This window comes from Triturus cristatus, chromosome 9, assembly GCF_964204655.1.
Source record: "Triturus cristatus chromosome 9, aTriCri1.1, whole genome shotgun sequence".
NCBI lineage: Eukaryota > Metazoa > Chordata > Amphibia > Caudata > Salamandridae > Triturus > Triturus cristatus.
In genome coordinates, this window is record NC_140592.1 from 410,705,605 (window position 1) to 410,849,783 (window position 144,179).

At 45.7% G+C, this 144,179-nt stretch overlaps 1 protein-coding gene across 1 annotated transcript; it reads right to left on the bottom strand.

Moving 5' to 3' along the window:
• Positions 1-21,574: 21,574 nt before the first annotated feature.
• On the bottom strand, positions 21,575-99,896 carry CCDC97 (coiled-coil domain containing 97). The gene is made up of 5 exons (XM_085625281.1): positions 99,761-99,896; positions 80,829-81,530; positions 54,412-54,654; positions 53,774-53,903; positions 21,575-23,478 (listed from the first exon to the last, which is right to left on the bottom strand). Exons 1-5 carry the CDS (start codon positions 99,765-99,767, stop codon positions 23,355-23,357), a joined length of 1,206 nt encoding a protein of 401 aa, XP_085481407.1. The 5' UTR covers positions 99,768-99,896; the 3' UTR covers positions 21,575-23,354.
• Between the last annotated feature and the right edge of the window lie 44,283 nt (positions 99,897-144,179).

Sequence of the window (144,179 nt, forward strand, 5' to 3'; positions counted from 1 at the left end):
TTGTTACTTAGAGGAGTTAAGCAAAATGCTGCGCATGGGCGGCCTGCTGTGCCACATCTTTTCAATCTGATAGTCTTGGGCCAGCTCCTCAGGCGTCTCTCCCGGCCCCAGCTGCACGAAAAACCTCTTGTGTGCCTGCGCAAGTAGCCGCTCTTCCTCACACTTTTCAGGGTACTGCTGATGCACTTTGACTCCAGGGAGCACTTCAGCTGCATGCTGCAGATCCTCGCTGCCCCCCCTGCTGCCCCACTTCAGGGGTCTTTAATGGTGCACTCATGTGTCCCCGACCGCGGCTAACAGAGGGCACCTTGGCCCCAGCACTGCAGTGGTTCGTATTCTTCGAAAGCGTTTGCCTCGATGTTAACTGCAAACGTGAAGCACTCTTCAACATTTCACCAGGCAGCACGCTGTTTATTTGCAGTCTGCACCCATTATTGTGTGCCACTGTGCTTGTGCAAATTAACAAAGCAGTGCCTTCTTTTAGCTACATAAATAAAAACATTCTGATTGTGAAACGCAACGGTCACTTTATTTTCAGGCACCATTTACGGGTGCTTTTTGTTGTACATGTTTTGTGTTTAACGGACTATTCATTTATTTATAGCCTGTAAGATTTATTGCTCAATGTTTCTCATTTTTGTGCTGGAATGGGGGGAAAATGAGTTAATTGGCGTTAGTTGAACCCCGATGCGCAGTGGCAGGGCTGTTTCAGAGGTCTCCCTTCTGTTGCTCTTCCCCCCACATCTGTGCTTTTATGGCTCTCTCGCCAGTGTGCCTCTCTGCTCCGTGCACTTCCCCAACATGACGGACCTGGCATGCTGTCCTGCTCCTCTGTATTCTTTCTGCTCTGCCACACTTTTCACACACAACAGCTATTTATTTTCTCACTCGAGCGCCTGCTGAGCTGGGCCTCTTTGCTTCGCTAGGTGGCTCTTTTCCATAAATGAGCTCCCTGCCGAGATTTATGGCTGTGTCTGCTACTCCACCCTCCTACAGTGAGCCATTAGACTTCACATGTAATGTCATCAGGGCAGTGTCATAAACCCAGCACACTAGCAGATCAAGACTTTGTATTTAGATTACTGTGCACTTTATATGTCTGAGGTCTAATCCTATTTCAAGAAACATATTTAGAGTTTGCATTTTTAAACATTTGAAATGCTGCTGGAGCTTTATTCATTAAATCTGCATTCGCCACCTAAATTATGTTTAAAAAGTTATTTATTTTCCAAGTCACGGGCAAGGGATGGTTTAAAGTGCTGCATCCAAATTATAATATCACCTGAAACCCTTCATTAAAGTACTCTTTCTGGCAGCATCTCCAGGATCTGTGTTTATTTATTTTTTGGAAATGTTGTGGCGGTGTCTGTCTGGTAACTTTGCATCCAACAACTTACTATGGCTAAAACAGGCCCTGCAAACACATATCATTTTGACAGTCCTCTTGCAGCTGTTTTTACCATTATTCATAAAGGATAATAAAGTACATTCCATATAGCCTTTGCACATACGTGCACATTAATCATTGCCGCCTGATTACCAGATAAATACATCCCACATAACACCACTATGCCACATAGCAACCATCCATACAAATACACTCCACACCATGCCACATAATTCCCATCAGCATAATTTCACTCAAAATACCACACAGTTCTACGCCACGCAATTCAGCTCCACACATTTCCATTATGCACCACATAATTCAACAACAAACCACATAATTCAAATCAACACACTTACACAACAAATGCATCCAATCCACACCTCAAAATTCAACATCATGTCACACAATTCAACAGCTCACCACATAATTAAATTCCACTACATACCACGCCACAAGACAACATACCAATACACATATTTACACTCCATAACACTCAATCCCATTCTACATAATTCCAGGTAATTTAATACCACATAATTACTATCCACATAATTCCACTACACAAATACTCACGCCCACAATTCCACCCCACACTATCCCACAACTAAAAAGTTCAATCCAATCCATATAATTAAACTCCACACTACATACATCCACTCCATAAACAAAAGACATTGTCATTTACAACACCATTAACTCCAACTTTCACTAATGGGAGACCAATTGCATTGCAAGTGCTTGTGTTATTGTACTTTGTGGCAGATCTGCTCCACTGTATCTCTTGGGGCTCTAAAAACAAATTTGGTGATGAAGAGTAAATTGCATTTTTCTTAACAACTTTTTAATTAAAAAAGTTCTTCTCTTTAATTTCCTGTAATTCCCATAGTTGATAAAAAAAGCATTTGCAATGTAATAGGTCTCGCTTTTCGCGAATTTGAGCTATTGGCAAGTGGGCTGCTGGATGCTGTTGGCATAGGAGTGGTTGATCATAAGAACTTGCAGGAGACACATGTGAAGTCTCGTTCAACGTTGTGTGGTGCAGTGTGGCAGCAGTGCAGTGAGCGGCAGCCAGGCCTGAAAGCACAGAGGAGTGCAGCACGGTAGCGGGGCTTGCGACAGAACTAGGGTCCCTGGTGCTGGACACAGTGCAGGTGCAGATAGGCGCAGCTGTGCCTGCTGCACGCATCCTTTCATCATCCGTTTTGCAGCTGCCATTAAGTAGTTCGTGAGAAAGAGAAGGAGTGCAGGGTGCCGTGTGCGGTAAACAGAAACGAGTTATGTCACTTCCTGTACGATGGATGATCGGAAATCCAGTGACGTCCCTTTCTGTGCAGATGGTTGATAGAAAATTAAGTTCTCTTTGTAGGTTTCTTCTACTGCCTAGATATAAGCCCTCATTTATTCCCCATGTTTGCAGTGCAATACAGCAGATTAACATTCACACTACACATATAGCCAGCGCACCTTTGTGCATGACAGCGTTTACATGCATGAGCACGTTGAAGCTTGGTACAATCAGACTACAGCATTAGTTCTGTATTGAAGAGATAAAAGTTAGAGAGATTGCGGCTCTTCTCGAGAGTACATATGGAAAGATAAACTGTTTTCAAAGCCTGCGTTCTATATGTTTTATCTTGAGTAACACAGATGCAGGCCATGGAACTGCTAAGCTCGGCATTTCATTTTTGTGAAATATCCAAGATAAGGATTGACTGAAAACTGGTAAATATAAAACTTTGCATCACTTTGCAATTAACACGAAGGTGTGTTATTACCATGAGTGATTGGCGCTGTACCTGTGTGCGTTCCATCAGTGCTTGGCGCTGCACTGTAATTGCATTTTTGTAAAAAAAAAACATCTCTGGGGTAAAAATCTTTCACAACAGGGCACATAATTTTACAGATTATGTTCCCCTTCTTACTACCATACTCCCGTTGGTGCACTGTAGTCACCAGCAAGCCACTTACGTCCTCATGAGCAGTAATGACGGCAGCCGTTTCACCAACTTTCTGAGGAATACGGCTGGGTTTGGCAGGTACCATGCATGCAGTCGGAACAACTCACCAAAAAAAAAAAAGCATTACAAATGCAATAGGTCTCATTCTTCATTAAGTTAAAGCCATTTGCTTTGCTATACAATACCATTAGCAAAGCAAATGGTTTTAACTTAATCAAAAGCGAGACCTATTGCATTTTCAATGCTTGTTTTTGTTCGGCACGGGGAGATCAAGTGATTTGTGCAGAATCACAGGATGTTGCGCGCCCTTGCCGATACTCGAACCCGGTTTCCCAGCTTCGAGGTCGACAGCTCTAACTGTTAGGCCACATTCTCTCCCTTTTGTTTGCTGGGAAACACATATATGAGCCTGAAGAAATATGGTTTTGAACTTTATCGGGAGATCAATTTGTTTTAAGTAAAACAAGCATTTAATCTGTTTGAAATTATCAGTTTTATGGAATTTGACAAATTCATTGGACTCATATGAATATAAATGTGCTTGAAAATGTAAAACTGAAAACAACGATGGAATAAATGTTGTGAATCAAAAAGAAATAAGTGGCTACATGTTTTTATGTCAGTATATTGTTGTCGGAAATATTGTCTGACGTAAATATAATGTTTTAGATATCTTTAAAAAAAATAATGTTCCTCTGTAGATTTTCTGTTGTTACCTCCAATCAGGCGATATTTAGGAAACAGCATTCTGGGTCCATATGCTGCTATCAAAAGGATGCTTTCATTTCCTAGAGAGGAGAAAAAATTATCGAATTTGGTGCTTGGGACCACCTTGAGGTCTGTCTCTATGTCCCTGAAATACTCTCAAGAGTGTTTTTAAACACTGCAGCAGGAGCGAAGGGGCAGTGGGCTTGTTTAAAAAAGGCATTTTTGGCTGTAGAAAAACACTTATGGCTTAAAATGGCTTCATGAATTCGTGTCAGGAATTCATGGAAGGATTCCTTGCATACATAATTTTTTTTTTCTACTGTGCAATTCTCCACTATGACTGCGCAGAATTACACATGGAGCAAGTATGTTTTTGAAGCCCCACAAACTTGTGAGGTGATGCTATTTAGAAATTCCAATCTGACTCTTTTCCACCCTGGAAACGGTCAGAGTTTTACAACAAAGTGGCTGGTGTAACTCCTTGAAGGATTGGAAGAGAAAAGCTTCAACTCCCAAATATGAAGGGGAATTAGAGGAAGACGTTTTCTCCATAGGGATTATTTTTTTACTGAGGAAAAGAAAAAAAAATAAAGCAAAAGAAAAATATTAATTTGCATACTGGGTTGAATTTGACCAGTTTGTAATTGAACACTATATTAATTAAATTACAACAAATTAGCGAAGGGAGAGTCCAAGGAACACAATATTCATATTACCAGTAAGTAGTATGCCTCTAAAACCTGCACTTGGTGCAGCTTTCCAGGAGTCCTAGAAAAGTTTCTGAATTGCAGAAAAGCGTAAAAGTACCTTAAACCAGACGTTCTCTCTTCTAATTAGTTCCCGGCACGATTTTACACCACTAACAGTATCACTGTATGCTCGGATTAGGTTTTTTCAGATTAGTTTTTTTCTAATTCAAGCACTGATGATATAACGAGCAATGTGTAATAAACTAACGTGCCTTGAAACGTCTAAGCTCATAGTATGCCACAGTGTAAACTACTGCACATATTTAAATAGACAAATAATAAACTCGGCCTTTCTCTTGTTAAATCGAGCACAAAGCAGGGGTTTGACTGTCCCCTTCTTGTCCTGGTCATTCTAATTTCCTCAAATTCGCGCAGACAATTTAGGCCTTGGCGCGTGGAATGTCTTATCCGCCTCAGCAAAAGAATCGTGCTTCACAATCATCCAATATTTGGAGTTCTGCTGCCACCTACTGTTCAGAAGAAGAACAATGTATTTACAGATCGCGGAGGAATGGCTTGTTATGTCGCTAAGTGTTTCTCAATCTTTTGTGCTATTTGCCAGGGACGTAATTATCAGTGGCGGTGGTGGTGTAGTGGCAGGGTGGCACCGGGGTAATGAGTGTGATGTGGGCAATATATTTAATGGTATACTGGCTACGGTTCCTCCCTTTTATTACCCCAGGCTGAGACAGCTTCCCTGGTACACACACAGCCGCACCCGAGTACTTCACAGGTCTTTAAAAGACCATCTGCTTGTTAATGAGGCTTTGTTGTTTTTCACCCCTTCTTAGAGCCCCTGCATCTCCACTCTGCCTATGGCTGGAAGAATTAGCCCGCCCCTCCTGAATTTTTTTCTTAGCCTCAGCCCCACCCCCCCACCCCCCCGAAATTTGGCTCTAGCTGCACCACTGCCAAATAATGAGGGACTACACCAGCATCTGGTTATGTCACCGGACAACAGGACGGCTGACCTGTTACATCCCTTCCCAAGTTAGTCTTTGATCATAGTCTTAATCATTTAGCACACAAAGTCCTGAAGCCGTGAGCTTCGCTGAGGGTTTGACCTGAAACTGTAGCGATGCGGATGATTACGGATAAGTGGGTCACACCGTGAAGTCATGACCGGTGGTGGGTCTGATGATGGTTCTCCGGATTCCTCGAGACATGTGCCTTCCTCCTGTTCGCAGGCTGGATGGTAGTCAGAGTTCCGTGCCGACTCTGGAGGGGACTCCGAGACGGGTCCGGATGGGGTTAACGGAACTTCCTTGAAACAGGACATTTTACGGGAGACTTCTTCCGTCCCTCTTAGGGCCATTACCATGGTGCCGCTCTTGACCACTACTGTCCAGGTCCCTGGTTCATGGGTGGTTTTGAACTTGCCTCCTGGGAGTCGATTCCTGATGAGCACGTTGCACCAGGTTGGAGCGATTGTTGCACGGTCTGGCAACACCTGCTAGCTCGGTCATTCCTTCGCTTCCTCCTTTCTTGTGTACTTAGTGCATTATGAGGCGGAGGTTTCCAACCCGGACAGGCGGCCAGTAGGTCTCTCCGGGCTCCATTGAACATCATCACCCAGGGGGACTGTAACGTTGTGCAGTGGGAAGTGATCCTGTACTCATGGAGGGACAGGTTTAGGTGGTGTTCCAGATCGGCCTGTTCGACGAGGGCGATGCGCAGTGTTTTGTTCAGCGTGCGCATGAACCGTTCTACGTCGCCGTTCACCTGGGGCCATTGCGGGGTATTCCGGATTCCTCACTGAGTAAGAAACTCCACAAACTCCTCTCCATGAAATAGGAGCCCATTGTCACTCCTGATCTCAGCTGGGAGGCCGAATGTTGCTAATACTTTCTCCAGGATGGGCGGCACGTGTATAAACCCTGTAGACCGAATCACCTCCACAATCGGGTACTTGGAGTAGGCTTCTACCAGGACAAGTGTGGTTTTCCCCCAGGGAAACTTCCAAAGTCTATGCTCAGCTTTTCCACGGGTCAGTGCAGGGTTCTTCCATCAATACTGGAGCCGGGCGCTCCTGCAGGCTGATTAGCTGACAGGCCTGGCACTTGCGCACCAGCTCTTCTACCATTGCCTCCAGTTCCAGGAACCACACCTCCTTCCACATCTGGGATTTCATCTTGGTGGTGCCTTGATGTCCACCATGTGCGAGCTGGGTGGCCTGCTGCCTAAGTGTCTGGGGGATCACTAGGCAGGAACCCCGCAGGGGGATACCTCCTTCCATGGCACTGAGTTTGTTCCTTACTCTCCACATCTTGCTTAGTTCGTCCTTATTCTCCGAGGATTAGTCGTTTGACTGTCGGAGAAATTCTCTCCAGGACCCACTTTGTACAGCTTGGAGGGTCCTGGTATACACGGGGTCAAGCTCAGCCGCCTTCTGGATGTCATCTTAGGTCATAGCTTGAGGGCATGCTGCTCTTGAGATCATTCTGATGTAGTGCTCCGATTCGTCGGGATGTCTAGCTGCCTTCCCCTGTGTGGGGTGACGAGATAGAAAGTCTGCGGGGTTTTTAGCTCCTGAGCAGTACATCACTTCCATGTGGTAGTGTTGCAGCTGGACAGCCCACCACTCAATCCGTGGCGGTCGGTGCGAAACCAATCCTTTTAACAGCGGGGCCAGTGGCTGGAGGTCAGTCACCACTGTGAAGGGTTGGCCACTCAGACACAGGTGGAAATGATTGCACGGCCACTTAATGGCAAACGCTTCGCGCTCGATTTGTGCATATCTGGATTCGATTGGAGTTAATGACTTACTGGCGAACACTAGCATAACCCATTGTCCCGGCTCCTGTTCCTGGGTCAGCACCGCACCAAGGCCTACGGGACTTGCATCTACTAGCAGCTCTGTTCTCTGGGCTGGATTGAAGTATGCTAGGGTGGCCTCACTGAGGAGGGTGTCTTTAATGCTCAGGAATGCCTTGTCTTCCTGAGTACCACAGGTCCATTTGGCTTCTGTTTTAGTGAGGGCTCGCAGTGGTTCGGTCAGGGTAGCGAAGTCCAGCATGAACCGCCCATAGTAGGTGGCCATGCCGAGGAAGCTCCTCAATTCCGATGGGGTGCTGGGGGCCGGCGAATCCCGGATGGCTTGTGATTTGCGGGGGTGCACCTGAATCACCTCTTGGTTGAACACATTGCCGAAGAACTCCAGGGAGGGCTGGAAGAATGAACACTTTTCCTGGTGTAGTGTCACACCATGCTCGCTGAGGCGCCGTAGGGTGTCTTTCAGGTGTCTGTCGTGCTCTGCAGCTGTCGCTGCTGGTATGCTAAACATTGAGGAGCTGTCGCTGAGTGACATTTAGCACACCGGGTAGCCCTGACAGCATCTCTCGGATGGTGTTCTGAAAAACTTCGGCCGCTGATATTCCAAAGTTCAATCACTTGTAGCTCTGCAGCCCTAGGTGAGTGCTAAACATCGTTATATACCTGCTCTCTCCTGCCAAGGGTAATTGATGATACCCGCGATGAGTTCCAACTTGGAGAACCATCGGTATCCATAATTATATCATCCATCGTTGGGGTGATGTGTCATTCTCATTTGATTGCCCGATTGGGGAGTCTCATGTCGATACACAGTCGTATTGTGCCTGGCTGCTTGGGCTTTTCAGCGATTCCCATCGGTGACACCCACGGCGTTGGGCCGGACACTCTCTCTGGACACGCCCTTCCTATCGAGTTGCTCCAGCTCCTTCTCCATCAACGGACGTAGGTGGAAGGGGACCCGTCGATGTCTTAGTGCCACTGGGGTTAAGGTCTTGTCAATATGCAGCTTGATGGGCGGTCAGTTGAAACGACCTAGCCCTTGAAATAGTTCCGGGAACTGGATTAGGATAACTTCAACCTGGTGTGTTCGAACACTCCTCACGAAGGACACCAGCCCCAGATCCTCAGCTGTGTGGCTGCCAATCAGGGTGTCCGCCTTGCAGTCTATGATGTGGATCGTCGTCATTACCTCTTGGTCTTCCGCTGTGACTGGTATGGACATCTTCCCTCTTAGGGTCAATGGGACTTGGCTTCGTAGGCAAATATCCTAATTTTGGACGGTGCAAATAGTCTTGGGCCTTAGCTGGTGGTACTGTTGGATGCCCATGATGTTCACTGAGGCCCCAGTGTCGATGATTGCCTTGACTTCGGGGCCTGCAATCTTGACCACGGACATGGGTTGGGGACTCCAGCGGTGCTTGAGCTCTTGCGCAAATGATATGAGGTATGTTTCTACGTCATCCTTATCCGATGAGTCCTCTTGCCCTTGGCTTACCCAGTTGGCCCCTTTTAGCTCTTCACGTTGCAATATGTTCATGATTGACAACTGAGGTACCGCTCTGGATGGTGGCCTCTGCCCTCTGTTGTATCTTCCTCTGGCTTTCTTCCGGCAAACCACTGCAAAGTGGTTAGGGTTGCCACAGTTGGCGCAGGTCCTGCCTTGGGCAGGGCATTAACTCGCCAGGTGTTCTTCTCGCCCACAATAGCTGCACTTCCCTTTTGTTCCTGGTGGGTTTTGTTTCCGGTACGTGTTGTGTTTTGTCTTCACGCGGAGGTTGTCGATCCTGTCCGTCTTCATGGTCTTTTTTGGGCTCTCATGAGAGCTTGCTCCATCTCACTGGCCCTTGCTGCAGATAGGTCATGCGTCCTCGCTAGTATTAGTATGTTTTCCAGGCTTATTTCTGGTTGGCGCAGTATGAGTCCTCTGAGCACTTTGTCCCGACCCCCTTGGATGATCTGCACTCTGATCTCCTTCGGCTGATCGTCCGTCATGCAGGTGCTGGCCAGCTCCCACAGGTGGGCATAGAACGCGTCGATTGACTCACCCTTCCATTGGCGTGCTGGCACAGCTTAAACCTCTCAAAGTCTGGGTTGAGCAGTGGGTCAAAGGTGTGCATTCAATGCCCGAACAGCCGCGTCGTAGTCCGTAGCAATGCCGGAGTTCGGCAGATGCTTGAAGATCTCATCTCTGGCATAATGGAGTAGTAGTGACCTTTTAACCGCTCCATCCGCCTCCCTTGTCGCCACAAAGTAGTTGTTTAATCTCCCTATCTATCTATACCTTCCATCGCAGGGACGTGGTCGCTGGGTCTTCCAGCTCACTAAACGGTGGTAGTACCCCAGTGAGGGTGTGCTGTACGAGGGACCCTGGTTGAGGTGGTGCTGGAGCTTCATCCACCTTTTGGTATTGTGTTTGGCCACTTTCCCTTGCGCTGCTCGTGAGTGTTTTTCCTCTTTCCCCCTCTTGTGAATGCTTTTTTTTTTTTATTGTCCTTCACATGCCCTACTGATGTGGCTTTGCTCGATAATGATGGTGCTTCCTGTGGATGACTAGTTTTTCCTGTTGATAGTGGTGTCACTTAGCTTCCTCCCTGTGTGAACTGGTGTTCACTTGAATCTGCATTGTGCTTATAACCATAGCTGCTTGTACTAGCTGTTCATACCCCTCGCTGCTGACCCGGGGCTTTCTGGTGGTTGGCTCCGTCAGTGAAGACAGTGCTGCTGAGCGCTCCAGCACTCGAGATGCGTCATGCTCCTTTCACTCTTCCTTGCGGGCAGGGCTGACCTCGGAGCACATGAGACGCGTCCCGGCGGCTCGGCAGGCTCACGTAGCCTTTCCCTCACGGCGCAGCAGCCAATATTTACTGCGCTGCTGCTGCTGAGGCTGATTCCTCCTCCTCAGCACCGGGTGGACACTGGACGCCACCTTCTGCTGTGCCAGCGCTGTGGAAACCGCGTCTTCTCTGGAACGGTCACCACGCATGGGCACTGCAGGACGTTGTCAGGTAACAGTCGCCAGTGTGATGGGGCAATATATATGGTATACTGGCTATCGCGCTACACAGCGCGGGAACACAACACACCACACAATTAGTGATAGCTCGGTAGATGAACCATGTGCGGTTGCTCTCCTTTTATTGACCCATGTGAGCCACGCCTGTCCCACAGATGAGGTACTACATCATTATCTGGCTACGCCACCGGACAACAGGACAACTGACCTGTTATACTGAGGTGAGAGGGGCCCGCAGCGGTCATGGCACCAGCTGGTAAGTTTGTTTTTAACTGGCAACCTACATTCCTCAGATTTTAATTAATACCGCCTCTCAGGGGCCCAGTTATCTGTTGACACTTCATGGACAGCTTGGAAGACTGTCCCAAAACAGACAGGCCACAGGCAGGCTTTAGTAATCCTGAAAAAGGTGGCTACCGGGCAGCAGTGGCCAAGTATGTGGAGTCAGTACACAGGGCTCATTATGAGAAAGACGCTTGAGGAGAAAGAAAAGGAGGGGAATGAAAAGTGAAGCAGGAAAATGTGCAAAGGACTTAGATGAGGAAAAGGGAAAGAATTTGGAGGTCAGTGTTTTAAATGGAGAAAATAAGTGCAGGTACTCTCCCAATGGAGCCGTGGACTAGATGTGGCATTTGGGGATGGGGATAAGGTTGGGGCTAGGTTTTTAAACTTCAAGTTATGAATACAATAAATCTGCATGCTTTGAAATAATGTTAAATGAGATGTGGAAAAGAAAGAATCACCTTAGCAACTCTACCAGACAATAAATATGGGTGACTCCCAACATTCAGACACACACAAATATAATATCTGGACTTGGTGGGTATAGCAAAGTGATTTAAAGCATTCTGAAAGTGGTGGCTCCTCTGCTATGGTGGTAGAGCGTAGCACATCCCCTGCCAGCTTTGTACTTGAAAAAGAAAAGATGATAAAACAGGGTTATTATTGTTTTATTTTCAAGGTTCTAATGACTGGATGAGCCTTTGGGGTGGGGCCATCGCGAGGGCAGGGGCAGAGGGAGTGGTTGCACTGTTGTCAGTGCGCATGTCGGTTGGGCCGGCTGTCTCAGGCCGGCCAAATCGACATGCGCACTCAGCTGTCTCCAACCCAGCTGCGTTGCTGAGTTGGAGACAGCAAAGCACAGGCCCCCATTCTCCCTGGGAGCACAAATTCCCAGGGAACAGGCCAATAATGAAGATGCTTTCAAACATGAAAGCGGCATCAGGATTGGCCGCTGAAGAGCCTGGGAGCCTGTGCTGCAGCGAGGACACGGAAAAGAGCGTCGAGCGCAAGTTCTTTTATTTTTTTTATATTTATTTATTGTCCATTTCCCATCCCTCCCTCCACCTCCTCTTCAACTCTTTCCAACCCCCCCCCCACCCCACCACTCCACCCACACATCAGCCGCCACTGCCCAAAGTGAGGATGGAAGTTTAGAGTCACTAAATTCCTGAATTAAATGCCATCATCCTAATGAATACTTACTGTTAAATTTGCCATTTTTGACAATTTATTTGGGGCAGATTTAATTAATTTATAAGTTGACTGTCAGACTGTGCTCTTTGTGACTTAGTCCACTTTCTGCTACCAACTCTTAGGCTCAATTTATAGGGTTACAAAGTAATTTTCTTCCATTTCCAATACTCATTAATGACCTTTCCGTTTAATATAACTGGTGATGGCCTCAAAAGTGCCAGTTTTTAAAATACAATTCACTCCACTATGAAAAACCTGCTGCATCATTTGCTCACAAAGCTGACGATAGTTCGTTAATGAAATTCCCATAAAAAGTCAACAGTTCCCCAACAGTATATTCACTTTCCTCGGCCAAGAAAAGGGAAAAGCATTTTCTGCACCCAGGCTTTGAGGGGTCTGGAATCTGAAATGCTAATTCAAACACCTAATTTCTAATCTACACTGCTAAGGTTAATTACTTACGCCGAATACATAAAAATTGTAACTTGGTTGGTCTGGAAATGAAAGAGACAAACTGTTAAACACCTGGCTGAACCTAACCAGCCAATTGAAAACGCTTGGAACACGTGGGTTGGCAGGCACAATAAGAATTATGAAGCAGGCGCTGCACTACTCTCTGACTGGCTGAACACATGCTACAGTTAGTCACTCAGAAGATGCGTGGTTCAGTCTTGGGAGGTGTATAGTAAATGTTCATGATGGTGCAGACCGCAATGGTTTGAATACATGTTGTTTAGCAGAACAGCATCTGTGTTGATGCTGCAACCCATGAGTACCGGTACTCTCCTTGTCTGAGGAGAAATTCCAGTACTCCAAGATAAAAATTAAAAAGTCCAGGTACTTAGTACCGGTGAAAATCGGCCCATTTAAAGCACTGGTGAGGGTAAACTGAGGAGGACAACAGGATGGGGTAAAGGCAATACAGGTGAAAGAAAAGAGGTCATGAGGTAGTATAAAGAGGAAGGAAGCTCAGGAGTCGATGGAGACATAAAGGAGGGGTCTAAAGGAGGAGGGGCATAGTAACAGGAATATTAAGTCCCCCTGATAAATGAGAATTTACCAGGAATTACAAATTCAAGTCTTGCTTCCCAGTAGCTCATCAACGTCCCCTGGTATTTCACCGAGTGACTCCACTGCGAGACGTGTTAAGTCCTGCTCCAACCCCAGGGTTACTGATAACACAGACCACCCAAGTTTCCTAGCTCCCCATCCATTGCAGGTACTTTCTTTGAAAATTGGGAGTTGTAGTCTTGATTTTATATTGGGTTAAACATGGCTCCAAATCCCAGCATATAATAGAAAAACTTGGACTGGATAAGCTACTAACACAAGGAACTAGGAAACTTGTAAGCTCTGATACCTAGACCTAGAGTACCCCGCCCTGAGCCCTAAAAACAACCTGGACTCCCCCAGCCCTAAAAACGTCACCCCCTCCTGAGCCCTAAAAACAACCCCACCGCCCCCCAGCCCTAAAAACAACCCTGACCTGCCCCTAAGCCCTAAAACCCCTACCCCCCGAGCCCTAAATACAACCCTGACCTCTCCTGAGCCCTGAAAACACCTGAACCCTAATGACAACCCTCACCCCTCAAAACCAAAAGAAAAGCAATACTAGACCACATCCACGTATCCCAATCCTTCCTCTTCCTGTGTGCGTCCATCCACGCATCTAGACCACGCACTGCCTTAACCGCGCATATGCGTGGTTAAGGCACATGTGTGGTAAAAGCAAGCGTGGTTCCACTTGCCGGGAAAAGGCATGCGTGGCTCAGACCACGTTGTAAAGGCCTTTTTCCCATTTAGGATTGGTATATAATGCAATGAAACACAGTAACTAGTTATAAAGAATATGGGTGATATAGTTAGTCTGTTAAACTAGTGCATGACGTACAAATAAACTCATGCTTTTGGTATGTGATTTTTCATATTAGTTGGATGCGGTGTGGACACTAGAGACAAGGAGGCAAGCCCTGGATTGCACTATTGATGTACTAGATATCTTTAGTTGTGAGGTATTGATATTGTGGGGGTTCAATGGAATCAATGAAGGTTATAATCTTTATTTTGAGTGGTATTACCATACAGAGATATACAATATGAATTAGCCCAACTATTTATATAGAAGCAGAATGCTCTATGTTTAATTCAATTGGTCCACGTTTTATAAGTTAATTTGGTGTAACGCGATTAATCCTCAATTCCATTAGCAGTTAGATGGGATGTAAAGAATAGACAAGTCAATAAGGTGGGTGCCTTATATTTGCCATAATTAGGTGCTTAGTACTGCCACTGAGGGGGATTAATACAATGAACGGAATCTATCATTCCAATTTTGAATGGCATCATCATACTGTCTGTAATAAGAGGACACGAGAGATAACAGTAAAAAAGGCAACACGTGTTTCGTCGCATATATGGGTAGTCTACCCGCGACTTTTTCAAGGCTTTTTTTTCTTTAGTATAGCAATATAGTATGTGGTGATAATTCCATCCCACAATGGGTGTCTGTATTTAGCGGCGTCCTACTTAGGGTTTTCTGTGAACCCGGGGATCCTGATACATCCCGTAAAACTAATGTGGTATTAAGTAGTCCCTAGATGCCGCAACTCAAGTGAAGCCGAGTACGGAAACACTCGTGTTGGCTTTTTGTGCTTACGACCAGTCACATGAGTGACAGAATAAGAAGACTCTTCTACTGAATTAAAGACTTAAGACTTGTGACAACTTACTTGTGTTGTGGATATATACTGTTTGAAGAGTCAATGTGTTACTGCTGATAAACTCCGATTATAATAATCTACGTGTGCTAAGGAGTTGGTAAATCTTTCAGTCAGTGGTTGACACCTTTTCGTGCAATCCGGGATCACACTGGCTCCCTGATTTTCTCTCGAACTGCAAGCATTCAAGTTTTTATGTAAGCACTTAGAGTAGCAGTGGTGCAGGAATTTAGAAAATTTGTTTAAAAAGTTGTACAAGCAAAAACTGGGTTTGTATAAAAAGTAAATGTTCCTGGAGAGTAGCAAGTACTTTCAAAATGACGAATGTCTCTCAGCTAATACTACCAGAGATTTTTCAGTGTCTAAGAGAAATGGCTGAACCTCTGTGCTGCAAAACCCCAATGCTTCTTTAGCAAAATAATATCTTGATCTCTCCACTTTTTTACAGAATACAGACAGTTCGGGAATATCTTCTATCTACCTTCCTCCGGTGCATTTTCCTTGTTTGTCGCGTGACCTACCATTTATACTCCATGCATTCACACTGCTCTCTTTGGAATAGGTAGAGCAGGGAATAAATACTTGGCAACTTGTCCTCAATCCCAGCTGCAAAGGATCAATCCCATAGTGTCCCCTTTGATTCACCACAGTGAATGATTCTCTCATATCAGGTACAGGTCCACATAGGTTCAAACAAGCAATGTTCATCCCTCTTTTAAAGAAACCTTCTGTGGACTTGTGTCCTATCGAATTTTCATCCCATTTCAATGCAACGTTTACATCAAAAAATTATAGAGAAAGCAGTCAAACCACGGGTGACAAACGTTTTGGAAGTTAACAATATGTTAGATCCAACGCAGTCTTCCTTCCTGCCACAGCACAGCAGTCACAGTCCCATAGTCGCTATCGGTTATCTGTGAAACATTTTGTATCCAGGCGGCATGCCATCCATGATCCTGCTTGATTTCTCTATAATACTCAATGTGGTAGTTAAATGGGGTCTTACTAAAGAGGTGTATTTTGTTGTTTTTTTTTTTTTTGCATTACGATGTGTCCCTAGATTGGCTTACATTTTCTTGCCTGACTGACCTGCTTCATTCTAACCACACATTCAGCCTTCTTTCAGTCATCTAACTTGTAGTCCATCAGTACTATTTCCTCAGTTCTATTCTTTTTAATTTGTTAGTCCCCTATCAAATCCAATTAGCTTATTTATGTTTTCATTTTGTACTCACAGCTTTTGATAATTGAAGAGCCTGGCTCAATGTCTCCTCAGTCTTTCCACAAAGGTCTGTCAGCAATCTCATTATGGATGACACAATTTTATTAAAGATGAATTTACACAAACCATAGGTTCTTATCTTAGGTAAACGGCCTTCAACCTGGTCCTCCGTTTGGTGAATCGAGGTATTGGGAACAACATCAATTCCACATTCTTGGGATAATTATATATGAGGCTCTTTCATTCACTTCTTACAGCCAGTCTTCTACTAAATTTTACCTACCACCAGATAGCCATTAACTATTTGTTAGAACTTTACAGGCTTCCAGTCCAGAAGTGGACTACTTTTTAAATCACTGTGTACGAGTCCAGTACAGCCAATGCTGTGGCCTCTGCTGTGTTTACGATTTGTGTGCTCATTCTTCTTGCAAATATCAAAGATACAACACATGTTACTAAGGGGGGAAATAGGTTTCCTGCTTTGGGGCTACTGTCTGGTGCGAACAACCAATTTTGCGAATCATATTGCTTGAAGGAAAAAGAAGAAACCTTTTTAAGGTTTCCTTTAGTTAAAACAGTGTCCTGCAAATAAAGGTTGTGTCAATGTAGAAATGTCTTCAGGTAGCTGTGCTATTTACAACCGCTCTACTCATTCATTCTATCATTCTGGAACTCGATCTGAAGCAGATTACAGGTGGTCTTTCATATTTGATTGCCGAGGTATGTGGCTATAGTATTTCCTGTGTACGTAAAGTTGGGTCTGGTGCATGAGGTTGACACATGGTCGATCTTGTCCCAGTAACATCTCTGCTGGCATCCATGCCTGTTTACGGTACATATACAATTTTACAGAGCATACTTCATGCAGCTCTGTCCATACATACCTGATTTAGGAGTCATTGCATAGAGGATGGTTTATCTTGACTCCTTTCTCTGTTACTCGGTGGCTGATATGCAATTTCATACAGGTGGATCCAGAATTAATCATTTGAGGGTCTGAACCTTAGAGACATATTGATATGGCATTCCAGGATGGTTGGGTTGTGTTTTCATTATCACAGGTGTGGTGGAATTGATAATTGTTAGAATTGGCTAAGAAAGAACCTCAAAATTATGATTTGGTAAAGCATGGCACTTTAAGTTCTAGGAATGGGTTGGAAAGGAGGACACATCTAGGATGAAGAGACTTATAGTTTTGTTGGAGAAGTCCCAACCCTCTGCCTTGCAGTGTGCAGTAATATGCAAAGGCAAAATACTGGAGTCAGGGAAAAGTCACAAGGACTTGAGTTCTAAAATCCCGCAGTTTCCAGGTTTAAGAGTAGACTGGAGGATGAGCTTGCACATGTAATTTCTTTAAAGCAAATTTGGGCACACCTGGGTAAAGGCTGTGTAATCCCGGTGACATGGTGCTAGACAGGATATGGCTTAAACAATGTGGGCCAATTCTAGGTAGTTGAATAGCTTTCATTTAATTCTTCATATTCATCAGAATTTCAAAACAGCATGCATTTGGGGTTCCAGAATAACACCTGAATTTATGACAAGAACTAGGTTGTTTTTCTGTCCCTTGGGAGGGTGCCACCCTACATCTGTGGGCCTAACAGCGATCTCTCATATCGGTGTCTAGTTTCCACACGAGGGGATTTCAGTTTTGTCTAGGTTGAGATTTAGATGCTGATCAGCAATTATTTTTCACAGCAATATTTCAAGGTGCAAGCCTAGAGGTCAGGGTGTCATTCTGGTTCTGGACCGTGAAGATGATCTGTGTTATCACAACGGATAGTGCAAATAAGAGCAAATAAATCAATCCAAGGAGAGGGCAGAGTTAGATTTTGAAGAGAGTGAGATGGTTGAGCACAACATAACACCAGCATCCAGGTAGGAATGTGTGGAGGTGAATGGTGGTTGTTCAATAATGTGGTTAAGGTTTGACAGGAAAGGGGAAAATCAATCCAAGGTTAAACCATAAACACCCACATTGTGGAGTCTGGTTAGTAGTGTTGGGAGGAGAACAGCACTATATACAGTAGAAATGTCTATAAGGATCAGTGAGACTGCCTCATTTGAATCCACCTGTGTCCTGAGCCCATTTCCTGTAGGGAATAGGATTGATTTGATACTTTTCCAGGGGTATAAGCCGACCTGTGCAATTCAAAAGAATGTTGTTTTTTCTTAAATTTCAGCATCTAAGTGTAGGCAACCTCGGTTTTCTGTTGGACTGTAATTGGCAGGGTATTTTTGCATCCAGATGTGGTTTCTTTAGAAGACAATTAATCAACAAACGTTTTAGTTCATTTGGCATAGAAACAATAAAAAACGAGGCACTGCTTATCAGCTGAACAGTTTCCGCAATAAGTTTACTAGGAAGGATTTTCTTTAAAATTGCTGGGCAGAAGGCATGGGCTGTCCTGCCTAGATGGTTACTAAACTACATATCGTGGACATTTGGTGATGCCAAGAGCAGGAAGATTTATTCTTCTTTCAAGCCTTTGCCATTTAGCGTAGGTTCCTTATTTTACGTGTATATCTCCCTTCTCTTATTTCCTTGTGTATTTCTCGTTCTTGGGTATTCTGCTTTATTTTTTCCGCTTTACATGCTGCTCACCTTCCGAGGTGTGTTTTTCACGTGGTGGGGTATCAGTGTTGCTGAGGCATTCTGATTACTTGGCTACCTTTCTCTACACCTGTAAATAGCCTTATTTATTTATTTTTCAGTGTGGGTATTCACCTAGGATTATGTCAAGCTCTGCCTCGTTTTTCTAAATAGCCCAATAGTTTTTAATCCTTGCTTTGTTGTTCCCGCAGATTTAACTTGTGTTCTCTGTGACCCCCTATACCACATATCTGGTGGTCTCCTCACTGCATACAGATGGCCCTACAATACTGAAAGTATTACAAAGTTTAAGCCCTGAAGAAGGAACTATGTATGTGTCCTAGTGTTCCGAAACGCGCGTCGGCATTTTGTCTCCGTTTTGCTTTTTTTCATAATATTATTATTGTACTATTATATTGTTTATTGTTAATGTGTTTGATTTTTTCTTGTCTTGTGAAATTTGGTTGTCTGTATTGCTTATATTTGTTCCTTATCAAGTTTTGTATTATTCCCAATGGGCCTATGTTTGTTTATTGTATATTTGTATGAGTTGAATTGTTTAAAAATGCTTGTAAAAAGAAAATAATCAATTTTTAATATTACTGTTTTTCACTCCGCTATATTTTTGATAATAACATTTTAAAAAAATTAATTGGAAGCTTTGAATATGTGGTACAACTATATATGTATTTTGGATGAACCACCAATATTTTTATATCCCTAGGGGGAAGATTTTGCATTTTACCTGTGGTTATTTCCCTGCTCTCTTCCCCCCTATTGAGATTTCAGGGACCCTCTGTTGTTTACTTGCTGCCCTTAAGGTGACCACCTGTCCGCTACTTACACGGACCGTCCGTACATTCAACCCAATGTCCGTTGTTGATCTTTAAACGGAAGACATTCGCCTATAATTACAGTACTTCCGGGTCGTATGAAAGCGAATCCAACGGTTGTACATATTTAGGGAGTTGTATGTAAGCGGGAGGGACTCGTCCGGTGTAAGGTTACCTAGGATTGAAGCATAGGCTGCAACTCAACCAATCCTACAGCACTGTGTACTATTCCGAATGCTGATTGCCTGCGGACTCCGCACATGCCTGTGTGGTGTATAAACACTGTCCGAGCAGTCCTAAGGCTCAGCCTGTTAGTCGGGCAGTAGGTTGGAGGAGGGCGAGTTCAGCTTGCGAGTGACCTGTTACTAATCTGATAGGTCCGTGATATTCCGTTGGGGTCTTATTGCCATCCATGAATCTGGATGGGAGGGAGGTAAAGGCGCGGTTTCAGCAGTGGCAGTGAGCTTGTTAGTTGAGGTCAGGGCTGATCCAGGGTGGTGAGAACAAGGTATCTGGTTAGATCCGTGTCACGAGTAAAGGTGGACAAGCTAACAAATTAAAAGAGAGAGCCAGCCAAAGCAGAGCCTAACTTCGATCTTGGCTCTACTATGCCCGTGCATCAGCCAGGCCGTGAAAACATTTGACATGTTGATCGTGTAACAAGCATAATGTAAAAATATAACCTCGCTTCAAAATACAAACAAGAAAACCAAGTGCTTGCCATTCCCACTGTTTATTTTTGCATCGCACTTTCACTTTAAACATTTTTGGGATGGCCCATCCGGACTGGATCGCAGGGCTTGTATATATATAAGACGCCTCCTTGCGATAAGAAACTGCTTCACAACAGAAGGAAAGCAGGCGAGCCAGTCTGGGTGGGCCGGAACAAAAAGCCAAAGAGAGGGAACCCTGAAAACTCATTTCCAAAGGCAGGCCACCGTTTAGCATAAATGGTGACGCCAGCCAATGGAAATGAGGGGCGAGGCTTCAAGCCCTCTTCTGAAAGTCCTCATTAACAATAAATCTCACCGAGCGAGCAGCGCATGCACTGCAACGCTAGGCGAGACCTAAAATAGGAGTACAATTTAATAAACAAAAAGTCAGCAAAGGGTAATGGATGGCACAATAGGTGCTGCAATCCACTAATGGAATTTGATAACCCAGGCCCTGGGCACTAGGGACTTAAAGGCAAGTTAAATATGCCAATTGGGAATATGCCAATTCAACCATGTTTAAAGGGGGAGCACAGGCACTTTATTGCTGGTTAGCAGATGTAGAGTGCAGAGACTTCTAAAGAAAGCACAAATATAATGTCCAGCAAAAGGTTAAAAACCACGCAAAAAAGGCAGATTATCTACACTCATGACACTCTTAAGCATGATAACAACTACTACATGGGTGCAGACCTGAGGCTTGTTAATGTTAGAATGGATAGTCTGATGGAATTACAGGTGTGTTATAAAGACTTGTCTTTTCAAGCTAATACAAAATGTTAGCAGTCATGCTTGCATTGGGGGGGGGGGGTCAGACTATTGTATACAAAAATATCATCGGACATACACTTCTTATCCTAAATATCATTTACAGAAATACCCATCCATTAGGTGAGGATTTTCCATTTTTAACTCCAATGGAGAGGTACTTTTGTAGACGTTAATGTCAGACGATATGCTGATATTAAATTCTGGTACCACACTGACTAGCTTTCCAGGATGGCAGGGGTCTGCTGCTGGTCAATGCTGCCAAAAATGGTCAGATGGCATGATGGACTCATTTCAAAGATATCATGATGTTTCCCTGAGTCAGGACAGGATGTCAAATGACATGCTTATTTTGGCTGGCACTATTAATTCATTTAAAATTCTGCTCTTTCTCTAAGCCAGTATGGAATGTCAACTGGTGAGGCAGAAAACAATGTTCCTGATCTATTGAGCATGTGTGACAGAAAAGTTCAAACTGAATAAAAGAACAGGACCCTCTCTACTGTACTTGGGGACACCAAAGCAGGATACGCACACAAAAAATGATTAAGCATCACCTGTGAATCCACACAAAATCTGATCAAGTTCTGCTGAACATACCTGACAAAACGCTGAATATGCGCAGAAATCAGCCCCACAGACTCATAAGAACTCACAATAACCGTCAGAAAACAGAAACCATTTTGGTTAAATTGAAAACAATCAGTATAACAGTTATGACAGAATAGAATGAAAAACTGATGATGTGCAGTTATGACTGCCATGTACAAAAGGCATGGATATTTAACTCCACTTTACAGGCAAACTACAATACTCAAAGAAACACTAGTGCACATGGACAAATCTATAGGAAAAAAATTCAGCATATATGTTTTCTGACAAAATCAAAGTAAATGAAAGAACGGATGATGAAGAACCACTTTCATTAAACAACTTTACTTTCAAACAGCTCCCTGTAGTCTTCTTTGGATTCGCGTTTTTGACCCGGATTTCAGGGTTCTCATTGAACAGCCAACATAACAGACTAATAAGTTGGACGGGCAAATGTGTCAGTTTATAAATGCCAAAAGATAGTGTTCTGCATTCTAAAAACACTGCTGCCAATGGCAAGTGGGTTGTGAGGAATGTTAGACATGGACAGTTTCAAATAAAACAAATTTCTGCAGAGAAGATGAGCTAATCAGATTTGAATGTGATGTATGAAACACTTCTGTATTTGCAGGCCATGTGATTTACAAAACCACAGTGTTTTCCCCTGCAATCGTGTTTTGTTATGCAATAAACCCCTTTTGAGTGGAGTCGAAGAGTTTTTCTGACTCGCAAACAGGTTTCTGCAACCCATTCAGAATGTAAATTAGTAAGGGGGCAGATGCTAAGGTATGTATCAACAGAATATGGCCGCAAACCATTGTTCAGTTACCAAGCGTCATATTTGGCTGGTAACTATTTGCTTTCTGGTGGCCTCATGTGGAGCACAAATTGGTCCAGGGAAACGCTACATGTTTACCCTGATGTCTTCCCTGCATACTTATTGTTTTTGATGAAGCAGCACTTGTCTAGTTAAGGGGCACGAGCTGCTTAAAAAAAAATGCAGGGAATGCAAAGGAACGAAGTTCTGCTGTATCTTGCTAAATGTGTCTTTTCTAATTAATATTCATGGGGGAGAAGTTTTTGCAACCATTAAGAAATATGATTTTTGTTATGCAACCGATTAGTACATCAGAAGCATTGCAAAGTGAAGGGCAGCATGCTAACCAGTTGGTGTACATTTTGCACATCCTAGTTTGAGAACTTCCCACAGTATACTGGTAAGCATTTCTTTGCTTACATCGTTGGTGCACAAAGTCTTTGCTGAGGCTGAAATTTCCCACCAATTTTAGCTTTACCAATACCTAAAGGTTGTGTTCAACAACAAACAGAAACACATCGTGGAGCAGAAACAAGGCATAAAGTGTTTAAAGACCAAAAAACACAAATACATTGCTGACCTGGACTTATTCTGGGGACCAGGATCAGCAATTGGCTTAGCCAAGATATTTATTTTACAATCAGATGAGGGGGCGGGGGGACACTTATAAACAGTCACATATTCTTATGTTATAAAGATTTGTTGACCCATATTATTTAGGTATCCGCACCCATTGTTCTAGGTCTCCGAGAGTCCTGTTTTCATCTGCTTTGTCTTAATAAGAGGAAATGCATGCTCATGGAAGGAAGTACGCTGTGCATAGGGTTAAACATCAAACTGGGAATATCAAAATCTTTTCAAAATAATTCCGGTGATGGAAAGCAGCAACTCGACAGATGGAGCTGCTTATTTCCTTCTAGCTTCCTACTTCAGTCTTTAGCTCTTCTCTGGAATATTGGAAATTAACTCTGAGTGACACCAGCATCACTGCCATAGTGGCCGGGCGCTTGAAGCGAGGAGTATAAACCTCCTTTTCACTTCCCCTCGTCGGCTTCCATTTCCTCGATGTCCTCGGGCTCTTCCTCATCAAAGTAACGCTCTTCTTCATCACGGGTCACAATCTCAAGGTTGTCAAAGTCCGGGTTATCATCCACTTCACTGTGGAGATTAAAAAAAAAAAACACATCAAAGAAGTAATCCTTCGCTTGCTAAAAGAATTCTTCATTTAGCAGATAACACACCAAAAGAAGAGGGAAATTGATGTTGCACTCTTGCCTTTGAAAAAAGTAACAGTCTAAACATACGTTACAATTGATTAAAAAAAGCTTAATGGACGTCCAATGGTTGTACATTACTTGAATTTACATGTGTGTAAATTGTACATATAGAAATTTGGAACGTAAACTAGTGCTTACTCAGACGAATATCAATTTCGTGGAGAGGAAAATGCTATGAAAATATGGTTTTGAACGACAAATAATAAGCTTTGGGAATCAACCAAAAAGCTGAAAGGCTCTTTACCACGCTTGACTGTGCACCAGATTTATATCCAAATTCAAAAAGCGCAACAGGTGCATAAAACATCCAACATTTCACCAATGCAAGATATGGTAAAATATGTCAAATAAAATATTTACCAGCAATGAAATAAGGACCGTAAAAAGAATGACATTTACTTATTTTAACACTGTAACAAATGTGTTAAAAAAGCGTACTTGTAACATTAGGAAAATAGGAGCAAACTTCCAAAGTACTTTACTATAGCGAAACTGTAGAAAGCTACCCAAATATGGATCAAACATCACTAACTAAGAATTGTACTCAAGCTTCGAATCTTATCCTTTAGTCAGAGTTCCTCACTTCGCCCCTGCCTGACCTACTTTTACTATCTCACTGACATTGCCTGCATCTAGCTGCCTCTATACTAAAAGTGATCTTGACCTAGAGAGAGCAAAATCCATTATCTGTAAGGTGTCTAGCGCAAGATTCCAATTTTAATGTTTTTTATGCAATTAATTTATATTATCCATCAATACTATTTTCTACACAAGTCTCCATTTGGAAAACGACATTTATCACAGAATTTTCACAAAATGTACCAATTTCCCATGTGGCACATGCACGGCATGTCCTTTTAAAAAACACTAGAAGGAAATTGACATTGGCACTGGTCGTCCTTGGGTAATTAAACATCACAAAAATTGTAAACCAGAAAACATAGTCTATATTATCACATGACGCTGTCAAGAACGCTATGTGGGAATGACGACACGGAAGATTAGTGAACATCGGAGCATTATCCGATGTAAGAAGAGTGCCACCCGCATGAAAAAACACTATGTGGAGAAACAACATACAGACAAAGATATCACATGTGTAGTTCTGGAAATAGTCTTCCCACGTTCTATTTACCAATATAACTAAGGTACTCCTAGAAAGGGTTCCATCAACAAAAGAACCTGACCGTTGTACGACACAAACTTTAAGAGACCAAAGGGTATTCTTCTAGTATACTCCCCTAACCGCTGGTTTCAATCAATTACCAGTCATGTTCGGTCCAAAATGTCCCAAATAACAAAGAGTGTTATCTTTACCAAATGTAAAATTCAAAAGTTAAACCTGATTAGATCCATCCCCTATCCCTTAAACAGTGTCTCAGTGGAAGAGGAAAGAAAAAAGGTGTGAAAGAAAGGAAGTACCTCACGTAAGCAACACCTGGTGGAGCTGCTGGTTTGTACTCATCAGTATGCCCACGTTTCTCTTAAGAAAGTTTGTGTGTCCTACAACTGTCAGGTTCTTTTGTTGATGGAATCTTTGAGTGAATGAATGAATGAATTAATTAATTAATTAGCATTTCTAAAGCGCATGGTTACCAGAAGGCCTCCCAGCGCTAGAAGCAGAGTCATCACAGAACTACAGCTAGACATCAAGGAAACAAAGGTTTTAAGGAGTTTTCGAAAGGACAAGTAGTCATCCTCAAGGTGGATACAAGTAGGTAGCTCCTTCCAACGTTTTGCCGCGTTGTATGAGAACAGGCGACCACCGCTCCGAGATCTGTTTATCCTGGGAACCACTACTAACAGAAACTACCTGCCTATATATCAGAATTACAATATGCCCCAAAGAAAAGGGGTCACAATATTATGCAACAGCAGCTAAGGCTGACACACATATATTCAAGACCCCCACCATAGATGCCTTGCTGACCGCCGGAGGAATTAAGACACATAATGGAGCTCTAACTCTTAATGGATATACGATAACCCTCTGTGATAAACCTGTGCCCTTACCTCACTGAAAAAATCCAACGAAGGATATGCCTTTTTCGTAGTCGGAATATTTCCGGAACCAGCTGGATCTTTATTCCCATGTAGCGCTGCCGTTAACTGATATTGCCCCATTGAAACGCATGGCAATCGCTATGCCACTGTTATAAAGGATCTAAGTGAATACTATAAATCCCCAGGTTTTCCTGAGTGTCCCACACCGTTTATTTAGTTCCCCCTGATGAAGGTGTTGCCCTATCCTGGGCTGTACACCGAAACGCGCTTTGGCGTTTAATCTTTCTCGTGTTACTGGACTTTGCCTCCATTTATTACTGGGAGGACACACGAGAACTTTCCACTGTGACATCTTGTGGCTGTTTTACGACCGGGATTGAATTTTGATGTTCTAGGAATGTTACTGTTGAATGAATGTGTATGTCTCTATGAGCAAATATGAGTATGACTGTTGGTTATGAATGTTTTATGTGGGACCTGTATATATTTATTGATTATACTTTATGTATTTAATTATTTACTATGTGAAGTTTTGATAAAAATATCTGAAATAATGACAATAAAAGAAAAATAAATATGTCTACTTTTGAATTTCTTGAATATATGTGTTTGTCAGCCTTAGCTGCTGTTGCAAAATATTGTGACCCCTTTTCTTTGGGGCATATTGTAATTCTGATATATAGGCAGGTGGTTTATGTTAGTTACTGTTTCTGTAATTTTCCCCTGCTTCCCCTGCCTATTATTCGCTCTCTCTCAGGGACCCCCCTTTATATTGGTTATCCTGGGAACCGCTGCCAGATGTTTATTCCCAGAACGCAAGGACCTGTTGGGACAATAGGAAGAGATGATAGACCGGAGAATCAGTGGACCCCTGGAAGATAAAGTCTTATGGATGATACATAGAGCTTTAAACTGAACTCTTTCTGCAACCGGAAGCCAATGGAGGGAGGTGATTGACGGTCTTGCGCATTCCCTATTAAAGACCTGCATGAGGAGGAGTGCTGCACAGTTTTGTACAGACTGTAGTTTTTTAGTCGTTGAGCACGGAGATCCTAAATAAAGAGCGTTGGCGTAATCAAGTCGCAAAATAATCAATGCTTGAACCAACTATCTCCTAGCATTGGAAGGCAGCAGGGGGAGGATTTTCCTTCTCTTCAGGATCCCATAACAGGTACCTGCCACCTTCCGTGCTTGCTCCTAAAGTTTAGGTTATTGTCCAGCCAAACACCAAGGCTTTTGATCTGATCTTTGGGAGGAGGCATGACGCCCAAGCACCTAGGCCAGAGTGAGCTGGTGTTCAGGGGGGAGGCTTTACCCAAGAACATCAGCCCAGATTTAGCCCCATTAAGTTTTATATACGAGCCTTCCATCCATGCAAAAACCCTTTCCAGACAGCGGGCCAGACTGGTCTCCGCATTCTCAGATTGACTTAGGGAGACAATCAGCTGAGTGTCGTCAGCATAGGTAACAATTTGAATGCCAAAGGGCTTGACAACCTCAGCCAGGGGGCTCATATAAATATTAAAAAGCGTGGGGCTCAGGGAAGAACCCTGAGGAACCCCACATCTCAGAGGCATACATACTTTCATAGATAAAGTTATCCTCAAATACTTGAAATGATCTATCATCCAAAAAGGACTCTAGCCACTTAAGAGCCGTTCCAGTCACTCCTACCTCTCTGAGTCTCGAAATAAGTAGTTGATGATTAACCTTGTCGAAGGCCACGCTAAGGTCAAGGAGGACAATTGCAGAGGAGCCGCCGACATCTAGAATTTTTCTGGCTTCCTCAACTACTGGAGGGTGACCTGACCGGTTCATTCCCTCTGATGCTCCCTGTTGTGGACTCCTTGAAAGTGAACAAAGGTGGGTGTACCGTCTGAAGACCCACATACAAGGACTGAATGATGTGCCATTTTGTGTACTATAGAAAAGAAAAATATATTCTCTCCTGCTTTTTTATTTTTCAAAATACACATGGGACTACAGGTCTCAACTTGCTCTAAGATACGGCTGCGTCACATGCGATCACCCACATTGTCCTTGAAAGACAACACGAGGTAACATGGCTTTTAAACATTCAGGAGGGATTATTCGTCCCAGCATGCACACAAAAGTGGATGCATCTTTGCAAGCACGTCTGGTTTTAGACCCATTTACTAGTCTAACAAGCATTTGGAATGCAATAGGTCTCGCAATTGCGAGATTTTGTGCTATTGGCCTTGTAAATGACAATGCATTTTATTTATGTGTTAAAAAACTTGCAATAATAAAAGGCATTGTCATTTACAATACCAATAGGTCAACGTTTCTAAAATGCAAGTCCTTTTGCGTTGTAAATGCTTGTTGTTTACAAGCACCCCATGCTGCTCTTTCACATTAGTAGAGGCCACGCCCCTTCTTTAGACGACCCATGTCTAAAGAAAGGCCCACGGCAGGTCTTAAAGTGAAAGCGATGTATGGGGCGCTTTTACCAAAAAAAGCATTTGTTTGTCAAGTTGACAAACAAATGCTTTTTTCGGGGGCAAATCGCCCGTGAAAGTGCACATGGGGCGCTGAATGTTGAAGGAAAGCATGTAGTGCCTGCAGTAGGAAAAACGCATTAAAGAACATAGTGCTTACAGACTAAATAAGACGTACCGTGTACCAACCAAAGTAAAAGGGCCAGTCCTCATGGGAGGTTACAAATGAAGACAAGGCGGTACTAAGGAGGGAATAACAAGCCTATTAACGAGTCAGAAGCCGGCATTTATGAAGCACATTGACAAGCCAATGACGAATATATATGGAGAGTGGGCCGGGCTTCAAGTCCATAATCCAATACAGCATGCCTCACAGAGCAGCGCATGCGCTGCCCAGGCTAGACCTAAAAACAACATCTCCCAACATGCCTGTGGGATCAGCCGCATGTTTTCACATGCAACCATCATGATTTGCCCAATAGGATGCAGACTTTGGGGCACACACAGGACTACAATTCCCGGTGTGCTCATAGGAACGGCTGCATAATCACACACAAACTTAGGTCGGAGACTTTACGACCCACATCGTCGGTTTAAATTCCAACCGGCTGATTACGATATAGCCGGTCGGAAATGAACCATGCCGGTCATTCCAGCTGGCTTGTGATGGGCTCAAGGAGACCATCGACCAGTTGGAACCAACTCATAATCCATATGGACGGCAGTTTGTGCCGTCCAGATTACGGTGAACGGTTTCCGGCAAGGTTTCCATGCCGGGCTTTCCGACATGGAAACCCTGTCAGAAAGCGTGTTCGGTGGCCGCTAGAAGGGCCACTCATTCCATTGCGGCCTATGGTGCCCCCCTGTTAATCCCTGCACCTTGTGGCAGGCACCTTGGGGTGCCTGCCACGGTGTGCAGGGATTAACACAATCTTCCATTTCTCTATGGGAGCTTGTGTTACAGCCGATTTATGGTCCTAACACAAGCTCCCATAGAGAAATGGGAGAATGCGACCATACCATAATTAGGGGGACGGGACCGCCATCGTAATAGGTCCCAAAGTCTCTCTCTCAAAATGCGTGTGACTAAAAGGCTCCCCTCGTCCCAGTTTCCATGAAGTTTATACGTCCCTAAATAAGGGTGAGATTTAGAATGTGGGCGTGTGTGTGAATAAAAGCAGGTTTTCACATTGTGTTATGTACATGCTGTGTGAGTGAGACCAGACCATACACACAAAATTTCGAAAAGGCAGTTGTGATGCCCCACAATTGGCATGGCTGAATCCTGCCTGACCGGAAATCGCAGGCAGGTCTTGCCGTTTTCGAACACTATATGTCCCAATTTTATGGCATGACACGGAGGCCAATATTATGCAATCTCCTTTTATTGCCAGCTCACAGCAGCAACAATTAGTAAGAACTTACAACTTTCAAAACATTCGGAACATCTATATAGACTAGTAACAAGCAGTCATCTTCCTTCTTTTATTGCTGCTGCTCATAAGATAAGTAACCTTTCTTCTTCTCTTGTTAACCGAGACTTTAAAATTATCTATATTTCAATTATATTGTTGTATTATCTTTTGTTGTTTAACTCTCATGGCTCCCCAATGTAATTACAATTTTTTTCAGTATCACTGACTGCAATTTTAATGTTTGCCTTTACTTCTACTGGTTACTGTATTTCACAACTTCCCTCGCCTTACCACCTCGCGTTACCACCTAATACGTTTATTTAACCTCAAAAGCCCCCCACCTCTCTTCATTGAAAATACCGCCGATCACTACATTTAGTCCGGATGTAATATATATAATTAATACCGCCATTTTTAACCCTATGAGACCTCAATCTCATTAGCGCGATCCTTCGCGCTCTCTCCTTTACCATCGCGTTACCTTCCAACGCGTTTTTAATTTCCCCCTTGACGATTGTCCCCTAAATGAAAATATCACCGCACTCAGGCCCGGATTCAAATATCGCGCTGGAGCCTCGCTATCTCTAACGCGACCTCGCGCGCTCTCCCCAGCTCGAGCCTGAACTGTTTCTCGCTCGCGTATGCCTCCCATGCGTACGCGTTAATAGAAAAAGAAAATATTACATTTTAACTTACCTGAATGTCCAGCGCTTAAAGCGGGGGAACCCCCGGGGCAGAATACTCCTAATCTGTATCCCGTTGCGGCCGTAGCTCAAAATGCAACCGCACCGGGAGGAAGCTCACAAACAAAGAAGTCAAACCTCAGAAATGAGAGGAAAGGCCCTTCCAACACTATTAGCAACAGCTCTAACACATACCTAATCGACAGTTGAGAAGCCTTCTGAACACACGATCTCAAGACTACCCAGCAAAAGACTTAATTAATGCCACTGCCCCCCCCCCCCCCCTTCTGGCCTTTATTCTTTTAAAAATAACTTACTACAACTTTTATCAATCCTTTATTTAACATTTAATTTATAACAATATAAAACAAGCATTTACAATGCAATGGTCTCGGCATTGGTAAAGTTAGAGCTATTGGCATTGCTCATGACATTATTTTTGTTTTTGTTTTTAAAACATTTAAAGAAACGGCATTGTCATGAGCAATGCCAATAGCTCTAACTTTAACAATGCAGAGACCGTTGCATTGTAAATGCTTGTTTTTAGGGGGGAGGGACCCCCTCACTAGCCCAGCAGTGGTTTGATGCAAAACAATGGGGGCCCCCAGCTGGATGAGGTGGGGGTCCCGAGATTCCATAACCCACAGATATTCATAGTCTTGACTGCTGAGGGGCCCTGGTTTGTGCTATGCCCTGTACCCCAGAGAGGTGGGGGGAGGGAGACACAATGTCCCTTGAAGCAGCAGAAGATGGTCGATTATGTGGAAAATGCTGCAAATCTTCAATTATGCTGAAAAATCCTCAGTTGCAAAATTGCATCATTCCATGGGCCTGTAACTGCAAGAAGCGCGAGGTGAGAGGGAAAGATGCCTCTAATCGGAGACAAAGTCCACTCCATGAATATTTTGAAGAATTGGTAACTAATAGGCGAGACCTAAACACCTGGTCTTGATGAGATAAATACTCGTGGATGGAATAGGGAAGCCTGAAGGGTGTGTAGAACTGTTTTCAGTCATTCTACTGATGCCAGACCTCAAAATGTATTCTTAATTCTATCATGTATCATTCTCACTGGGCACTAGTTTAACTAAAAAAATGACTGCTCTATTGAAGTTAAATTCAGTGCTGATGAGAGATAATATAAATCTCCCATGTCAGCTGTGAGCACTTCATCTACTCTTTTTTTTTACTTTGCGTCTGGGAGTCTGCAGTTGTTCTTTCACCTGGGACTGCAAGTACCAAGATGCAAAGGGAACGCAGAACTGAATGACATGAATGACTCTCGCCTGGTTTGGAGCAGCCTTGGATACCTCACTCTTTCAGAACTGTCTCTGCTCTTGTGCTCATACATATTTGTTTGTTTTTAAACGGTTTCTGTGCTGCTTTATCTGTATCCTCTTTGCCATTTTCCAGGGCAGTTGCCTTAGCCCTCTTTTATTAGTTGGCATCATTGGACGGGCACTGTGCATTAATGGTTGGTTAGGCTGTGCGTGTCTCACCCTCTCGCTACAAAGGTGCTTCTTAGCATATGCAAATGCCGATGGCATTACTGTAATTACATAACGCTCAGAAAGTTTGCCTGACGGCTCTCCTTGTTGCCAGCTAGTGGATCTGGGGTTAGAGAGATGCAGCGGATGGCACCAGGTCGCACACTTAATCAGTTGGGGAAGCTGAGATTGAAACCCGGGTCTCCCTGGTTTCACAGCTGCAAAATAAGATCATATTCTCCAAGACATGTGCCCGCGTCCCCTGCAGCCTCCATCTCTCTCTCTCTGGGCAGTGCCATTCCCCGTGCAGTGCCCTGTCCGTGCCCCCCGCTCCATCCATGTGCCCCTCACGAGTGCGCGCCTCCTGAATCAGAGGAGGCAGCCCTCTGATTAAACGGTTGTCCTGGCAACCCAGAGAAGCATTGGACTTTCCTACAGGCTACTAGGTGGGAGGGGGCGTTGTGGGAAATACAAGGAGTGGGGGAGGGTTGGGACGGTGTGAGGTAGAAGAGAAGTTGGTGAGCTGCAGGGCTTTGGTTGGGGGTGTGAGGATATGCATATGTGTGAGCATAGGACTAGTACGTGTTGTTTTTCTAGCGGATACGTTAGCTGAGGTAATTTGCTCAGGATCAAACAGTTTGTTAAATGAGATTTCTGAATTCAGTTCATCTGAGGGCCCAGTTGGCAACATATACCATAGCCCACATCTCGCCCGAGCAGAAATATGAAGGCAGTGGGTTGGGGATGAGGGATGTGAGCGAGGAGCATTGCTTAGAGGAGTGAGATGTGCCTTTGGTGGGATGCGAGTGAGGACCATAGCTCATGAGGGTAAGGGAAGTGAGTGAGGGACAGGGCTCCTGGGGAGTGGGTGAAGAGCATAGCTTGAACTGGAGGGGTGAGAGTGTGGCTTGGGTGGGGTGTGAAGGAGGTGCAGGGCTTAAAGTGGGGTGAAAGTGATGACCGTAGCTCATGAGGGCGAGGGCTGGCGAGGAGAGATGCGAGGACCATTCCTCATGGGGGTAAGTGAGGCTGGCGAGGGGATAGCTCCTGGTGTAGTGGGGCTGCTGAGGAGAGATACGAGTGAGGACTGGGGGCCATAGATTAGAGGGGTGAGAGTGTGGCTTGGTGGGGTGTGAAGGAGGTGCACAACTCGGAGTGGTTTCCAAGGGGCTAAGGCGGGATGTGAGTTTGATGCACAGAGGGATGGACGGGTGAGGGAAGTGAGTGAGGGCATAGCACGGGGCGGTAGGGAGGGGGCTCAGGGTGGAAGTGAGTGAGAGCCCGGGCACAGCTCAGTGGGGCGAGAGGGGGCGAAGGGTCGAAGTGAGTGAGAGATCCCAGGGGCAGCTCGGAGTAGCGAGAGGGGGCTATGGGTGGAAGCGAGTGAGGGCACAGCTCGGCGGGGCAAGAGTGGACGAAGGGTAAAAATGAGTGTGATCCCAGGGGCAGCTCGGAGGAGCGGGAGGGGGCCAGAGTGGAAGTGAGTGAGAACCCGGGCACAGCTCGGCGGGGCGAGAGGGGGCTAAGGGTGGAAGCGAGTGAGGGCACAGCTCGGCGGGGCGAGAGCGGGGATGTGAGTGAAAAGAAGGCTTGGAGGGGTGAGAGTGGGCGAGGGGACGTGGCTTAGGAAGAACGTTTGACGGGGATGAGATCGCAAGGTTGGAGGGGAGGCAGGACTTGGATGGGATGAGTGGGGGGCTGCAGGGGGGAACGCCGAACCTGCCTCCGATGCTGTTTTTCTCCTTCAGCGCAATCAGTGCTGAGAGCTTGTGTCTCTCCTGTGCCTGGGAAAGTGGGTTAGCCTCGGAAGGAGCAGGCGTGCAGTGTGCGCACACATCCACACACACAGCCCCGGGAGCAGCAGCACTCCAGGAGAGAGGGGTCACCAGCGCAGGGTCACAGTCCACACTCACGACAGCCCATGGACCACAGGCCGCCTCAGGAGAGAAGGTCGCGGTTCAGTTCGAATTCCCTTCTCGCGCCCTTTGACTCGATCCATGCCTCCCAGGGGCAAACCGATGCCGCCACCATTAACATTCCGCCCCACCTCTAATCAACTGCAATGATTGCGCTGCAAAACATCCGAAGGTCCCGTACAACGGGATGAACCGGAAATGGCCTCATACCCAATCCAGTCTAAAAAGCCGCTGAGTCACAGAAAGTTAAAGAGCAAAAAAAAACGAGGGCACCGGAAGACACCACCGCCTTTCTCCGAGGCAGAGCAGAAATGCCTCGGAGAAAGGCAGCGTCTTTTTCGGATTCGGGGGCGTGTTTTGCGGTTTAATGAAATGGAACGCAAAAAACACGCCCCCGATCCGAAAAAGACGGGGCTTCAACGGAGTGACTGACCTGTTCTCCAGTGGCTGGCCAGCATTCAAGAGGCCAGCCAATGGAGAACAGGGGAGAAGAGGGGCAGGTGCAAGCCCCTCTTCTCCAAGACATTAAATCTCCGGACTTCCGGTCTGCCGACCGGATGGTCCCGAGACCTAAAAATAAAAAAGGAAGAGAAGGTCAGATCAGGAACTAGATTCATTAGTTCAGAATAGACTAGAAGATATTATAAATAGGGCTCTAGGTAGACTGATGGGGGTCGCTAGATGACACCATCAGTAAAAAAATACAAAGCCTCTCTAGTCAACATACTGACAATCCCGGTTGCTCTACTTGGCAAGAAAAATCTCAGAAAAAAAGACCATCGGGTGAGTACCCCCATAAGAAATCGAAGAAATCAAAAGGGACCACAGAGGGTGTACCGGATGACGCCGGTGATAGACTCAGTGTACTCAACACTGCGGATGGGCATGACGGCCCGGTTGTCCCTATAGATACTGACTCTGATAATGACGAAGATCAAAATTACGAGCCAGAACTTGATTTCTCTTGCTCTTCAGAGTTTAACTCTGATTATGATGATACACCCACTTCAAAAAAAGGGAAATGTGATGAGGCATCTTCGGCCTCTGGGTCTAAGATTCTTGACCCGTTTGGGGATAATATGTTTGACCCATTAATGATAAGACATCCCCTCTAACCGAATGGACACCCTCACAACATGTGGCCAAGTATATCACCTTCTGGCTAAGAAGGGCAATACCTAAAGAGGTTAGATCGCATTTACGATCAGAGTGCCCTCGCCCATCCCTACCAGAAATGATAGCTAAGGCTCACGAACTCGACCACAAAGTGGTCTCTTTCATTAACAAGGGCGGAAAAGACCCTAGAAGAGGCTTAGACAGAGGGCTAAAGTCATGTCAAGACAAACTCCTCGACATATTCGGCCCACTCACTAAGATCTTCGAGATGGCTGAATCTGCCTACCTAAGCGACACCAAAGTTGACCCCAAGGAATTACGGGAACGGACACAGAGAGCTATCTGCCTCCTTGGGAATGCCAATACGGCTATATCAAACGAAAGGAGAAAAAGCATCCTTTTAAAACTGGACCCCAAGCTCATAGAGCTCGCAAATTAAGAAGGAGGAGCCTCCTCTCAAGGCCAACTTTTCGGGGATGATTTCATCAGAGAAATGGCCAAATATGTGGGAATATTTAGCTCAATGCAGAAGTCGCAAAAAGAAATAAGACAAGTCTTCAATGATAGGATTTTTGGAAGGGCCGGGCGAACAAGGGGTCGGTTCCCCGGCCGCGGATCAACTTCCTACAGACCCTACATGGCACAAGGCAATCGGTCCTTCCAAACCTATAATCATTCCAACTTTTATCCACAAAGACAGAGAGGAGGTCGCTTCAGAAATAACAGAGGTGATAGAAGACAAAGAGGATTCTCTTCAGGTAGGTCACTCCAAAGACCCTTTACCTTCCCCTATAAAGGTGGGAGGGAGATTAGCCCAGTTCTCTGGAAACTGGAATTTAGTGACACAAGACCCTTGGGTACTACAAACGGTCAAGGGATACCGAATAGAGTTCACACATACTCCCTGCCAGATCAAAATCCCAAGAGAAATCGTGTTCTCTCAAGAACATTCGAAACTGGTAACAAAGGAGGTTCAAGACATTCTGACCAAGGGTGCCATCAGGGAGACAACTCATCCAAAATCTGGCTTCATCAGCAACATATTTTTGGTAGAGAAAAAGAACAAAGAGATAAGGCCTGTAATAAACCTAAAGGAGTTAAACGGATGGGTGGTTTATCGCCACTTGAAAATGGAGGGCATATACCTCCTAAGGGACATACTAAGAAAAGGGGATTGGCTAACAAGACTAGATCTCAAGGACGCCTACCTTACTATCCCCATCTGGCCCCCGCATCAAAAATACCTTCGCTTTACATGGCAAAACAAAATGTGGGAATTCTCCAGTCTCCCTTTCGGTCTATCTTCAGCACCATGGTGCTTCACAAAGGTACTCAGACCAGTAGTAGCATGGCTCAGGGCAAAGGTTGTAAGGTTAATTATATACCTAGACGACGTCCTAATTATGGGTCAATCCAAAGACATTGTATCCCTGCATACTCAGTGGGCGATAGAAATATTAGTAAACTTAGGATTTGTCATAAACATTAAAAAATCCTCACTAACTCCAACACCAGACACACAATTCCTGGGATTTGTCGTAGACACCCTGCGCACAGAGATTCGCCTACCCAGAGACAAACTAAAAAACTACGAAAGGAAATAAAGAAAGTATTATTAGCAAAGTCTCTTACTCTGAAAGACTTAGCGAAGATCCTGGGTCTCCTATCTTCCACCATCCAAGCCATATTCCCCGGACCTCTCTATTATCGAGCCCTTCGAAGGCTAAAAAAGAGATGCCTTCGAAAAGATCAATCATACTCTCAAACCTTGTCCTTAGATCAGGACTCGAGGGAAGAATTGGAATGGTGGCTCAAGAACGCACAAGCTTGGAACGGAAGAGCAATCTTCGGGGAGGAACCCGAATTAGTGATAGACTCAGATGCAAGCCTAGAGGGTTGGGGAGCGAGATGCGGAAAATCTTCAACAGGGGGTCGTTGGTCGGAGCAAGAGAGGAACATGCACATCAACTGCTTGGAACTCCTAGCGGGCTCCTTTGCAGTCCGGAGCTTCACTCAAGAAAATATGAAATGTTGTGTAATGCTTCACATGGACAACATTTCCGCAGTCCACTATGTGAGCAAGATGGGAGGTCCACACTCCAAAGACTTAGCGGAACTAGCGAAGGACTTTGGGGGTTACTGTTTAAGCAAAGGAATCTCAGTTGTAGCACAACACATTCCTGGACTGAGCAATGGAGTAGCTGACTGGTTCTCCAGAAATTTCAAGGACTCCAGCAATTGGAGACTGAACAGAGAGATATTCCTACACATACATCACATATGGGGCCCTTTCGACATGGATCTCTTTGCAGACAGGCTCAATACTCATTGACACAGTTTTTCAGCTGGAAACCAGACCCTCAAGCAGCTGGGGTAGACGCTTTTCTACAGGACTGGAGAGGTCTAAGACCATATGCCTTCCCTCCATTTGTCATGCTTCCCAGGTTCCTCTTACATACACGCAGACTAAGGGAAACAGTAGTAGTGGTAACCCCCCTTTAGATATCTCAGGCATGGTTCCCCGTTATCCTAGAAATGTTAATAGACTTTCCTTTACTAATTCCCCACTTCAAAACCCTACTCCTGGGACCTAGATGGGGAAATACATCCTCTAATAGAAGAAGGCTCCCTCACTCTGATGGCATGGAAAATTTCTGGAGACAGTGGGAAATCCCTGGCCTTTTGCCAGATGGTTTCAGGCCCATATCTGAGTCTTGGGCTTCTGGAACAAGAAAGGCATATAGACTGGCATGGAACAAATGGATTTGCTGGTGTATTCAACGGGATATCAATCCCATTTCAACTGATGTAGTCTACGTAATAAATTACCTAACAGAATTATTCGAATCTGGTTTATCCTTTAGGACAGTAAATATCTACAGATCAGCCATCTCTGCTGGTCATTCCCTGATAGACGGACTCCCTGTTGGCCAGAATACCTTGACATGGCGGATTATGAGAGGCATTAGGGTCCTTAAACCTCCAATACCTAAGTACACTTCTCTTTGGGATGTTAAACTGATCCTTCAAGTTTTAGACAAATGGGGTGATAATCACCTTTTGTCACTTAAAAAACTCTTATAAACTCACAACCCTCCTTTGTCTCGTTTCATTTAGACGTACATCCGATGTAAGAGCTTTAGATGTCACCAGTAAAGCTCATCAACCTGAAGGAGTTTGCTTCTATATTAAAAGAAGAACTAAAACACTTTCCTCAACCATTTTCTACCCTTACTTCTCTGCTAATCCTAGACTGAGTGTGGTGGAATGTTTGAAAGAATATGAAAAGAGAACCCTTAACTTGAGGAACGATGTCACACAACTTCTTATATCTCACAAAAGACCTCACAAAGCTGTCTCGCCCGCTAACTTAGCTAGATGGGTGAAATATGTCATGTCTGAAGGGGGTGTAGACATATCTGTTTTGGGAGCTCATTAACTTAGAGGTGCCTCAGCCTCAAAAGCTTTGACCTTAGGAGGAAGTTTACAATATATTTTAAGACCAGCCGATTGGTCTATCGAAAACATGTTTAAAAGCTGCTACTTTAAACCATTGTCTCATGTAATTGATAATGTACTGAATGCACTTTGAACTTGCATAATATTGTCCTCCGTGTCATGCCATAAAATGTAGATTTTCCACAGCCTGCTGAAAAGAAAATCTGGATTTTATTAAAGACACGAAGGCTAAGATTATCCCACCACTAATACCCGCCCGGGTAGATTAACGTTTTATTTACTTTCTTTCAGAGTGACGAGCCTTGGTCATGGAACCCTTTCTCTCCTACACTTATTCATGAGGAAATTGTCTGGATTAAAGTTACACAATTCGCAACGCAGAATAAAAGAAGGAAGATGGCTGCTTGTTACTAGTCTATATAGATGTTCAGAATGTTTTGAAAGTTCTAAGTTCTCACTAATTGCTGCTGTGAGCTGGCAATAAAAGGAGATTGCATAATCTTAGCCTCCGTGTCTTTAATAAAATCCAGATTTTCTTTTCAGCAGGCTGTGGAAACTCTGCATTGTTGGGGTCTGCAAAATGTACAGCAAATGTGCATACATGTCTTATGTCCTTTTAGGAACTCATCATTGACCTCCAGCCATTAGGAATTAAAAAGTGACATACAGAATCCTAGTCCTGAAGAAAGCCCCGGAACCATCTGCCGGCCCTTGTTGGGCGGAAACATGTCGACCAAGAGAGTCACACGTTGCATAATGGTGTCTCAGGTGTCCAATTGTGGTATGACATTATATTGCATTCTGTTGTAATGCATGCCTTCATCACGCATGCGAGTTACAACGCGAATGCCATTACAACGCAAAACTTTACTACGCATATTTTTTCAACGAATATTCCTTTACCAAGTATGCCTTTACAGAGAAATTAATTGTAAAAACAGGTTTGATAAAAACATATGCGTGGTAAGTGTTTCTCTGAACTTTCCCTTAAACCCTAATCCCGGTCCCTGGTGCACCATTTCCCTTTTCCCTGCCGTAAACGCTAAAACCCTACCCCAACGCAACTCCCCCTGGCCCCAGCCTTTCCCTTCCCTAAACCCGTATGTGACACCCCCGCCCTTAGCCTTTTCCCTATTTTAAACCCTAAAACACTACTCCTATGCAACCCAGCCCCTGGCCCCCAGCCCTTCCCCTGCACGATCTCCCTTGCCTGCCCTCAGCCCCTAAAATAGTAGTCCTCCTGCCCCAAGCCCAATACCCTTGCCTCTCTCCTCATGGTTCGTGCGGTGCAAGTAGCTCCTCTGGGGGGGGGGCATGTCGTTCTGAGCTAGTGGAAGAGTCTGTTTCCTTGAACGATGCGGATCACCTAGCAAAACAGCGGTTTCCACAATTATGCCTCGATTTGTTTTACTATGCATATGCTTTTACCACACATACCTTTACAGCGAAATTCGTTGTAAAGGCATGTGTGGTAAAAGCATATATGTAGTAAAAAAAATGTATAGCAAAGACTACGCGTTGTAATGCTTGTACTGTAATGGTATGCGTGGAAATAGCTGCGTTGTAATGGCTGTTTCCCGTGTCCAATACTTATTTTAACCCCCTCTACAGCACCCATTAAAAAATGACGGAATTTAAAACACAGGTAGGAGTATGGGGTTTTTAGCTATTAGGACCTGCCACCCCTTACGAACATCCCTAACAGTCCCTCTAAATACAACGAGGGCTGCCCGCCACTTGAGCATTCTCAGTCGAGGGCGGGATGGCTAATGATGATGCATGACACCCAAAGGGAGTGTGAGGGCATCTTGTTCTTTTTTGGACATCCCCCGGGGTCCTCACTCCGGTCATTGGGGCACGAAAAGTCCTAACATGAGTAAAAAGGCTCATTAATGTGGATGTTCGGTTCCCATATTTTGATGGCCTGTCCTGAGTATGTTTGCTTTATTCTAGTTATGTTCTTATAAGGGAGAGTGCAAATGGTTACCCATACAATTTTTCTCTCTCATTCTCCCAGCCTTCCAAATAAGAAGTTTTTTGTGTACGTTGTTATATTAAACTTTCCACAATTCAAAATATTTTCACTTTGATAAACTCCCTGGCACCAGAAGTTAAATTGCTAGGTTGCGGTTAGTTGCCTCACCATGTCATCTCACATTGTACGCACTACTAAATCTTCCAGAATGGATATAGATTAGCAAAAAGAACTAAACCTTCTTCTTCAACCTTCAAACTTCCATCCTGTTCTTCATACACTGGTCAACTCTGGCATCGACGGAAGCAACACAACCCTTGTGGGAGGAATTAAAGCCAACTTAAAACTACTCAAACAGATTTTGCATTCTGTATTTAGACTGGTCTTGGGCACAAAAAAAACTGACCACATTTTTCCCATTCTGACAGTATTGCATAGTTCCCACTTCAGGCGAGAATGAAATTCAAACTAGCATGCATTATTTTCAAAATACTGAGCCTCGAAAAACATGGACACATCAGCATCTCCCAGAAAATATTCGACAGCAAAGAAATCCCTCAGAAGCAAAAACACCTTTTCAACTCGAGAGGAAAAATATAAGCACCCATTTGCAACAGTTCAGTTATTCTCAGGAGTGGCGTCCAGGGTATGACATTCTTTGGAGAAGAGCAGATGCATCAAGAACGTGTCTCTGAAAAATCAATTTTAAATAACATATTTGTACTATTATTCAACTAGTATTGCTAATCTTTCTTTATTCACTGTACTTCTTTCACTTCCCCTTCCACCTGCCTGCAATTCTTTTCAATTATACCCTTTCCCCTAGCCTCTCCTATCCTTCCCCCATATGATTTTTGTTAGACGGACCGGGAGGGTCGGCCGAGGACAAGGGGAGAGGTCTCCGGGGAGAGCCGTCTCCAGCGGTCGTACAGATAAATAACTTCCCCCCCACAGACAGACACCACACAAGGAGAAGATTTAGCGTTCTTTTATAGGCAATTTCTTAAGGTACGATGAAATGGTACAAGGAGGTCTGGACGCAGGGGTCCCCTCGATTCGAGTCTCTCAGGTTGGGGAAAGGGGGTAGCGGGACAGTCTGGTTACCAGTCTGGTAGCTGAGATGGAATGGTGGATAGCTCACAATCCTCGAGCTCGGTGTTCTAGCTTGGACGGGCCGCGGCAGCGCCAGCAGGTCCCGGTGAAGATGGTCGATACACGGTCCGCGGCAGCGCCAGCAGGTCCCGGTGAAGATGGTCGTTACACGGTTCGCGGCAGCGCCAGCAGGTCCCGATGAAGGTGGTCGTTACAACGGTCCGCGGCAGCGCCAGCAGGTCCCGACGAGGTTGGATGTTGCAGAAGGCCGCGGCAGCGCCAGCAGGCAGGACGATAGTTCACAAGGCAGGGCTACGGCAGCGCCAGTAGTCCGTCAAGGCTGAGTTCTCTCGGTGTCTCTCGACTCCAGGATACAACTGCCTTCCTGCTCTGGAGCTGCCCTAGTTATAGGTCTGGCGCCCTTTGATGTCCGGACCCTCGCACTTGGAGGTTGGGGGGTCCGGGATGAGGGTGTCCAGACACCCAGCAGGGGGTGGAGCCAGCGCCTAGGGGAGCTGGAGGGCGATCGGCACCTGGCGGGGGAGAGCCCTTGATGCTTCTTTCTCCCATTGACCTGCCAAGTGGTCCGTTCACCTCCTGGGTGGATGGTGGTGCCGGGATGTCGGGGCCGGCCAGGCCCAGGGTTAGGGTCGGGTGGAGGCCACGCGGCCTCGTGGCGCAGGGCCCAAGATGGCGGCTGATCCGGCCGGGGGAGCCGGTGGTGGTTCGGTCCCGTGATACATGGAGGTCCGGGGGCAGGAGTTCCGTTGGGAGACGGGGTGCGGGTGATTCTTGTGGATAACACCTGGCGGGCCGGGGCTTGGGCCCTGTCATGCGGGGAGGGAGCAAGCCCTTCGTGTGGCCGGTCCAACATGCGTCCCCCCCAGCTGAAGGCGGGGAGAGTCACCCATCCTCTTGGGGACTCTCCTCGTCGAGGCGGAAAAAGCGTGACAGGCCATCTGCGTTGGCGTGGTCTTGGCCCGGTCGATGTTCCACGGTGAAGTCCATTCCCTGCAGGGAGATGGACCAGCGCAATAGTTTTGGGTTCTCCCCCCGCATCTGCATCAGCCACTGCAGGGGTCGATGGTCGGTTTGCACCCGGAAGTGGGTACCGAAGAGATAGGGCCGGAGCTTTTTGAGGGCCCACACTACTGCGAAGGCCTCCCTCTCGATTGTGCTCCAGCGCTGTTCTCGGGCCAGGAGGCGTCTGCTGATGAAGGCCACCGGCTGGTCACGACCCTCGGGGTTCAGCTGGGAAAGAACCGCCCGATGCCGTGGTCGGAGGCGTCTGTCTGTACAATGAATTCCCGACTGTAATCGGGGGCCTGGAGCACAGGGGCGGTGCACAGGGCGGCCTTCAGCTTCTCGAAGGCCGCTTGACAGTCGGGGGTCCAGTTAATCCGCTTCGGGTGGTTTTTGGACGTGAGACCCGTGAGGGGCCCCACAATGCTGCCGTAGTACCTCACGAACCGCCGGTAGTAGCCGGTGAGCCCCAAGAAGGCTCGGACCTCGGTCTGGGTGACGGGGGGCTGCCAGGACTGGATGGCAGCAATTTTAAGTTGCAGCGGGGCCACCAGACCGCTTCCCACCTGGTGTCCGAGGTAGGTCACGGACCCTTGACCAATTTGGCACTTGCCGGCCTTAATCGTGAGTCCGGCCCGCTGGAGGGCCTGCAGGACCTCTTGGAGGTGGTGGAGGTGGTCGGACCAGTGGCGGCTGTACACAGCGATATCGTCCAGGTAGGCGGCGCTGAATTCTTCGAGCCCCGCCAAGACCTGGTTCACTAGACGTTGAAAAGTAGCGGGGGCATTCTTCATGCCGAAGGGCATGACCTTGAAGTGGTAGTGGCCATCGGGGGTAGAGAAGGCGGACCGTTCCTGGGCCTGGGGTGTGAGACCGATCTGCCAGTAGCCCGCTGTTAGGTCGAAGATGCTGAGGTAGCGAGCGGCCCCCAGGCGGTCGATCAATTCATCCGCTCGGGGGATAGGATGAGCGTCGGTCCGGGTGACAGCGTTCAAGCCCCGATAGTCGACGCAGAATCGCAGTTCAGGAGTGGTGCCGGGGGCAGCGGCTTTGGGGACCAGTACGACCGGGCTGGCCCAGGGGCTGTCCGAGGGCTCGATGACCCCGAGCGTGAGCATCTTGGACACTTCCTCTTGGATGCAGGCCCGTACCCGATCTGGCACGCGGTAGGCCCGGTGTCGGATAGGGGGACTGTCCCCGGTGTCCACGTCGTGCAAGCACCAAGGGGTGATCCCTGGGGTGAGGGAGAACAGTGTAGCGAACCGCAGCAGGAGGTCCCGGCAGCCCTGGCGTTGCTCTGGGGTGAGGGCACCGGAGAGCCGGACCCCGTCCACGGAACCGTCGTTCTCCTGGGTCTTCAGGAGATCAGGGAGGGGCTCGGAGTCTTCCTCTGCCCCACTGTCTGTAGCCATCAGGAGGCTGAGTTCCGAGCGCACAAAGTGTGGTTTGAGTCTGTTGGTGTGGAGGACTCCATGTCAATGAGGTAAGTGACGGGGCTCTTGCATTCGACCACTTTGAAGGGCCCCGTCCACTTATCTTGCAAGGCACATGGTTCGGTGGGGGACATCACCCACACTTGTTGACCAGGTTCGAATTCGACGGAGGAGGCATTCTGATCGTACCATTTTTTCATGTCCTCCTGACTGGCCTCGAGGTTCGCTTTTGCCATCTCCCTGAAGCGCCGGGTCTGATTGCGTAGTGCCAGGAGGTACTTGAAGACGTCTGGAGGGGTCTTTAGGGGGGCCATCTCCCAACCTTCCTTGACTAGGCTGAGGGGCCCTCGCACAGGGTGCCCGTACAGGAGTTCGAAAGGGCTAAAGCCAAGGGACTTCTGGGGAACTTCTCGATAGACGAAGAGGAGGCACGGGAGTAGTACATCCCACTGGCGACGGAGGGGCTCTTCCAATCCCCCAATCATCCCCTTGAGTGTGCGGTTGAATCGCTCCACTAGTCCGTTCCCTTGAGGGTGATAGGGGGTCGTGAATCGGTAGGTGACCCCGCACTGTTGCCAGAGGGACTTCATATATTTCGAGATAAAGTTTGTGCCTCGGTCGCTGACGACTTCTCGGGGGAAGCCCACCCGGGAGAAGATCCCCATTAGGGCCCGGCCGACCACCGGAGCTGTTACAGTTCGCAGGGGCACAGCCTCGGGGTAGCGGGTGGCGTGGTCCACCAGTACCAGGATGAACCGATGTCCTTGTGCCGTGCGGGGGTCCAGGGGCCCCACAATGTCTATTCCTACCCTCTCGAACGGGGTGGTGACCACTGGGAAGGGTTGCAGAGGGGCTTTGAGCTTACGGCCGCTCTTCCCACTGGCCTGGCACGTGGGGCAGGACCGGCAGTGGTTAAGGACGTCGTTCCGCATCTTCGGCCAGAAAAAGTGGGTCACTAGGCGACTGTAGGTTTTGTCCTGGCCCAGGTGTCCAGCCAGGGGAACATCGTGGGCCAAAGTTAGTAGGAAGTCTCTGAAACGGAGGGGTACCACCAGCACTCGACTGGCCCCTAACTCCGCGATTCTTTGTTCACTGTATAGCAGGTCGTTATCCCAATAGACCCAATGAGTTCCGGTGGAGTCCCCTGCGCTCTGGGCGCTGGCTTGCTGGCGGAGTCCCTCGAGGGAGGGGCAGGTCTTTTGCTCCTGACGGAACTGTTCCTGGGTGGGCACCCCTTCTTGACGCCACTGAGCCAGGCCGGGAAGGTCCTGGGGTTGAGCGACCCCTTCGGGCGTTGGCTCTGGGGGGTCGGCATCGTCGTTGTCCTCTACTGGGGCGACCGGGGGAGGAGGTGCTGGCCATTCTGGTTCTTCTGGTCGGGGGACGGCACAGGCGGCCATGGACCGGGTGGTTACGCAGGCCCAGTCCGGGAGGCCCAGCATCCCCAGGTGCTCTCTTCTTTCGACGGCGGCCCACGGGGAACTCTCAAGGTCATTCCCCAGGAGGCAGTCCACGGGGGCATGATCCGGCCGGGGGAGCCGGTGGTGGTTCGGTCCCGTGATACATGGAGGTCCGGGGGCAGGAGTTCCGTTGGGAGACGGGGTGCGGGTGATTCTTGTGGATAACACCTGGCGGGCCGGGGCTTGGGCCCTGTCATGCGGGGAGGGAGCAAGCCCTTCGTGTGGCCTGTCCAACAATTTTGGTCCTTCTTTTTCAACCCACTCTCATTCCTCTACACACTTTACCTCATCTTTTCTTATTCTATCTTCTTGTCTATGCCAAGCTGGAGATGTCCACTGGCTGACTTATTTAGACCTGTATCTCTTTTAAAAGGTGCACAGCCAACATCCTTCTTATTTTTGCTCAGTTCTCGGAGTGCTTTATGTATTCTTAGTAAAGAGATCTACCATTTCTATGTGCAGCTATTTATACTTAATCAAAATGTAAAATAAATAAACGTTTAGGAGGTCTGACAGACGGTTCGGGTGCTTAGGTGGCTCTGTCACATCTCCCTGGAAACTAGCTGCGGTTGCTGTAAATGTCTGATCAGCCACACCTCAAATACAAATCTTGAAGTCACCTTTGCTCTGTGTGTGCCCGTCACTGTGCTGCAATACTGTGATGAGTGGTGAGCCTACACACACCTCTTAAAAGTTGATAGAAAGCAGACCACCGGTTTGTAGCTCTAGGGAGACACAAAGTTTTCCCCCTTTTACACTAGGTCTTAAGGTAATGTTCAGTTGTAGAGGATGCTCAACCTGATTCCAAAGTTTTTTGAACCACCATCCCTCCATGCACGATGGTTCTGGAGATTATATGTTTAAAAATGCTGTAGGACTTGGATCTTTAAATCCCAGTTCCCCAGCAAGTAGATAGAATCAGCGCAATCTGTGGGTGGCGCAAATCATGTGGCTGAACCAACCACCTCAACATACTTAGTGCAACAGGTCCTTTAGAAGAGAACGGCTTTATGAGAGATGCATTGCATACTATATATGTTCACCATCAGGGAACATAAAGAATGCTAAAATACATACAAGTGTTGATGGAACCTGGGTGCCTGTTTGTGTACTGCATAGGGAAATTGTGTTCTAAATTTGCTGAAGCACTTTGTATATGCTCTGAGCTAATAATCAAAGGGGAATGAATCACTAGTGGTGAAGAACCAGAGTCTCACATGTGTTGTAATGGAGACCCTCAACCACACTAACACAGTGTGTGGTATGTGTTTTCTCCGCTCGTGTGGTCAGGTGGATAGTGACATCATCGGGTCATAATCACTTGAGTGTTCGGTTCTTCAAGTGATTCACCAACCTGCACTAGGAGGGACACTGTCTGTGTAGTTCACAGTCGTGAAGCGTGACTAGAGATTTAGAATGTCTCCTGTCCTGTATAAAGAGACTTGATTAGGTCAGGACAGGCACATGATTAAAAGAAAAAGTGGTGCGTAAGTGGATTGATAATTGGTCCACTGCTCCTAGTGAGCGGTCGACATGTTTCGGTCTAAAGATTGCTCTTACGAGTCAGGTGGCCTTCCTCAGGACCGTAGAGTGTTAGATGGTCTTAACGTTTTGAAACACCTTTGTTACAGAGGGAGTGAGAACATTCACTTACCCTTCTTCGTAAGTGAGCTCAATGGCTCACGGTTTATGTTGTCATAGGTGCAGTCTTTACATATGACTTGACTAGAAAAAGGAAGAAAATTCAAATGGGGTACATAACATGGTGATTGGTACAGTGTATTATACAGTGTTAGAGTTACTGCCAAAATGATCCCAGGTGGCGGCACACTATTGCATACTCTATAGGTACTTACAGGTGTGTTCCAAATTATCAAAAATAGGGGGGGTGGGTTAAGGCACGAGCAGATAGGTCGGGGGATATTATATAAATGTGTGTGCACCACATCTCGAACGTAAGGTTCCTGTTCTGGTTGTGAAAGAAGATACCTACTACATGGATAGTTGGAAGAAGTAGATTGTTCTTCACTAGTTTGTAATGTCACGGGTGAAATATATAATGGTAATTATTGCAATTTCCATGATGCTGTGTCGTTAACAAAATGCGGACAGTTTAGACATCGTGGTATTGCATTTATGCCTTGGTGTCTGTTATTTTTAGTAAAAGGGTGCCCTCCTGTGGTGGAAAGGAGGATATATATTAATCAGTGTTAATATTAAGTTATGACAATCGTTTTTTTTAGGTCTCGCCTGGCTATCGCGTAAGCGATTGCTCAGCGAGAATTAAGTAGGGGCTTCCGAAAATGCTCCCAAAGGCTTCCCAGGCGGATCGGGTGGCGGTTACGCGCACAACCACGCACATTCCATTTGCCACCAGCTACTTCCTTTCTCGTGCGCCGCCTCACGCATTCAGAGAGATTTAGTAAGGGGCACAAGACCTTAGGAATGCGGTTTATGGCCAGTGCATGTGAGGCATTCAAGCGCGAAGCTGGCATCTGGCATCGGACTTGAAAGCAGCAGACTGCTTTCGCCAGAACTTTCGTTATAACTCACACCCCATATGCTCGTTCCCTCCCACCCTTCCTTTGATGTCCGCTTTTCTTGTTGTTTACAAACCACACCACACACTGCTGCACGCCGCACACTGCTGCATGCCGCACACTGCCGCACGCCACACACTGCCGCACGCCACACACTGCTGCACGCCACACACTGCTGCACGCCACACACTGCTGCACGCCACACACTGCTGCACACTGCTACACACTGCTGCACACTGCTACACACTGCTGCACACTGCTACACACTGCTGCACGCCACACACTGCTACACAAAACACTGCTGCACGGCACACACTGCTGCACGCCGCACACTGCTGCATGCCGCACACTGCACACTGCTGCATGCCGCACACTGCTGCATGCCGCACACTGCTGCACGCCGCACACTGCTGCATTACTCACGGCTGCATGCTGCACGACACTGCTGCACGCCGCACTTCTGTACGCCACAGTGCTGCATGCCTCACACTGCTGCACGCCACACTGCTGCACGCCACACACTGCTGCACGCCGCACACTGCCGCACGCCGCACACTGCCGCACGCCGCACACTGCCGCACGCCTCACACTGCCGCACGCCTCACACTGCCACACACTACCGCACGGCACGCACTGCTGCGCACACTGCTGCATTACACACTGCTGCATTACACACTGCTGCACGCCGCACACTGCTACACGAAACACTGCTGCACACCACACACTGCTGCACGCCACACACTGCTGCACGCCGCACACTGCTGCACGCCGCACACTGCTGCACGCCGCACACTGCTGCACGCCGCACACTGCTGCACGCCTCACAATGCCGCACGCCACACACTACCGCACGCCACGCACTGCTGCGCACACTGCTGCATTACACACTGCTGCATTACACACTGCTACACGCCACACACTGCTACACGCCACACACTGCTGCACGCCACACACTGCTGCACGCCACACACTGCTGCACGCCACACACTGCTGCACGCCACACACTGCTGCACGCCACACACTGCTGCACGCCACACACTGCTGCACGCCACACACTGCTGCACGCCACACACTGCTACACGCCACACACTGCTGCACGAAACACACTGCTGCACGCCACACACTGCTGCACGCCACACACTGCTGCACGCCACACTGCTGCACGCCACACTGCTGCACGCCACACACTGCTGCACGCCACACACTGCTGCATGCCACACACTGCTGCATGCCACACACTGCTGCACGCCACACACTGCTGCATGCCGCTGCACGCCGCACACTGCTGCACGCCGCACACTGCTGCACGCCGCACACTGCTATACGAAACACACTGCTATACGAAACACTGCTGCACGGCACACACTGCTGCATGCCACACACTGCTGCACGCCACACACTGCTGCACACTGCTGCATTACTCACTGCTGCATGCTGCATGACACTGCTGCACGCCGCACACTGCTGTACGCCGCACACTGCTGCACGCCGCACACTGCTGCACGCCGCTGCACGCCACACAGTGATGCATGCCTCACACTGCTACACGAAACACTGCTGCACGCCACACTGCCGCACACTGCTGCACGCCTCACACTGCTGCACGCCTCACACTGCCGCACGCCGCACACTGCCGCACGCCGCACACTGCCGCACACTACCGCACGCCGCACACTACCGCACGACACACACTGCTGCATTACACACTGCTGCATTACACTGCTGCACGCCGCACACTGCTGCACGCCGCACACTGCTGCACGCCGCACACTGCTGCACGCCGCACACTGCTGCACGTCGCACACTGCTGCACGCCGCACACTGCTTTTATGCGAGTTTATGCTACTGACATTGTAAATGACAATGCCTTTTATGTGTTTTAAAACCAAAACATAAATAAAAGGCATTGTAATTTTACAATGCCAATAGCTCAAACTCTTATAAATGCGAGACCTATTGCATTGCAAATGCTTGTTGGTAAATGCTGCGTGTGTTTCCTGACAAATTCTGAAAACCATATTCTAGCCCGACAAGGGCTTTAAGTGGAGCAGGTCTCACCGGGTCTGAGCACCAGCAGTTTTTTAAAGGGGGCCACGAAACTGGTCCCTATCGGGCTCTGTTTTGTGCCCTGGCACAGTGGGTCCGTTTTTTTCCAGACTGCTGTGACAGCAGGCACATCGATGTGCGTGTGCTTACAATGCTCACCTCTCACTAGTGGAGAAGTTACGACAGGACAGGAAAGGGTTGAAGGAGAGGGAAATCCTTTAAAGAGAGTCATTTTCTCTATGGATTTCCCTTCTCTTTTTGAAAATTAGGAGCAGCAACATTGTCGTAGAGTCACCAGGGCATTAAGTGGGAGCTTTTTCAATATTATATACAAGCCTTAGTTGCTGCTTATTTATCTTATGAATCTAACAAGCATTGACAAAGCCAATAGTCCTGGTTTGTTGTAAGTATGGCGTTACTTGTATCATATACCTGAATTCAATGACAAACCGCAAAATGCAAGTCGGGCAGCATACTATGCTAAGCACAGATTTTTAGTTTACGTGTTAAGCCACGCCCTTAATTACACTGGCCACGCCACTTTGAGACACCCTCCAGTTTTTTCATCCCACTTAAAGCCCCGAGCACGACTATATAAACTGACTTATATTACTTAATACATGAGTGTTCCGCTACCTAGCATTAAATGTTCATTCCCTGCGGATTTATTTCTTTTATGTATAAGAGTTTATATTTTAATAGTAAAAGTTTCTGACTCCAGGAGCCATTTTGAGCAGGGTAAATATAAAATTAAAGAAAAGAAGCAACTTGATCAAAACATTTACAAGAAAATAAAATAATTAAACAACTCCTTAGAAGGGGTGAGAAGTAAGAGTAATGATTTCCATACAAAATAGGAAAAAAACAGAGGTTGTGCGGGTGAAGGGTTATATGAAGGTAAAACAAAGTCAGATTGCAGAGCTGTAAATGAGAACCCACAACTTAAGGCTGGTTACTCGGAGGCCTTTTTTTAATTAATTTTTTTCTACTGGTGTCCAAGGCCACTGACTCTGTTGCTCTCCAGTTACATAACCAAGTTACTGTATTTGGACATTTAATTCCTCTCTGGATAGTGATGCAATCAGTTATGGCTTACTCTAGACAGTGGCAGGGCAAAAGACTCAAATACATTACGGCACAGTAAGTAACAGCCAACAAATTGTGTTTACATGTAGGTATAAGGAGATGTTATTATGAATAGAAAACCAGAACTTTTGCACAAGAATTTCTATAACATATAATATGGGGCTAAGCGTTAGCTAAAGCTACAAATTTAAGAAAGTTTTGGGTCTCTGGCTGTCAGAAAGTGTTTTCTCATAACAGATTCAAGTTTGTGTGAATACCACATCTCCACCCATTTTGTGTATATACTTATACTCATCTCTCTTTTCTTAAACTTCCTCTATACTCTCTTCTGCCCTTCTAATTAAGTTTCAAATGTTTTATCTAGGTTTAGTTGACCTACCCATGACAAATGTTATCACCCAATCAAACTTCCGCAATACTCTATTTGAACTTTCAAATTAGGTTTCAAATCTTTTAATCTAGCTTTGATCAAGCTACCCTCGATAAATCTGATCAACCATTCATTAGCTTCTCTCTGCTGGCTTCCCTTTCCTCTCTGTGGTCTCCTTTATTTCTATGTATAGTTTTTAGGTTTCGCCTGCATGTCGCTTGCGCTATGCTTGAGAAATCTATTGTTTTTAATATAAACTTAAAAGGGCTTCTCACTGGTTCCTGTGCGTGCCACTAACCTTTCCTTCATTTCTATTGGCTGTAGCATATTTTCCTGCATTTACCAATGCTTGTACCTTACCGGCTTCTCTTATCAGTTTCCCGCCACCGAAATACTATCAACATCCACTTTGGTGGAACTATATTTTCATAAATTGCTTTTACTCTTGCCGCATATTTATATAACAATTTATCACCCAGGGAGATTACGTGATTTGCATAGAATCACAGGATGCTGCGCGGCACAGCCGAGACTCGAACCGGGATTCTCAGCTCTCGAGTCAGCAGCTCTGGCTGCTGCCCCACATCCTCTCCACACTCGTGTTGAATGCCAGGGAGCGCTTTCCTTCTCCCAGATGATGATTCATGAAAACAGCTCTTTATTCACTAAATAGGTGATACTGATGCAGTACCAATGTTTGCCTAATATGCCCATAGTTATAGCCACTACCGCCTCAATCTAGAAAATGCGTTTTTAAGATTAATTCTTGGCCGTAAGCTTCAATCAACTTCCTGTTGCAATTTATGTTTTTGCATAGTTTTCATGCCGCATCTTGTGTGCTGTCGTCAGGGGACACATGGAATGCACACCGTGGCATTCGATGCAAGCTCATGACGACCGTGCCGGGATGTATTACGGATGGAGTAGGAGGGGACTGTGATGGGCAAATAAACAACCGCTACTATTAATATTGGGGTGCATGCATTTTATCTACCACACTTCCCTAATTCTTGCTGCACGCTCTCTGTGCCCTCTATGTTTTTACTCTTCTGCACAACTTGCTCCCAAATATTCTAGTGTTTTACTATATGCCCCTCTTTATCTGCCAATCACATACTTGCATCTCCTGCCTGGAACATCACTTCAGAGAGTGCATCACTTGTCCTAACAAAATAACAGACTGACATTCCAACATAGTGAAGCTTCATTTAAAGAAAGGAGATTAAGGCACCTCCTTGCATGCTTGACAGTCCAGGAATTGCAATGGAGCCTTTTCTGTAATATTGATATAACAGATCCTGCAGCTGTTTTCCACGGAGGAGTACTCGGGTAAAACAACACACTGAAATAGTTTCAGCTTGTGGCATGAGCCATCATGCGAAAATGTAAAGTATGAGGTTTAAGGGGCAAAGCCTAATTCAGAAATTCAATGTCCTGTTAAACAGGGCTAGTAGTGGACTGGTATTTTTTGCCAAGTAATGTCACTCTTCACAGAGGGACTTAATAGGGGCCTAACTGGCATCACACTCTTTGCCATTTAAATGGGAGACAAAAGCTGAAATGTGTCTTCATCCCATAGGCATCCTTCAGGAGGTACCACACTCCAGAAGCCCTTATCTTAAAATGAATCGAGCAAGTGTTTTCCCACTGATACAGGGTCAATTAAGGAACTGTGGAGACTGTTCTTTCAGTGAGTACCAACTGTGATTTAGGAATGGGGTTTGCCCGCAATGTCAAAAGAGAATACCTCCAGAACAGTAGAGCTGCAGATAGGCCTGATTGTTTCAGAATCTGAGTGAAGGGGACACAACCCAATGGCAGATGTGGAGAGAAAAAATGGCTGAGTGCTCCTGGAGCTAGACAGGGCAGATACAGACTCTGGAGTTAACCAGCAGGCTAGAAGAATGCTGTCTAGCCACAGATGTTTGCAGGAAAGGGTACACAGCTCCACAACCCAAGTAGAGGATGATAATGATTCAACGCCTAGACGCCCTTGGGCATTCGAGCGCTATATAAATTTCAAAATCAAAATCAGTGGCTCTCGCCAGCTGGATTGCAAGGGCTCATGGCTAAAGGTAGCCCAGTCCGTTTAAACGAACTTCAAGCAGACCTTCAGTCACCTGGTCCTTGTGGAGTTCCTTTTAGCAGTCAACGAGTTGGCTTCTTTTCCGGTCAATCATAAAAGCAAGCATTCTTTTAAACTTCAGGGCACACCCACCGCAATTGAGGGGAGCCATAAGTGCTCTGCCCCAGGCAAACGTCTTTCTCAACACTGGTGTGCAGAATCTCCTCAAAGCCCAAATGAATTACTTGCTCAAGGGGGCTGTACTTATTTCACTTTGAGGCACAGCTGTCGGGAGCCTGGGCTAAAGTTTAGCTTACATCAAGGTTTGAAAACCTCATACAGTTCCAGGAGGATAGTCCTAGGTCCGACGAGTCAGAAGTGGTCAAGGGCACTTTGATGCTTTGAACCAGTGTGGTGGTGTCACAGAGATCAGGTTTCCAGGCTGTCAAGTAGAGGCATACTGCAACATGCATACATTCACAGGTCTTCCTTTTAAGATTCACTACAGATGTATCTACATTGTGGAGACAGGAAAGCAATAACTCACCTGTAATCAAAATCCCTGTCTTTTCCATCCAAGAAACACTGATGCATTCGGCTCACAAACTCTTCTCTCATCATAGCCTTCTCATCCCCATCTGGGACCCAATCTTCGTCTTCTGGGTGTGTCGACTCTTCTGAAAGAAATACACACAGCCCATACCAGTGTTACATATTGTCACCAAAATCAATACCGCCAATTCAACACAATTTGGGAGCCATGATGATGTGGAAGGTCACCAGTGCATTTAGTAAAAGTTTAGGAACAGAACGAGAGCATGATTGAAGGCTACACAGAAATGTTACTTAATTCAGTTGATAGTGTTGAGTATGCCTCACTATACTAGCACAATATTGAGCCCCACTACTGTTAATGTGGGCAGAGATGACAGGTTTTGTGAGAGGAGTCTGAATTTCTCAAGCCTAGAAGGGAGGTCCTAATAGAGCTGGAGTTCTTGACATTATCTGGTTTACCCAAATGTTTCTCACGTCTCATGATCATGGGAGTCTTTATCAACATGTTTACCCAACATATCAGACCTAAAAAGGCTAAAGAACACTTAAAATGGCAGTGAAGTCCCCTTTTAATTATTATCTCACTGAAACAATAATATAGGGCATTAAGTCTCTTGAGTGGCCTTCTACCTTCAGAGTCTTCCTCCTCCTCTTCCATACATGCATCCTCTTGCTCCTGCTGCCTGTGCAGTCTGCGTTGAAGAATCTGCTCATCGAAAGAGCTCATCATGACTTTGGAGAGACAATTGGCCTCGGCCATCTCTTTGCTGTTGAGGAACATGATCTCCTCCTCAGTCAGGTACTGCCCAACATAGTGTTCATACATGAGGGGGTCCCGTAGTCGCATCTGCTCATCACTGAAGTAGTCTCCGCCTAAAATGGAAAGAAAGAAAATGTCTGCACTACTGTATGCTAAACAAGCAGTCATAAAGAAGGAACAAGCGGCACTGGGCCACAAATTATATAATTTACAAAGGCAATAACCTAATAAAGAGAATGTTGGTGCTGGGTTAAGTAAGTAGTCTTTCATCTATATATAACACTTTGTAATGCATGATTCTGCCTTTGCTATAGCTATGGCTTTTTGACACGGCAGGGTTTCTGCAGTGTTCTTAGGATCGTAGTCAGTTTGATGGATGCTCATGCCTTTTTGTAACCCCCTGGTCTACAATCTATATCCCACAACAGTGCAAGTCTCTGATGCCTGTGTCCCCCAATGAGGACTCCCCATGCCTTACTATGCATATTTTCTTGCTTGTCTGAAACCCAGTGAGATACGTCATATTGTGTTCCTAGCATCATTCTGTACCTTTTTTGTATTCCCAAGTTTCCATGTGACTGTCTTTCTCCCCATGTTTCGCAATACCAGTCTCCTCATGTAGGAAGCTGGCTCTGTATATGGTATTTCCCCTAGGTGGTTATACTATGCAACGAATCCAGGGGTTCCCTAAAAGTGTATAGGGCTCAATGTATAAACCAAAGTTCTCCGTTAGGGGTAGTGTGGGTGAGCAGCCTTAGGTGTAACAGAGTATTGCACAACAGTAATAAATAATGGGCACACGACTCAAGAAGGAGATCCCGATCGATTTTAGAAAATGATACTTTGTTTACATTTTATTTAAAGACCAAGATCTTTGCAATAAGGTAAATACGTTTTCAAATAAAGATTTTCACTTTGAAACTTTTCAGAACAGCTCAATGTAAACTTTTCAAAACAGTTCAATGTTATCCTATGGGGAAACAATACAGCGGTTAAACAGGTAAGTAATGCACTTACAATTCCAGTGTTTGGGTTCAAAAGTCAGCAAGGGGCAGCTGAGTACCAAAACTGCACCAGCAGCAGCACAGGGGCAGTTGAGATCAAAATTGGAGTTCGGCCCAATGCTTTCCAATGGAGACTGGAAGTGCCTGGAACTGCATTGCTTGCAGGTGCAGGTAGGTAGATCAGTTGCAGGGGCCAAGCTTTGGGGGTTAGGTTAAGCAGGTGGGGGGCACACATAGCAGCACCTAACATATACCACCAGCAGCACAGGGGTGGCCGGATGCAGGGCGAAATTTCGACATTGGGCAGAAAATGCTTTTCAAAGGGGATTCTTCTTTTGGCAAACAGGCTGCAGGTGTGGCACCGAAGGTTGCAGGCGGTAGACCAACGACAGCAGATGTAGGTAGAGATGTGGGCAGTTAAAGGGGCACAGTCGGTTCAGCTCACCAAGGCCCTGGAGACTCGGACCGTGGGCGTCAGGTGCAGAGAGGGCAGAGAGCATGGGTCCAGCTGGATCCGGAGCAGTTGAAGTCTGTTTCTTCTGGAGAGGTCTGCTGCCCACAGGAGACTGTAGTCTTTTTCGAAGGCAGCAGTCCTCCCAGGGTTTTCAGAGGTCGCTGGCTGCAAGACCGGTCGCAAGTTCGCAGAAGCTGGAGACAAGCCAGTAGGGCTGGGGCAAGGGCAGTTGTCGTCTTCAGTCTTCTGTGCAGGGTCATTTTCTTGCTTCTTAGGTCATCGCAGATCTAGTTGCTAGGTCTGGGGGAGCCACCTAAATACTAGATACTAGAGGCGTTTTAGGGGAGTAGCAGGTAGGGTCAATGGGCTCCTTACCCGTGGTGACTACACCCTCTATTATGCCACCCTCTTGTGGGAAGGGGCATAGACCTAGCCCTCATTGGAGGGGGTCTCTATATCTTCAAGATGCCAGGGACTAAAAGATGTGCTTCACCTTACCTCCCCATCTCAGGGGTGGAGTTGGCAGAGGTGAGCACACCTCCTATTCTCCTGAGTTTTACCACCTGTTTTTTCACTCAAAGTGGGGTTGTAAACCAGGGGCTGACATCTGCTTCTAGCAGCAGAGGCTGGGGTCACATTACAAAGTTGGCAGGCCTTTGAAACTTCCCCCTTCGAGCACTGGCCCATCCTGGGGGAGGAGGTGTGACACCTCTGCCCAGGATGTGAATTGTTTCTGGTCTCAGTGAGCAGGGGCTGTCTACCCAGGGGTCCAGAAACATGACTGGTGGGGGCTGTCTGCCTACAGCCAGTCAGCGACCACACCAGGGTTAGTAGACTTTCAAGGGGCACCTCTGATGTGCCCTCTGGGTATATGGTAGAATACGTCACACACTGGCATCAGTGTGAATTTATTGAGAGGAGTAGTTTGGTACAAAACACTCCTGTGTTCAGTGAAGCCACTTTTATGCTGTGGAACTCGAGTTGTTGAGTTTCCAGCCCATGTACTCTCTATGGCTTCAATGGCACTTACAATATTAAGGAATGGACCCCAATATTGTAGGGGCAAATCTGCTCCGGCAGATATGCCCTCACCTGTAGTACAGTGCACCCTGCCTTAGGGCTGTGAGACCTGCTAGAGGGGGTGACTTACCAATACCTTCAGGCAGTGCTGGCTGTCATGGCACCCAGGCAGGATGCCATGTCAACATTGTCGTTTTCTCCCTCACAGGGGCATCCAAGCTGCAAGGGCAGTGGCATGGTCCCATTGAGGGGAGTCCCAGGGGACCCTTTTCAGCTCCCAAGCACTAAGTCCCGAAGGTTCCACTTACTATGGACTTACAGGGGGTAGAAATACCAATTGGTAATATGTTTTAGGGAACAAGCACTGGCTCAGGGGCCTGGATGGCAGAGACCCTGTGTACTACAATTGAAACCACATCAAAACCAGGCAAAAAGTGGGGGCTAACCAAGCAACAAGTGGCACTTTCCCCCCACCTCAATAGCCATGTCTCCTCAGTGTCTACCATGTGTTTTTACATATCTGTATCTCAAAGTGTCAGTTTCTTCCTATGTTTGTGCCACTCACGTATCACCCAAAATCTGCCACTTATACAGCCTATGTACACATCTCTCTAGTTCAGTCTCTCTGTCCCATCTGTGCCCCAATCTGCCAGAGGCTGCGAGGTAAGATCAGTTAAAAGCTCTCTTTTGTAGACTTTTTTGGGGGGAAATATCAAGGGATGCATCTGCTCCCTCCATGGATCCATGTTAGGAGGCAGAAGGGTTAGAATGACCAATCTAGAGGAAAGGGTTTGGTTCTGGTGAGAAGACATACGTTTGTAACGCCAAGCAATAATAAGAGTTTTTCATTCAACATGAAAGCACTCTTTCACATATTGAAACATCACAAACAATATCTGGGGGAAAAGAACAGACTTTATCTTTTCATGGTTAAACTATATGCAGACAAGTATTTTCCTCCCACTGTGGCTGTCTAAGTAAAATCTAGAAACCCAAAGGCATCCCATGACCTTTTGGAATAAGGACCTGTCATTATACAACCTCTCGAATACAAAGAGATGGCAGACAGGGAAAACACATTACACAAACGTGACACCAATCTACTTTGGTAGGAACGCTGAAAACAATTAAGTTGGTATTGGATGTAGCCTTGCGGCTAGAGCAGTCGACATCGAAGCTGGGGAACCGGGTTCGAGTCTCGGCTACGACGCTCAACACCCTGTGATTCTGGGCAAATCACTTAATCTCCCCGTGCCTAAGAATAAATGAATGTCTCCTTGTGTAACGAAACTGGGGCTATGTAAAGTGCTCTGATACCAGATTTATCGGGTCTAGTTCGCGCTATATAAAACTTCCCCCCAAAAAATAAAATAGAAGTCTCCATTCCCGTCATCAAGACTAACTTTCCCTATTTGAGAATCAAAGTAGCACCCACGTCAATCTCAAAGTTTTTCTTTAAACTGCAGTCCCAGGAAACCCTCTGTTGTCTAGCCAAGTGAGTCTGTGAACTGATCAATTTAGCTCTAATATAATACATAAACAATCTTTAGCAGTAAGAACATACAGTACTTGGTGGGAAACACCCGTCTCAAGATTCCCATACGTACCAACAACATGGGATTAAGACCAGTCACCCTTATAATAGCATGCAACTTGTACAGCACGGGACTTCAAGAGGGCTCTATGCACCAGTGTTCAGAAGACACATCCTGATCGGACCCTAAGCCTAAACTCCTGCTATAAGTTGGAACTTGTCAAGCCTCTGGGTTCAATGGACCTCAAAAGTCCCTAGGATGTACATGTATGTATTGCAGCACTTTTGATCAAAGGGCAGCACATAAAAAATGATAGGTATAAGGGAAGCATGCAAAGACTGAACTGAACTGCTTTCAAATATCAAACTTAAGGTTGGTTGGCTAGGTCACGGAGATAGTCTTTCAGCAAATTTCAAAATCGACCATGTCCCAATGTGCTCCTGACATGGACAGTTTACTTCACACTTTAGGTGCAAAAAGGAAAAATGTGTGAAAGCGGGACAAAGAACGCAACAGTTTTAGCATGATAAGAAAAACAAGGAGACAAAGTGAAGTGTTCAAGTAGGAGTGTATAGTGAACTCAATGAGCACATAAATGTTGGAGTAAACACATATAACCCCTCAGCTGATGAGGCTTTTCCACCCCCCGTGTTGACCCCTTTTTGATGCTCGGACACTTCGAGCTTAGGCCTTCATAAAAAAAAACTGCAGAAGTAACCAAGCCAAATTTGCGTCTTTTTTCTCCCCACATCTTGGGAATTCTAAGGTACCTAGGGTTTGTGGGTTCCCATGGATGGAACCAAGAAAATAACCAATATATCCCAATTAAAACAAGCATTGGCAAAGCCAATAGGTTTCGCCTTTCAAATGCTTTACCTAACCTTTTGTCTTTGCCAGTGTTTTTTGCCGATCCTCTTCCACAGCAACAAAAAATAAAAAATATTTTAGCCAATATGGAACAGTCTCAGCAAAAACAAAACACATGGCCACTGCAAGTGTTTGCAAAGCGCCTCTGAAGCAACTGTGTTCCATGATTACGTATCGGTGATAGTGACTATTTGAATAGTATACACGAAAAACTGATTCACTTGTAGAGATATACAGTGGATTTGCACACGATTTCACTCGTACAATAATTTTGGAATATTATAGCTATTTGGTTGAGCTTCCCAGTCTCTCTGTGACAGTAAAAGAAACAGGAGAAACAAGTTGCAGAGCTTTTTGTCAGGGTGTCAAAGCGAAGTCTTCTGCGACAGAGCTCTAAAGTTCATGCAATGTAAGGCTTAGTGCTTGCTACCTCTGGAAGAAACATTTAACTCCAGCTACTTCTCATCTTTTAACAAGGAAATGGGCTAAATACTACACGCTTTGTAGTAAGAAGAAAATATTTGATGAAGCCTATAGATATGGCCTCGGCAAGTTGGTTCAGTGGGTATGTATTTTTTTGCAAGTATATGAGGAAAAAGTCAGTCAAAGTCAGTCAGTCAAAATACACTTTATTCGATTTGTTAAAATCATAAAAGACATAGAAATTACATACATACAACATGAAAGCACCCAATTATATGTCTAAAAATCAGTACAATAAAAAACATTATCAATTAGTGCAAGACAATTAATTATGTTAAAATCCACATAAAAACATAATTGATTAAAATAATACATTGGGAGGGGCTTTAATTTTCTTGATCCTAATTGCCGCCACTAAAAAACTGGCCACACAAAAGATGATACGGGTGAAGCCCAAGAGCTGGAGATAGGTTAATGCAGGCCTAACCTGAATAAAGCCAGCCTCTTTCAGAATTGGTAACAGATATCTTTGCCTTATGTCCCTATATGTCTCGCAAAACATGATAAAATGCATAGTATCTTGCTGCGAAAATGTATCACAGTTACAGGGAGGGCCCAATTCTGGTTTATGAGGAAAAAATAAAACATACTACTACCTAAACATGGTGATAATATGCTTCCAAAAAAAATGTGAAACTAAAAAAAAATAATCACTTATAATTTTAATAGAGGAGAATGGGTACTGGAAGAGATTTAGAAACCTTTTAAAGTTCACAGAAAAATATGATTCTTATTGGTGCAAAAAAAGCATACTATTTGCTTTGAATTATTGTAATCTGAAAAAATAGCATAAACACACAATGATTACCAAAAAATGTAATATTGATGAAAAATGGAAAGAAGAACCATTGACAAAATAAAGTATTCACTCACCAGACCTGCCACTAAAGCGTACTTCTTTTTAGGTAGATGTGCACGCGATGAGGCAAAATTCCTACACTCATAGGGCATGAGAACCAATGACTGAAGTTGACAGACACATTTGCAGTTGTTGTTGGCAGCAAGGACCCAGTGCCCGCCATGCACCCAGGGTCTCTCTACGCTGCAGCCACAGACCCAAGGGAAGCCAGTCCTCAGATGCAGAGCCCAGCCAATGACTTTACCACCCACTTGTTGTCCCTATAAGTATCCCGAGGTGGAAAAGAGAAATCCGGCCCCAACAATTCTACAGGAGATGGAGCAGCTGTGTTCAGGCCCTGCAACTTCATCCAAACTGACATATGGAGGTGGCAGGAATCCAGGGGCACTGGTGGCTGAAAAAATGCCAAGAACGTGGTAAGAAGTAATGGAGCTGCTTGCCGTTTTTAAGAGTTCTAGACAACAGGAGTTACTATTACTTTATATTTACATCGGAAGGATGAACGGCCCAGCTGACATTACTTGAATTCAGAATTGTAACTGTAGACCACATGTAGGCCAGTAGCAGCGTTTAGCTCGTTGACCAATCTTGGTATTAAAATGAGCAACAAATTGTCAGCTTGTTGCAGTTTTGGCAATTCCACCATGCCTTCCTTATAAGCCACCCCCGTACTATTTACATTTATTAATGTTTTAATTGTGTGCATTTTTCTTTTCTTCATAGCAGCTCGGGTTGGAAATGTTTAGAAACGGGATAAATAACACAAAGCGCTACAAACTGCGGCCCCTTGAGGTACAGTAGAAGCTGGAAGGAGTGGCGCTGGTGACTTGATTCTCTCCTTGCATGTATTGTTTCTTTTTTGAGCCCTCATAAAAACTAATTAGTTCAATTGATTTTGAAGACCCACCCGTCTTTAGCTTATAGTGTACCGAGGTTTTTACATTCTGGGGCATATGTTTAATTGAATGATTTGTGCTCTCCACGTCATATCAAAGCACATGATGCGCAGACCTCTTTCTGTTGTATATATATGAATTACATTGTAGTGTAGCGTGACCTTCACGAGCGGTTCTTTCACGCTCGTGGAGATCACGCGGTCTGTGTTGTTTCAAGTATGAGGGTTGGGAGTGTGAACGTTAGAATCGTTGGGGGATCATTATGTTATGAGCTTGGAGAGTGATGACTTCGAATAAACCTCACTCCTTCTACAATCAAGTTGTCTTGTCTTACTTATGCATTTAAGTGGATAACAGGATACTTCTCTAAACTGGCGACGAGCGGATCACAGAGTTGGTCAGATCCTAAGAGAGTAATAGAAGTGTTTAACAGTGCTGTACGTATAGAGGGAGGAAGTGTCTGGAATTTGAATAGGATTTCGTTGTTTAAGGGTGTTTCTCATTCAGCTAAAAGTGTTGGGATGAGCCGACATGTAAGTGAAGATCACAATGAACAACAACCTCATTGTTCAAATTGGGGTGGTGAATCGAGGGGAAAACGTGAACATCGTTACCCAGGAAGATTCAAGGATTATGCCATGTGTTAGTTAGAAAAGAAAAAGAAAAGGGGGGAGATGTGTTGTATATATATGAATTACATTGTAGTGTAGCGTGACCTTCACAAGCGGTTCTTTCACGCTCGTGGAGATCACGCGGTCTGTGTTGTTTCAAGTATGAGGGTTGGTAGTGTGAACGTTGGAATCGTTGGGGGATCATTATGTTATGAGCTTGGAGAGTGATGACTTCGAATAAACCTCACTCCTTCTACAATCAAGTTGTCTTGTCTTACTTATGCATTTAAGTGGATAACAGGATACTTCTCTACACTTTCTGTAGACCCAAAGAGGCACACTACCCACAATATTATTCCATAGCCCCATCAGGGCACCATAGCGCCGGGGCCGGGATTGGTAAATGTGCTCTGCGGTGGTAACTAGCTCTGAAGTTTTATTGTGATTTACTAAGCTAAGAGCCCGATGCCGAGATTTGTCACTTGTAGGTCACGGGTTCGGTTCTGCAGACGAAAAAATGACGCACTTCTAAGTGGCACTACGAACGACAAAAATGTTATACCAAAAGAAAAAAAATATCATTTATTTTAACTGAAGATTGAGAAAAAGATGAACGATGGACATTTTTATTTTAAACAAAGACGGCAGAAACCCCTGCATTTTAAATCCACGTTAAAGTCCAAGTCTGCCAGGCAGCGACATAAGCAGAATCCTGTGAAGGGAACACTTGTGATATCACTGGCCCTCCAATGTGATGTCACGAGGTCCAGGCTACCTGTAGAGGAGAGTCCTACGCAGCAGCAGAGATAAAAGGAGAGATCACTGCTGGGGATAAATGTCGGGCAGGATAGGCTCTTCTTTCAGGTTCATTTCAGGATCATTTTTGAGACCAAATAGTTGGATTCCCTCACGAAATTAAATTTACGCCGCCCATGCCCACCCTCCCCTTTAAACCGAAACACATGGCACCACCCACAAAGGGGTGATGTATGCTGACACGTTGACAAGTCTCCATTGTGACGCGTCCTTGGTATAAAAGGCTGGTAAACAGGCAGCTGCAGCATTGCAATGAATTCAAGCAAGCCTGGCTGAAGACGGCTGAAATGCCAGAAACCGGTCCTAGGAAGATTGTTTCCGGTCCAGGGAAGACATGGTTTGGCAGTTCGGGCTGGACTGCTCCTATGAGGCACAGGGTCAGACTGTTGCATATGGCCATGTCTGAACTGGGGTGGCAGAGTGGGCTAAAGAATGGTGATGGATCAAACCCAGATCTGTTGACTGGGTGTGAGTGTTTGATTGGTTCTGATGCTCCGTCCATCACCACCCCCTTTTGTACCGCATTGCAATGAAGGACACCGGACGGAGAGGACCTCTACTGGCGGCTGCAGATGGTGACAGTGAGATGAGAAGCTGTAGGAGCTTAGCAGGCTCCAAACGAGAAGGGGGCAGGGGTGGGAATAAGGTAAGTAAACGACCCAAACTAAAAGTGAACTGAAAACTGAACTTGAACCCAAACTGAAAACTAACTTGAAACTAACTTGAAATTCCAACTCCCTTAACGTGGTGTACGAGGACCTACTGGGGTTTCGGCTCAGCCGGGATCCGGTTGCTTTGCTTTGCAGACAACAGGAATAAAGCGATAGGGAGGGTGGCACAGACGGGCGCAGAACAGGCACGGACTAAAGAATAGTCATGACAATGGATTTAAATACTCTTTTTTAAACTCAAAAAGTCTGTGCTTTCGATTCTGTGACTGTCTGCAAACCCAAAACAAGCATTGGCATAGCCAACAGGTCTCGCCTTTGGGACCTTACAAGTGGACTACTGTTAACAACATTTGCAAAAAAAGACACTAAAGCAGAAGAGACCTACCTTTCTGGGCAAAGAAAAGACAATCCAAGCATACGTAATACAGACTGAAATGACACGACCTAATCCCTGACAGAAGCGTAGTCCCTGTGGGGCAGTCCATCGCCAGGCTGCCAACAAGGACCTGCTGGAAATGGAGACCGCTGCACTATGCAACTCCTCTGTAAAATAACATGAAATATAAAGTTATCCCGATGAGATGAGGATCAGTGGAATTTGGCAATGTTCCTGATAGTCATACAGATAGTCAGATAAGCCTGCTCGTACATAATAACCTGGCAAGGCTAATCCCACATCAGCCAGGGTGGCTTCTTTTTAAGAAAGAGGCAACGCTGATACTTACATGTAATAACAGCAAATTATGCTCCTATCACACTTTTCATTAAACACAACCTTTGGAGTAAATTGCACTCGGCCACTGTTAACACTTTGAAAAGATAATATCTAAAATTAAGATGTTGCAACAAGAAGGCTGTAATGATAATGTATGTTCAGGCTGGCCCCCTCCTTCTACCGTACATGTCGTTATCTCTCAAGATCTCATTAGCTTATACAGCACAATAGCAGACAGGAGAGGTGAAATCGTCACCTACTAAATTCCGATGACACAGTCAGCTCAGCACTGATTGATTTTTCCTCGGGCGATGTTGGGGTTCACTAGCTCCCATCCTGGACTAGAGCAGGAAGGTCACTTAGTTTTAGAATCGGTGTATCCTCCTCTTCTGTGTAAAATGCATTACTTTATGGCCCGGTAAACCTAAAGTTATGACGTAGTAGGGCAAACGCTTGTCTTAGCTCAGTAGGTAATGCGCCTGCAGTGCACGATGTGTAAGGCGCTTTTTCACACGCAGAAAGCTGTGGGTTAAACCGGCTGTTGAGACCCGCCCTCAAAGCTTCTTTTCATCCTTTCGAGGATAGGGAGTTGAAACCACTGAGTTGGCCAAAGACTTTTCACTTAAAGCGCCTCACTTTTCAAACCCTAACTTGCCCAAATCCAGTAAACTAGCACACCCCCATCTCTGTGCTGTTTAGTTTTTATCTTGAGCTTCTGTACGAGCTAGGGTGTTAGCAGGGCTTTAACTCGGGCGAAAAAAAAAAATCTGCCAAATAAAAAACACGTGCAGCCGCCGACAGCGCGCGTTTTTCTCCACGTCTGATTCCCCATTTGTATGATTGATCCTCTGCAGCTTGCACCCCGCAAGTGCTTCTTGTATCCGCTGTAAGCACTACATTTTCTTCTACTTTCACCCTGTCCATATTCAAACAGCTCGCACCTCCTTCACATTCTAGCCCATACACATAATTACGAGGCACATGAGTGCATCCCTATGCTCACGCAGCATAGAGGCCAAGGATCGGTTGCATAGGTAGGCTTTATGATGCGCTGAACCTCGCACCGCCCTAGCCTTAATTGTAGGTCACTTTTCACGACCTCTTCTAAACACTCATTGGCAGCTGAGCTCGCAAAGAGGACCCGGTTCAGTCAGAACATTACCAGACAAGCTGCGTTAAAGTGACAAACGCAACTTCACACTGTGCACATGTTACAGGCGCTGTCTCTGAAGGATCTTTATTGAGAAAGGCTTGAGACGGAAACATGAAGCACGGCATTTTTACAGCTTGTCTAAACAAGATCGGTGCTGAAAAGGCAATATGCAAATAACAAAAGCAACAACAAAGCCATTCAAGAGAATTCATTTCAGGAAAGGGTCATCTGCTAGCCCGTGAGTGGTGCACACGCTGTAAGGAATGTGAGTATTGAAGCTGCCACCCTGGCGCCCCTGCTCGCTCCTGCAAGCAAAAGGCTGTTGGAGTGAACCTTTGCTAAAGAGATGGGACATGCAGCCGCCTTTAGCCATTTGCAGGCTAGGAAAACTAAATGACAAAGGCGACAACCAACCTCATGCGTGGGGGGAGTCAGACCCACACAGAGAAGTTTAAAGAAGTTTAAAGTGCTTACAAGAAGCCTCGCAGAGCTGTGCATGTGCACTGGCTCAGGCTCGACCTAATGATCATGCACCCAGAGAAGGGAGAGGAGGAGGGACGAGAGGGGTAGTGAAAAAGGACAACAGGAGGGGACGGGAATAAAGGCGCACGGACAACGGGTAGGGGTCAAAGATAGCAGCAGATTCTAGATATCCATAGAGGGAAGGAAAGGGCCGAGGGAAGCGAGAAGCAGGGCAGGACCATTCAATGCCAAAAACAAAGAGTGCGCCTAACAAAGGATAAATAAACCTGACAGTTAGGGCACATGTAACAGGGGCAGTCACCAGGAAAGTGAATGCACACCCAAAGGCAGGGCAAAGCACCACGTTATACCAATCAAAAGAAAGCAATTTTGAAAGGCACGGAAGGTGGTGAGTATGGCCTTAGCCCAAAGAGGGATTACAGCATGCTTTGCAGAGCAGCGTATGCGAGCTGCCTCTAGGACTCGACCTAAAAAAATGGGAACTCCTTGGGGCATGACCTCATCTAGCACTTACAGAGTATACTATGGGACCATCCAAAGCAAAGGGCGGGATGGATACAGATGTATGATGAAGCCAGTCTATGTTATTAGGGTGATATATGCAATGTACTGCTCTGTCAATCGCTGACAAGTTTTTAACAGTAGTTTCTATTTGATTTTCTTCATCATTGTTTCTTGTTTCACCTACTGGGGATATGCAGCGCCCTTAGAATCTTCAGTTGCATTCTATGTCAAGGTGGGTGTTTACCCCACAAACGGCAACTCAATATGTCATACACTATGCACAATGTATTTTTTTTTTGCATGTGTTAGGACTATGTATTGCTGCTACATATATCCCGAAATAAAAACAAGTTAAAAAAAATAGGAACTGCTGTAGAAGTCCAACTAAAAATTGCATTGATGAAAGGTTTGCCGTGCACCCTTCCCAGCTTTCAAAAACAAGAGTTGTAAAAGAAAACCCATTGTTTACCACAGTTTCTCAATTTTTCTAACAGGTAGTCCATTTTTAGGTCTCGCCTGAGCCAGCGCATCCGCTGCGCGCTCTGGCGAGACATTTAGTGAGTGGGCTTTAAAAAGCCCGACCACAGCTTTTTGGCTGGCATAGAGCGTGCGGTTACGCGCACAATGATGAGCGGAGGCGCCATCCGGCTTTCCTCTCTCGTCATGGTGCGTGCACACCACTCGCCAGACGTGCCTCCTTTTTTAAACTTGCAGCGCGAGCACGCATTTGTTACACATGGTACCAGGAGGAAGTATACATTGTGTTTTCAAATACAGGCCAGGCAGACAGACCAAGCTGGTGCGACAAAGGTGCGTTACATACAGGCCTAGGTGTTACAGATTGCGTGGGAGACCCGGGAACAGTTAATGAGAATCCCCCGGTAATGTCTTTAAAATATATGGCTCCTTAAATAAAATTTTCGAAAAATAATGCTGTGAAATCCACCGTGTTGTTCCTTTTTCCATACATTTTCTGTTGTCCACATCTAAATCCACCTACACAGGCTTATGAGAAAGGACTGAGTGGGCAGGGGGTCTTCCTTCCCCAGGTCCTGCTTGTTCGGAGGCACTCTGCACACCGGCTGTAACATTTACTTATAGATTTTAAGCACAAAGCGGACATTTTATTAAAGACGAAGGGACTAACACGGCTAATTCCACTAGATGGCGCCCTAGGCTGGCCTGCCGGTTTCCTATTTTCTCTCTCTGCGCATTTCTTAACTTTAAAACAGGTTTTCTACCTATGAAGAGTTCTGTTTCTAAATTATGGCAGGGGGCGCGCGAGGACTTCTGTGATGGCTGTTTCTTATGCAGGTAAGGGCATGCTCGCTACCCTCACCTGCTGTGTGCAGTTTGTGGCTCTTATGCTGTTACTTGGGGGACCGTTTTTGGTACCCAGCGGCTGGACTGGATAACCATCTGTATGTTGTTGATTGCTTCACTGTTGCTTGTCTTATCAGTTGGTGACGTTGGTACTTTCAGTCCTGAGTGGTGGTCATGATTCTCCTCCTCTTTTCTACGTTTGTGTGTTCCACGTGTTTTTTTAATTGATGTTATATCATACGATTTTACTCATGCTATTATATGATGCCCACTTCCTCACATGCACTTGCGGCATGTGACGTGCTGTAGACACACAACGACATGCATTACACCTGTGCTCATCTGTGGTGGTGTGCAGAAGTGACGTACTGCACCTGGTGAATCTGTGGCACTTTTTTTAAATGATCATTTTGCTTGGAAACGGCTGTGGGCGGACGCAGTGGGGCTGTGTGCATTTTATTTTGATTTCTACTGCACTCACAAGTTGCTTTTTTGCACACAGGCACGATACATGTATCGTTGTCCACCGCACTTTACCCCTCTTCAAATTCTCTGTGAGGTAGAATGTGAGCTCTTATTCTGTTGTGCTGTAAAGTTTAATTGTCTCATTACCATTAATCCGGAACAAAGTTTAAACAAGCGCTGTTTACAGAAAACAGTGACCGGCCATGCGGCTGCGGCCACAAAGTGAACGCAACGCGAAGCCTTTGAAATCCGAGCGCGCACCTGCTCGTAACCGCAAGCCGTAGGACAAAGGACAGATCTCAAACTATCTTGATTGTCTTGCAAAGAAGTAGCACTTTTACACATGTTGGTGTGAATGCACATTTTGCTTTAGCCTTCTTCGAATACCTCAGATGCAAAATATGCAGACTAGGCAGTTCCCGGTGCAGATATCTCTGCCTCATTCTCTCATGGAAGGAGGTGATGAAGTCCAAGCATGGCACACACACACCAGTTCAACTAAAGCAGCCCTGCGAGGCATAGGGCAGTTGAAGAATGCCTCCTGCTAGAATTGCAATTCTGACATCTTAATCCGCTTCTGTAAATCCTCAGCAGCGGTGAATACAATTACAATTCTAGCCCTAATTTGTGGGTAGAAATTCTCGTTTGGTTACTACTGCCCACTGCCCCCCTTATTGTTCTAATTGTTGCTTTTCTCCTTGTTTGATTTGTCTTCCATTTTAGCACTAAAATGTTCTTTGGGTTTCGTTGCTCTTTAAAAACAAGCATTGGCATAGCCAATAGGTCTCGGCTTTGGGACCTTATAAGTATTTAGATATGCAGCACAATATCCTTACCGCAACAACATTAACTGTTGCATGGCTAAACACTTACACGGTCCCAAAGGCGAGACCTATTGGCTATGCCAATGCTTGTTCTATTTCTTTCCTGTTTCAATCTACTTGCAGGTTCAGTGGAAACAGGTGTGAAACCTGGACAGCTATACATTTCTGACAACTACACAAAATTCAGAATTTAGCAATTGTACTCTGTAATTTCTGTTGATTACTCATTACGCAAGGTTTTCTAAAATAAACTAATCATTGAAATAAAAAAAATAGCAGTTAGAGCCAAAGTTTTCATCTGTAATTTATCTGCCCCAATGGCAGATATACAAAAGCGGTATAAGAACTCTTGATTTACAGTGAAGTGCGACTTGGAGCAGGCAAGTGGTATTCCACTATCAGCACGTTGTTTTTAATACTTTGGAGGTGAAGGACAAGACATTGTACACACCCAGTCAGCACAGTGGGACTAAGCACAAGTTCAATTAGTCAAATACGTACATAAAATTGGAGCAGAAAATTGGAACATTGTTCAGCTATACAAAAGTAACATACCATGTCTGCCAGACCCTTGAGGTCCTAAGAATATATAGTGGGGGTTCAAAAACACAAGATACTCACAGCTACCAATAAGATGCAGGTTGTAAAGATTTTTTATTGTGTACTGACTATGCAGTAATTCATGTGGTACAATCTGATGAATTAAACGGCGAATGAAGGAAGCTATGTATTTTTTAAATGTGCACAAGTTACTTAGGGTTTGATTCATAAAAGGTAACTTACATTTTTGAGCATGTTTATTACTTTTTAGAAAAAAATCTGAGTGTAAGTTACTAGAAAAAAAAACATACAAAAAAAAAATGTGTTAAATCCAGCACTACACATGGTCAACCACTGGTACTACAACATCATTCCATGAAAATAATGGAGGTAGGGACTTGAAATACAACCACAAATGAAATAATGTTAAATTAGATTCTATTTAAAATAGTTAAAAATATAAGCAGTTCTAAATTAATGTTAAAAAAAATATTAAAATGACGTATCTATTATTTACTTATAAAAAAAATGTATAACCTATTTTGTACATAAAAATATTGTAACAAATTTCATGAAAAAATAATTACAGAAAATGAATTCTATATATCACATTTTTATTAACTACTAATGTACATAAAAAACATATTTTTCAAGAATTTTTTTAAATGTAAACTTCAGACCTATATTTCATTTAATTGAAGGTTGCTGGAGAATTTGTTGACCTACATTTTAGGTAAATATATAAAATGAATATACGCTTCACAATACTTAACAAAAATACTTTTAATATTAATGTTCAAGCTAAATACACTTTTTATTTTTTCCTACGCTTTACCATGTGGAAATCCGACCCCAACAGCGGAGTCTCCCTACTGTAAATTATAGGGAAAATTAAAAATATGTATAAAACTCTAAAAAAAATATAAAAATATTTAATGATCTATTGGCCCGAATTAGGGAAAAAATGGATGAGTACCAAAAATACGCTAGAGACGAGATACAATACAAATCACAGCGATATACAGCGCGAAGCTATGGGGAGGGCGGTAGAACGGGAAGAGCATTATCGAGTAAGATACGACCCTCATACACAACACAGATTAGGGATGATGCAGACCAAATGCTGTATGACACTACGTCCATATCAAACTGTTTCAGAAATTTCTATTCAGAGCTTTATAAGCAACAGACAAGCACTACAGTAGACTAAATCAATCACTATCTTCAGGACGTAGCTTTGGTGTGGCTTTCTGATGCACACCGCAAGTTTCTCAGCCATCACATTACAAAAGATGAATTCGCGGATGCAATAAACTCATTACCGAATGGTAAGGCTCCCGGCCTAGACGGTCTCCCTGCGGAGTTTTATAAAGCGTACAAAGATATATTAATACCACATTTAGCAAAAATGTACGAGGAAGCATATGAAGAAGGTACGCTCCCAATATCATTGAAGGAAGCACTCTTAGTGACTATCCCAAAACCAGATAAAGATGGGACGCGATGCGAATCCTATCGTCCCTTGTCACTGATAAATATAGATGCAAAGATTTTGGCCAAAGTTATAGCGACTCGAATACGGCTCCTACAGGAGATGCTGGTACTGCCTGATCAATCGGGATTTGTACCCACTAGGTCCACAACTCAAAATATACGCACTATCTTTGCTTTATACCATCACTTAGACCCAGAATTGCCGGCAGCGGCGGCACTGTTAGACGCTGCAAAGGCTTTCGATTCGGTGGAATGGCCATTCATGTTTACAGTATTACGTAGAATGGGGTTCCCGGAACGGTTTATCAGATGGATAGGGATTTTATACCACGCCCCCACAGCGAGACTAAGGATGAATGGACAGGTCTCTGACCCTTTCGAGGTGAACAGAGGGACGAGACAGGGCTGCCCGCTGTCGCCGATCTTGTTTACTTTGATCCTTGAACCTCTCGCCTGCAGGATACGTCAGTGTCATAGGGAAGCTGCTCTGCAGTTTCGCCTGCGCCCTCTTAATATATCCTTATATGCGGACGACATGGTGTTGTTTACGCGTCATCATAGTATACATTTAAACACTCTCATTAGAGAATATATTCGAGTTGAGCACTACGCTGGGTTGAAAATTAATTGGGACAAATCAGTGGTTATACCACTGACGCCAGTCACGACACGGCTGGAACTAGATTACCCCTTGAAGTGGCAAACTGACCCGGTGAAGTATTTAGGAGTTTGGATACATAGAGACCCCGACCTGGTCATTAGGGAAAACTATGGTAGGGCAATGACTAGGCTTGAAGACCAAATAGCTAAATGGATAAAGATGCCCTTGACGCTGGCAGATAGAATTGCGCTGCAAAAGATGATTGTATTGCCCCGCTTTTTATATTTATTTAATAATATTCCAATCTGGTTGACGCAGGCTTATTTCGCGGAGTTGCGATCTCTGATGCAGAGGCAGACATGGGCTGGAAAACAGGCTAGGATTAGCTGGTCCATACTGACGAAACCGTATCATTTGGGGGGTTTTGGTGCACCAGACCTACAGCTATACTTTTACTGTGCGCAGGCGCAACATGCACACTATTGGACCAAATCACATGCATACGTTTCGCATGTTGCAGTGGAGACAGATAGTGTAAACCCTGCTTCACTGATGATGTTTGTATAAAACCCGAGGACATATACACAGAAAGACATAATACAACCTGTACACTGCACCTCGCGTGCATGGCATGCATTGGCACAACGTGCCAACAAGCTGCCTATATATGCACCGGCGCTCCCAATTGCTAATCATCCGAAGCTTTCAGTGACCCAGGAGCGGGGGATGATGACACTACTGGAAGATATGAAACTATCCACCATGAAGGACGTTTTCCCAAATGGCAAATTCATTCAGAGACAGGACCCGGTTTTGACCATACACAATACGACAATGAAAACATTTGCTTACCTACGACTGCAGGCAGCGATCAGGGAATTATATAACACCTACCCGGAAGAACCACCGGCATTGCAAGCCCTACAGGCCCTACTCGTAGCGCCATCGAGACGGAAATGAGTTACTTGCTTATACAAGAAAGCGCAATTAGAACAAAGGGAGGTGGAAAATAGATCACTAGCCAGATGGGAATCATTGCTAGGTGACAAAATAGAGGAGCGGGATTGGGAATATAGCTGCACACAATTACAATTATTGACATCCAACTGTAATCTACGGATAATACATTTTAAATTTCTCCACCAATTTTATTACACCCCAACCCAACTCCATAAATATGGCCTCAGAGCGCATGACCGGTGTCAGAGATGTAACGCCCTAAGTGCAGACTTTCTGCATTTGGCATGGGCATGTCCACAGGTAAACAAATATTGGCATGAAATTATAGGGGCAATAAACAAAATGCTGGTGGACCACGTGCCCAACATGCCTCTGGTATGTTTACTGGGGATATACCGATTGACTCTGACGAAAAGAAGGAAGTTCCTGGCTGTAGCACTGCTGCTGGCGAAGCGGCGTGTAGCTCTCAGATGGGGAAGTAAACGCCCACCTAGACTGAAAGATTGGCTAACAGACATGTCATACTGTAGAGAAACTATGGACAGGTATGCGAAAGAACTGCCGCTTACCTCCAGACCCCGTGATTTTTGGGAGCCGCTAAAACAATACTTACAGACAATACAGACAGATGGGTAGTGTTTGGCTGCAGGGTCGGGAAGCACACATAGAGGATGCCTGACAGGGAGAGGAGGCTCTGTTCTATGGGTTGTAGGCCACGGTAAATAGTATATGCTGTTGTCTACGGAGATGTATCCTTTAGACACTAAAGTTTGATCTGTGGCGGGATGAGGTGGATAGCCGTTTTCATGTCAGATATGCCCATTTTGTGTGATAAGAAGTACCTCTGGTAAATCCAGAGATTACTGATGTTATGTGTTGCGTCATTGTAAATGAAGATGCCTTTGGTTGGTGTATATTATAATGCTGATCAGACGCAATAAATAAAATATAAAAAAATATATATATATTTTATGATAAATAACAATTTTACATATTTACTTCAAATGTAAAACATAATAAAAAATGCTACAGCACTATTATATAATTTCGAATTAAATCTTACATTAATAGAAATGTTACATTAAAATGTTTCTGAAGGTTAAATGGAAAAGCAAATTTACACCTAAAAAAATGTTTTAATGCGATTATTATTAAAAGTGATGTGCAGAATTCATTTATTTATATTTTTACTATTTTAAATTATGTAATTTAATTCAACATTGTTTCTTATTGGTTTTTAATTTGAAGTACCTATTTCCATTATTTTCAGTGAGAGGGTGTTGCAATACCAGTAGTTGGCATGTATAGTGCTGAACCTATTTCTGTTTTTATGGTGTGGCTTGACAGCGCAGCTGTCACCTGCCAATTATGTGAGTATTACCAGAAGCTTTGGTGAGTACTTTAAAAATTATATTTGGAGGACAGCACTAGGACATGTATCACTGAATGTTTTTTCTACTGTTACTTTTAAGACCTAAAAAGCTCTTAAAACCGAATATTCAATGCTGACGGTATTCAAAGTTCACCATTAAATATTTTAACATGTAACATTAATAGTGGGGTTGTGCAAACGCCAGAGACAAACAAATGTGCCCACTACCAATATTGTCCAATAACCACTGGCTGCTTACAGACCCACAAGAATAAAGTTACGGGGCAATCAAAGGCTTTTTACCACTAGATTCCAGGGACTTTAACTTACTACTGGAGCCAAAGCTGATCACAAAGTAAACCCCTTTAACACTGGACTCTCAGGAGAGAGAAGCTGAGCAGTTCTCAAGAAGTGGAGTAGAGACTCAAAGCTTTTCACACAACAGACAGCAATCAGTAATCCACTGCCCAGTCAGTACTTCAATACGTAACAGAAAAATACTTAATTCTAACATAGTTACCATACATAATAAACAGAAGACATTTCTCAGAGGCACTAATGGGACCAGTATAGATGGTAACCTCAGGGACAGTCCATAATGGTAGATTACATGTGTCTATGGGTTTGCAGGGGGAATCTGAGTGGGTTTATAGTTGCAGCTTTTGCAATCTGGCTCTCTCGAAGTGCAGCTTGAAATTAGGTGTCGACTTGTCCCACCCTTCCGGAGCTGTATTGTCTCTGTACCGTTCTGTCCTTGGTGGAGCAGTTTAAATCCAGTCCAAGGAGCAGAGTGATGTCAGTTCTGATCTGTTGGCACTGCAGGACCAATTTGTTTGCATGACAAGTGCTGGTGTGTGCAAAACATAAGCAGTGGCTGCACCAGCACTAGTCAGGAGGAGGCTGAGTTGGGATTGCTGTGCTTGTGGTCTCAGTATAACTGCAGCTGGAATTGTTCCCCAATTACAAAACCAGCCACCCAAACAAGTTCAAGGTCCACCTCAGGTAGTAGCTGTGAATACCTTGGTTTGGCTGGTACTATCTTCTGCGCTCATGCTGATCTCTCCTTGGTCTGGTATTTCTTTTTAGTTTCGACGCTCTCTGTAACTCTGATGCTTTCTGGAGGTAGACGCTTGTAGAGAACTCACAAGCATATGAGTTCAACAGCATCTGGCTCCTTCAAGCATCCAGTTGCCCATCATATGTGAACATGCCTTAGACTTTCAGACATCCCTTCAGGGACTGTGATGCAGGTTTCTGCTGGTGTAGCAGCACAACGGCTGCTTTTGTTGTATAACCTGAGCAGCTTCGCAGCCTCCTCTACTTCGCAGTAGCTTTTTCGTGCAAGGGAATATTCAGGTCCCTCCTGAGCAATAAATAGTAAGCTGTCTCCACTGAGGCAGGGAAGACTTGTGGAGTTTTCCCCACATTACTGGTCTCGAGCCAGGCAGGGGAAGACGGCAATGGATACCCTAACTATGGTGTTGTACCTGATCTCCCAGTCACCACTGTTGGGGGGCAGTAGGCTTTTGGCTACGACAATTTGACACTCCTACCAGAAGCTGCTGTCTAATTTTATAGACAAATTTCAGAAAGTCCGTGTGCATTCCAGCAGTTCAGTTCCGTGAACGATTAGGAGCAACTCTGCACTTTTGCTATTTCCACGGAGACTGATCGAGCCATGGTTTTAGTTACAAGTGTTAGCAGGTAGGCACGGGGGAGCTGAAAGTCTCCTTTTAGGAGCAATCCAAAGCAAAAACATGAAGGTAAATGAGGCTGCTCTACTTATATACCAATTAGCCTGGGTGGGTAGTAGCCTCTCACATAGAATAATCAGACTGTAAGGGGCAGAGAGAAACCCCCTAGCTTCAAGGGGAGCTCTAAACCATTAACACTGCTCAGTCTGAATGTTTTAAAAGTCCTCCAATCAACATATATTGGACTTGCCTAAGCCGATTTGGGAAAAAGGGGGTGGTGATGGACAGAGTTTCTGAATGATGCAGAATACTCTTACCAAGTCAAGAGATCATGGTTTTAATCCATCACCGTTTTTTAGCTCACTGCACCATCCCAGCTCAGAACCTGGCTACATGCAAATTAGTCTGTACCTGTCCCAGTGCATGATGGGAACAGGGCAAACCAAACTACCAAGCCAATTCTTATACTGGGAAGGAAACAAGCTTCCGGGGACCGGTTTCTGGCATCACAGCCTTCGTCGGCCCGGCTTGCCTGAATCCTGATGGTGCAATGAGCAAGGGACTCACGTCTGAGCATACCCTCCCACACTGAGTGTGGATAAAATCGATTTGGGAAAAAGGGGGTGGTGATGGACAGAGTTTCTGAATGATGCAGAATACTCTTACCAAGTCAAGAGATCATGGTTTTAATCCATCACCGTTTTTTAGCTCACTGCACCATCCCAGCTCAGAACCTGGCTACATGCAAATTAGTCTGTACCTGTCCCAGTGCATGATGGGAACAGGGCAAACCAAACTACCAAGCCAATTCTTATACTGGGAAGGAAACAAGCTTCCGGGGACCGGTTTCTGGCATCACAGCCTTCGTCGGCCCGGCTTGCCTGAATCCTGATGGTGCAATGAGCAAGGGACTCACGTCTGAGCATACCCTCCCACACTGAGTGTGGATAAAATCGATTTGGGAAAAAGGGGGTGGTGATGGACAGAGTTTCTGAATGATGCAGAATACTCTTACCAAGTCAAGAGATCATGGTTTTAATCCATCACCGTTTTTTAGCTCACTGCACCATCCCAGCTCAGAACCTGGCTACATGCAAATTAGTCTGTACCTGTCCCAGTGCATGATGGGAACAGGGCAAACCAAACTACCAAGCCAATTCTTATACTGGGAAGGAAACAAGCTTCCGGGGACCGGTTTCTGGCACCACCCCCTTTTTCCCAAATCGTTTTTAACCACACTCAGTGTGGGAGGGCATGCTCAGACGTGAGTCCCTTGCTCATTGCACCATCAGGATTCAGGCAAGCCGGGCCGACGAAGGCTGAGATGCCAGAAACCGGTCCCCGGAAGCTTGTTTCCTTCCCAGTATAAGAATTGGCTTGGTAGTTTGGTTTGCCCTGTTCCCATCATGCACTGGGACAGGTACAGACTAATTTGCATGTAGCCAGGTTCTGAGCTGGGATGGTGCAGTGAGCTAAAAAACGGTGATGGATTAAAACCATGATCTCTTGACTTGGTAAGAGTGTTCTGCATCATTCAGAAACTCTGTCCATCACCACCCCCTTTTTCCCAAATCGTTTTTAACCACACTCAGTGTGGGAGGGCATGCTCAGACGTGAGTCCCTTGCTCATTGCACCATCAGGATTCAGGCAAGCCGGGCCGACGAAGGCTGAGATGCCAGAAACCGGTCCCCGGAAGCTTGTTTCCTTCCCAGTATAAGAATTGGCTTGGTAGTTTGGTTTGCCCTGTTCCCATCATGCACTGGGACAGGTACAGACTAATTTGCATGTAGCCAGGTTCTGAGCTGGGATGGTGCAGTGAGCTAAAAAACGGTGATGGATTAAAACCATGATCTCTTGACTTGGTAAGAGTATTCTGCATCATTCAGAAACTCTGTCCATCACCACCCCCTTTTTCCCAAATCGTTTTTAACCACACTCAGTGTGGGAGGGCATGCTCAGACGTGAGTCCCTTGCTCATTGCACCATCAGGATTCAGGCAAGCCGGGCCGACGAAGGCTGAGATGCCAGAAACCGGTCCCCGGAAGCTTGTTTCCTTCCCAGTATAAGAATTGGCTTGGTAGTTTGGTTTGCCCTGTTCCCATCATGCACTGGGACAGGTACAGACTAATTTGCATGTAGCCAGGTTCTGAGCTGGGATGGTGCAGTGAGCTAAAAAACGGTGATGGATTAAAACCATGATCTCTTGACTTGGTAAGAGTATTCTGCATCATTCAGAAACTCTGTCCATCACCACCCCCTTTTTCCCAAATCGTTTTTAACCACACTCAGTGTGGGAGGGCATGCTCAGACGTGAGTCCCTTGCTCATTGCACCATCAGGATTCAGGCAAGCCGGGCCGACGAAGGCTGAGATGCCAGAAACCGGTCCCCGGAAGCTTGTTTCCTTCCCAGTATAAGAATTGGCTTGGTAGTTTGGTTTGCCCTGTTCCCATCATGCACTGGGACAGGTACAGACTAATTTGCATGTAGCCAGGTTCTGAGCTGGGATGGTGCAGTGAGCTAAAAAACGGTGATGGATTAAAACCATGATCTCTTGACTTGGTAAGAGTATTCTGCATCATTCAGAAACTCTGTCCATCACCACCCCCTTTTTCCCAAATCGTTTTTAACCACACTCAGTGTGGGAGGGCATGCTCAGACGTGAGTCCCTTGCTCATTGCACCATCAGGATTCAGGCAAGCCGGGCCGACGAAGGCTGAGATGCCAGAAACCGGTCCCCGGAAGCTTGTTTCCTTCCCAGTATAAGAATTGGCTTGGTAGTTTGGTTTGCCCTGTTCCCATCATGCACTGGGACAGGTACAGACTAATTTGCATGTAGCCAGGTTCTGAGCTGGGATGGTGCAGTGAGCTAAAAAACGGTGATGGATTAAAACCATGATCTCTTGACTTGGTAAGAGTATTCTGCATCATTCAGAAACTCTGTCCATCACCACCCCCTTTTTCCCAAATCGTTTTTAACCACACTCAGTGTGGGAGGGCATGCTCAGACGTGAGTCCCTTGCTCATTGCACCATCAGGATTCAGGCAAGCCGGGCCGACGAAGGCTGAGATGCCAGAAACCGGTCCCCGGAAGCTTGTTTCCTTCCCAGTATAAGAATTGGCTTGGTAGTTTGGTTTGCCCTGTTCCCATCATGCACTGGGACAGGTACAGACTAATTTGCATGTAGCCAGGTTCTGAGCTGGGATGGTGCAGTGAGCTAAAAAACGGTGATGGATTAAAACCATGATCTCTTGACTTGGTAAGAGTATTCTGCATCATTCAGAAACTCTGTCCATCACCACCCCCTTTTTCCCAAATCGTTTTTAACCACACTCAGTGTGGGAGGGCATGCTCAGACGTGAGTCCCTTGCTCATTGCACCATCAGGATTCAGGCAAGCCGGGCCGACGAAGGCTGAGATGCCAGAAACCGGTCCCCGGAAGCTTGTTTCCTTCCCAGTATAAGAATTGGCTTGGTAGTTTGGTTTGCCCTGTTCCCATCATGCACTGGGACAGGTACAGACTAATTTGCATGTAGCCAGGTTCTGAGCTGGGATGGTGCAGTGAGCTAAAAAACGGTGATGGATTAAAACCATGATCTCTTGACTTGGTAAGAGTATTCTGCATCATTCAGAAACTCTGTCCAGCACCACCCCCTTTTTCCCAAATCGTTTTTAACCACACTCAGTGTGGGAGGGCATGCTCAGACGTGAGTCCCTTGCTCATTGCACCATCAGGATTCAGGCAAGCCGGGCCGACGAAGGCTGAGATGCCAGAAACCGGTCCCCGGAAGCTTGTTTCCTTCCCAGTATAAGAATTGGCTTGGTAGTTTGGTTTGCCCTGTTCCCATCATGCACTGGGACAGGTACAGACTAATTTGCATGTAGCCAGGTTCTGAGCTGGGATGGTGCAGTGAGCTAAAAAACGGTGATGGATTAAAACCATGATCTCTTGACTTGGTAAGAGTATTCTGCATCATTCAGAAACTCTGTCCATCACCACCCCCTTTTTCCCAAAAGGACTTGCCTAAGCCGTCCATCCGATTTTCCAACAGGACGGTGCTGGCTAATACAAAATGGAACCCAGTGAGGGTAGGGCTACAAGTATTATAGGCTCCACGCACACTTACTTTGTACACTCAAGTAATGCCGATATACACAAAATCTAAATCCTACATAGATGGGTGAAAAATGTTAATAACACCAGAGAGGCGGGTAGACGTTCTCCCTAGCAGGAGACAGGTAAAAAGGCCTGGCCTGCCATTGAGGCATGCTACTACAATGGTTTTACTGCAATGACTGTCAGTCATCTACAGGTTGGTGAGGTGACAGGAGTTACTGTATTTAAATGGAAGGCACACAGTGTGCCATTCCTATCACACAGTCCAAACTCTAGGTCAGACTTCATATTAAGGAAAGGTCTCTGAGCTCACACATTATTCCTGTGTTTGATGAGCTGGGGTTCAAAAACACAATTATTTCCTACGGTGAATTTGACGTAGGGTGCACCCTAACCAGAACAATGCATTGGCCCTTTCCCTGTGCCTACAAATTCACTCACGCACGTGTCAACTACAAAGCATAAGCACTTGGTCAGCACAGATGGAACAATCTTACAGTGTAGCCAGCATTTGCTTTTTCCTATCTATACATTATGAAACAAAGACTGTGGGCTCACTGTATACATTCATACATGAAAGCTGGACTAATTATTAGCACTACTATTTGTTTTAAAATGGGTGCCATGAACATAAAAACACAAAAAAAAACAGACATCTGAACTATTCTTTCTCTATTTTTATGAAATTAATACAGCTTACTAACTCGCCCTTGCACCAACACTCTGGGTAACAAGCGTCTGTCAGTGTACACTGGTAAGAGGGCTAACAATTAAATATAGCCTCAACAAGAAAAAAGAAACAAATGATCCAAAAATGTTAACATACCTTTGATCAGCTCTTGCAGAGCAGCATACCTCTTGTTACGGACCCGCGTTCGGTGCACCTTCTTTAACGAGGACTTCCTGATCTCTTGACAATAAAAGTCCACCTCATAGTTACCTGCCAGATGGTTGAAACATTCAAGGTGCTCCTCCTTGAGAGCCTTCCGGAAGCGTTCCAGGAACACCACCGGTTTGGACTTGTACATTTCCAGGAGAATCCCCAGTTTCTGCTCTCGGGTAAAGTCTGGCTCGTCCTTCTGCTGACTGCGAATCTGTAATTTGCTGCTAGCAATCACATCCAACATGTTCATCAGGAGGCGATCTTCTGCCAGCTCTGCACCATCAGCATCATTAGGGCTCTCAGGAGATACACTCTTAGCAACCATGTCTGTTAAGAAGCCAATTTCACCAGAATCTGTATTACTCAGATTCTCAGGACCCTCATGGTCAGCAGTATCAATTAGTCTGGTGTCCTTTAATGCCTGCTCAACAGCCTCTATGCGTTCTCGGTCTCCATTTTCACTTTGCAAGTCTACTCCTCCTGCAGATGCAGAGACATGGGGTTGCAAAATTACATCATCTGGAAGATCGTCCTTTTCAGCCTGTGGAATCTCCACAGGATCAGGTGGAGGCGGTGAAGGCAAATCAGCGTCTATGCTGGTCAACTCAGCCCGGATCTCGAGAATCTCATCATCTAGAATGTGATCTGGTGAGAAGAGAGGTCACAGTGGATTAAAGTTACAGAGAAAAACAGAACCTCAACATATTTTGCAGAGTTCCACAACTTTTCATGTCAAAGAAAGAAACAAAAACCTGTGAATTTTAATACTACTGGGTAATTTTGATGGTGAAAGAGCTTTCTTCCAGCTAAAGCAAGTTTCTAGAATTAAGAGACAGCCATGTTGGAAGATCATTAACTTAAGCTTTTTGCTGCTGTGAAAGTTCCCCATTATCTTAAATATTTCCTCTAAAGCTTGAACTATACCCCTCCTGAACCCCAGGTGCCATTGAAATACAAAATGAGTCTTTTGGCAAATTAAAACTCCATCGCTCACTAGCCGAGTGGTGGCCCTCTGCATTTGCTTAAGGGATGATCAGGCAAAGGGGATTTAAATCATCATTTTTAAACTGACACGGAGGTTCAGCTGTCCTGCAGTAAACCTATAGCCAGAGACTACTAAAGCAGAGATCTAAACATTTGGCAAGGCTGCTATACTGTGACAATTGTGTATGACACCTTGGCCTTACACCCAAAAAAATTGGGTTGCATCTTCCCCCAACATATCTTAGCAGCGTCTAGTTTTCTTGCTGCATCACAGTTTTCACTGCCCAATAACATACCTGTAAATACAAATCCTATTTTTCTTTAAAGATGTAGCACTGGATAGATATGGAATTTATTGAGTGGTACCTTCTGTATCGTGTTGTATCAGTGTTTCTAACCATGCCACCTCTGAAAGCAAGTTTTAACTGCCATACTCCACTACTCGACAGTCAATTGCTCAAAATGAGCAACTGGGTACCCAAATTGGGTACAGTGCTATAGGTGACTTGTGAGATCAATAGTGTAGCAAATATGTATTTTCAGCATAGTCAGTCCAGATGCTACATCTTTTTCTAGATCCTATCTTTGCTGGCTTAGAACTCCGTTCACGTTACCACTGCTATACATTAAAGTGTGAGGGATTCCCTGCTAAAACATGTTCTGTATATTGGAACTCCGTAGTTAGCCAATTAACATCCATATAGGACCATTGTAAATAGTTCCCTACATACATCTATGAAATTGATAGTTATATGTCATATGTGGGATGCAGTGCGTATTTACACCACCTATAAATATGTGACAAAATCTATGTCAATCACGAGCACCACTGTGATCTGGGTGGCTGGGCTGCAGGCTTAAAAGCACTGGAAGGAAAATGCATTTGTTACAGTGGAAAAAGTCTATTTTTATATAGACATAAATCACCCCTAAATGTGTGCCTTTTAAGCCCAGAGAGCATGGTGTTAATTTATAAAAACAGACACACAATATATTGGGTTTAGAGTGCCCGAATAGTGAAATAAGACCCAAAAGGTATTTCACTTTGTAAACCAGGACTGACCTTTGACTATTAGGCCTAAGTGGGATTAAAATCTTTATTTTCCACCTCCACTTAGGAAAGGATTAAAACAAATGCTTCAAATTATATCCTGCTTAGTTTTTAAAATCTGACTTAGGGGAGGGGAGCCCGTTTTTAGGTCGAGGGACCATCCGGTCTGCCGAAGGCAGAACCGGAAGTCCGGAGATTTCATGTTTTGGAGAAGAGGGGCTTGAACCCGCCCCTCTTCTCCCCTCTTCTCCATTGGCTGGCCTCTTGAATGCTGGCCAGCCATTGGAGAAGAGGTTTGTCTCTCCGAACAGGCCCCGTCCTTTTCGGATTCGGGGGGGGTGTTTTTTTGCTACTTTTCTGATTATCTCCTCCAGCCAATGGCAAGAGGAGAGAAAAAGAAAAACACGCCCCCGAAAACGAAACCGCCGCTGCCTTTCTCCGAGGCATTTCTGCTTCGCCTCGGAGAAAGGCAGTGGTGTCTGCGCAGAGCGGGTGCTAGTCAGAAGCTTCTGCCATGTACAGCTGCGAGCGTGTGGGGGGTGTCCCAGGATTCTGAATAAAGCGCGAGCCCAAGAGGAGAAAGAAGGGTCCTGGGTGGGTGGCAGCGAGGGTGAGCCTTCCCGCCTTGTAATAATCAGTGGTCGTCTCCTCCTCGGGGGACAAAGAAGACAAACCGCCCCACCCGTCAAGAATGGGAGTTGGGGGTGTCTGTGACGATCTGCTCCGGAGTACCAAAAGACAAAGACCCCCCTGTCACACTGGGGCAGTCGGTGGGGAGGTCAGCGGCCGGCTTCGCTTTTCAGCGACTGGGCATGGCTTTGTGCGTTGTCTCTATAGTGCAGGGACAATGGGCTGTCAGTGCCCTGTGCAGAACAAGAGGCAGCGCTGTGAGGCCCCGTCGCCGCACAGCCCTCTTGAGGGGGGGGGGGGGGGGGGGTAGAAGACCCATGTAGTTTGTTGTTTTGGGCTTGGGTTGGCGCAAAAAGTCTCTCTGAGTGTCAAGTCTGAACACGGCAAGGACTAGGCCTCGGGCTCGGATGAGAGCTGGCACTGTGGACACATTGAACCGCTTTTAGCGTTTAGCACGCGTCCAACTCAGCGCCATCAATGACCATGAATCAAAAGCCCTGAAAAGGCCAGACCCAAAAATGAAGCTAGTGGGTCACACAAGACGCTGTTGCCAAAGATGACGTCACCGGCGCTGCGGAGGCAACAAAAACACACCAGTAACTATCAAGGGCAGATCACAGGCGCTGGGAGTGGCAGGTTGTGAAACGCGCGCGCGCCCACTTCTCGGCGAAATGGAGTGATACTGAAGCACCCGAGGGGACAGGCAGCGAACCCTTCAATCGAGCCCTTGCGCGAGGCAGAGACGGAAATATCAGTGTCGATCAGCTATCCAACCCAAAATGGATCTGGCGCCAAAGATTTGATTGATGTAAGCACAGCCCCAGAAGCTCAGTGACACAAAGAATTGTAATAGAGAGGGCGCCACACAAACATCCCTAAAATTACACTGAAATCTAATTTAATGAAGCAGTACAGCATGGCTTTGAGTGAAATCCCAGAACCAAATGAAACCAGATGCAAACAATGGGCAAGCCCTACACTGAATGACATTCCCATGCGCAAGATGTCTAATTTGCACATTTTACGAGGCTTACCCTTGGGCAGTTGCCAAAAAAGTTGAAATTGCTGGAGGCTGTAACTAGAAGACACATATCACACAAGCCGTCTCACTTTTCCGCCTGTCTTGACCATCGCGCTAAAAAGGCATTTTTGCACAAGCATGGCTGACGACATCATCGGCGACCAACTGTTTTGCAAGTTGGAGGTGGGTCGTTTTAACTCTTAAGGTAATACAGTGCTGCAGATGTTCACACAGCTCGAATGTTAGTAAATGTGGACCACAGCTTTACAAGAGGGTGGGGAGAGCAGGTGACCTCATGTCTTCTTTATATGGAAAATCATGTGATTACATTTTCCTTCTCATAATTGTGCCTACATTTTTGCCTGGTAATGAGGGGATTTGAGGGTCTGCCCGGCAGTCTCTATGGGACCTCGGTGTCCAAGGAGACGGCCTCGTGCACCCAAGTGGCGGCACTGCGCTTGATTCAATGTGACTGCAAAATAACCAAACCCACCACCCCTGTGATGCGGCGCGTGGCTCCATCAACTTTTCCCTGAAGGGGTTCCATCAATGGGACTGAATAGGCAGGGCTTTAGTGGGCGGCTAATATTTGTTTGGGCTGTGTTTCCATGGCAACCAGTGCACTTTCTATTAATTAGACAGTTTATTTCCGGCATATTTATGATACCTTCTTTTCTTTTTTTAATCACCGGTAATTTCAGGTTGTCAAGAAGAAACTTGCAGAGACCTGGAATGAAGACATGTGATGTCTTTTGAAAATACACTACAGTACAATGCACACTTCTTGTGCTGGACTTACAGCTAGAGTCTGTCATTAATAATAATGCACTCTTAATTTCCTCATGCTTTTCGGCATAGCGGTGGTATTCAGTTTTCATAAAAGCAGGAGGCATGCACATGTACAGGGGTCTTTCAGAGAGGCGTGGTCGATTTAATTAAGGGCGTGGCTTAAAACATTTAAGTGAAAAAAATCTGTGCTTAGCATAGTGTGCTTCCCGACTAGTATTTTGTCTCTTTTTTAATTGTATCTAGATATATAATACAACATGTAACTTACACCTACAACAAGCCATGACAATTGGCTTTGTCAATGGTTGTTAGTTGCATAAGATAAATAAGGAACAACTATGGCTTCGTTGCATATAATGTTGAAAATGCTTCAGTTCTGAAAGGATGAGGCTGTGGAAGAACTATAACAAGTCTCTTTGATGTTACATCACAGACAGTGAAGGATGTTCCTGCTGCAGAGTTATGATTTTGTTTCACCCTGATGGCGAGGGCAAACATGGAGAGCCCGATAGCCTCGCCTCAGCATCTACTTTTTAAAACTACTGGTGCTGACCACCGGCAGGACCTGGCCCACTTAAAGCCCTGCGCTTAGTACAGTTATTGGCAGCGGAACACATAGGCCAATCTGTATTCTTAAAGCAGAAGAGGTGACCTGCTCAGGGTGTGATCTTTGCGGTGCAGGCTCAATGTAATTGTTGAAAGAGTGTAGCAGGCTGCATTTACTGATACGCATCATTTGAGAGAGATTAAGCTATTGACATTGTAAATAACAATGCGGTTGCTTTAACCCGTTCCCCGCTCATGACGGAACAACTCCGTCATGAGCATAGGGCGCCGTGTGCTCATGACGGAGTGGTTCCGTCATGCTGCGGCCATTGGCGTCCGCTCCTCCCACGCGGCGCCAATTCCCCGCCTGTGCGGACGATTAGCGCAGTGGGTGGAGTCATGACGGAACCACGCCGTCATGAGCACAGCTCACTGACGGCGTGGTTCCGTCATGAGCACAGCGGCGCCGTCAAGCCCCCAAACCCCCCCCAGCGCTGCGGCGGAATTCGCGCCGCAGCGAAGGGGTTAAATGTTTTAAAAACAAAAACATAAACAACAAGCATTTGCAATGCAATAGGTCTCGCATTTATAGGAGTTTGAGCTATTGGCATTGTAAATGACAATGCTTTTTATTTAAGTTTGGTTTTTTAAAACATAAATAAAAGGCACTGTCATTTATAATGCCAATAGCTCAAACTCGTATAACTGCTGCGATATTTAAATGATAGAGCGCTACATACCCCCGAATAGCGGCGAGAAGCGTGTGTTTTTGACTCCCTCTGGGGGGGGCTAAGAAAACATTTCAGGGGGGGGGGGCTGAAACTTTAAGCAAATCGGTAGAGTGGAGCTGCAGGTGCTCTTAGAAGGGGTGAAACAACAGCGAGGCCTCATTAACATGCAAATGGTCTTTTAAAGACCTGTGAAGTGCTCGGGTGCGGCTGTGTGTGTGCCCGGAAGCTGTCTCAGCCCGGGCTGCCACACACGATGGGGGGGCTAAAGCCCTGTGAGTCCAATGGGTGTTGCGCGCCTGAGTCGCCACTTCGCACATCCTGAAGGAAGCCCCCAGCGACAGCCCGTCCGAGGTTGTCTCCCAGCCGTCTCATTTATGCGGAAGCGTGGTCTCGCGGTCGTGGGGCGCTGGAGTCGTTCAGCAGCACACCCTTCATTTGTGCAAGAGCGGGGAGTTAGACTGGGGTAACTTGCAGCAGTCTGGACGCGTCCTGCCTGCCCCTGCCTGCGCGCTGGGCTTCCAGGCAGGCCTCCGGGTTGCTATGGTGCTGCATACAATGCCATGAGAGAGCAGTGTTTCCCTCTCCCTGCACTAAGCAAACACGGCTACTCCTCCAGTCTGCCCGTGGCCCGCTCGTGTGATAAGCAGAGGCTCCTCGCGCATTGTGAATCATGTTCAGCCGCCAGGGTTGTGTCGTGATGCGTGTACGCATGCACACCTGACGTTCACACCGTGTCCCTCCTAGCGGCCGAGGGAATTGTATACAGGAAACTGTAACGCAGTCTCTAGAGAGCCTGGAAATCACAGGCCCTCAATCATTTAAGACCTCTTCTGTCGCAAAGGGAAACATGATATTTTCAGCGTTGGTTCTCGATCTGCACACTACTCAAATCAACGTTCACCGCTGAAAAAACGGGAACAGGGCAAATAGCGTGTACACGCATGTTACATTGAAGCTGCCGTTCATTGGGATGAGGCGAGTTTAAATTAAATTTTTAATAAAAAGTTTGAATCGCTTAAACGCAATTTCTCATTCCACGTCCCATCTGTTTGTGCCTCTCTGCGGTGTGACAGGGTCGCAGGTCTGTGCAGCGCCGTGGCTTCACGCCTTCTCATCTTTTGTGATGTCATGCGTCATAAAACCATTCAGAGCTTCTGGACCGTAGCTCTAACAACAGCTCTTTCAGACCACCCTGCAGCCATCTGAGGGTGTCAAAGGAACATCTTTAGCGTAACAGTGCCACCCCAGAGGTTCACCCAAGCTGTGAATAAATTGTGGGCATGTATTTGTAGGGGGTCTGGTAACGGCCGCTTTGATGTCCTCAGTGGCCGCGCGGCTCACTGAGGACATCAAAGCGGCCGTGAAAGTGATCAGGCAGTGCTTTTCAGGCTGCCAAATGGTGCGCGCGCCCGGCGCACATGCACTGTATTTGGAGGCCTGAAAAGCACTCGTTTGCACTTCCAGATCCCCCTTTAACAAAAGCTCTCGCGAGAGCAGCGCTAAAGCGCTGTCTCAGGCGAGACCTAAAAATAATGTCATGAGCAATGTCAATAGCTCTAACTTTAACAATGCCCGAGACCATTGCATTGTAAATGCTTGTTTAGGTCGAACCTAGAGCAGCGCATGAGCTGCTTGCTTGACTTTTAGTAAAAGGGTAAAAAAAAAAGTGCTACCAGATGCTGCCATTAACGGCCTAGAGCTTGAGTGCATGTGCGCGCGCTTTGGGTGCCTCTCTCCGCGCTTTAATTCCCTCCCCCACCACAGATCTCGTCACTCTGCTGGCCTCATTAAGTGCATCGCGATCGCAATCACTTTCACTTTCGCACACAACTCCCGGGCTTCTCTTGCGTTTCTTCCCCCACTGTTCTTACTTTAATTCCTGCTTCAGCGTCAGCTCTTGTTTAGAATGTACTGTAACCTTTTGCCGAAACAAACGCGCCAACACACAGCTCCTAGAGGCCCCCGGCAGTTATGACACGGATTCTTATTGCGCAGAAGGCGGACGTTTTACATGAAATTCTACTCGCTGTTTCTAATGCCTTTGTGCTAATGCAGCATGTTCCATTCAAAGATCTGAATAACATTACCAGTTACATTTGTGAAATCGTTTTATTATTACAACTGTTTTTCATTCTTTCTTTTCTCCTGCGTAGATCAGAGCCAGGTGTAGGTGTTTGGGCTAGGCAGGGGGTTGCCTCCCCTGAACAGTACTTTGTAATTAGCAACCTGTTTTTCCCTTTTTCCTCTTAAGGGTCATCTGGCAGTACACGGCTCCCACAAGCCGCCCCCACTTTACAGTACACCGCTCTCACCCGCCGCCCCCACCTTACAGGTGTCTGATAACTCATTCAGGCTTTTTAATTCCGATTGAAAAACTCGCGGTCGCCTGCTAGTTCTCAGCAGCACAAGAGCCCCACGGCAGTCTCATAGCGGCAGCCAAGAATTGTAACCAACTGACACATTCGCATTTCGAGACGTTAGAATTGAGGTCCGCGAATCATAACATCATTATGCAATTAGATTGCAAAAGACTTTCAGTGACGCCATAGATTCAGTGGTGTTGGGGCAGTTTGAATGTAATCAGCATTCTGAGAGCACCTTATATGATTAGTATGGCACACTAGTGCTTTCTTCATGTGGTTTCCTAGTTCCTATGGTTCTGGGCTTTCCATTATGTTTTGCTTATGGCTGTTTGGTTGTCTTTCGTTGAGTACTGGTGTTAAAGGATTGTTTAATGCCTGGTTTAGTAATGGCTCATGTAGGTTAATGTGAGAGCAAAATTAGTTTGATCATGGCACAGATCTCTGTAGTGTGTTGTCAGGGCACAAGTTCCAAAAACAAATAGTGAGGGGGTGGCTCTACACAACACAGGTCCAGAATTTCGGAGACATATTTTCCTGTGGTATCAGTGGCGGCTGGTGACATTTGAAAGTAGGGTGGCGTAAAAGTTGGGTATAAGTGTTATGTTGCAAGCATAACCATGTCACCATGACACACTACTAAACTATTCCTTGGGAAACTATTAACTAATTGCATGATACTTTAACCACCAGTTCTGCAGGACATGTTTTGCATATTCCGTGAGACACTATTAGCAAGTTTTCTCAGACACTATCACCCAGTTTCTTGAGATACTTTTAACCAGATTGATTAGCATCTATTAACCAGCTCCTTGAGGCCCTATTAACCAATTTCTTGAGGCACTATTTACCAACTACATGGAGCACTATTAGCTAGTTCCCTAGGACACTATTAAACAGTTCCTTCAGAATCACTATTAAGTAGCAGTTTCTTTTAACCATTTCCCTGAGACACTATTAACCTGTGTCCAGAGATCCTATTAATCAAATATGCAACACACAATTAGCCAGTTCTTTTTTAGACTATTTTTATCTAGTTCTATCATACATACTCCACCAGCCTCTGTGAGTTGCTTGGCCGTTACTTTTCCAGACTCCACAGCTACCACGGTGAGCAGTAAACTAGCCCCTTGGGACAGCCTCCCACAGGGTCAACGATTGTCAGAGGTTGGCTTGTTTAGGGGCGGTTTCGAGGGGAGGTCTGTGGCTCTGGCCTGTGTGCGCCCCCAGTGGCCATTTGTGATATTTCGCTTCAAATGAGCCGAGTTGCTTAATTTGTAATAATACAGGTGACCCAGCAGTAATTAATAATCCTGGTCCAAATGGTATGGTGTAGAAAGAAAGCAAGTAGAAATTTAGGAACCTGGTACGTTAAGTGTTTGTTTATTCGCTTGGCTCTATTTTGGCTTTGATGTTCAGCTCTTAAGCTCCCCCACCCCGCTATCAGTTGTAAAAACACAGAAAACATCTGAGGGTTATTTCTCTAATCTGTGCTTATTTATGGATTGGAAAAAGGTAGATGTAAACTGTGATGTATCACCTAAACCAACAGGAAACTAATCTCTTTAGGCTTTATAAAGGTCCCTTTAGTTTCCATGTGCAGCTTGTAATAAAGCATGACACGTACAAAAGTACATCATTAAGAAGTGAAAGCACAAGAAGTTAGGGTGAAGGGGGCCTCTGTCCTGTGCCCTTTACTTCTCTGAGTGCCCTCTGACCTCAGACTGTCTGTATTGCAGGACACTTCACTTAAAGCTGACCTGATCACTCTCGCCTATGAAACTGTACTCTTAAAGCAATAACATTCTACATGGGAGTTCTCAACAAAATAATTGTTGCTACTCATTTCTCAAACATGGATAACAAACTGGCAAACCCAATAGTCCTGGTACGTCTTTGTGCAGGAACAAAAAACAAAACAGAACCACCAAAACACTTTCAGAGGTGGATAAATGGGGTATCATTATACTTGGCAATAAAGGCCTTATGCACATCAGTTTTTAGAAAGTTTTATTAAATGACAGTACAACATACAAACACCTGTCAAGCACTAGAAAAGCCGGCGGACAGATGGAGCCTCTTCAGACCATGGCCTTATAGACCCGTACACTAACCTGTTCTGTCTACCGAACATAACCAGTATGTTTTTCACGTGCCCCCTTCCCTGAATCACCAATAAGTCTGGGTGTAGAGGCAGCCGATGGTCCCCTGTTTGGGCTCTGTTACTCCCCAGAAGCACATGCGGGCACCAATGGAAGGCGAAGTCCTCCAGCTCTGCCAGCAGCTTCTCCTCGCAACTAGCGCTTACAATCTACTTCAGGCGGAATTGCACCTACGCAAAGTGCAATGTGTGTGCCAGCAGAGAAGAATTAAGCTGTTCCTGCTCGTCTTCTGGCTGCCGCAGCTTGGCCGCCATTTCTACGGACGCAACCAGAGAACCTGCCTGTGTGCGTTTCATCACCATGTCATCTTTTTGCTCCAGTGTGGGGCAGGCCAGGGCTTTAAGTGGGGTGAAACACTTAAGCTAAAAATCTGTACTTAGCATTGTGTCCCACCTGTCTGGTATTTTGCTGTTTCCCGCCATTTATACAGCTATTTAATACAACAAGTAACATAACACCTACAACAAGCCAGGACTATTGGCTTTGTCAATGGTTGTAAATTGCATAAGATAAATAAGCAACAGCTATTACTTCATTGTATATAATATTGAAAAGCCTTCTGTTCTTGTGGGCGAGGTTGTGGCGTAAAGCTAGAGCTGCTGACTTTCGAGCTTAGAAAGCAGGTTCGAGCCCGACTCCTGCGATTCAAAACATGAATATGTCCTTGTGTAATTTAACTGGTGCTCATGTTTGCTCCAAGTTTGCGCTATATAAAACTGAAAAGCGAGTCTCTTTGAAGCTACATCAAAAGCAGTGAAGGATGATATTATCACAGAGTCAAGCTTTTTTCCACCGGCAGGACCCAGCCAACTTAAAGTCCTGGGGCTGGCCACTGCCCCCACAGGTGCCCAACGCTCCAAAGCTAGGCCCTCGCCTTCGCACGCCGACTGCTCATCGGTGGACATGATGTCCCTGCTGCTACCCGCAGGGAGGCAGGCAGGCACTGTATGCTGTCATCTGCCATCTTGGAGGGTGGGAGTCCAATTCAGCCCCCCTCAAGATGGAAGTCTGCGGGGGTAAGGCGGAAGGTACAAGGTGGACCCGAATTGGCTGCCATGTGTTGCGACACGGACTATATGTAACAGTTGTGATTTGGCCATTGAAGTTAATTGTACAGTTTGCTTTCTGTGCCGTTTTGTTTTCAGTTCTCGCCATTTTAGTTGTGGCACACGTGGGATATTGGATTAGTCAGTGCTCTGACGTCAATTCGTTCTATCCAATAGCGAAGTATATAGCTCAATTAAGTGAATGTTGTGTCACTAATTTATTGAAGTGCCATGGAGACCTTACACATCAGGCTTCCAATTACAGCACCGAATGATATTTAAAGTGCCAGATTAAACCCTGTGGAGGCCTTTAGGCAGTAGAAATTTCGTGCCCCTCTCGCAAATTATCTCCTAATACCCAATGCACCGGATTTTTTTACAAACTGACAGCGGCCAGAAGATGAGCTTTTAAAAGATAAACTGTTATGTGAATCTGATGTTCCTGGTTTATGTACTTTAAGTTGTTAATGGGTACATTACATTGATACAGTATTTTTTCTATAGAGTATTTCATGTAAAGTTTTTGTTTTTTTGAGTTGATTCATTTTTAGGTCCAGCCTAGAGGCAGCACGCATGCCCTGCTCTGCGAAGCATATATCCTGATTGCTCTAAATAATAACTTGTGGGAAGGGCCCATAAGAAAATATTTAAAATAGTGGGACTGAATATGCATGCTCCAGACCCTTCAGTCACATCAAAAAGTAATTTCTGAAGTTTTAATATGCACTTCAGTACAGAGGTGCTCCGTGAGAGCTTAGTCACGTATCAGTTTGGGGCTAACAGTGCGTTGCAGGGATTCCACAGCCCTCACAGCACACATGACGTCTGCCAGCCTATGGCAATCTGCTCTCAGCTCCACCAACCCACCAGCCTCCCCCCACATGCCTGTGTTCACTCTTCGGTGAATGCACAAGCATTGTGCTTTTTATCCTGCCACTTGGCGGCAAAATTATACAGTTTAGTAGCACTATTAATGTACCCTCTGCACAGCAAGACCTGTACACAGCCGGTCACAGGTTCAGGTCTTGAGCTTACAGCTCAGGGGGTACACGCACCTACTGTAGAGATCTTTGTGTAACCTGCATGTCACAAGTTAAGATCATGTCAGACAGCACAGTAGGTTGTGTGTCTGCTGCAAACATGAGATCATTAAGTGGCAACTCTTCTGTTTATGTGGTGTGCTAAATAACAACCAACTAATAGCAACCTCACGCATAGATGTATGACACAAAGCATATATTTGAGTGAAAGATTCATCATGCAACAAATTTCCCTCTGTTTCACACGGAGCCACCGGCCTTAGGAGGTGCACGTGGTCGGGTTTGTTGACATCTTTTACACTGACAGAAAGGACTGAACTGACTGAACTAATTCCCAATGGGAGTGAAAGCAACCCATATAACAAACAAGCATTTACAATGCAATGGTCTCGGCATTGGTAAAGTTAGAGCTATTGGCATTGCTCATGACATTATTAATGTTTATGTTTTTGTTTTTAAAACATGTAAAGAAACGGCATTGTCATGAGCAATGCCAATAGCTCTAACTTTACCAATGCCGAGACCATTGCATTGTAAATGCTTGTTATGTCTCGCGAGCGAGAGGCGGTGACGGAGAGCTCCTCATTGGGAGCAGAGCATGGGCCCCCCTCCATGTACTTCGCTTGGGGCCCCCTCACGGTTCGTGACTCCACAGACTGCGCGGGGCCTCCTTGTGCCTGGCTCAGAGATGCGCTGGACGGCGCAGACGAGGCCTGGCCCCTCGCCTTCGTGGCACGCTTCTGTACCTCCTCGGTGCACGCAACACTCGTATGTAATATTTCGCAGGTGCAGCAGCGAGGCCCAATGTTTGCCCATAGGATTGTTTAATGTCATGGCGCGCAGCTGGCGCGCCGTGCGCTCTGCGCATCCCCCAGGAATACCTGTGGTCTTTAATTAAGCGCAGTCCCGGGGGCCGAGAGATCTTTCCGCTACCTGGGGCCAGTATCCGGCCGACGTTATTGCATCGGGGTCCGGTGGGAGCGATGCAGCGGCCGGAAGCCCCCGGCAAGACGCTAGTTGTCTTTAAGATGTGTGTAAAAACCGCGGTCTATTGTCCTCTGGCTGTAAAATAAACCCTGAGAGCAGGTGCGCCCGTGGCCACCCCGGGGACAGAGCAGATACCTTACCCAAGTCACCCAAAGGCCAGCTCGGCGCTGAGAGCATAGCGCCGCAGAGTAAGGTGGGCATAGCGCCGAAGCCCCCGACCGTGCAAGGGATTCCAGAGCTGCAGACAAAGATTGGATTCATGGGTGTTTGTGGAGGAGGGGGATGGGCTCTGAGGGCACCGTCCGGAGAAGGCCCTGGCATCCAGGCCCCAGGAAATGAACTCAATAAAACACGTGCGTTCTTTAGTGGAGAGAAATAAAATTCACATGAGACACAGCGAGGTAAATGAGATGTTACATATATGTTTAAAATATTAGTTTTAAACGAGCGCAACTTTTTAAAATAAAAGACATGCATATTTACAAATCTTACTGTGCACTATTGTTAAAGAAGGGCTGGTGAATACAAGAGCTGTGGGATTTCAATAAGAACAAGGAGATCAGGTGAGGGAGCAACGCCGGGACACCACCGCCTTTCTCCGAGGCAGCGAAAAACTGCCTCGGAGAAACGCAGCCTCCTTTTCGGATTGGGGGGCGTGTTTTGCTGTTGTCTCCTCCCTGAGACTTCTCGCAAAAAACACGCCCCCCGATCCGAAAAGGACGGGGCAGGATTAGAGTGACGGGACCTCTTCTCCAATGGCTGGCCAGCATTTACTAGGCCAGCCAATGGAGAACAGGGAAGAAGAGGGGCGGGTTCAAGCCCCTCTTCACCCAAGTCATTATGTCTCGCGAGCGAGACTGCGCAAGCGCAGCCATCGCTAGCCGAGACATAAAAATGAACATGTTGCATGGCAAAATGCTTATAAGGTCACAAAGGCGAGACCTATTGGCTATGCCAATGCTTGTTATACCTTGAAAGAAAAGGTTGGTCATAGAAATGCATGCTTATGTATCAGTAGCATAATTACATAATAGGTGGATATATTATATGGCCCAGTAGAAACTGCAGTATCAGCTGAACAGCAGTAAGAATGTTGGGCTTGTAGTCCCAAATGCATTAGAAATCTAATTTACCCTTTAGTAAGTGACAATAATCAAATGAACATGCAGCATATCGAGGCAGATGATGGGTTGATATTTCTCTGTATTAAATATCTTTGGAAAATAAGACCACCCTGGGATATGATTGAAGAAGGAGTGTTACCGATCTGCTTGATGAAAGGAGGTCACCTGCAGCAGGATTGCACGTGGTGAGCTAGGTGGCATTGACCTGGAGAGTGGCAGTCAAGACAGTACTGCTACAGCCCCCATTCAGCAGATTGCTGCCGATCTGGTGGCTGCAAACTTTTAGACAAAATAAGTCAACCAGAGAGAGGGTTAAAAGCAGATAGGAAACCTTTCCCCCAGACAGTGGAACAGTTATGGGACAAGATAGGACAGTGACTTACTAGATCAGTTGACCGAAAAGGAATGGGAGAAAACATGCACATTTGTAAAATACATTGCGAGCCACACTAGGTTTAAACTGACAATCTTTCACTACCTTCGTCCCACTTACACCACTCCCTCCAAATTGCATAAGATATAAGAAGACAGAGCGTCGACTTGTCCTGGGTGTCGAGATTGGGGGGGGGCACGTTCTCACCCAGAGGCATGGATATCTGTAGAGTGGTGGTGACATCACTGTGGCAGATCACCGGGGTACACACCGAGGCAACAATGGGACATTGCTTACTGGCACTTTTCCCTAGGCCTAAACATGCAAGATGCAGTGTAGGTTTGAGACACTGAGATTTCTACTTGCAAAATGCAGCATAGCTAGCAGATGGATATCTCCTATATGTCCCCCAAAAACAGATGGGAAAAAGAGTGCTGAGGAGACACGAATAAGAAAGGTCTCTAGGGATTAGAAAGTGGGAGAGGACCTAGAGAGTAGGGCAGTAGTGTAAATTGAATAAGAGAAATACCAGAGGAAGACAGTCAGTGAGGGAACCAAAGAGGTCAACTGTGAGGGGAAGAGCAGAATGGGGTCAGGATTAATAGCATAATAGCATAATCCGAGGGGTCTGCTGTGACCTAGCACAGTGACCTAGCACAGTATAACTACCTGTATCATATAGATTGTGGGTAGGAAAAGGGAAAAGAGGCAAGCAAGAGCCGAAAGTATGTTTACAGAATATTACCTGTAAACTATGCACAGGTGTAAAAATAATATCCTGAAGGAAAAGAAATGTACCATATACTAAAAAAGATGAAAATCTATAAAGCAGTCTCTTATGCTGTAAGATGAATTGATGTATGTTTGTTATGGAAAAAAAAATTAAGTTTAAAAGAAAAATCAATGAAAAATATTGGACCTATTATCTAGACACCAACACATATATCTTTAGTTACATTTTTTTATTTTTGCATAGTTTTATATAGCGCGAACTTGACCCGAATCGGGTATCAGAGCGCTTTACATAGCACCAGTTGCATTACATGAGGACACGCATTCATTTTTTTTAGGCACGGGGAGATTAAGTGATTTGCCCAGAATCACAGGATTTCAGCATCATTGCCGAGACTCGAACCTGGTTCCCCAGATTCGAGGTCGACAGCCCTAGCCGTTAGGCCAACTCCTCTCAATGTAAACAAGCACTGGCATAGCCAATAGGTCTCGCCTTTGGGTCCTTATGAGTGTTTAACCATACAATAGTTGATGTTGTTGCACCAAGGATATTGTGCTGTATATCTAAACACTTATAAGGTCTCAAAGGCAAGACCTATTGGCTATGCCAATGCTTGTTTTTTATAACTTAAGCCAACAAGTAATTTTGTAGAAATGTACTTTAGGCTGCCTGAGCCAGAACTTACAACCAGCTGTGCCAATCGTCACACCTCCAGCGATGGGATACACGTCATTCACTGGGAGATTTATCTAACCTGGCTCAGAGGAAAATATATTGCATCTGGCCCAGGAAATTCCAATGGGTGTTAACTGCTTAGCACTTAGCAGGGATAAACTATCCGGTAGTAGACAGGAACAGTTGACAGAACAAGGGGCAGCTTTAACTCTGTTTTGACTTGGAGTTGCAAATGAGGTTTTTTTCTATTTATTCCCAGCACCCTTCTAGACAGCCAGTCAGTGTAGGAGGAAAAAAACTGTTCTGTCACATGTTACACTTCAAGAGCAGAAATATACATCTTTGGCTGGGAGACTTAACCCTGGCACAGAGGACACTGGCTTGCCTTTGGCCCAGGAAAGACAAATGGGTGTTAACTGCTGACCACTTACCGGGAGGGATTAGCTACCTGGGAGTTGGCAGAATAAAGGGCAGCTTTTGCAAAACATCTTTTGATTTGAGGATGCAAAGGAGGGCCTTGTTTTTCAGAGCACACCTAGACAGTCAAGCTCCAGCCCCAGCAGGAGGTAAAATAGTTTTGACCCGGTCATGTAGAGACCGGACAAGAAGCTGAAGTTAGGCCTATCTGGTGGCAGCTGGGTCCCACCATATTGAAACAGGAGCACCTAGGTATTTTTCCAATAACGCAAAGATGAAGTGCTGCAAAAAGAGGTGGTGGCACTGTGAGAAAATTGTTAGGATTAGGCAGTAGAATTCCTCCAGTTACAGGCTAGTGTACAGGATAAATCTGGCACCTCCACCACAACCTCCTTAGAACATTTATGTACCTAGGAAGAAAACATCTAAAGAATAAGGTTCTGCGGGAAGAGGAATCATGCTTTCTGGCTCTTGACGGAGGAAGGACTCGCACAAGGATCCCTGAATCCAGCTATGACTCAGAAACTGGAACTGCTCCCAAAGGGCCAAGTGGTTTACCTCCTGACTTCAAGAGGGCCCATTTGTCTAAAGAGGATTAGACCCAGCAGGAAACTTGGCAGGAGAGAGACTTGGCGCCCAGAAGCATGCCCTGAGGAGCTAAGGGCAGCAAGTCTGACCAGAATAAGGTTTACCAGCAGTTGGAGACTAAAACTTAAGTAAAACCTTTGACCAGGACCACCCGTTTGATGTATACGACCTCCGCTCCATTGTGGCCGGCATGAAATTGTACCTAGGTCCCAATCCACCACGGGCTGTTGTTTTTCCAGAGGGCTTGGCGTTTTTTAAGTGCTTTTAACTTAAATATTTAAAAATACATACCTCTGGTTCCCCTTAACCTATTTGGATGATTTTGGTGTATTTTTGATAAAGTTTTCTCTATTTTTCTAAATTGGTTTGAGAATTTTTTGGGTTGTTTTCTGTACTTTGAAACTGTTGGTACTGCTTGAACTTGGCACACACTTTTCTGGAGATGGCTTGCTGTTTGTGCCAGGGCTACCTGGGGGTTGTGCAGAGATTCTCTCATAACTTAGTTCTGACCTAACCAGATCTTATTTTCCAAGTTACCAATCCCATTTCTGACACACAATAAATGACAGTACCATAAAATTATTCTACCCAATTCCTGACTGATCCAGTACCCAAAGAAAATACGAGTGATGATTCACAAATAATTTTATTTTTTACCAACACCCTAGTAATCAAGTGAGCACTGTCTGGTTAGGTAGAGCTATTTTTTTAAGGGTAACTTTTTTCCACTTAGCATTTGATTTTCAGTATATTAGGCTGCAAGTACAGCAATCCACTGTTTGTTCAGTACCATCAGAACTTGTGGTTCACATTTTAATTTAAAAGTACCACCTCTTCAAGGGCTCCGTCTTCTCATTCAAACCCTCGAAATATGCTTGTCTCGTACCCTCATAAGTTACAAAGCAGCAGCTTCTTTACAATTTAGTGACCTCTTACGGCAAGGTATATTAGGTTGCTTTGTATGCTATACCACTTATATCTGAAAGGAGGAACTCAGAGTGGTCTAGTGTGGTAAACTCAAATGATGGCAGATCACATGCAACCGAACCCATAAGAAAAGCAAATCAAACATCGATTTGGCCCAAAGCCTGGATAAAAAGTAGTATCTGAAGCATTTTTAAATGTAGAGGCTATCGGCATTCCTCTGGAAATGCGTATCCCTCATCGGTCACCACTGCTTTAGCTACATTTTTATCTGCCGATTCTCCCATCCTTGCCTGGCATCTCCCTCTGATGTCACTCGTTAAGTCGTACCCTCCCCTTATTTAGACCCAGGCCACTTTGGCTCTGATGACAGCTGGCGTGTATTACTGGTCAGTTTAAAGATTCGGGTATCGCCTATAATGCAGCACACCACTTAGTTAACGAGTGTTACTCTAAGCCTGCTTACGACCTATGCCTTTATTGCCCTGTTGCTGTGCCCGGCGTGCACCCCACCCGTGTCCCCTTGGTTTAAATGTCCATGTGTTTTAGATACCCTGTATCGTTAGATCTCCGAAACCAACTACCTCTACTCGAATAATATGATCGGTGTCTTTACATAAATTTCTCCACACCCAAATCCTCCACCTTCGGGTCCCTTCTATCACACAGTTCCTCGTACTCATCCCTTCCTTACCTTCCATTATCCGCCAAGGGCCACAAGGCTAACACATTCCTCACATCAAAAATTGTCTGCTTGACACAGGACTTCCGGAATTGATAGAGCATGTACGCGATGTTTTGGTTCCCCGGTCGGCAGCCAGCAAGAGCACGAAGGTTCCGGTGTAAAAACAGAAAAAATACTATCAGTGCTGAAAATGTCGGCCATGCTGGAAGGATGTGGAATATTGTCGTGGGGGGAATATTGGCGTTTTCTTCAACAATGCATTCCTTGCAGTGCCAGAGAGGGCTGTGCTTGCAAACAAAAGGAACCATCTTGGAGTGATAACGTGTCCCGTTTGGTGCAGTACCAGTTGCAGCTACAAATTAAGGAATATGGTGACGCCTTCAAATAAGGTGGCGTCTATTTCTGGACAGCAATTGCAGCTTGACGTTCAAGCAAGCGGCGGTTGAAGTGCATGAAAAAGTATGGAGAGCGTGATGGGAGAAAATGTGGCGTAACAACCAAAGCTGCCGACTTTGGCCTTTGAAGCAGGCGTCGGCTCTGCATCCTGTGATTCTGGACAAATAATCACTTAATTTTCCGTGCCTACAAAAAATGGACGTGGCTTGCTCTTGCATAATGTAACTGGTGTTTATGTAAAGCTTAAGGGTCGAGTTCCACTATATAAAACTGCAAAAAAAAAAATGCTGAGTGCAATAGAGCAAGGCAAGTGAGTGGGGCGAAAGAAGCCTTAGACAGGTTACAGAGCACAAAATATTCTGCTATTTTGTTAACCTTTCACATTCAGGTGTATATATCTAAATATAACCAATAAATGAACACAAGTTAAAGTATTTCAGTGGAAAATACACTCGTACTCTTTTACTTTATGAAAGTTTGTGAGAAAGTGGCTCTGTATATACTGTTCCCAAATAGGTACAGTGTGTACAGAGTCCACAGTCCCCTGAGGTTTGGCAGAGGCTAAAGTTAGATATAACCTTACTCTCTAAAGTGGTAGCTTGATCGAGCAGTAAGGCAGTATCAGAGGACAGTGTAAAGCATTTTGTTGTACACACTCAGTCAGCAAATAGTTTCACACACTCAATAACTAAACTCTAGGCCAATGGTTTATATTTAAAAAAATATATGCTTGTTTTATTTTAGAACCAACAATAGGTATTAAAATATACTTTCACAGACTGAGATGCTTTAGGTAAATACTTTTTCAATATGCAATTGGCTTTTGTAGATAGTTACAAGTAGTTGCAATAGGCAACACAATTTCAATCACAATAATGCATTGAGTTCAATGGAAGTTTCAAGTTATTTGCAATAGATTACTTTTAGGATTACTTTTGTAAATCCAGGACTGGATCCTAGATTCAGTCCTGGGACAGTTCTTAGAAACAAGTGATAAAAGTCGACTTAGTTACTGTTATGATTTTTAGGCAATATTTTGCTATTTTAAAAGTTGATACTTAGAAGAAATGTCATAGAAAACAGTCAAGGATTCCCTATGGAAGAAAATTCAAGTTGCCGGTATAGTATGTTCTCGTTACTTTTGTAATCCAGTACTGGGTACCTAGACTCAGTACTGGGACCTCTATCTAAAACAGGTAAGTAATTACATTTTCAACGTTAGCACGATTTTTAAAGAATATTTCAAGTTTGCAAAAATCGACACTTAGAAGAAATTTCACAGAAAAACAGTCAATGGTTTCCTATGGAAGAAAATTGGGTTACTGGTAAGTACGGTTGTGAATATTTTTCAGGGTCAGTGCTGGGCACCAAGATCCAGCACTGGGATCTCTCCTAAAAGCAGGTGAGTATTTTCGTTTTCGTTACTCGGCTGATTTTTGGTGAATATTTTAAGTCTTAGAAACTCCACACTAAGAAGAAATTTCAGAAGAAACCAGTCAATGTTACCCTATGGAGAAAATTGAGTTATCGGCTGTTCGGTAAGTACTCGACTGGCAGAGTTAAGGTTCTGGGCACAGACTCAGGGGTCTCCCAGGGTCAGGTAGGTACAGTTGTTACACCCTCAGCGGCGCAGGGGCAGCCGGGTGCAGAGTGAGTTAGGCCCAATGTTATCCTATGGGAGGCAGGGGGGCCTGGGTTGGTGGCTGCTGACTAGCAGGCCATGCGGCTGTGGTAGCTGGGCTCCTGGTCACTTGCTCAGGGCACATGGGGAAGTAGATAGGTGCAGAGGTTAGACTGCCAGGGCCACTCAGGCGCCTGGATGCAGGGTGCTTTTGAGCCTTCGGACACTCAATTGATTTCAATGGGAAATCTCCTGGTTGAAAAAAGGCTGCAAGCTCGGGGACGAAGATTCTTCAGGTGCCACCACCACTTCGAGAGGTAAGTTGGGTAGTTGGAGGATAGGTAGGTACCCAGGAGTTGGGCACAGGGGGCCGCAGTGCGCCGGGTGCAGGGGTGCCTTTAGGTGTCTGGAAATCGTACCCTCTGTTGATCGCGGTTGAGGGGGTACCTGGTTCTGAGGCTGCAGGCGTCATCAAGAGCGTCGAGGGAAGTATTTCACAAAAGAAGGAAGGTGCACTCAAACAGGAGTCATTCAAGACCACAAGTATTGTCCATTATTGTCTTATATTTATTCCAGATAGTTAAACACAAACGTCAAACAGCCAACGCGTTTCGTCCCTTTTGCCAAGGAACTTCTTCAGGGCTGTGATAATTACATAAAAAAACACAAAAAAACACACAATTATAATACAACAACCAACGTAAGCACATGACAAACTACAAATATATAAATATACATTAGCTAAAGACAGAACATAATATTGTTAGGGACATCATATATATTAAAACCAAACAGACAAATTACATGCATCATAATGCCGAAACAAGTAACACATCTGTTTCTTTTGACAATGTTGTCAATTAAAATACATTTTTATACAAATAAACAAACACACCCAATAATGCAATTGCATGAATATTGAAACTCATTGTTTATCTTATTCTAATATTTTTCTTTTTACAGCGAATTTGTACATAATTATGTACAAATTGATAGATCAATTCACAATACGCATAAATCCAAAAAAAATAATAAAAAATAAAATAAATATCCCAAAAAAAGGGAAAAGAAATTGTATCTAACATAGAGAGTCAAACACATAGGGACAGAACATTTAGGAATTTGAACAAAGATTCCAAAGAGAAAGGGAAAACGAAAAAGACGAAAGACGAAAGAAAAACTTAAAAATAGATAAGATCACTGTCAATCCGTACTACATAGTAAGAAGAAAATGTCTCACCTAAAGTTCAAATGACACAATTATTATTGAAAGGACAATTTGCACAATATCCATAGGTGAGAAATCCGATTGCTGCAAAGTATTCAGCACAAATGTATCCAGATCTAATAATCAAGAAAAGGGGGGGGGGAGAGGGGGGAATGCGTGTCATATGACATCTTTCAAATGACTAAATAAATGTCAATAACATTCTCAAAACACAACCGATAACGTCAAACGAAAACACGAAAACTAATACTATTAGACCTCAAAGCATACATCAGGAAAGTATAGTACTGTAGACACATTTAAACATCAATTCATCACATATGTCATGCCACTATACACTTAAATCCCAAAGATATCAAAGAAACACATCAATTATACTCCTTGTACATCCTATATTCGGATAATAAATAGATAAATAAACAACGTGGCGTCTCACCGGATAAAAATACAGAGATAACTTCCGTATTCAGGATGGACCATAGCAGCATGAAAAATGGTATCGTGAAAAGTTTCTAGAATAATATCATGAGAGATGTCTTGGTGATTGTAATCCCGATCTATAAACATAAAACAAGAACAAGAAAGAGAAAAGGGCTATATAAAATATAATAGCCCATCGTAGATAGTAAATAAACCCCAAATTTGGTTCCCCATATATCAATAGACATTGTACTTGACTCCAGTATCTTCACAACCGTGTACACAGGGGGCACTGTCCCTAGAGGACACTAGGAAATGTGTTCCATATATATAACCAATCTAGTACCGTATAGGGGTTTTAAAAAAAGTGATTAACCGGCCATATCGTTAGTGATGTATCGTACGATCATTCAAAATTGACATATAATCATCATGTTGCCCCGACTAACCACATTTCAAAAGAGACAGGGACAAACATTCGCAAGGGTCTCTAACGTATAGATTGACCGAGCAGCACCCACCGAGAGGCATAACATCATTGGCTCCCCATAGGACAAAACAACGCATTCTTCCTAGACACCCGAGTTACAGTCACTTACGTATAAGGGAAAGACCGCGTCCGCAGCATAATAACTGGCAAACAAACGTAACCCGCAATTCGCGGCAGATTTTAAAGGCATCACAAAAGCAGCGTAAATGATGCATCTTACGTAATGACGCGCCATAGAAACCTAGAATCATAGAAAAACGGCCTATGTAAAACTCTTACGCACACGGTCGCCATCTTTCTGTGACTGAACGACACAAGATATTCATGCAAGATCCAAAAAGTAAGTTGGGCTTACAATGGATTTGTTAAGCTGATGTTATGCCTCTCGGTGGGTGCTGCTCGGTCCATCTATACGTTAGAGACCCTTGCGAATGTTTGTCCCTGTCTCTTTTGAAATGTGGTTAGTCGGGTCAACATGATGATTATATGTCAATTTTGAATGATCGTACGATACATCACTAACGATATGGCCGGTTAATCACTTTTTTTAAAACCCCTATACGGTACTAGATTGGTTATATATATGGAACACATTTCCTAGTGTTCTCTAGGGACAGTGCCCCCTGTGTACGCGGTTGTGAAGATACTGGAGTCAAGTACAATGTCTATTGATATATGGAGAACCAAATTTGGGGTTTATTTACTATCTACGATGGGCTATTATAATTTATATAGCCCTTTTCTCTTTCTTTTTCTTGTTTTATGTTTATAGATCGGGATTACAATCACCAAGACATCTCTCATGATATTACTCTAGAAACTTTTCACGATACCATTTTTCATGCTGCTATGGTCCATCCTGAATACAGAAGTTATCTCTGTATTTTTATCCGGTGAGACGCCACGTTGTTTATTTATCTATTTATTATCCGAATATAGGATGTACAAGGAGTATAATTGATGTGTTTCTTTGATATCTTTGGGATTTAAGTGTATAGTGGCATGACATATGTGATGAATTGATGTTTAAATGTGTCTACAGTACTATACTTTCCTGATGTATGCTTCGAGGTCTAATAGTATTAGTATTCGTGTTTTCGTTTGACGTTATCGGTTGTGTTTTGAGAATGTTATTGACATTTATTTAGTCATTTGAAAGATGTCATATGACACGCATTCCCCCCTCTTCCCCCCCCCTTTTCTTGATTATTAGATCTGGATACATTTGTGCTGAATACTTTGCAGCAATCAGATTTCACACCTATGGATATTGTGCAAATTGTCCTTTCAATAATAATTGTGTCATTTGAACTTTAGGTGAGACATTTTCTTCTTACTATGTAGTACGGATTGACAGTGATCTTATCTATTTTTAGGTTTTTCTTTCGTCTTTTTCGTTTTCCCTTTCTCTTTGAAATCTTTGTTCAAATTCCTAAATGTTTTATCCCTATGTGTTTGACTCTCTATGTTAGATACAATTTCTTTTCCCTTTTTTTTTATATTTATTTTATTTTTTATTATTTTTTTGGGATTTATGCGTATTGTGAATTGATCTATCAATTTGTACATAATTATGTACAAATTCGCTGTAAAAAGAAAAATATTAGAATAAGATAAACAATGAGTTTCAATTATTGTTTATTATTGGGTGTGTTTGTTTGTTTGTATAAAAATGTATTTTAACTGACAACATTGTCAAAAAAAACAGATGTGTTACTTGTTTCGGCATTATGATGCATGTAATTTGTCTGTTTGGTTTTAATATATATGATGTCCCTAACAATATTATGTTCTGTCTTTAGCTAATGTATATTTATATATTTGTAGTTTGTCATGTGCTTACGTTGGTTGTTGTATTATAATTGTGTGTTTTTTTGTGTTTTTTTATGTAATTATCACAGCCCTGAAGAAGTTCCTTGGCAAAAGGGACGAAACGCGTTGGCTGTTTGCCGTTTGTGTTTAACTATCTGGAATAAATATAAGACAATAATGGACAATACTTGTGGTCTTGAATGACTCCTGTTTGAGTGCACCTTCCTTCTTTTGTGAAATCCTTGGACTCTGTAGCATCAATCAACGGCGGATGCTGGAAGTGGATGCACCGTTGTTTGATAAATTGAACTTAGGAATTTAAGTGCTTAACCTTTGTCTGTCGTTGGTGGCTTTTTTCTGTTTATGTAAAGCGTCGAGGGAAGTCCTTGGGTGCCGGACTCGGGGTCACAGTCGCCGGGGGGTCGTCCTCGTGATCTTTGTTCACTCCGGCACAGGCCAGGCTTGGCGGGTGCAGAGTGTGCAGGGTTCGCGGTTCCGGGCTGATGCCAGGGATTAGAATCTGATTTTGAGTAGAGCCTCTACTCATGGGAGTCCCAGGTGCTTAGAGCCAAAAGGTAGCCAGATCCTCCGGGGTTTGTGAGGTTGCTGGCCACAAGAGGTGCCGAGTTGTAGCAGGAGCAGGTTCGAGGGTCGACAGGCCGGTAGGGCTGGGGCCAAAGCAGTTGGTGTCTTCCTCTTCTTAGCAGCTGCAGGGCAGGTCTTCTTTGTTCTTGCTCTTCTTTGTATTTTGGAATCTGGAATCTAAGAAAGGAAGGTTCAGGGTGCCCCTAAATACTAGATTTTGGGGCATTACAGGTAGGTAGAGGGCAGGGACCAAAGGGTCCCTGGGGTGGGTATACCCCCTATCCTGCCACTCTCCTGTGGGAGGGGGGAAGTAGCCTAGTCCTGATTGGGCAGGGCCTCCCATCTTCAAGATGGCGAGCGCCCGGAGATGTGCTTCACCTCGCCTCCCCCACCTGAGGGGTGGGGTTGGCAGGCTGGCACATCCCCTGTCCTTATTTGGGGTTTCCGGCCAGGCTTCCCACCAGAGTGGGGGCAGCAGGTGGCCTGGGGAAGCTCCCAGAGGCGGCATGCCTTTGAAGCTTTCCCCTGTCCATCCTGGGGGAGGAGACCTAGCACCTCGCCCAGGATGTGCATTGTTGCAGGCCCAGGAGAGCGGGAGCTCCCCTACCCAGGGGTCCAGCAAGATGTCTGCTGTGTGGCAGCCTAGGCAGCCTCTCAGACCAGACCTGGATTGTAGGTTAGGTTTCAGGGGCATCTCTAAGATGCCCTCGGGGGTGCTTGGTACATTAAATCCCACACTGGCATCAGTGTGGGTTTAATGTGCTGAGAAGTTTGATACCAAACTTCTCAGTCTTCAGTGCTGCCATTATGGTGCTGTGGAGTTCGTGTTTGTCGAGCTCCCAGCACCATGTACTTTTAAATGGCAGCACTGCACTTACAGTGCCCAGGAATGGACCCGGGTACTGCAGGGGCACAGGGCTCATGCTCCTGTGCCCACACCACTGGCAGGGCACCCAGCTAGAGAGGTGGCTGATGTATGACAGGGCAGTGTAGATGGTGGGCATGGCACACAGGGATGTGTTCCATGTCGACTCTTTGTTTTGTCTTGTACCCAGACACTCAACCTGCAAGGGCAGTGTGTGTGTGTTAGGGTACAATGCCTCTAAGGGTGGCACAATGAGTGCTGCAGCCCTTAGAGGCCTTCCCTGGGCACAAGGCCCTGGGTACCTAGGGTACCATCAATCAATCAATTAACAAATCTTTATTCGATTGTTACATCATGAAAGATACAATACAATGAAAATAGAAAAGAGATATACATAAAACAAATACAACAAAACCCTCAAAATGGGACCAGCCCAAGAGGTCATACTAAAACCATATAAAAAGTAGAGATCTTTCATAGTCTAGTAAACAATAAAAGAGAAAACTAGATATAACAGGACTAGGTGAATCTAAAATTCTGAAACTGAAGGCAATAAGGGATCGTTCCTGTTAACCTGGACTCTACGTATGGCCCAGGACCAACTGAGAAACTTGGCTAGAGCAACAACTATGTCCTCTCGGGTGTTAGTTCTCAGAAGACGCATAGCCTTTTTATGTGATCTGGTACCTAAGTTAGAACAGATCGGCTTTAGCCATATCTTCCTGGGGAGAGCAAAGGCTGGGCACACAAACAAGGCATGGCCAATGGACTCAACCTGTGTTTTGCACATAGGTCAAAATCTATCTGTTCCACTCTTCCACTTGTACCTGAAAGAATTAAGCGGGAGAGACCCCACTCTAAACTGATGGTATAGTTTACAATCCCCTACTTTGGAAATAAAATTCCAGTAGGGTTCAAAGCTACCTAAAAGTTTATGATCCAAGAAGAGACCGGAGAATGAACTGCTATTCGTATCAGACCACAGTTTTCTTATCCTATATTCCCAGTATAAAGTTTTGAACTCAAGCTTACTGGGGAACTGATTACCCCTAGGGTCCACCCACAAATGGCTCAACCCCATTTCAGTCAAGCCCTTTTTAATGTTTTGGAGCCAGGCAATTTTCTTTTGCGTATCGAGGTTCTTAATGTACCAAATTGCATTGGCATATGACAGCAACTCGGGGGTGGTCCACAGTCTTCTCCAATAGGAGAAAGGTCTATACTCAGCCTCCTCATTAAATGCCCTGCACCCCAAATCTAACAATAAGGGCAGTATGGGGGTGGATTGTGGGAGGGACGTGAGTGAACGCAGAAACTTGTTTTGTGCTTTGACTAGAGGCAATAAATTGTCAAAGCCCCAAATCTCCACCCGTATATAATTGATGCTCTAACTTTCCCCTTATGTAGAGCAATTGCAGGTTCCAAGGGTTTTGTATAGGAAGCTCTGAATTCTTTCAAAATGGCTCCAGCAAGCTGGTTGTGTTTAAGAGTAAATAAATCTATTTGTGGTTTCCAAGATAACTTTCTGTTTATTGTAATGCCCAAATATGGGAATGTATCGGTCTGTTCTAGGGGAGTGCCATCCAGTGACACCTGACTCTTTATTTTTTTATGTTTATGCATCACCATGTACTTGGTCTTTTCAACATTAATTACCAAGTCATGGTCATTGCAAAACACCATGAATCGATCCAGGGACCTCTGCAGACCAGATTGAGTTTTTGATAAAATGAGTGTATCGTCTGCAAACATAAGAAGCGGGACCCTGGAACCATCTATGGTAGGGGCGTCAGTTGGATAATTTGTGTAGTAGGATATAACCCTATTTATATAAAGGGAAAACAAGGTTGGAGCTAAAACGCATCCCTGCCTGCTGCCTCTATTTACAGGGAATTTATCAGTTGTTTCACCTTGTTGACCCCATCGAACTTGAGCAAAGTTTGAAGTATGGAGTCTAATTATAAAGAGTAAAAGAGGGGTCGGCATACCAGCTTCCTTAAGGGAATCCCAAAGTTTGTTGCGGGGGACTAAGTCGAAGGCAGATTTTAAGTCAACGAATGCTGCATACAGAGTCCCCCCTGATAAAATGACCGTACACCAGTAAATCATAATAAATCCAAATACCTGATCGATGGTGCTTACATGTGACCTAAAGCCAGCTTGGTAGTCAGATAACACCCTAGACTCATCTAACCATTCTTGAACCCTCACTAATATAGTCCTGGCCACTATTTTTTAGAGCAAGTCGATTAAACTAATGGATCTATAATTGCCGGGACAAGAACGATCGCCTTTTTTAAAAATTGGAACAATTTCTGCGCCTAGCCAGGAAGCAGGTAAAGGGGCGCCCGAGCTATAGCATTGATCAAAGTACAAATATACCTAGCCCAATTATTTCTGTCACGTTTAAAAAGATCCGAAGGGATACAATCCGGACCGGGTGCCCTACCAACTGGTGCCGAGACTATTGAGGCCTCAATTTCCAATAGGCCAAAAGTTAAAACCTCCGAAGTTGCTGGTTCACTATAGCCGGATACAGAGCTTAGTGGACAAGTAAACTGAGCTTGATAATGGGAAACCCATTTGTCAGGAGGGACATTATTATGTGGGGTGGCAGTTTCCACTCCGCTGCCCCATTTAATTAAGTGCCAAAAATGTGTCCAATTCTTCTCAGTCGAGGCCTTCGTCAGGTCCTCCCATCTATCTTCATCACAGCTTTTTTTTGCTTTAAAAAGAACCATTTTGTATTCAGCCCTTACAATTTTAATTAACTCAATATCTTTGGACTTAATGGCCATCGAAAGCCGATTAAAGGCTGCAGAGCACTCTTTATCATACCATTTGGCAGCCTTCCATACGAAAGATTTATTATTCTTGTTTTTCCCAGTTAGTAGGAGCTTCACCTTGGCAAACAGAGCCTCATGTTCACTTGTTATACTTTGGGGGAGTTCGTCTAAGGGGTTGAGGGCAGAAAATTTGGATAGAGTTTCCTCAATTAGCGTACAAAGTTTGCTAAGGATACTATCATTGCCTGATATAAAAGCCCACTTCAAACGACGAGAATCGTTTGATACTACCAGATCACCAGTTAGCGTCTCACGCTCAGAATTGTTATTCGCTAAAATCGTTAAGGCCAGCCTCATTGATAAGGGATCATGGTCACTTTCAGGTCTGGGAATGACCGACATGTCCAATACAATGGGCCATAAGTCCAGGCTAACAAAAATGTAGTCTATCCTGCTGCCACTCCTCCCATTTGAGAAAGTGTGACTACCATTCGGATCAGAAGAGGTTCTACCTTTAGAGCCCTCAAACCCCGCCCCAGGGAAAAACCTTTAAGTTGAAGGGCTGCCTCAGTCCACTTATTAATGGGAGTAAGAGACAAAGAAGGAACACCCCAAATTGAATCCTCTTCTGCACTTAAACTGCCATCTTCGTAGCCCAAGGGCTCAAAGGTGCAGTTAAAGTCACCCATTATCACCAAGGATTTGGGGCAGATTAAATCATCGCAGAGGGAGTCCAAATGTTGTATGGTAGGTGACTGTCTGCTCCCCACTTGACCTCGTGAATAAATAATAATCAAGGTAAACAGCACCAAACCGTCCCTCAAGATTTTAAGAGCCAAGATGTCTCTGCTATTCGTTGGTATTTATCTAATCTGAAAGGATGAGTGCTGCTTAATCCAAATCAATAACCCACCACTAGGACGTCCTGGCTTTTTAATGGTTGCTGCTTTAGCGAATGCCAGATAGCCCGGGCGGTGGATTATAGTCGTTGACCAAGTCTCTTGGAATGCAATGAAATCGTGACTATCTACCAAATCCGACCATTCAAATGAGCAAAGTTTTGGAAGGTAACCCTGCAATGTTCCAAGACAACAGGACAGGAGGGTTTGGGCCTGAGGTCATTTCGCGGGGAACCTGATACTCTATAATAGGAAGGGTCGGTGGCACACACGGAAAAACCCGACCTTGGGCTATTGGTTGAGCTGCCAAAAGGAGTGAGAAGAAATTAGGGCCTTTATCACACTCCTCTATATGGTCCCTACATGGCAATTTGATTATTAGCGGTCAATCGCAAGCTTCTAGGTCGGATAGTGGAGCAAACCTATTTTGTACGGGAATCTCTCCAAGTCTACGGTCACACCTCGGGGTTGCTCTAAAAAGCCCAGGTTCATTAGTTGAGAACCATGGGAAGGATGGGTGTGAACCCTGATCGTAAAAAAAAAACCCAGAGGTAAAACTAATATTGAATCAGCTTTGGGCCTAGAGGCTCCACCCAAGATGTTAAGTATCAATCTGGGAGAATTAATATTATCAAAATTAATTATCACACAGTCTCCTTTCCTAGGGTACCATTTACCAGGGGCTGACATGTGGCCAGGGTTTGCCAATTTGGGTTTGAGGTTTTTAGGGAAGGAACATAGGCCCTGGGCACCTGATTGGCAGAAGTCCAGGGCACACTCAGTCAAAGTACATTCAGCAATTCAACAAAAAGTGGGGGCATACCATGCAAGAAAGATGTCACTTTCTCACCCCCCCCCCCCCCAAACGAAAGGTGATGAGACTAACCTTGCCCTATGGAGTCTTCATTGTCTAAGTGGAAGAACCTGGAAAGTCCATCTGCATTGGCATGGGCAGTCCCTGGTCTGTGTTCCACTTCAAAGTCCATTCCCTGTAGGGAGATGCACCACCTTAGTATTTTTGGATTTTCCCCTTTCATCTGCATTAGCTATCTGAGAGGACTGTGGTCAGTTTGAACCAGGAAGTGAGTACCAAACAAGTATGGCCTCAACTTCTTCAGGGACCAAACCACAGCAAAGGCCTCCCTCTCAATGGCACTCCAACGCTGCTCTCTGGGGTGTAGCCTCCTGCTTATAAAAGCAACAGGTTGGTCTTGGCCTTAATCATTGGTCTGGGATAGGACCGCTCCTATCCCTAGCTCAGAGGCATCAGTCTGCACTATGAACTGCTTGGCATAATCTGGAGCTTTTAGAATTGGTGCTGAGCACATTGCTTCTTTCAGGGTGTCAAAAGCCTTTTGGCAACTAACTGTCCAGTTAACCTTCTTGGGCATCTTCTTGGAGGTGAGTTCTGTGAGGGGGGGGGTCACAATGGACCCATATCTCTTCACAAACCTCCTGTAGTACCCAGTCAAGCCAAGGAATGCCCTGACTTGGGTCTGGGTTGTTGGAGCTACCCAATCCAGGATGGCCTGGATCTTGGATTGTAAGGGTTGTACCTGGCCTCCACCTACAAGGTGGCCCAAGTACACCACAGTGCCCTGCCCTATCTGGCATTTGGATGTCTTGAAAGTGAGACCTGCATTTTGCAGAGCCTCTAAAGCCTTCCCAAAGTGGATCAGGTGATCCTGCCAAGTGGAGCTAAAGACAGCAATATCATCAAGATAAGCTGCACTAAGCCAGGACAGGCCATGTCCAGCCAGGACATGGTTCACCAACCTCTGGAAGGTGGCAGGGGCATTCTTTAACCCAAAGGGCATCACAGTAAACTGATAATGCCCATCAGGGGTGGAGAGTGCTGTCTTTTCTTTTGCACCTGGGGCCATGCCAATCTGCCAGTACCCTGCAGTTAAGTCAAAGGTACTGAGGAAATGGGCTGCCCCTAATTTATCTATCAGCTCATCTGCTCTTGGAATAGAGTGAGCATCTGTCCTGGTGACAGAGTTGAGCCCTCTATAGTCCGCACAGAACTTCATCTCTCTCTTTCCACCTTGTTGATGAGGTTTGGGGACCAGAACCACTGGGCTAGCCCAGGGGCTCTCAGAGGGTTCAATGACCCCTAACTCCAGCATCTTGCTGACCTCAGCTTTGATGCTTCCATTGACTTGGACTGACTGGTGATAGATTTTGTTCTTGACAGGTGCACTGTCACCAGTGTCCACATCATGGGTACACCAGTTTGTCAGACCAGGGGTCACGGAAAAGCGGCTAGCATACTGCTGCAAGACCTGCTTGCAGTCAGTCTGCTGTTGGGCAGAGAGGGTGTCTGAAAAGATCACACCATCTACTGATCCATCCTTTGGGCTGTAGGAGAGGAGGTCAGGGAGAGGTTCACTCTCTGCTTCCTGTTCCTCATCAGTCACCATCAGCATGGTGATGTCAGCCCTGTCACTGTAGAGCTTAAGGCAGTTCACATGGATAACCCTTTTGGGTGTCCTGCTAGTGCCCAGGTCAACTAAATAGGTGACCTCACTCTTTCTCTCTAGGATAGGGTAAGGGCCACTCCATCTATCTTGGAGGGCCCTTGGTGCCACTGGCTCTAAAACCCACACCTGTTGCCCTGGTTGAAATTCAACCAGTGCAGCTTTTTGGTCATACCAGTGCTTCTGAAGCTCCTGGCTGGCCTCAATGCTCTTGGATGCTTTCTCCATATACTCAACCATTTTGGACCTTAGGCCAAGCACATAGTCCACTATGTCTTGTTTGGGCTCTTGAAGAGGCCTCTCCCAGCCCTCTTTTACACGACACAGTGGTCCCCTCACAGGAGGACCAAACAGAAGTTTAAAGGGTGAGAAACCTACTCCCTTCTGTGGTACTTCTCTGTAAGCGAAAAGCAGACATGGTAACAGGGACATCCCATCTCCTTTTGAGCTTCTCAGGGAGACCCATGATCATGCCTTTCAATGTCTTGTTGAATCTCTCCACAAGGTCATTGGTTTGTGGATGGTAGGGTGTAGTAAATTTGTACTGCACTCCACACTCCTTCCACATGTGTGTCAGGTAAGCAGACATGAAGTTGGAACCTCTGTCTGAAACCACCTCCTTAGGAAACCCTACCCTGGTGAAAACACCCAGGAGGGCCTTGGCTACTACAGGAGCTGTAGTAGTCTTAAGTGGAATTCCTTCAGGGTACCTAGTAGCATGATCCACTACTACTAGAATACATTTGTTCCCTGAGGCTGTGGGAGGTTCAAGTGGACCCACAATGTCCACACCTACCCTTTCAAAGGGCACCCCCACCACAGGTAGTGAGATGAGGGGAGCCTTTGGGTGGCCACCTGTCTTGCCACTGGCTTGACAGGCAACACAGGAGCTGACAAACTCCTTCACCTTTTGGTGCATCTGGGGCCAGTAAAATTGACTCACTAGCCTTTCCCAAGTTTTGGATTGCCCCAGATGTCCAGCTAGGGGGATGTCATGAGCCAAAGTTAGGAGGAACTCCCTGTACTTCTGTGGCACTACCACCCTCCTGGTGGTTCCAGGAATGGGGTTTCTTGCCTCAGCATACAGTAATCCCTCTTCCCAATAAGATAAGCTCTGTGGGTACCACTGACATCTCCCTTTGCTTCTGAAACAGCTTGCTACCTCAGGCTTTCAAGAGTGGGACACTCTTGGTGACCCTGGTACAGCTCTTCCCTAGAGGGTCCCCCTGGGCCCAAGAGTTCAACCTGGTAAGGGTCAAGCTCCATGGGCTCAGTTCCCTCAGGGGTATCCAAATCCTCTCCCTGTGGAGAGGGGTCCTGAATGTTTTGCTTTACAGAAGCTGGTTCCCCAGTCTTCTTACCTTTTCTCTTGGTTGGTTGGGCCATTATTTCAGACTCCAGACCAACGTTTTCACCCTTCCTCTTTCTCTGTCGTCTGGTTTGCACACACACCAAGTCAGGGATGCCCAGCATGGCTGCATGGGTCTTTAGCTCAACCTAGGCTGAGGTTTCCAGATCATTTCCAAGCAGACATGCAGCTGGCAACTTTGGAGAGACCACTACCTGTTTCAGGCCGGTAACCACCCCCCCCCCCCAGCCTAATGTCACCATGGCCATGGGATGACTAGTGGTGACACTGTCAGCATTGGTGACTGGGTAAGTCTTCCCAATCAAATATTGCTCAGGGGAAACCAGTGTGTCTTTCACCATAGTGATACTGGCACCCGTATCCCTCAGAGCTTCTACCCTAGTTCCATTCACCCAGGGGTACTGCAAATATTTCTTTAAGTTGGGTGGCCACACAGCTACAGTGGCAAATTTCACTTCCCCCAGTGAGACTAGACTTGCTTCAGTGTGTTCCCAGATTTGCTCAGGGTACACTTCTGATCCCATCTGTATACTTGCTACCCCAGGAGTAGCTGTACTGGGTGCCTTAGGGGCTTTGTTGTGGGGGCAAGATTTATCTACAGTTAGGTGTACTGACTGCTTACAGTTATTACACCAGGCCTTTAAGGGATCAAAGTTCTTTCCCCTTTAGGGTTGAGGCACATAGGGAGTAGTTTGGGTCCCACCCACCTGAACAGGTTTTTGGGGCCCTTTGGAAGACTCAGACTTTTTATCTTGGGGATTCTCACCACCTTTCCACTGGGGAGGTTTTGTGACCACCTTCTTCTGGTCACCCCCAGCGGCTGTCCTTGTCACCCTAGTCTTGACCCAGTGGTCTGCCTTCTTTCCCAATTCTTGGGGAGAAATTAGACCTAGGTCTACCAAATGCTGATGCAACTTTTCATTTGTGCAGTTACTTTCATTTTCATTTTCATAAGGCTTTATTCGGAGCTTAAAACACAAGTCCATAAAAGCAAAAACAAATACACAACAAATACAATAAACATTTCATGATAAAAATTGTAGACAGGTTACATGATTTAAGATATTTAAATAATTAAAAAAGCATACCAGGCCTTACTTTGATAGCTGATAGGAGGAAGGTTGCAGTAAAAAAGCACACATCCGGGTAAGGTTTAAAAAGCAGCTTCATGGCATCTTGTCTATTCCTGACTCCATATTTTAAGAGGATAGGTTTAAGATAGGCTTGACGGTAGTTATCGTAGAGGTTACATGACAAAAGAAAGTGCATGGTGCTTTGAGCTGATACATTATCACATGGGCATGGGCCTACCGGGTGTTTTTTAATACACGGGTAGGCCACCAAATGATGGACTATCCAAAACCTTAATCTGGTAATAACATACCTATGGGAGGGTCAAGTAACTAGACTCAAATATGGCTGAAAACCCTCGTTTTCACAGAATCTGCTGTAAAACATACATGTACTTAAATTACTACTAGTCCTATCCCTTTGCTCTAACATAAAATTCATAAAGACCGATTTCATCACTTTTTTAGACAGACTGGAGGAGGCGTTACAGTCATCTTTAAGACTAATACCATAAATCTCGAAGTAGCAGTTTATGACATATTTAATCCAAGGAATTTTTAGGTGGCCGTCAATGGAGAGACAATCTCCAATAATTGCTCTGCTTAGGGAGGTCTCTTCTTTTAACCATACAGAACGCCACAACATTAGAGGCCTTAGTGCCAATAGATCGGAGAGGTGGGAGATACCTAGTTCTCTGTGGGCCAAATCATTGGTAGCAGATTTAGGCAAACTCAACAACCTTTTTAGGAAGAGATTTTCCTCAACTTGCAGGTTCCCTGTCTTGGTATGCCCCCAAACTCCGGCTCCATAAAGGGCCACAGATAAACATCTCATTTGAAAGATCATCAGCATATCTTTAATCCGTTTATCACCAATGTTTGTAGCGAATTTAAACACCCCATGTGAGCTTTTTGCCATCCTTGCCTGGACATTATTAATCTCGCTAGTCCAGCTGCCTGATTTAGAGAAGGTGATGCCAAGGTAATTAAAAGATTCCACTGTTGATACCTTATGGCCTTCTAAAAAATAGGCATGGGGTTTTTTACATACCACACCGCATTCCATGATAAAAGTTTTAGTCTTGTTAATCAACAGCTTTCTGTCATTAATAAACAGCAGGAACCTGTCCATCAGGTGCTGTAGGCCAATAGGGGTCCTAGACAAGATTACAGCGTCGTCCGCGTAGAGAAGTACGGGGACGCTGAAATCATTAATTTTTGGTGCGTCAGCCACAATCTCTTTTAAAACTGTGCCCCACAAGAATAAAAAGTTGAGGGGCAAGCACACACCCTTGTCTAATTCCCCGTCTAACACTGAACTTAGGGGTACACTCCCCGGCCTGACCATAGCGAACACTAGAGTTTAATTTAGCATAAAGTCTCGCTAAAAAGTAAACAATAGCCTCTGGTGCCCCCATTTCCAACAGCGTGGTCCATAAAATGCTGTGATCCACCATATCAAAGGCACTACTCAAATCTGCGAAGCAGAGATAGAGAGATCCCTTTTTGGCCTTGGTATATTTGCCTATGATTAAATCAAGGTTGAGGCATTGTTCTAATGTTCCTCTGCCCCGCCTGAAGCCGTATTGGGAGTCAGCCAGGATATTATTGGACTCAGCCCATTCTTCTAACCTTACCATAAGTACCCGGCTCATGACTTTCACCGAGGAGTCCAGGAGGGAAATTGGGCGGTAATTCTTTGCATCCCCCCTGTCTCCTTTCTTGTAGATCGGAACGATGATGGATTCTTCCCAAGTGTGTGGAACCACGGCGCGTACGGCAGTATTAAAGACCTTTGTAAGCAGTGGGCCCCATATTTCTGGTACAGTTTTGTATACATCAATAGGGACCCCGTCAGGTCCCTGGGCTTTCCCACCCTTGCTGGATTTAATACTATCCCACACTTCGGCGGTGGTAATATCCAAGGGTATAACAGGCCATCTGTCGTCATAGGATTCTCCTATTCTGGTCGAATCAAAAATCTGGGAGAAATGGGTGACCCAACTCTCCGAACTGACATTTGCTGTTAGTTCTGGGATCTTATCATCATTCAAAAAGGGACTGTTGACTGTTGCCCAAAATAAAGAAGAATCCGCTGTAGAGGCTGCTTGATCCAGTTTATTACAAGCCTCTTGTCTTAATTCATTTTTCCTAGACTTAATAGCGGTCTGGTAAATCCCTCGTAACTGCCTAATGGTTCCAATATCTCTCTTCTCAGATGACAGTGCTATTTTGAGCCTTTTAAGTGCATTAGTGCAGGTATGGTCAAACCATCCCTTAAGCTGGTGTTTCCTACCCTTATGAGATATAGTGAAGTTGCTGTCTATAGTTAAGTTAAGATTGGTAAAAGTATGCATAATTTCGGCGTTTCCCTCCTCTCCTTCTAATATTGCAACTATTTCTGTAAGACATTTTGACACAATGGCATTAGACTGAATGTCCGCTTTGTTGCCGTTCCATCTAATACGAATACCGTTAGGGCGATGGGGCTCAATATTAGTAATAATGCATGGAGTAAACGCAGGTCGTTCCTTCCATAAGGTTATCTCAGCAGTGATACAATTATGATCGCTAATTATGTTGTCCACAACCACGGGGGTAGAACACCTTGGGCCAATACCAGATGATGTACAAATAAAATCAATCACTGTATTGGCGTTCCTTCCCGTGTAGGTGGGGACAACTTCACCTGAGTTATTAGTCTGATTAACCAATATTTCCATGTCGTATGTTGTTAAAACTTTGTTCAGAGAGTTACCATAAGAGTTGTGAGGGAAGTGGAAGGCACCATCCCCCCAACAATCAATAAAGCCACATACCCTTTGGGTGGCAAGAGGACACACCACTGTATTAAAATCTCCCACCCAGATGATATCAAAAACAATATCAAATTTAGTTACAATATCCTCCATAGCGGATTCCAATGCAAGTACAACCTGGTACCTTGAGTTGTCAAAGACATTGTTATAAAAATTAATTAAAAGGATATTCCTGTCCTGCTCCTGTTGAAGCCATAAGATCTGGGAATGTGTACCAACCAGAACATGTTTTTTGACTTTGATAGGTATATCTACCGCAATCAAGACCAATAACCCACCCTTAGCTCTACCCGATGATGAGCTCACGGCTGGTAGGTTATAAGAAACAAAACCATTGTAATTGATTGGGTCAACACACCAGGTTTCCTGAAAACATAAAATGTTAAAAGTGTTAATAAATTCTACCCATCCCAGACAGGTGATCTTAGAGGAATGTCCAGCAATATTCCAGCTAGCAATTGAGCAAACCCTCTGCCTCCGGGGTCTAGGACAGGGAAAGGGGCTAATAAGATCAGAAGGTATGGGACTGCGCGGCTGGTCACCGGACAAGGGGGCACAATTCTCTCCTTCACAGTAGCCACTCTTACCGCTGGTAGTAACAATCCCATTGGCATCCACTGTGTCAGGTAGCCTCGCTACAACGATCCCTCCCTTACTTCCCGCGATATTAGCCACAATAGTTGACTTAGACAAATCTGACCCCAGTCAATCATTCCCATCTAGTCCGCTCAATACTTCAAAACGGTTTGCCGTAGTGAAGATAGGACCAGGGGAAACATGCTTAACTCTTTCTCTTGCCCCAGTATATACGATGTTTGGGCGGGTATTATGATGCCTATAGAAATACCCTAGAGGCCGGAGGGATATCCCATGGTCCAATGAGGAGGAGGATTGTGCTCTTAACAAAGCTGTGGAAGCAAGGTGGGGGTTACGGAAATTAACTTTAATACAGTCACCCCCACAAGTCTTACGCGAGCTCCCGATCCAATTGACTCTTCTAGTACTTATGATATCCTTTGCCAAGACTACTGGAAAGCCGCATTCCCGGTGCAACCAATCCACGGTTTTATTTTTCAAAGAAACATGGGTTTCGCTATAGTTACGGCCAGTTTCTTTAACTTGTGGGACATTGGTAAGAACCGCCACAAACGGGGCACAAGCAGGGGGCAAGTCGGGTCTAGAGGTACCAATATTTTTTGCACCAGGGCCAGATTGATTCTCGACAGTAGGGGTATATGGCAATCTTTGTTGATCTAAGGTCTGCAGGGAGTCAATGGCATTTCTACTCTCATTACCTTGTGCACCATATGTTGTCTTAGGGGGATAGGCCGTTGATTTAACTAACTCAGAAGCCTGTCGGAGAGCATGGCTATTTGCTGTGGTTTCAACAATTGCTTTAGTACCAGTGCTCGTATTAAGATGGGATTCTAACAGACCTCCTAATCTAGCCACCTCAGAAATTGCCATATCTAATTTATTCATTAAAGGTTTGATTAATAAATCAAACTTGGCATCAATTATACTAATTAGGAGATCCAACTGACCACTTTCGATAGTGACCGGGTTACTATCCTGTGCTACTGTAGGGGTTTGGGCAGAACTCAAGATTAAAGGATCAGTTCTTTTAGGTAATGCTCGCCCCCCCCCCCCCTCTTAGAATGCACAATCTTATTATGTGTCTTATTATATGTCCAGCTAGAGCGTAATATTCTTTGCGATGTGGTAGCCGCTGAAACAGCAGTCGGAGGGTCTGTAGTACATATTAGGTCCTCAGAAGGGGGGACATCTAAGTTATTGTCATCTACGGGGGCAACCACAATAAGGTCAACCGTATCATGAATCCGATCATTAATCTCATGATTAACATCAACATTATCTTTAGCAGGTGAATGGGTAGGAGGGTTGATGTTTAAGGAAATAGGATCGATAACCGCCATCCGCCCCAATGATTTTCTCCGCTCTTGATTTATTTTATCAACCATCTTCACCAGATAATTGTCCATGGTTGATTTAGCCGAGGAAGGTTTAGCTTTAGACATGGGGCGCTCTAATACCACACTACTACGGTTCAATGATAGATGAAAAACAGTTATCTACCCTAACAATCCTCTCGTGTTATCCTCAGACCACAATATCCAGATCCCAGTTAGTGCCACGGTAAGTCTGTCCACAGCATGCAACAAAATACCAAAGTTCCAAAGTCCCACCGCTTGCAATAGTACAGTACCTTCAAACGGTGTCCGTGTCGCAGCACTTAAGGGGGGTGGCCCAGCCCTGCCTCTGTCTGCCCCTGACGGCCACAGACGGCCCACCCTCTGCCCGGGCTCAGCCCGGCGATGCCCGCGTGCGTTCCGCGACGCGGGGGGAGCCTCGGCTGAAGTAGCGCCTCCAGGCGCGCTTTCCGCCGGATGTGGGCGGGTCTCTGGGTGGCTGCTGGGGGCTGTAGTCCTCCTCCGCAACAGCCTTGGTACAGCGGGAGGCGGCGAGGGAGGGAAACTGCCAGCGGCTCTACTCCCAAGCCCTGGAACCAGGTAAGGACTGCTGCGTGGCGCTATGCTCGTTGTAGCGCGAAGAACGGTTCCCTTAATATATGTTCCTTCATGGATAAATTGTACAATCCAGTAAAATCCTGCACACCATGTCCAGCTAACCAACCATCCAGTGTCTTTACTGAGAAGTGAACAGTTCCTACAGTAGTGCCCCCCATAGAGGTTTCTTTACTCTTCTTATTTCACAAGCCCTCTCAAAGGCTGTGAATCATTTGGTGATGTCATCACCTTCCTCAAATTTAGGGACAATCCCTTTGGGGATTTTAGGATCAAAAGTTTCCTCCCTATCCTTGTTTTTAGGTCGAGGACTACCGGTCTGCCGAAGGCAGAACCGGAAGTCGGAAGATTTAATGTTTCCTAGAGTGGCTATTTAGCCCGCCTCTCTTTTTGCTTCTCCTCCATTGGCTGGCTTCCTAAACGGAGGCCCGCCATTGGAGGAGAGAGCCGTCCCTCCAAATAGGCTCCGTCTTTTTCAGATTCGGGGGCGTGTTCTTGCTGTTCTTTCCACTTTTTAGCCACGCCCTTTTACAACAGCAGGAACACGCCCCCGAATCCGAAAAAGTTTCGAAGCTCCCATCCGCCATTTTTCTGCTGTCGTCTGTCTGCCTATGACGATCCATCCGTTCGGCGCCGTGTTGTTGTGCTGGTGTCTGTCTCCGAGTGTATCTGACTGTACAAGCTTGACTTTCAGTTAGTCTCCATGCGCACGTGCCTCTGTGCACGCCCGTCTTTCCGCCAGTGCTTCGGTGTGAGAACGTTTGCCCGCCCCTGTGTTTTTTTTTGTCACTGGAGTCCTTGTTTGGCTTATCTTTATCAAAGAGCGGCACAAACCATATGTTAAGCAGCAAGCCCCCACCACAAAAGGAGCCCCCTCGCCTGAACGTCGAGCCCACGCCCCTATCTGCTCGAGACAAAAAAGCACCGCGGGACGAGATTCAGCAACAGCGGGCCCTGTCGGGGCGGTGCCGCCTCAGACGTTTGCACCGGATACTATAGGAACGATTGAGTCTACCTCGCCGTTAACCGGGCTAACAAGGCCACCGGCGCAGCATTCTTTCGGGGGGTTTTGTCTCTACGAAACCAGAGTAGCCACAGTTGTGTTGGCTAAATATTTCGGGCCAGGAATCACTAACGTGGAGCGCGAGCGTCACCTGCTGGCCACAAGTCGAGCATGGCACTGAGCTGGAATGTTGCATTTCTATTTTTTCAGGGTCGCCGCAACAAAGATAGCTTTCTCCACCGCCAGCCGCGGGCATAGTTCGAACAAGGCATTCAGCACCCGGGCGAGATTGAGGGGCGAGACGGGCGAAGAGGGCATTGTTAGCCAATCGCCCAGGGAGGAGTACACACACTCTAATGCAGGCTTTTCCAACGAGTAAGCTATGTGAGCCACTGGTAGTGCACCCAGCTGTGCCGGCTTACCCGCTGGCCTCCGCGTCTCTTCTGGGGCCGCCGCAGGAGAATCAGTGACTGTGCGGGAGGAGCGGCGGGCGTGAGCGCGATGGAGATAAGTGGGGCCGCACCTTCTTGATGTGCTCCGGAGCTCGCAGGCCTTTCTCTCAGCACCCGACGCGAGGTGACGTCCAGCGCTGCCGGGGCCTCTCCTGTCTTAGTGCCGGCTGATATATCTACAATTGTGGCTGTCGAAGTGCATAAAAAAATAGTGATCAATACCAATAGCTCTACCTAGAATATTGCCGAGACCACACAAGAAAAAGTGTTAATATGCAGCATGTCATTTATTGTAATTTCCCAGTGCTGCACCTCGACTAACCTGGTGGAAACTGCTCTGCATTCCAGAAAAAACAAGCAGAAGTTACACCGATTGGAACCTTTTCCTTGTATTAGGTTCCCAAGCTTCTGACAAATGAGCAGCCAGGATACACTTAGAGGCGGGACCTCCTTATCATTCCTGGCTTTTCATGGGGCTCAAGGGCGCCTGATTGACAAGTCCTGAAACTCTGCAATGGCTCATACTTAGCTCCCTGTGGCTATTGCAGGTATCAGCTATGTATTGTGAATGTGTGAGGCGGGGCTGTGAGCAATCACTCTCTTCTTACCTGCGCAGTGCCAGCAGTTTGAGCCCTCTGCTCCATCAGCTGCCACACACATAACTAAACTATCCGTGACATTTGTTTTCCGGTAAAACCTGTAAGGTCAAGCAGTCTAATTAGAGAGGGAAGTAGGCAAAGCATTCGCAAGCCAGCACCATAGCACCCGATGGGTGGATTGCCACTGCTTGCGGTGGCTGATTTGTATTTGACTGCCAGGCCATGTGTTTGACCATGAAAATATTGAAACCTAAAAATAAACTTTAAAGTAGCTTCTGAGAAAGTTTGGGAATCCTAGCTATGTGAAAGAGTAAAAACGAACTGACTTATTCTGCAGGGCATTATGGACTGGGGCAGTGTGCAATTCTTAAAGTGCAATAGGCAGTTTTCACTCTTGTATGAGCACCATTTTTCCTTTCAGCTATGAAATGATTTGTAGCGTGGGGTTTTCAGTCAAATGCATGGCTGATTGGTTGGTATGCCTTAAAAACTACTAACTCTTGAGCACTTTTTTATATATAAAATTGTGTTCTAGTTTCTCTCTCCCTCTCCCCCCTCTCTCTCTCCTACCTCTCCCTCTCTCAGGAATTCAGAAAGAACCTCCGATGGCAGATTCCCTTATTAAATGCCTGAGCGTTTAACCTTGGAATCGTGACTTCTCAAGCCTGCTTCGAGTAGAAGACCAAACAGAAAATGTAAAGAACCTGTTACCTAGACCCCAATGCCCATGTCCACACTGTCTTGCTCAAGAAAAAAACTAGGAAATACGCTTATATTGTGCAAATAGACTACTATAGATTTTAGTCGTCGGTTTTATTTATTACTTGTACATGGGCTGGCTTACTTCACAGAGAACAGCTGGAAAGGCCAACAGCCCAATGAATATTTGAAAAAGAGTATGGTGTAGTTCTATGTGTAAGACTACAGCACTGTTTCACTGCCTCACTCTTTCCCACTACATAACTCTCTCTACCTCACTACTCCACTCTATCTCACTACCTCACAACTTCTCTCTCTCAAAACATCACTACCTCACTCTCTAGCTCACAACCTCACAACTTCACTCTCTCTCACTCACTACCTCAATCACTCTCTATCTCACTACCTCACTTTCACTCTCTCTTTCACTACCTCTCTCTCTATCTCACTACATCACAACATCACTCTATGCTTATATATCACTACCTCACAACATCCCTCTCCCTCACTACCTCACTCTTTCACTACCTCACTCTTTCACTACCACACTCTTTCACTACCCCACTCTTTCACTACCTCACTCTTTCACTACCTCACTCTTTCACTACCTCACTCTCTCACTACCTCACTCTCTCACTACCTCACTCTCTCACTACCTCACTCTCTCACTACCTCACTCTCTCACTACCTCACTCTCTCACTACCTCACTCTCTATCTACCTCACTCTCTATCTACCTCACTCTCTATCTACCTCACTCTCAATTTCAATACCTCACTCTCTCTCTATCTCACTACCTCACTCTCTCTCAGCTAATGCAATAGGTATCACATATGCAAAAAAAAGCTAATGCCAATAGAAATGACAATGCCATTTATTTAGGGATACAAAAATAATAAAAAAATAATGAGCAATACCAATAGCTCTACCTATAATATTGCCGAGACCATTGCATTGTAAATGCTTGTTATTATTGCTGCCACCATTGATGGGTGCTAAACCCATCTCTCTCCTTTCTTTTTCTAGAGCCTGGACCCTGGACTCTAGCTCTAATCTTTTGTCCAGCCTTGCTTAAAGGCTGTCCTCTTCACTGGTAGGTCCCCCAGTGATCTCTCTGGTACCAGAGTCACCTGTGTGAACTCTAGGTTCCCAGATGGTAATTCTTGGATTGAAGGGTATGGGGGCCCTCTCCTCCCTAGGGAATAGTGTGTGTGTGTGTGGGGGGGGGTCATTATCCACCTCCTCTTCTTCCCTTTCCTCATCTGACCAGCCATCACCGTGTTCAGATAGGTGGTCCTTAGCATACTCAGCCAAGAGCTCCTGGAGCCCTAGTTTGGTTGGATGCAGGCCCATTGGTATATTTTTAAGTTTGCATAGGGACCTCAATTTCTTGAAAGACAAGTGTAAGTAAGGTGTGAGGTCGAGCTCCTCCACCAGGTCCATGTTAATATTTTCACTAATAGCTGGGTTTGTTTGAGTCATTCTAACCTGACAGTTCTAATCCTCTACGCACCCGTGTATATACGGTGCGTACCCCCAGCGCGTGGCTGTGTATATACTGTTCCCAAATAGGTACAGTGTGTACAAAGTCCACAGTCCCCCGAGGTTTGGCAGAGGCTAAAGTTAGATATAACCTTACTCTCTAAAGTGGTATCTTGGTCGAGCAGTAAGGCAGTATCAGAGGACAGTGTAAAACATTTTGTTGTACACACTCAGTCAGCAAATGGTTTCACACACTCAATAACTGAACTCTAGGCCAATGGTTTATATTTAAAAAAATATATGCTTGTTTTATTTTAGAACCAACAATAGGTATTAAAATATACTTTCTCAGAGTGAGATGCTTTAGGTAAATAATTTTGCAATATGCAATTGGCTTTTGTAGATAGTTACAAGTAGTTGCAATAGGCAACACAATTTCAATCACAATAATGCATTGAGTTCAATGGAAGTTTCAAGTTATTTGCAATAGATTACTTTTAGGATTACTTTTGTAACTCCAGTACTGGATCCTAGATTCAGTCCTGGGACAGTTCTTAGAAGCAAGTGATAAAAGTCGACTTTGTTACTGTTATGATTTTTAGGCAATATTTTGCTATTTTAAAAGTTGATACTTAGAAGAAATTTCATAGAAAACAATGATTCCCTACGGAAGAAAATTCAATTTGCAGGTATAGTATGTTCTCGTTACTTTTGTAATCCAGTACTGGGTACCTAGACTCAGTACTGGGACCTCTATCTAAAACAGGTAAGTAATTACGTTTTCAACATTAGCACGATTTTTAAAGAATATTTCAAGATTGCAAAAATCGACACTTAGAAGAAATTTAACAGAAAAACAGTCAAGGGGCGTGTGGCTGCTGACTAGCAGGCCACGCGCCTGTGGGAGCTGGGCTCCTGGTCACTTGCTCAGAGCAAATGGGGAAGTAGATAGGTGCAGGGGTTACACTGCCAGGGCCACTCGGGCATATGGGTGCAGGGTGCTTTTGAGCCTTCGGGCACTCAATTGATTTCAATGGGAAAGCTCCTGGTTGGAAAAAGGCTGCAAGCTCAGGGACGAAGATTCTTCAGGTGCCACCACCACTTCGAGAGGTAAGTTGAGTAGTTGGAGGATAGGTAGGTACCCAGGAGTTGGGCACAGGGGGCCGCAGGGCGCCGGGTGCAGGGGTGCCTTTTGGTGTCGGGAAATCTTACCCTCTGTTGATCACGGTTGGGGGGGTACCTGGTTCTGAGGCTGCAGGCATCATCAGGAGCGTCGAGGGAAGTCCTTGGGTGCCAGACTCGGGGTCACAGTCGCCGGGGGGTCGTCCTCGTGGTCTTTGTTTACTCCGGCACAGGCCGGGCTTGGCGGGTGCAGAGTGTGCAGGGTTCGCGGTTCTGGGCTGATGCCAGGGATTAGAAGCTGATTTTGGGTAGAGCCTCTACTCATGGGAGTCCCAGGTGCTTAGAGCCAATAGGTAGCCAGGTCCGCCGGGGTTTGTGAGCTTGCTGGCCACAAGAGGTGCCGGGTTTTAGCAGGTGCAAAAACAACAGTTGATGGACAGAATGCAGAACAATGGCATACATTCACCCCAGTATAGAGATCTGGACCTAAATCCATCGTTTTTTTGCTCACCATGCCATTCCAGTTTGAACCCAGCCATATGCAAATCAGTCTTGACCCAGCCTGTTCCTCATGGGAACAGTGCAGCCCGAACTGCCAAGCCAGGTCCTCTCTGGACTGGAAACAAGCATCCTAGGACCGGTTTCGGAGTTTCACCCCTCTTCAGCCAGGATAGCTTGATTCCAGTGGGATGGAGAGCACGGGACTCATGTCTGAGCATACCCGTCCCACTCGGGTAACAAATGCAAACACAGCAGTTGATGGACAGAATGCAGAACAATGTCATACATTCACCCCAGTACAGAGATCTGGGCCTAAATCCATCGTTTTTTTGCTCACCATGCCATTCCAGTTTGAACCCAGCCATATGCAAATCAGTCTTGACCCTGTGCCTCATGGGAACAGTGCAGCCCGAACTGCCAAGCCAGGTCCTCTCTGGACTGGAAACAAGCATCCTAGGACCAGTTTCGGAGTTTCACCCCTCTTCAGCCAGGATAGCTTGATTCCAGTGGCATGGAGAGCACGGGACTCACGTCTGAGCATACCCGTCCCACTCGGGGTGACGAATGCAAAAACAACAGTTGATGGACAGAATGCAGAACAATGTCATACATTCACCCCAGTACAGAGATCTGGGCCTAAATCCATCGCTTTTTTGCTCACCAAGCCATTCCAGTTTGAACCCAGCCATATGCAAATCAGTCTTGGCCCTGTGCCTCATGGGAGCAGTGCAGCCCGAACTGCCAAGCCAGGTCCTCTCTGGACTGGAAACAAGCATCCTAAGACCGGTTTCGGAGTTTCACCCCTCTTCAGCCAGGATAGCTTGACTCCAGTGGCATGGAGAGCACGGGACTCACTTCTGAGCATATCCGTCGCACTCGTGGTGACAAATGCAAAAACAACAGTTGATGGACAGAATGCAGAACAATGTCATACATTCACCCCAGTACAGAGATCTGGGCCTAAATCCATAGTTTTTTTGCTCACTATGCCATTCCAGTTTGAACCCAGCCATATGCAAATCAGTCTTGACCCTGTGCCTCATGGGAACAGTGCAGCCCGAACTGCCATGCCAGGTCCTCTCTGGACTGGAAACAAGCATCCTAGGACCGGTTTCGGAGTTTCACCCCTCTTAAGCCAGGATAGCTTGATTCCACTGGCATGGAGAGCACGGGACTCACGTCTGAGCATACCCGTCCCATTCGGGGTGACAAATGCAAAAACAACAGTTGATGGACAGAATGCAGAACCATGTCATACATTCACCCCACTACAGAGATCTGGGCCTAAATCCATTGTTTTTTTGCTCACCATGCCATTCCAGCTTGAACCCAGCCATATGCAAATCAGTCTTGACCCTGTGCTTCATGGGAACAGTGCAGCCCAGACTGCCAAGCCAGGTCCTCTCTGGACTGGAAACAAGCATCCTAGGACCGGTTTCGGAGTTTCACCCCTCTTCAGCCAGGATAATTTGATTCCAGTGGCATGGAGAGCACGAGACTCACGTCTGAGCATACCGGTCCCACTAGGGGTAACAAATGCAAACACAACAATTGATGGACAGAATGCAGAACAATGTCATACATTCACCCCAGTTCAGAGATCTGGGCCTAAATCCATCGTTTTTTTGCTCACCATGCCATTCCAGTTTGAACCCAGCCATATGCAAATCAGTCTTGACCCTGTGCCTCATGGAAACAGTGCAGCCCGAACTGCCAAGCCAGGTCCTCTCTGGACTGGAAACAAGCATCCTAGGACCGGAGTCAGACTTTCACCCCTCTTCAGCCAGGATAGCTTGATTCCAGTGGCATGGAGAACACGGGACACATGTCTGAGCATACCCGTCCCACTCGGGGTGACAAATGCAAAAACAACGGTTTATGGACAGAATGCAGAACAATGTCATACATTTACCCCAGTACAGAGATCTGGGCCTAAATCCATCGTTGTTTTTGCTCACCATGCCATTCAAGATTGAACCCAGCCATATGCAAATCATTCTTGACCCTGTGCCTCATGGGAACAGTGCAGCCCGAACTGCCAAGCCAGGTCCTCTCTGGACTGGAAACAAGCATCCTAGGACCAGTTTCGGAGTTTCACCCCTCTTCAGCCAGGATAGCTTGATTCCAGTGGCATGGAGTGCACCGGAGTCACGTCTAAGCATACCCATCCCACTCGGGGTGACAAATGCAAAAACAATAGTTGATGGACAGAATACAGAACAATGTCATACATTCACCCCACTATAGAGATCTGGGCCTAAATCCATCGTTTTTTTGATCACCCTGCCATTCCAGTGTGAACCCAGCCATATGCAAATCAGTCTTGACCCTGTGCCTCATGGAAACAGTGCTGCCCGAAATGCCAATCCAGGTCCTCTCTGGACTGGAAACAAGCATCCTAGGACCGGTTTGGATTTTCACCCCTCTTCAGCCAGGATAGCTCGATTCCAGTGGCATGGAGAGCATGGGACTCACGTCTGAGCATACCCATCCCACTCGGGGTGACAAATGCAAAAATAACCGTTGATGGACAGAATGCAGAACAATGTCATACATTCACCCCAGTACAGAGATCTGGGCCTACATCCATCATTTTTTTGCTCACCATGCCATTCCAGTTTGAACCCAGCCATATGCAAATCAGTCTTGACTATATGCCTCATGGGAACAGTGCAGCCCGAACTGCCAAGCCAGGTCCTCTCCGGACTGGAAACAAGCATCCTAGGACCGGTTTCGGAGTGTCACCCCTCTTCAGCCAGGATAGCTTGATTCCAGTGGCATGGAGAGCACGGGACTCACGTCTGAGCATACCCGTCCCACTCGGGGTGACAAATGCAAAAACAACTGTTGATGGACAGAATGCAGAACAATGTCATACCTTTACCCCAGTACAGAGATCTGGGTCTAAATCCATCGTTTTTTTGCTCACCATGCCATTCCAGGTTGAACCCAGCCATATGCAAATCAGTCTTGACCCTGTGCCTCATGGGAACAGTGCAGCCTGAACTGCCAAGCCAGGTCCTCTCTGGACTGGAAACAAGCATCCTAGGACCGGTTTCGGAGTTTCACCCTTCTTCAGCCAGGATAGCTTGATTCCAGTGGCATGGGGAGCACGAGACTCACGTCTGAGCATACCCGTCCCACTCGGGGTGACAAATGCAAAAACAACAGTTGATGGACAGAATGCAGAACAATGTCATACATTCACCCCAGTACTGAGATCTGGGCCTAAATCCATCGTTTTTTTGCTCACCATGCCATTCCAGTTTGAACTCAGCCATATGCAAATCAGTCTTGACCCTGTGCCTCATGGGAACAGTGCAGCCCGAACTGCCAAGCCAGGTCCTCTCTGGACTGGAAACAAGCATCCTAGGACCGGTTTCGGAGTTTCACCCCTCTTCAGCCAGGATAGATTGATTCCAGTGGCATGGAGAGCATGGGACTCACGTCTGAGCATACCTGTCCCACTCCGGGTGACAAATGCAAAAATAACAGTTGATGGACAGAATGCAGAACAATGTCATACATTCACCCCAGTACAGAGATCTGGGCCTAAATCCATCGTTTTTTTGCTCACCATGCCATTCCAGTTTGAACCCAGCCATATGCAAATCAGTCTTGACCCTGTGCCTCATGGGAACAGTGCAGCCCGAACTGCCAAGCCAGGTTCTCTCTGGACTGGAAACAAGCATCCTAGGACCAGTTTCGGAGTTTCACCCCTCTTCAGCCAGGATAGCTTGATTCCAGTGGCATGGAGAGCACGGGGCTCACCTCTGAGTATACCCGTCCCACTCAGGGTGACAAATGCAAAAACAACAGTTGATGGACAGAATGTAGAACAATGTCATACATTCACCCTAGTACAGAGATCCGGGCTTAAATCCATCGTTTTTTTGCTCACCATGCCATTCCAGTTTGAACCCAGCCATATGCAAATCAGTCTTGACCCTGTGCCTCATGGGAACAGTGCAGCCCAAACTACCAAGCCAGGTCCTCTCCGGACTGGAAACAAGCATCCTAGGACCGGTTTCGGAATGTCACCCCTCTTCAGCCAGGATAGCTTGATTCCAGTGGCATGGAGAGGACGGGACTCACGTCTGAGCATACCCGTCCCACTCGGTGTGACAAATGCAAAAACAACAGTTGATGGACAGAATGCAGAACAATGTCATACCTTCACCCCAGTACAGAGATCTGGGTCTAAATCCATCGTTTTTTTGCTCACCATGCCATTCCAGTTTGAACCCAGCCATATGCAAATTAGTCGTGACCATGTGCCTCATGGGGTGGCGTGGGGAGGCGTGGTGAGCAAAATAACGATGGATTAAACCCAGGTCTGTGACTGGGGTTGAATGTTTTGCCAATGGGCAACATTCCGTCCATCATCTTGTGTGTTTTGTTGTTCGCCCTATGTGGGAAGCGTATGCCCAGACGTGGGTCCCGTGCTCACTACGCCACTGGAGTCAAGCTATCCTGGATGAAGAGTGGTGAAACCCCGAAACCGATCCTAGGATGCTTGATTCCGGTCCAGGGAAGACATGGCTTGGCAGTTCGGGCTGGACTGTTCCCATGAGGCACAGGGTCAAGACTGATTTGCATATGGCCATGTCTGAACTGGGGTGGCGTGGTGAGCAAAATAACGATGGATTAAACCCAGATCTGTGACTGGGGGTGAATGTTTTGCCAATGTGCAACATTCCGTCCATCATCTTGTGTGTTTTGGGGTTGTAGCAGGAGCCGGTTCGAGGGTTGACAGGCCGGTAGGGCTGGGGCCAGAGCAGTTGGTGCCTTCCTCTTCTTAGCAGCTGCAGGGCATGTCTTCTTTCTTCTTGCTCTTCTTTGTATTTTGGAAACTGGAATCTAAGGAAGGTAGGTTCAGGGTGCCCCTAATACTAGATTTAGGGGTGTTACAGGTAGGTAGAGGGCAGGGACCAATGGGTCCCTGTTCGGGGGTGGGTACACCCCCTATCCTGCCACTCTCCTGTGGGAGGGGGGCAGTATCCTAGTCCTGATTGGGCAGGGCCTCCCATCTTTAAGATGGTGAGCGCCTGGAGAAGTGCTTCACCTCGCCTCCCCCACCTGAGGGGTGGGGTTGGCAGGCTGGCACATCTCCTGTCCTTATTTGGGGTTTCCGGCCAGGCTTCCCGCCAGAGTGGGGGCAGCAAGTGGCCTGCGGAAGCTGTCAGAGGCGGCATGCCTTTGAAGCTTCCCCCTGTCCATCCTGGGGGAGGAGACCTAGCACCTCGCCCAGGATGTGCATTGTTGCAGGCCCACGAGAGCGGGGGCTTCCCTACCCAGGGGTCCAGCAACATGTCTGCTGTGTGGCAGCCTAGGCAGCCTCTCAGACCAGACGTGGATTGTAGGTTAGGTTTCAGGGGTCATCTCTAAGATGCCCTCTGGGGTGCTTGGTACATTAAATCCCACACTGGCATCAGTGCGGTTTTAATGTGCTGAGAAGTTTGATACCAAACTTCTCAGTCTTCAGTGTTGCCATTATGGTGCTGTGGAGTTTGTGTTTGTCAAGCTCCCAGCACCATGTACTCTTAAATGGCAGCACTGCACTTACAGTGCCCAGGAATGGACCTGGGTACTGTAGGGGCACAGGGCTCATGCTCCTGTGCCCACACCACTGGCATAGGGCACCCAGCTAGAGGGGTGGCTGATGTATGCCAGGGCAGCGTAGGTGGTGGGCATGGCACACAGGGATGTGTGCCATGTCGACTCTTTGTTTTGTCTTGTACCCAGACACTCAGCCTGCAAGGGCAGTGTCTGTGTGTTAGGGTACAGGGCCTCTAAGGGTGGCACAATGAGTGCTGCAGCCCTTAGAGGCCTTCCCTGGTCTGAAGGCCCTGGGTACCTAGGGTACCATTTACCAGGGACTGACATGTGGCCAGGGTTTGCCAATTTGGATTTGAGGTTTTTAGGGAAGGAACATAGGCCCTGGGCACCTGATTGGCAGGAGTCCAGGGCACACTCAGTCAAAGTACATTCAGCAATTCAGCAAAAAGTGGGGGCATACCATGCAAGAAAGATGGCACTTTCTCACAAAGGTAAATAAAAAAAAAAAAAGAATTTTCAAATCTATTAAGGACATGGAGGTGAGAATTATTCTATGTCAGGGCCGGAGGCTTCGGATTATGCTTTTCCTTCTTTTTTGTTTATTAATACAATTTCAACAGCAGCCAATCAAAACAGACCTTTTAAATAAACTACATTTCCCATAAACCGTAGCATGACATTTTCTGGTTTTTGGCTCTTACCTTTTAGTGCCTCAGACCTCCCTTATGGAGGAGCACCACAACACTCCAGAAGGACCCCATGACGCGGAGGAGGAGCTCATGCAGACAGACAGCGTTGTAGAAGCTTTAGACTCTTTTGGGCCTCAATTTTTCCATAAGGCCTTGGCGGAGGTTCTCTGGCCGTTCTCCCAGCACCGTAGGAAGTATGCCACGTCTATGCTAACATTGGACCCCACCCCTGCCCGACAGGACACTGCACTCTCTAAGGACTGTATCTGGTCCCATATAATAACGATGTCTACTAGGTCACATGCCCTACCTCATGGTCACCCTGATGCACCGGTGGATCCTTCCCCTAGCGCCCTATCCACCTCCTGCACTCCTCCAGGTGACGATACTGACAGCTTTGACCCACCCTTCCCTGACTCAGGCAAACCTCCATCCTAAGGCACAAACAAGGTCTCTGGGACCCTCAGGACCACTCCCCTTCTGAAAACTTCCACCACCTTCTGACCATGACACCTCCCGGGACGTAAAGACTGATGCACTCCTACATTCCCGCTCTTCGGACTAGACGCCCCTTCCTGTTGTCAGTGACAATGCCCATGACCACCTTAGACAGAGTTATGACAGGGACGTTCATGGTAGCCTCCGCTCAGACTGCCCCCTGCCTGACGTACCCTATGAGGTAATGCACAATCCCCATTTAGCCTCCTGTTTAAAGCGCCCAATATGCAAAATTCTTAAAATGTTAGTCCTCGCCAAAGACACTGATTACCAAGGGGACCCTGACGTCCTTACAGGATGGGCCCAAAGAGCTCTGTGCCTTGTCTGTAAAAGCTGTTGCTCAGTTTTAATCCGCAGTGACTCCATACCGGAGGAACTTGCTAACGCGGAGGTGGGCCCAATAGCCAAAGACAGGCCACTCAGCGAAAAGTTCACTAAAGACCCGGCCATACTTAGCCACAAATTTACGACCCTTGACAAGGTCCAGGCACCCCTCCATGAAGTATCTAACCACCACCTTTTACCAAGGCCAGCCATCATAAACCAACCGGCCGTAAACATGTCGAAGACTCCCAGTCAAACCTTCGGGTGCCAATGTAATGCGGCCCGAATTGTAGATCAAAACATTTCATGAAGATAAGACAAGCACAAAGAATAGCAACTAAAGTAAAACCAAAGACTTCCTATCTTGTGCGAAAGCTGCAAAGAAAGAGGACGTCAATATGGCAAAAATGCATTTTATGTGAGCAGAGACCTGATTGGTGTAAGAAAAGTAAACTCATGCTAAGGTTAATGGGAAATGTAGTTTATTTAAAAAGTCAGTTTTGAGTTGCTGCTGTTGAAATTGTATTAATAAACTGCAAAACAGAAGCATTATCCTCACCTCCATGTCCTTAATAGAATTGAAAATTCTTGACATGTTAGCTTGACAAAAATGTATGCTTCTCTATGTTTATTGCATTCATTTGACAGCAGCCAATTATAAACAAGAACATCAAAAAAGTACATTTCCCATAAGCATACAAAAACCAACATCCACATGCTCCAATGATAATGCAGCTAGCCCTACATTAACTGAAAGCTGGCATCTTAGGCCATCGTTATTTGCCCATTGACACTGGGAACTGTCAATCTGTAATTCCGCAATTCTATGTCAGGACCGGAGGCTCCATGTTAGAAATGGGATTTTTGGTTGGCTAGGGCTTGCGCCAAAGCCAGGCAGAAACCACCACTCTAGTCAGGGCTGGGGAGTTACACGCCAAAGATAACCCCTGCTCACCCCCTTGGTAGCTTGGCACGAGCAGTCAGGCTTATCCCGGAGGCAATGTGTAAAGCGTTTGCGCGCGCACCCAGCAACAACACCCAAGGCCCACCACAAAAGAAACTCCACACAAGGTTATATATAAAAATAGCCTTTGTATTATACCAAACACATTAGATAATATTCACACAATTTACACTGTGCCAACTGGCACTGGGCAGAATTTACAGGGGACTATTTACACAAGACAGGTCCACATGGACCACTGTCAGAGTCATCACAAATTACCAAATTATAAATGTAGAAATGTAGAACAAATAATAAATGTAGCGCACAACCAGTAACCACTGGTAAAAGGTAAGTACACCCTACGCAATCCCAAACACCTTAGGTATACATCACGCAGGGGACCATGAACTCACTAGCATAATTTCTACTAGCAAAACAATCTCCTACGCATAAACACAGTTTAGGGATGAAAATAGCATAAAGGCAATGCGCAGGCGCAAAAGTACACCGGTAACAGTAATCATGTACCCTAGGTGAGGGCACAACACAAGAAAAACTGTCCCTAGGCCAACTTGGCCTTTCAGGGACTCAAACGCCCTTTGTCCTAAGTCAGGGCTGGACTGCGCATGCAGCGTAAGCAACAGGGCACAACCTAAACGTTGCAGCTACCCACGAAGTGCTGGGCAGCTGGGAAAATGAACCTGGCACCGGCGTGCCTCTTGAGCCCTCTCTGGGCTCTGGAATGCCCAAAACAACGTGGGAGCCTCATGGGCTCTAGATCCGCAAAAGAAATATGCCCCAGTCACGTTGGAGCCACATTGGGCTTTAAAACAACCACTGCGCAGGGCTGGAGCCACCTAGGCTCTGGGGACACTGTGTCACACGTTGGAGCGCCCTGGCGCTCGTCATTAATAATGCCTGGACTCTAAACAAAGAATGCCCAACGTTGGAGCCCTCTAGGCTCTGAGAACAATCTGGGGCACCAGTGGAGCGGTCCGCTGTCAGGTGTGGGACCGCTCAGTCAGCTTGGGCACCCCGGGCCCTCAGGACCACTACGACACCATCGTGGGGCAGGCTTGCATGTGGGCGGTAGCTGCCAGCCAGAGTATCCCGCCCCAGCCCTCACTCACCAGCTCGGGCGGCTCTTCCTGTCTCCTCTGCACCATCGGGGCTCTCCTCTCCGCACGGGGGCCCCGCTCCGGTACTGCCAGGCTCCTGGTCACTGTTGGCCAGCCAGCGTCGCGCTGGCTCGATCTTCCTTCGGCGGCTCTGGGGGGTGACTTCTCCTCTGTGATTCCGTGGGCGCGGGGCTTCCCTTGGAAAGCGGAAGTCCCGCCCCACATCAGGCAACACGCGACCTGACTTCCGGTTCTCCCCGGCCGCGGCAGTGAATTCCACTTGGCGATTTCTCCGCGCGGGGTGGGCTCCCGCCGCAGAAAGCAATTACCAGCGGGGTGGGCACCCGCAGTCCAACCTGCGCACACCGGTCAAATACGCGGGGTGGGCACCCGCGTCAATGACGGCGAAGTCGCGGGGTGGGCTCCCGCTTGCAAACAAAATAAATTAAATAAGCGGGGTGGGCACCCGCCAACGAGCACCACAATGCGGGATGGGCACCCGCTCGAGATCAAGCAACCAGCGGGGGAATCCCTCCGTCGGGATTCCCACGGAAACTCGTGTAGCTCGGCGCTGCTGCTCACAAATGAAGGCGCTCCTTAGTCCAAAAGTGCAACGTTCTGCCCTGGGAAACACAGCGCTCCTCCAACAATGCAAGGCTCTGGACAAAGTCTTTCAGGAGGCAGGGGGCAAGGGCTGGGCCCAGGGGCCAGCTCACAGGGCCCTCCAGGCAGGGAGGCAGTCCCCAGTGGCGGTCTCTCCTGGCGCCCAGCAGCAGCAGCAGGCCCCCCTCAAATCAGGAACAAGAGAGAACATTTTACTTGGGGTCACAGCCCCTTTTTATACACAGGTTACCTTTGTTTCCAGGTGCAGGGGAGGGGCGAACCAGATGCAACTGGTTCCTGAGCACTTTGTTTTGCTCAGCCCCTCTCCCTATTCACAGAACAGGCCAGGGTCATCAGTCGCACCACAGGGGGCGGAGCCAGCATTGTGTGGGGAAAGCCCAGCCCTATTCAGGTCCCAGGTGTACTCCTCCCACCCATCTGGCTGCTGACCTCCCCATTCACCACTGGGTGACTCATCCTGACTCTGGGGATTCCCTAGCCCATCACATGACCTCAGCCAGCCAATCGCCAGACAAGGCACTCATCTCACACTGCACACAGAAATGCCAACTTCTAGAAGTGGCACTTCTACACTAGGTACATTGACGCCGCACACATCATCGTGCAGCATTTCATCACACGAGTCCGCACATACCAAACTCGCACCTGGACTCCCCACACATCAGGAACTACCAGGGACACATACATTCCCCCATGCATTCCTATGGGAGGGCAGGCCAACCTCACTACACGCACGCACTTTACCCTGGGATACAGTGGTAAAGTGCGCAGAAGCCAAAAATCACTAACACCAAGTCACAATAAAAAGCAAAAAAAGTTTAGGGGTGAACCTGCCAGAAGGGCCAAGTCCAACACTCCAATTATGTTTCTCCAACCTACTGATTCTGTTTTGTGGAATGTGAATATCATGTTTAATTCCTAGAGGGTTGGCTTGTTAATAAGTATCCTGCAAGCAGCTATCAGCTAAGCGGACAATGTTGTTATGTTTGATTTCTTGCGAAGGAGTTTCAGACGTACTACGAGCCCTTAATCTCTCGGGTAGAGTGTTCTCTCAGGAAGAGGTTTCATTTTTTGTCACCAATAGAAGTAAATCTAATGCCAGAATGGTTATTACCCGTCGTTCTCTGGTAATAGTAAGCTTTGTGTGGTACAATGTTTGAAAGCAAATGAAGTGAGTACTAGTGAATTTTGATCTGATCCACTGGGTCAATTGCTAATTGCTTTACAGAAACCTTATAGAATGGTAGCAGCTGTTATTTTAGCCAGGTGGATGCATTGGCTCTTATCAGAGGCAGGTATTGATTGTCAGTATTTGGTGCTCATTCAGATAGAGGAGCCATGGCTTCCAAATCCTTTGCACTGGGTTCACATTTGGATGATATTCTCAAAGCTGCTGATTGGTCGTCAGAATCAACTTTCAAGTCTTTTTATTACAAGCCAATTGTGGCTGTTGAGTCAGTGGTGTGGCACAGCTTTAAACAAGCATAATCGTAGCCTCTGGTCCTGACATAGAATAAGAAAATGCCTAACTTACGCACTGAGAATTTTCAATTCTAAAAAGGACACGGAAGCAAAGATTATCCCACCCTGGACTGTTTATGCATATGGTTATGTTGAACAAAATACAAGGTTAACAATGTTGAATTGCATCATTTGTATTTTTTATGGGTACCCACCCTAGTATGTTTAGATGATTAATTAGCATGAGCATGTGATTTGTTCAACATAACCATATGCATATATAGTTCAGGGCGGGATAATCCTCGCCTTCGTACTATAATCGTATTGAAAAATCTTTTCGCGTAAGCTCGAAAAAAATGTATTCTATGCCAGAGCCGGAGGCTCCAAATATACTCGTTTAAATCTGTGCTACCACCACTGACGCAACATCAACAATTGGTTTGTAATAAAAAGATTTGAAATTTGATTCTGCTGACCAATCAGCCGCCTTGAGAATGTCATCCAAACGTGAACTTAGAGCAAAGGATTTGGAAGCCATGGCTCCCATAGCTGGATTAGCACTGAATACTGACTGTGTCAAGTCAAGTCAAATAGACTTTATTTCTGCAGTAAAACACAGCAAAAATCACAATACAAATATAAAAGCAGCATAAAAACAGATTTAAGACTCAAACATCCATCAAATGAATAAGTACATAGTGAAACAGTCAAGAAAAAAACAAGTAAAAAGTACCATCAACAGAGAGCTACAAGCTGTTCAAAGATTGTTTGCTTTCTGTGGGCGAGGGCACATTTAAAAAGAACAAACATTCCTTTAAAGTGTAGGAGAGCTCACAGATTACAGGTACAAAAGGGCCTCAGCACATCTCCTAATACAACATGGTCTAATTCATGGGTAATCACAAACATTTTCTCGAGTGCAAAAAGTAAAGTCTGGGGAGTGCCCAAAGGCCACATTTATGCTAGCACATGCCGCGGGAGTTAGGGTGAGATGGGCGTTTAAGAGGATAGAAGAAAAACATGCACCTTTTCTAAAGATTAGTTGAAACTAAATTCTCTGTCTTTTTGCACATTTGCAGCAGCTTATCTCATACTGTGTGTAACCCATACTTTTCTTAAAGTTTCGTAGCCTATGTTATACTGTATGCAATACATTTGTAAACAAATGACATATTCTCATTGCTTACTGTCCTAGGATGGGACCCAATAGCACTATTGGGACACATAGCTTTTATCTTCTGCATCAGCCAGGATTTAAGTAATGACCCTTTATTTACACTGAAGTCTGTAGTGATCAAACTGTTCTTTCCTACCAAAACAAGGTATTTTCAGATATTAGTTTAACTTGCATTCATTATTCATTTAAGGTATGTATTTTACATTTTATATGCAGTTACCTGTAGGTAAAGACCAAGAAAATATTTACAAAACATTTTTTTTCATTTTAGCTGCCTGCTGACCCCCTCCTCACACTCCCTAAACTTGCCCCTGTTCATAGTTTCCATACTTCTTCATTGCACTTTCTTAAAATACAAGCAGGACTTTATGTGGAAACAAAGCCAAAGCCCACAAGAGCACAAACAGATGTTTCTTGTAACATCATTTTTTAAATATTTCTAATTATGGACTTTGTTTCAATTGTCATTTCAGATTATTTTATGAGCAGGGCAGCCCTCAAGCTCAAATAGTTATAAAAGCAGCCCAGAATCACAAAACAACATCGATTGGTTAGCATCAGTAGAAAAAAAAACGCAACTCTTGAAGCTTTGTTTCTATGCTGCAGTTTACTAGGTTTCCAAACGAATGTCTGCGGGCCACAAGGAAAGGGCTGCCGGTCCACGGGACAGGCTGTGAGGGTATACTCTATCAGTTAATATGTAACAGAAAGAGGATAAGGGCCAGTAAGCACCCCTGGCGGATGCCCTTACCCAGTGGAAAGCTGGCAGTGCGTTTGCCGTCAGGGCTGTATCTGACGGACACTGATGGATCAAGATGTAAAGCTCCCAAAAATTAGACAAGCCTTGGGTACACCTCCAAGTCACCCAGCAGGGCCCATAATTTGGACCGCACCACGCTGTTGAAGGTGCTAGACAGGTCCCTGAAGGCCAGACAGATGAAGCCCTGCTTAGCGATGGTATACTGGTTGATTAGCAGGTGTAGATTGAGACTTTGCTCCAACATGACAAGTCCCTCTTGAAACCTTTACTACACCTTTGAAAGTGTGCTTGACTCCGTAACCCAGGACAACAGGTGCTCAAAAAACAAGCATTTGCAATGCAATAGGTCTCGCATTACGCGAGTATGCGCTATTGACATTGCAAATAACAATGCCTTTTATTTTTGTTTTCGTTTCTAAAACAAATAAAAGGCATTGTCATTTACAATGCCAATAGCTTAAACTCGCGTAAATGCGAGACCTATTGCATTGCAAATGCTTGTTTTATCATACCCTTGTTCACCAGCTACACTACATGTTTGTCTTCACCTTTCACTGTCAGTGATGTCCAAGGGATCTGCGTTCTGCTGCTTTCTGCTGCCTCAGCTTTTACAACGAGATACGCAGTGATCGTATTCTGCAGTGGCGTTCACCAACCCTGATGTTGTGATGCACCGAGTATGAGATATCATTCCAAAGATTTAGCCTTTTCAGTGCTTAATTTGAGCCGGTGGTTTCAGGTGCTCAGCACCACCACTTAATCATCAACAGTGGCGTTTCATGAGCACCAGTTAAGGACACTTTTATTTACAGTAAGATTAAGTAATTTGCCCAGAATCACAGGAAGTTGAGCCCACGCGGAGACTCAAACCTGATTCCCCATCTCTGAAGTCGGCAGTACTGGCCATTACATCACATCCTCCCTCAGCTTTCATGGTTAATAGTTGGTTCTGTTTTAGGCGGCACTAACAGGAGAAATGGGCTGGTGCAAGCTGCCTCCTGACGAGAGCACTGGCACTTTTTTTTGTGTGTTGTTGTTTTACATATTAACCACTGAGGCTTTCATTATATAAATGTCATTGAGTTTCCATGAGTGGTAACTATGGTACCTCCCTTGAGGACTTTGCATCCATTAAATAATGCCTGGTGGAGTTTATAGTTGTCTGCTGGCAAGAAAAGTGCAAACATCAGAACTGTCAATAGTGTGCATAATGGCAAGGCCTATGCAAATGATGCTCACCCACATATACTGCCAACGTTATGTAACTGTTTGGTTTTGCATTGGGGACAAATTAAGGAAAGATCCCCCTAGAATAAGGCCAGCCTACTGAACTGGGTACTCGTAAGCATATGAATATTCCATATATTACAATGTTTGATTCACAGAATGATCCTTCGAATCGATATGGCATTTAGATGAGAAGGTCTGCAGAATAAACTGGTGATGTCATCTCCACTACCACTATAAAATAAATGCAATGGCTTAAGAGACAACAGTCATGTGATTTCACTTTATTTGATGTCATAAAAGGAAAGGATGGGAGCACCAAGGGATACTCCCTCAGATTGTATGAGCTTGTGCCACGGCACGAGCCACACCTTCTTGATGTTAAGTGAGACTGTGCAAGCAACATGCAGGAGTGTGGATGCATATTTAAAGTATGAAGGCCAAAGACACTCTTTCTAATACATACTTCCTGGCATATGACCAATCACTTATGGAGTCCAAGCATGCAATAACTATGGAACCCATAAAAAACAGTAATGTAAACAAAGAGCAAAGTTAGCAATTTCATATAATTGGAGATATACAAACTTTAATTGTAAACCACGAATTAAAGCTAAAAATTTTTTTTCACATCTTAAATTTACAAACGTTATCCTCCGCATTTTGAAAGTGTTAGCTTTTGTCGATGTGTATTTTCTCATAACTATCCAAAACCGGCTTGAAAGTGCAATTTTTACATGGAAATTAACTTGCAGAAAATTCCATGGCATATGGGCAGTAATCGTAGTATTTCCGAGAGTTACAGGAATTTCTCCAGAGAAAAACTTTGCAACATCTGCATATTCTGAGTCCTGTGACTCCAATTGCAAAAATGTTTTGGAAAACGATAGCAAAATACTGCCCCAATTACATGTTTTTACCCTTCACTCCATCACCTTTTAGTGTCCTTAACCCCTTCGATGCTTGTGACGGAGCGGTTCCGTCATGCACTACGGTCGCGCTGTGCGCATGACGGAACCGCTCCGTCACGGCCCCGCCCGCGCACGGAACCTTCAGCACGGCGTGGAAATCCGCGCCCCGCTGAAGGGGTTAATCCAGCCTCACAAGGTCGCCAGACACCAGACTGCTCCATTGAGAACATCCCTATCTTTAACAAGACAAGCCCGGCGGAGCATGGCGCGCGCGCTTGGTGGGGGCGGGAGAGCGCATTCCAGGCGGGGGAGCGGACCCTTTGAAGTGCGATGCCAAACGGATTGCATGGCGGCACGATGCGCGTGATTGTGCGCGTTCTCACCAAGCAAACCGCTTTTCGGAGCACTTTTGGGAGCCCCTTACAATAGTCTCGCTCTGCGATCGCATATGCGATAGCAAGGCGAGACCTAAAAACCTCCTTGAGATTTGTACTGCGGAATCCAACAGGAATATCAGGGTGGTAGCAACTTAGGGACGGTGAGTCACTGTGAGAAAGTGGCTCTGTATATACTGTTCCCTAATAGGTACAGGGTGTACAGAGTCCACAGTCCCCCAGAGATTGATAGAGGTCAAAGTTAGGTATGACCTTACTCTCAAAAGTGGTAGCTTGGTCGAGCAGTAAGGCAGTACCAGAGGACAGTGTAAAGCATTTATTGTACACACTCAGTCAGCAAATGGTTTCACAAACTCAATAACTGAACTCTAGGCCAATGGTTTATATATATAAAATATATGCTTGTTTTATTTTTAGAACCACAAAGGGAGTAAAAATATACTTTCTCAGAATGAGAGGTTGAATAAAAATACTTTTGTCTTAAGCAATAAACTTGTGTAAACAGTCACAGTTGGTTGCAATAAACAATCCTATTTCCTAAACATAACAATGCATTGAGCTCAATGGTAAATTCAGGTTATATGTAATAAATTACTTTTCAGATTACTTTTGGAATTCCAGGTCTGGCTCCTAGAACCAGCCTGGGGTCAGTATTCAGAATCAAGTGATGAAAGTCGACTTAATAACTGTAATGATTTTTAAATAATATTTAGCTATTTCAAAAGTTAGCCCTTAGAAAATATTTCACAGAAAACATTCAATGGATCTCTATGGCAAGAAATTCAAGTTGCAGGTAGAGTACTTTATCGTTACTTTAGTAATCCAGGACTGGGTGCCTAGACCCAGGACTGGGGTCCTTATCAAAAGCAGGTAAGTAATTTCGTTTGCAGAAATGGTACGATTTTTAAAGAATATTTCAAATTTTCAAAAGTAGACACTTAGAAGAAATTTCACAGAAAAGCAGACAATGGTTTCCTATGGGAGAAAAATGAGTTAGAGGTAAGTATAGTTGTGAACACTTTTCAGAGTCAGGGCTGGGCACCAAGATCCAGCACTGGGAGCTCACCTAGGAGCAGGTGAGTAAATTCGTTTTTGTCACTTGGCTGATTTTTGGTGAATTTTTGCAGTTTTGAAAAGTTCACACTTAGAAGATTTTTGAAGAAAAAGCCAGTCAATGTTACCCTACGAGGAAAATGAAGTTAGCGGTTTAAGGGTAAGTACTCGACTGGCAGAGTTGAAATTCGGGGCATGGACTCAGGGGTCCCCCAGTGTCAGGTAGGTACAGTTGGTTCACCCTCAGCGGTTTCAGGACGGCCGGGTGCAGAGAGAGTTAGGCCCAATGTTATCCTATGAGGGATAGGGGGGCCTTGGTTGGTGGCTGCTGTCTGGCAAGCCACGCGGCTGTGGGAGCTGGGCTCCTGGTCACTTACTCAGGGCAAGTGGGGAAGTAGGTTAGTGTAGAGAGGGCACTGCCAGGGCCACTCGGGCGGCTGGGT

Bases quoted from the DNA above. Each gene is read 5' to 3' on its own strand.
- CCDC97 (XM_085625281.1), bottom strand. The intron at 54,655-80,828 runs GTATGTTAACAT...TTTCCATTTTAG, and splicing joins TCTGCAAGAGCTGATCAAAG to GCGGAGACTACTTCAGTGAT. The intron at 23,479-53,773 runs GTGAGTTATTGC...TAATCTCCACAG, and splicing joins GACAGGGATTTTGATTACAG to TGAAGTGGATGATAACCCGG.